The sequence below is a fragment of the Oryx dammah genome, unplaced genomic scaffold, assembly GCF_014754425.2.
Source record: "Oryx dammah isolate SB20612 unplaced genomic scaffold, SCBI_Odam_1.1 HiC_scaffold_27, whole genome shotgun sequence".
Lineage (NCBI taxonomy): Eukaryota > Metazoa > Chordata > Mammalia > Artiodactyla > Bovidae > Oryx > Oryx dammah.
In genome coordinates this window covers 43,193,206-43,337,384 of record NW_024070211.1, presented here as the reverse complement: position 1 = coordinate 43,337,384, position 144,179 = coordinate 43,193,206, and the positions used below count along the sequence as shown (strand labels likewise).

At 42.1% G+C, this 144,179-nt stretch overlaps 1 protein-coding gene across 1 annotated transcript; it reads right to left on the bottom strand.

Annotated features, from left to right (window-relative positions):
• Nucleotides 1-61,299: 61,299 nt before the first annotated feature.
• Nucleotides 61,300-62,586, bottom strand: LOC120854588 (succinate dehydrogenase [ubiquinone] cytochrome b small subunit, mitochondrial-like). Its single transcript, XM_040228727.1, has one exon. The coding sequence runs from the start codon at nt 62,580-62,582 to the stop codon at nt 62,103-62,105; it is 480 nt and encodes a 159-aa protein (XP_040084661.1). The 5' UTR covers nt 62,583-62,586; the 3' UTR covers nt 61,300-62,102.
• Between the last annotated feature and the right edge of the window lie 81,593 nt (nt 62,587-144,179).

Sequence of the window (144,179 nt, the reverse complement as noted above, 5' to 3'; positions counted from 1 at the left end):
AGTCATGTCTGACTCTTTGTGACCCCATAGACTGCAGCATGTCAGGCTTCCCTGTCCATCACCAGCTCCTGGAGCTTGCTCAAACTCATGTCCATCGAGTCGGTGATGCATGTTAAGAGAAAGGCAAATCTCGGGCCTCGTAACTGATGGGGCTTCCTTGTTCTTTTTCTCTTAGGGGAGGAGGCTGGGATTCCTGGACATTGCTAGGAATGTGTCAGTAGAAGAAATGTTTTTCACCTCCCCTCTCCTCCATCTCAGACTGCTCTCACTATATTGTTTCAGGGAGAGGCAGAGGCCCCTGGAAAGCTAATTGTTCTTCCTACTGGGGAGTGAAGGTGAGTTTTCCTGCTATCTCACATCTGAGTGTGTGGACAAGTCCTTTGTACTGTGAAGGAATGTGATTAAGGTTCATCTCCCAGACTGCTGGATCAAGTCTCTCAAGAGAGAGAGATCCTCCCACTCTCCCTCACTATCTCCAGTGACCTTAGAGGAAGGAGCTTTGGCAATAGCTGATTGGGTCCTCAAACTATGCATCACACAATGCGACATTAGTCATCTATGTCCCCTTATCTACTTCCATTCACATGATCACTCTGCACAAAGCTGGAAGGGTGGGTCTTGCCAATTGCATGCCATTGCTGGGAGGACCATGTCTGGGGATGAGAGACAGGAAAGAACCATGAGCTTAGAACCATCTGCTAACCATGCGCTTACGTCCTGTCCACAGAAGAGGCCCCATCCCTTATTTTCCCAGAAAACTCTCTTAGGGAAAGCCCTAAGAATATTAAAAAGTTGCTTTGATAAGACAAAAATCCTTTTCTATCCTCACAGGATTTTGGTAAAGAGCACAGGAGTCTGTACGGGTCCAACAAGAAGAAGAACAGCAACAAACAACCAGAGAGCCTGCCTAGGTTGTGGTGCAGCCACAGCCCTGAGGAAGGCCACAGCTGGGGCCTGTCAGGTCTCAGGGTAACCCATCCCCTATGTGACCTACTCCCAACACTTTGTCAACTACAAATTGGCACTTGCCAACTGCTCCTCGTGACTAGCAGAAACCCTCTGCAAAACCTATGTGTTTGATGGCATCTATTCCCCCTTCACCAAATCACATATATGCTAACATTCCCCCACCTCTTTGGAGCAGTTTCTCAGAGCTATCTGAAATGCTATTTCCTATGCTATCGTCTTCATTTTGTCTCAGGTAAAACTCTCACACTGTGCATTTTTTTAATAAGTCAACAACTTTAATGTCTCTCCAAGAAAACTCACCCAGCTACCCTTTCCCAGGCACACCCTCATTCTTGAAGGTTTTCCTAAGAGATATGCAGGAGAGAGCCTGGGCATGGTAGGCACTCAGATATTTGTTGTCGGAATGCTAACCCTAAGACCACAAAGCATGTTTCAGCTTGGAGACTGTCTTCTTTAAAGTACTTAGTGTTTCAAATGCAGTCCAATGCCTGGAGTTTGGTGTCTCTGTCCTAACACTGAATTTCAGTTCAGTTCAGTTCAGTTGCTCAGTCATGTCCACCTCTTTGCAATCCCATGGATTGTAGCATGCCAGGCCTCGCTATCCATCACCAGTTCCCACTGTTTACTCAAAGTCATATCCATTGAGTCAGTGATGCCATCCAACCATTTTACCTCTGTCATCCCCTTCGCCTCCCTCCTTCAATCTTTCCCAGCATCAGGGTCTTTTCAAATGAGTCAGTTCTTCACATCAGGTGGCCAAAGTATTGGAGTTTCAGTTTCAACATCAGTCCTTCCAGTGAATATTCAGGACTGATTGCTTTTTGAATGACTGGTTGGATCTCCCTGCAGTCCAAGGGATGCTCAAGAGTCTTCTCCAACACTACAGTTCAGAAGCATCAATTCTTCAGCACTCAGCTTTCTTTATAGTCCAACTCTCACATCCATATATGGTTACTGGAAAAAACATAGCTTTGACTAGATGGTCCTTTGTGGGCAAAGTAATGTCTGCGCTTTTTAATATGCTACCTAGGCTGGTCATAACTTTTCTTCTAAGGAGTAAATGTCTGTTAATTTCATGGCTGCAGTCACCATCAGTAGTGATTTGCTGCTGCTGCAGCTGCTGCTGTTAGTTCGCTTCAGTCGTGTCTGACTCTGTGCAACCCCGTAGACGGCAGTCCAGCAGGCTCCCTGGTCCCTGGGATTCTCCAGGCAAGAACACTGGAGTGGGTTACCATTTCCTTCTCCAATGCATGAAAGTGAAAAGTGAAAGTGAAGTCGCTCAGTCATGTCCAACTCTTCGCGATGCCATGGACTGGAGCCTACCAGGCTCCTCCGCCCATGGGATTTTCCAGGCAAGAGTACTGGAGTGGGTTGCCATTGCCTTCTCCACAGTAGTGATTTAGGAGCCCACCAAAATAAAGTCTGTCACTATTTCCACTGTGTCTCCATCTATTTGCCATGAAGTGATGGGACCAGATGCCATGATCTTTGTTTTCTGAATGTTGAGCTTTAAGCAAACTTTTCCACTCTCCTCTTTCACTTTCATCAAGAGGCTCTTTAGCACTTCTTTGCTTTCTGCCATAAGGGTGGTGTCATCTGCATAGCTGAGGTTATTGATATTTTTCCCAGCAATCTTGATTCCAGCTTGTGCTTCACCCAGCCCAGCATTTCTCATGATGTACCCTGCATATAAGTTAAATAAGCACGGTGACAACATACAGCCTTGACATACTCCTTTCCCTATTTGGAACTGGTCTGTTGTTCCATGTCCAGTTCTAACTGCTGCTTCCTGACCTGCATACAGGTTTCTCAAGAGGCAGGTCAGGTGGTCTGGTATTCCCACCTCTTTCAGAATTTTCCACAGTTTGTTGTGATCCACACAGTCAAAGGCTTTGGCATAGTCAATAAAGCAGAAATAGATGTTTTCCTGGAACTCTCTTGCTTTTTTGATGATCCAACGGATGTTGGCAATTTGATCTCTTGTTCCTCTGCCTTTTCTAAATCCAGCTTGAACATCTGAAAGTTCACAGTTCATGTATGGTTGAAGCCTGGCTTGGAGAATTTTGAGCATTACTTTACTAGCATGTGAGATGAGTGCAATTGTGCAGGAGTTTGAGTATTCTTTGGCATTGCCTTTCTTTGGGATTGGAATGAAAACAGACCTTTTCCAGTCCTGTGGCCACTGCTGAGTTTTCCAGATTTGCTGGCATATTGAGTGCAGTTCACTTTCATAGCATCATCTTTCAGGATTTGAAATAGCTCAACTGGAATTCCATCACCTCCACTAGCTTTGTTCGTAGTGATGCTTGCTAAGGCCCACTTGACTTTGCATTCCAGGATGTCTAGCTCGGTGAGTGATCACACCATCATGATTATCTGAGTTATGAAGATCTGTTTTGTATAGTTCATCTGTGTATCCTTGCCACCTCTTTTTAATATTTTCTGCTTCTGTTCAGTTCAGCTCAGTCCTGTCCGATGCTTTGCAACCCCATGAACTGCAGCTCTCCAGGCCTCCCTGTCCATCACCAGCTCCCAGAGTCTACCCAAACCTATGTCCATTGAGTTGGTGATGCCATCCAGCCATCTCACCCTCTGTCGTCCCCTTCTCCTCCTGCCTTCAATCTTTCCCAGCATTAGGGTCTTTTCAAATGAGTCAGCTCTTTGCATCAGGTGGCCAAAGTACTGGAGTTTCAGCTTCAAAATCAGGCCTACCAATGAACACCCAGGCCTGATCTCCTTTAGGATGGACTGGTTGGAATTCCTTATGGTCCAAAGGACTCTCAAGAGTCTTCTCCAACACCACAGTTCAAAAGCATCAATTCTTCAGCACTCAGCTTTCTTTATAGTCCAACTCTCACATCCATACATGTTAGGTCCATACCATTTCCATCCTTTATTGTGCCCATCTTTGCATGAAATTTAACTCAGATGACCATTATATCTACTACTGTGGTCAAGAATCCCTTAGAAGAAATGGAGTAGCCATCATAGTCAACAAAAGATTCCAAGTGCAGTACTTGGATGCAATCTCAAAAACAACAGAATGATCTCTGTTTGTTTCTAAGGCAAACCATTCAATAACATGGTAATCCAAGTCTATGCTCCCACCAGTGATGCTGAAGAAGTTGAAGTTGAATGGTTCTAGGAAGACCTACAAGACCTTTTAGAACTAATACCCAAAAAAGATGTCCTTTTCATTATAGGGGACTGGAATGCAAAAGTAGGAAGTCAAGAAACACCTGAAGTAACAGGCAAATTTGGCCTTGGAGTACAGAATGAAGCAGGGCAAAGGCTAATAGAGTTCTGCCAAGAGAACACACTGGTCATAGCAAACACCCTCTTCCAACAACACTGGTCATAGCAAACACCCTCTTCCAACAACACAAGAGAAGACTCTACACATGGACATCACCAGATGGTCAATACCAAAATCAGATTGATTATATTATTTGTAGCCAAAGGTGGAGAAGCTCTATACATCAGCAAAAACAAGACCAGGAGCTGACTGTGGCTCAGATCATGAACTCCTTATTGCCATATCAGACTTAAATTGAAGAAAGTAGGGAAAACCACTAGACCATTCAGGTATGATCTAAATCAAGTCCCTTATGGTTATACATTGGAAATGAGAAATAGACTCAAGGGATTAGATCTGATAGAGTGCCTGATGAACTATGGACAGAGATTTGTGACATTGTACAGGAGACAGGGATCAAGACTATACCCAAGAAAAATAAACACAAAAAGGCAAAATGGCTGTCTGGGAAGGCCTTACAAATAGCTGTGAAAAGAAGAGAAGCAAAAAGCAAAGGAGAAAAGGAAAGATACACCCATTTGAATGCAGAATTCCAAAGAATAGCAAGGAGAGATAAGAAAGCCTTCTTCAGTAATCAGTGCAAAGAAATAGAGGAAAACAACAGAATGCAGAATGAGAAAGACTAGAGATCTCTTCAAGAAAATTAGAGATACCAAGGGAACATTTCATGCAATGATGGGCTCAATAAAGGACAGAAGTGGTAGGGACCTAACAGAAGCAGAAGATATTAAGAAGAGGTGGGAAGAATACACAGATGAACTATACAGAAAGACCTTCACAACTCAGATAATCATGATGGTGTGATCACTCACCGAGCTAGACATCCTGGAATGCAAAGTCAAGTGGGCCTTAGCAAGCATCACTACGAACAAAGCTAGTGGATGTGATGGAATTCCAGTTGAGGTATTTCAAATCCTGAAAGATGATGCTATGAAAGTGAACTGCACTCAATATGCAAGCAAATTTGGAAAACTCAGCAGTGGCCACAGGACTGGAAAAGGTCTGTTTTCATTCCAATCCCAAAGAAAGGCAATGCCAAAGAATACTCAAACTCCCGCACAATTGCACTCATCTCACATGCTAGTAAAGTAATGCTCAAAATTCTCCAAGCCAGGCTTCAACCATACGTGAACCGTGAACTTTCAGATGTTCAAGCTGGATTTAGAAAAGGCAGAGGAACAAGAGATCAAATTGCCAACATCCGTTGGATCATCAAAAAAGCAAGAGAGTTCCAGGAAAACATCTATTTCTGCTTTATTGACTATGCCAAAGCCTTTGACTGTGTGGATCACAACAAACTGTGGAAAATTCTGAAAGAGGTGGGAATACCAGACCACCTGACCTGCCTCTTGAGAAACCTGTATGCAGGTCAGGAAGCAGCAGTTAGAACTGGACATGGAACAACAGACTAGTTCCAAATAGGGAAAGGAGTATGTCAAGGCTGTATGTTGTCACCGTGCTTATTTAACTTATATGCAGGGTACATCATGAGAAATGCTGGGCTGGGTGAAGCACAAGCTGGAATCAAGATTGCTGAGAGAAATATCAATAACCTCAGCTATGCAGATGACACCACCCTTATGGCAGAAAGCAAAGAAGTGCTAAAGAGCCTCTTGATGAAAGTGAAAGAGGAGAGTGGAAAAGTTTGCTTAAAGCTCAACATTCAGAAAACAAAGATCATGGCATCTGGTCCCATCACTTCATGGCAGATAGATGGGGATACAGTGGAAATAGTGAGAAACTTTATTTCTTTGGGCTCCAAAGATTATTGCAGCCATGAAATTAAAAGATGCTTACTCCTTGGAAGGAAAGTTATGACCAACCTAGATAGCATATTGAAAAGCAGAGATAATACTTTGCCAACTTGTCTGTCTAATCAAGTCTATGGTTTTTCCACTGGTCTTGTATGGATGTGAGAGTTGGACTGTGAAGAAAGCTGAGAGCCGAATAATTAATGCTTTTAAACTGTGGTGTTGGAGAAGACTCTTGAGAGTCCCTTGGACTGTAAGGAGATCCAACCAGTCCATGCTAAAGGAGATCAGTCCTGGGTGTTTATTGGTAGGACTGATGCTAAAGCTGAAACTCCAATCCTTTGGCCACCTCGTGCGAAAAGTTGACTCATTGGAAAAGACTCTGATGCTGGAAGGCAGGGGGGAGAAGGGGATGATAGAGGATGAGATGACTGGATGGCATCACTGACTCGATGGACATGTGTTTGAGTAAACTCTGAGAGTTGGTGATAGACAGGGAGGCCTAGCATGCTATAATTCATGGGGTCACAAAGAGTCCAACATGACTGAACGACTAAACTGAACTGTACTGAACTGAAATCACTGCAGATGGTGACTGCAGCCATGAAATTAGAAGATGTTTACTCCATGGAAGAAAAGTTATGAACAACCTAGACAGCATATTGAAAAGCAGAGACATACTGTGCTAACAAAGGTCTTTTTAATCAAGGCTATGTTTTTTCCAGTAGTCATGTATGGATGTGAGAGTTGGAGTATGAAGAAAGCTGAGTGCTGAAGAACTGATGCTTTTGAACTGTGGTGTTGGAGAAGACTCTTGAGAGTCCCTTGGACTGCAAGGAATTCCAACCAGTCCATCCTAAAGGAGATCAGTCCTGAGTGTTAATCAGAAAGACTAATGTTGTAGTTGAAACTCCAGTACTTTGGACACCTTATAAGAAGAGCTGACTCATTTGAAAAGGCTCTGATGCTGGGAAAGATTGAGGGCAGGAGGAGAAGGGGACGACAGAGGATGAGATGGTTGGATGGCATCACTGACTCAATGGACATGAGTTTGTGTAAACTCTGGGAGTTGGTGACGGACAGGGAGGCCTGGCGTGCTGCAGTCCATGGGGTCACAAAGAGTTGGGTACGACTGAGCAACTGAACTGAACTATCTTTTTAATTTCAGCCATTGGGGTAGGCACTTAGAAGTGTCTCATTATGACATTCATTAACTCTTCCTCTACAACTATGATTAATAATGATGAATACTTTTTCATGAATTTTTTGATTATTTGCATATCTTCTTTTGTGAAGTGACTCTCCTTTGCCCATTTACAAATTGGATTCTTTATTTTGCATACAAGCCCTTTTTCAGATATATGTTTTGTGAATATTTTCTCTGTAGTCTGTGGATCATCAATTTTTTGCCTTTAGCAGTATCTTTTCATGAGCAGACCTTTAAAATTTTGATAATGTATGACATCAGTTTTCTTTTTTTGGTTATTGTTTTCTCTAAGAAATATTTATTTATCCCATTATGAAGCTCTGTTTTTTGTTTTTTTTCCCCCCAAAGCTATTCTTCTAAAAGCCACAGTTTTTCACGCTCAACTTTTTATCATTTAAAATTTTTTTATATGGTATTAGGAAAGGATTAATATCCTTTTCCCTTTCTGTGTGGATATCCACTTATTCTAGCATCGTTGGTTAAAAAGCACTTTCCATTCCCACACTCAATTCATTTGACATTTTTGTCAAATATTGATTTACCACATACGTATGGATCTATTTCTGGATTCTCCATTCTGACTTATTGATCTATTTGGCTATCTTTATTCCAATACCTCATTGAATTGATTATTGTAGCTTTGTAGTAACTTTTGAAGGCAATAGTATATGTTAAGTCCTTGAACTTGGTTCTATTTTTCTGTATCATTTAGTTACTCTACATCAGTTGCATTTACATATCAATTTTAGGATCAGCTTTTCAACTTATATTTTAAGAAATCCTGGCAATATTATGATTTCGGTTGAATTGAATCTGGAGATTAATTTGAGGATAAGCGGTATCAATAATATTGAGTTTTCCAATCTATGAATTGGTATAGCTATCCATTTATTTAGGTCATCTTTAATTTGTCTCAGTGATTTAATGGTTTTCAGTATGGAGATTTTGCTTACCTTATGTTATGTTTATTCCAAAGTATTTTGTGTTTTCTGATGCTATTATAAATGGAGTTGACTTTAATTGCCTAGTTTTTTTTGTTTCTAGTGCACAGAAATATAATTGATCTTAGTATATGGACCTTGTATCTTGAGACCTTACTTATTCCTGACATTTGTTTTGTGTTTTTTTCTTTTTCCCCTTAATCGATTTTATCATGGGAGTATTGATTTTATTAACATTTTTAAAGAATTGTCTTTAGCTCTTAATTCTTCTCTATTTTGCTCCTTTCTGTTGTATTGATTTCTGCTCTTTATTATTTTCTTTGTTCTACTACTAAGACTTTGTTCTATCCATCTTTTTCTAGCATCATAAAGATTATTATATCTTTCTTCTCTTCAAACATAAACATTTAAAATTATCATATCAGTTAAATCAGTGCTTTAGTTACATCATACAACTTTTTGGTGTGTTGAATTTTCATTATCTTTCAGATAAGAATTATTTATACTTCTCTTGTGATTTCTTCTTTGATCCATGGGTTTATAGAAATTTAATGTTTTATTTCTAAATATTTATGACTTTTCTAGATAGCTTATTGTTCTTGATTTATTATTTAAATTATTTGTGATCAGAGAACATACTCTGTAAGATGTAAATCAATTTGAATTATGCTGAGGCCTTTTATAAGCCCAACCTATGGTCTTTTCTAGTGAATATCTCATGTTTCCTGAGAATGAATGTACATTCTGCATTAGGAGCAGCATTGTACAAATGTAATGTAGTCAAGATGGTTAACAGTGATCCAATTTCTAAAATTCTTACTAATTATTTTGTCCTGTTGTTCTATCAATTACTAAGAAAAGAATGCTATAAATTTCAGCTAGCACTGTGCATTTGTCTATTTCTCTCTGTAGTTCTCTAAGTTTTAACTTCATGTATTTTGAGGTAAAATTAAGCCAATACACATTTTAAATTGTTATACCTTTCTGGTGAATTGACTCATATTATCATGAAATGTTATGCTTTATCTCTAATAAAACTCCATGTCTCAAAGTTTATTTTGTCTGATATTAATATAGGCACTCCAGCTGTCATATGAGTAATATTTGCATGATAAAGCATTTTTCATCATTTTACATGCGACTTATTTCTGTTTTGTATTAAAGTGCATCTTTTATAGCCAGTATAGAGAGGTAAAACTTCCTTTTTGAGAATTTTAAAATTGATCTTATCAATTTATGGTTTTTATTGATGTATGCAGTCTTTTCATTTTAATGTAATTATTGATATGGTTAGTCTTAAGTCTGCTATTTTGCTGGGTTTCTTTTGTATTTCATGTATATTTATTACTCATTTCCTGCATTTTTGAGGGAGTAATAGAATATTTTAGCATTCTATTTTGTTTCCTCCATTGATGTTTTAGCAATACTTTACATTTATATAAAATATATAAATTTGGTAGTTAAATTTTTGGCATTATATTTTGGTGATTGCTCTAGGGATTACCATATGCATTGTTAACTTTCATATCTATTTAGTGTTAATAATATATTTCTTAATATAAAGCACAATTATCTTTAATCAGTACAGATTTATCTACCCCCTCATTCTTTAGTGTTTTAGTTATACTGTCAGTTCAGTTCAATTCAGTCGCTCAGTCGTGTCCGACTCTTCGCGACCCCATGAATCGCAGCACGCCAAGCCTCCCTGTCCATCACCAACTCCCGGAGTTCACTCAGACTCGCGTTCATTGAGTCAGTGATGCCATCCAGCCATCTCATCCTCTGTTGTCCCCTTCTTCTCCTGCCCCCAATCCCTCCCAGCATCAGAGTCTTTTCCAATGAGTCAACTCTTCGCATGAGGTGGCCAAAGTACTGGAGTTTCAGCTTTAGTATCATTCTTTCCAAAGAAATCCAGGGCTGATCTCCTTCAGAATGGACTGGTTGGATCTCCTTGCAGTCCAAGTACCTGTGTTAAAATCTTACATACAGTATTATTATCTTATAAATGGCAAATTGTCATATGTATGTTTAAGAGAAAAGAATATATGTATGGTCCATCTTGATTTTTCATGGTTTCTTTATTTGCAAATTCACCTACCCACTAAAATGTCTTTGTAACCCCAAATCAGTACTCACGGCTCTTTCAGGGTCATTTGCAGACATAAGCACAGAGGCGAATGGTGGGAATCACGTGGTGAACACATTCTTATTTGAGCTCAAATGAATCCGTGCTCTGCTGTGTTACTTCAGCTCTCAGACTGTGAACAAGTGTCCTTTCCACAGTCTATTTAGTACTGTATCTATGGCATTTTTATGCATATTTTGGTGATTTTGCTGTCTAGAATAACCCTCAAGTGTGGTCTCAGGTTCTATTCATTTCTTAAACACAAGAAGGCTGTTGGGAAAACATATGTGTGAGATAAGCTTCATTCAGGCATACGTTATAATTCTGCTGGCTGAGTTCAATGCTAACGAATCAATGATATATATTAAATAACTTGTCTGGAAGCAGAAACATAGATAAAATAAAATTATATATGGATTGGATAAAATTGTGATCAGAGGTTCACAGGAACCTAATCTCGTTTTTTCCCCTAGGAATAATGATTCAGTATTTGCTAATTCAATGTTCTTGACTACGTTATACAACATAATTACCGTGAATAACAAGAATCCATTACATAGTACATATATTTTATCTGAAAGTACTTTATGTGTTGATATAGCTATAGCTCCATATCTTTCTATCATCTCTCTATATTTTATATATGCCCACATATTTTCTAATTCTAGAAATCTCCATTTTTTCATTTAGATTCAGGTGGCTTTTCTCTTCAGCCAGAAAAATTTTATTCACCGTATCTTGCTGTGCAAGTCTACTAGTAACAAATATACCTGGTTTTTATTCACCTTAAAATGTCTTATTCTTAGCTTTCAATTTTGAATAGTATTTTCATTGTATATAGAAAACTGAGTCAACCAGTTTTGCCTTTTAGCAGTATCTAAATGTTGTACCATGTCTTCTGGCCTTCATTCTTTCTTTTGAAGTCAACAATTATTCTTGTCATTATTACACAACATGTCATTTCTTTTTGCCTACTTTCAAAATTGTGTTACTATCACTGGTTTTCCAGAAGTTTGACTTTTATGTAACTGTATCTAATTTCTTTTGCATTTATCCTTCTAGGGGTTTGGTGAGATTCTTAGGTCTAAAAACAGATTTCTTTCACCAAATTTGGAAATATTTAGGCCATTAATAATTCAAGTACTTCTTCTGTCTCATTCTCTCTTCTCGGAATTCCATTACATATGTGATAAATTGCTTAATGCTGTTCAATAGGTCATTAAGGCTCTTTTCATTTTCCTTCAATCTTACTTTTTCTGTACTCTCTTCAGTGCATAGTTTTCTGATACACATTCAAGCTTACTAATTTTTTTCTACTATTATCTCCAATCTCATTGGAGATAGATAGGTCTATGTTCAATTAGACCCATCCCATATTTTAAAATTTTCAGTTATTGTTCTTTCTCGCACTGAATTTTCCCTTTGGCTCTTTATAATAGTTTCTATTTCTCTGCTGACACTCCCATATGTTCATTTAATTTGCGTATATCTCCCTTTAAGTCCTAAAACATATTTATTATGTCTACATCAAGGTTTTATCTGTTTAATTACAAAACTTGCATCATTTTAAGGTTGGTTTCTAAAGATCATTTTTTCCTTGATGAGGATCACTTTTAAAATTGAATTGCTTTCCGATGTTGTGTTACTTTCTGCTGTACAGTATCGTGAACGAGCTGTATGTGTACATATATCCCCTCCCTCTAATTCTCTCTCCTACCTTCCCCCATTTCATTCCTTTAGGTCATCACAGAGCACTGAGCTGATCTCCCTGTGCTATACAGTGGATTCCTCTGTTTATTTTACATATGGTAGAATATACATGTCAGTGCTACTCTCTCAACTCATCCCACTGTCTCCTTCCCTCACTGCATCCACAAGTCCATCTCTAGTGCGGCTGCATCTCTTTTCCTTCCCTTAAAATAGGTTCATCAGTACCATTTCTAGATTTCATACATATGCGTTAATATATATTTGTTTTTCTCTTTCTAACTTGCTTTACTCTGTATGGTAGACTCTAGGTTCATCTACATCACTACAAATGACCCAATTTTGTGCCTTGTTTTCACTGAGTAATATTCCTTTGTGTATATGTACCACATCTTCTTTATCCACTCATTTGTCAATGAACATTTAACTTGCTTCCTTGTCTGGTTATTGTAAATATTGCTGCAGTGAACACTGTGGTATATGTTAGATCACTGTGATATAATAAAAAATATTTGATCTTTGGCCCCAGTTCCTGGCATAGGGCTCCTAAAGCCCTCAAAATCCCCTGTGTAATAAGTGTCTGATATGCTAATGAAATAGAGAAGATAGAAGAAGGGTGAGGGCTGAAGAACTGATGCTTTCGAATTGTGGTGCTGGCAAAGACTCTTGAGAGTCCCTTGGAGTCAATCCTAAAGGAGATCAACTCTGAATATTATTGTCAAGGCTGATGCTGAAGCTCAAGCTCTAATACTTTGACCACCTGATTCGAAGAACTGACTCCTTGGAAAAGACCCTAATGCTGGGGAAGATTGAAGGCAGGAGGAGAAGGGGACAACAAAGGATGAGATGGTTGGATGACATCACTGACTCAAAGGACGTGAGTTTGAGCAAACTTCGGGAGTTGGTGATGGGCAGGGAAGCCTGGCGTGCTGCAGCCACAAAGAGTCAGCCATGACTGAGTAACTGACCTGAACTGGACTTTTAATTATAACTTCATAAAAACTCCTAAACACCAGGGTTTGGAAAATTCCCAGGTTGGTGAGCCCACAAAGTGCTGAGAGGGTGACATACCCAAAGAGACCATGGAAACTGTGTCTCCCCACCCAATAACTTGTCCTTTGTATCTCTTCCATTTGGCTGTTATTGCACGTGCTCAGACACTCAGTTGTATCCAACTCTTTGCGACCCCATGGACTGTAGTCTGCTAGGCTCCTCTGTCCATGGGATTCCCCCAGTCAGAATACTGGAGTGGGGTGCCATTTCCTCCTCTAGGGGATCTTTCTGACCCAGGGATTGAACCCTCATCTCTTGTGTCTCCTTCATTGGCAGGCAGATTCTTTACCGCTAGTGCCACCTTTGAAGCACTGATTGTATCCTTTATAATAAACTGGTATCGGTAAGAAAAGCACCTCCCTGAGTTCTGTGAGTCATTCCGATGAATGATCAAATCATTTATACTGGTCAGTCGGAATTATGAGTGCCCCCTGGGACTTGTGGTTAGCATCTGAAATTGGGGCAGGTTTGAGAAACTAAGGCCCTTAACTTATGGCATCTCCTCTAATTATGAAGAGTTAGTATCTAAGAACTGGAGAGTTGGTGTTGGAGAAGACACCACACATATGGTGTTGGGAGGGAAAAAACCCTCATCTGGTTCAGAAGCTGTGTCTGAAAGAACCCAAGAGTCACATTTTCCTGTTTCTTCACATGTTTAGTGACACCACACACTGTAAGTGGTATGTTTGTAGAAATCCTGACTTCTATTTTGCTCTTCTTAAGGGCAAACTTTGTCCTGTAAGGCAGTTATTTTGTCCAGACTCAAACTCCAGTTCTATCTTCTCTGTGTGGAACAGCAGGTGAAATTTCTGCTGACTTTCTCATCCTCTAAATGCTGATTGCATCAGCATCTGGACTCCCTGAGGGTTTCCCTGAGGGTTTCTGGTCTCTCTGAGCATTCCCCTAAAAATAAGAGCTTTGGTCTGCAGCCTAGGGGTGGTTTAGATTTTTCATGTAGACTTGAGGTGTGAGTCTGTGTATGGTTCCCTCCCTTCCGTGACTTCTTCATTGGTTTATTCTGCTGCCCACAAACCTGTGAGGCTTTGGCTTTCTGTCACCTGACCCTCACTAAACTTCAAATCCTATGCTTCACAGTCAGTCAGTTCAGTCGCTCAGTCGTGTCTGACTCTTTGTAACCTCATGGACTGCAGCACGGCGGGCTTCCCTCTCCATCACCAACTCCCAGAGCTTACTCAAACTCATGTCCATCAAGTTGGTGATGCCATCCAACCATCTCATCCTCTGTCATCCCCTTCTCCTCCTGCCTTCATTGGCCTTCAGTCTTTCCCAGCATCAGGGTCTTTTCCAATTGAGTTGGTTCTTCACATCAGGTGGCCAAAGTATTGGAGTTTCAGCTTCAGCATCAGTCCTTCCAATGAATATTCAGGGCTAATTTCCTTTAGAATGGATTGGTTGGATCTCTTTGCAGTCCAAAAGACGCTCAAGAGTCTTCTCCAACACCACAGTTCAAAAGCATCAATTCTTTGGCACTCAGCTATTTTTATAGTCCAACTCTCACATCCATACGTGACTATTGGAAAAGCCATAGCTTTGACTAGATGGACCTTTGTTGGCAAAGTAATGTCTCAGCTTTTTAATATGCTGTCTGGGTTGGTCATAGCTTTTCTTCCAAGGAGCAAGCATCTTTTAATTTCATGGCTGCAGTCACCATCTACAGTGATTTTTGAGGCCCCAAAATTAAGTCTGTCACTGTTTCCATTGTTTCCCCATCTATTCGCCCTGAAGTGATGGGACCAGATGCCATGATCTTAGTTTTCTGAATGCTGAGTTTTAAGCCAACTTTTTTCCCTCTCCCCTTTCACTTTTATCAAGAGGCTCTTTAGTTCTTCACTTTCTGCCATAAGGGTGGTATCATTGGCATGTCTGAGGTTATTGATATTTCTCCTGGCAATCTTGATTCCAGCTTGTGATTCATCCAGCCTGGCATTTTGCATGATATACTTTGCATAAAAGTTAAATAAGCAGGTGATGATATACAGCCTTGACATACTCCTTTCCCTATTTGGAACCAGTCTCTTGTTCCATGTCCAGTTCTAACTGTTGTTTCACAGTTCCTCTTTTAAGGGAAGACTCCCTCTAGTTTCTATTTGCTGTTGGCCATTCAGTTTTCTGAACCTTCAGATAGTTGTGAGTGTGTTTGTTTTTATTGTTTCCCAGATTTTAAGACTCTTTCTGTGAGAGAGTTAGTTTGACCAAATAAGTCCACCATCACCCATCACTTGCTTGTAATTTGAAAATAAGATATATTCTTGAAAGGAAAAAACAGCAATGTAAAGGCACTATAAATGCTTAGTATGCAGCCTATGGTTTCCATTTAACATCTGGGATTAGCTAGTTTGAATTCTGATCATCTGACCAAATCTGGGCTTAAAAACAATTTAAAGAAACTTGCATCTTAAAGTAGATTATTTTCTTAGCCTCAGATAGAAAGAGAACATAACATTCTCCTCAATTGTATAATAGTGGAAGTGAAAGTCATTCAGTCATGTCCAACTCTTTGTGACCCCACAAACTCTACTGTCCACGGAATTCTCTAGGCCCAAATACTGGAGTGGGTAGCCTTTCCCCTCTCCAGGGGATCTTCCCAACCAGGGATCGAACCCAGGTCTCCTACATTGCAAGTGGATTCTTTACCAGCTGAGCCACAAGGAATAAATACTTGATATTTTATTATTTAAAAGTAAGTTTTATATACCTCATCACACTATTATCAGAAAAGTGAACACTTGGCTCGTGTTGCACTGTTCATATGTGACATTGCCCATCAGACTACTTGGGAGAGCTTCTTACTCCTCATGCTTCTTTTGCTCAAAGCCCTTCAGAGGCTTCAAGCTCTAACCATGACCTACAAGACCCCACCTGATCTGGCCCCCGTTTATGTCTCTGACTTCCCTTCCACAGAAAGTTCTCTCCTTTGGTTACTCTACTCCAGCCATATTGGTCGCCTGACTTTTCTTGAAACATGCCAGGTACAGTCAGACCTCAGCGCTTTTCCCTCTGCCTGGAATTCTTCTCCCCAGATAATCTCATCATTAGTTCCCTTTTTTTTTTTTTCCCCCCAGGTATTTGTTCAGAAGTGACATTCTTAGAGCAGTCTTCCAACTTTACTTCTTTTTACCAAACTCTGGTCCTGCTGCTTGCCACTCAAAGACTAACATTCATGAGAGCAAATGTTGGTAGACAAGAAAATTGCTTTTAATTAGAATGATGGCAATCTAGGGAGATGGTGACTCAGTGTCCCCCCAAAACCACCCCTGAAGATTCATCTCAGCCATGAAAGATTTAAAGGGAAAAAGGGAAAGTAATCTCAATCAGTCATTGAGATGGGGGTCAGTCAGTATTGTCATTCCCCACTAAGTGCAGGATTGTTGACTGCGAGATTTTTTTTTTTTTAAATACTATCTTATTCACACAGCTTGTTTGTGAGATTACTGAAGGGGAAGCTAGGGAAGAGATCTGGTCGTTTGTTAATTACTGATTCTTCATGTTTACTTCTTTGATCTTTGGAAAGAAGCAACAGATTAGGCAAAGTATTATGTGATCAAAAGATTTGAAGGACTTCCCTGGTGGTCCAGTGGTTAAGACTATGAGTTTCCAATGCCAGGGGTGAGGGTTTGATCCTTAGTCAGGGAGCTAAGATCCCACATGTCATGCAGTGCACCAAAATTTAAAAAAAAAAAAAAAGGAAAAGAAAATAGATTTGTAGGGTATGTGTAGGTTAGACATGAGCAGAGCATGGAGCAGGGGCTGCTTTAAGGATAGTGACATGACAAAGTGGCCTCATGTAAAGACTCTTTCCTGCCTTACACTCCCTAAAATCACAACACCCTCCGCCTCTAAAAAAACCCATTTAGTACTATTTCCCTTATTATATGTCTCTCTTTAACATAGAATAACTTTCTTATTTATCTTATTTATTTTCTAGATTTATTTACTAGTTACTAGAATATTATCTTCATAAAGGCAGAAATCTGTCTATTTTTCGTTCATTCTTTTGATACCCTAGAATGATAGCCTGCATATAATAAGTGCTAAAAAATGTGTTGAGTGAGTAAATGTATGAAACTCCCTTGATATTCTTTGGAATCCTATTAAGCATTCACCATTGAGAACTTTCATAGTTGAGTCACGTATACACAATCAGCTTTTGGTATTATAGAAGCTTTAGAGGCTCACATTTATATTTTCAATTCAATTCCTTCACTGGGAAATGTTGCTTTTTATTATACTGTAGGGGGTTTATACATTATTATTATAAGACAAATACTATTATTATGAGTCACACTGAAACCCAAAATTTAGTCCAATGAAAATATCTCTATGCTCTGACCAATGGCCCATGGTAATAGTACTTTTTGGTCTTGTTATACTGAAATTTTCTCATATATATTTGTGTGTGCAATATGTATATGTAATATCAGTACAATCAGTGTTCTTTTACCAGTTTTGTGATAATGAAAATATCTAACACCTGGCTGTGTGATGTAACATGAACTGGAAAAGAAATATAACACACTAGCTAGTATAGCACAAATAAGGAGTGAAATATGATTCTTCTAAAATTAAAAAATACAATGGATTATGATTGGCGCAATTCTTTGGAGAGTAAGAAAAACCAAAAGGGAAATGTCAAAGAGGCAAGAGGATTGGCTTCTGCGAGAGCACATTTCTGCCTTGGTCTGCGTGCTTGGGCAACTTTAATGAACCACCTCATCTTTGAGGGAATTTGGCTCCTGCTTTGTTTTATGTCCAGCCCTTGACCTTAGGGGAATGACCTAGAAGTACTGGCAATGAGATTTCGAATGATGTTGATTACAGTACATTCCAGTCCAGTAAAAGATCTCGTACTTCCCTTCAAGTTCAACATGATGGGATTTGACCTATAATATTTTTATAGATAGCCATAATTGAGCACCAAGGGGACACGTGACTTGCACAGCAGGACTAGTTTTCTCTGATTATCAGATCCTTGACAGTTGAAATTACTTTCATTTGCCCCCAGGCGAGTCAATCTCCCCTCCCACCACCAAACTCCCCCCACCCCCCCAAGTGTTCCCTGGGTCCCAGGGCTCCCTGTGCCCTCCATTTGTTTGTCAGCTCCTGAGCTATGAAGAAAACATTTCTAAACGGTGTCTTATCCAGGTCACCTATAAATGTCGCTATTTTCCATATCTGGGAGCACAAGCATGTACCAACAATTGTAACAGCTACGATATTCTTATTGTTTCCTTTGTTACCAATTCACACAGAATTTGTAATTGTACTGCAGGGATTTAGCCAAATCATAAATCCTAAACTAGTCAATAGAAATGGTGACAAATTAATAAATTGATCATATAGGTTTAAGATCTGCAAATTGCTGATTTCAATTTCCACTCTGGATCCTCAACAATGCCAAATTTGATGTCTCCGACTAAACCTTCTTGGCCTTCGTTCAGGTTCTACCCTACTCCTCAAAACATAGCTTTTGATTTTTACTCCTTTCCATCTAGAGGGATGAATTTCTTCCACTTCATTCCTCACCTTACTTTTTACTTAACTACTTAAATATCCCACTCTAAGCAAATATGTTATAATAAATTTCAAATGAAATTAAGCACAGATTTACTGTGTAAAATATATAATAGCCAAGAAAGGGAAAAAAAAGAGTTGTTATTTCTATCACTCAGAGATGGCCACAGATAATTTTTGGAAGAGATACATATATATGGAACATTAGTTACATATATGTACTGATATGAAATTATACATATCACTGTATATATTATAACTTTCAAATGTATCTACTATCACCTTTATATTCAGTTGTGTGTGCTAACTTGCTTCAGTCACGTCCGACTCTTTGCAACCCTAGGGACTATAGCCTTCCAGGCTCTTCTGTCCATGGGATCTCTAGGCAAGAATACTGGAGTGGATCTCCTCCAGGAGATCTTCCCAACCAAGGGATCAGACTCTTCTCCTGCAGCTCCTGCATTTCAGGTGAACTCTTTCCTGCTAAGCCATTGAGAAGTACCCATTGATACCATAATTTTCAACGTTTTCTTAAAGATGTAGTGTTTGTGGTTTAGAGTGTGGCCTCTAGAGCCAGACTGCCTAGGCTCAATTCTACCTACTAGATGTATGGCCATGGGTTAATTCCATAACCTCTATGTGATTCAATTTTCTCATTTATAAAATTGAAATAATAAAAGAACCCCCACATAATCTTCTTGAGTAGATTAAGTCAATTAACATTTGTGTAGAACATAGAACTCTGCCTGATACATAGTCAGTACTATATAAGCATCTATTTGTATCACCATCATCATTACTATTCCCTTTGGGGGTGCATTAGGCTGCTAGAATACCACAGACAGAATGGTTTAAACAACAGAATACCATAGACTACATGGTTTAAACAACAGAATTTATTTCCTTGCAGTTCATAATGCAGACGTCCAAGATCAAGGTTGGCTTCTAGTGAGGACTTTCTTCTTGGCTTGCAGACAGCTGCCTTCTTGTTGTGTCTTCACGTGGCCCTTTCTCTGGTGTGTACACTCCTGGTATTACTACTTCTTGTAATGACATCAGTCCTATCAGATTAGGGCTCCATTCTTAGGACCTCACTTAACCTTCATTATTTTCTGAAAGGCCCTCTTTTCAAATATAGTCCCATTGAAGGTGAGGGCTTCTATTTATAAGCGTTGAGGGGACACAACTTAGTCTACAGCAGAGATGTATGCTAATTTAGTTATTGTTAGACATTTAGATTGATTTCTGGTTCTTGACAGGTAGAGTCTGTTGTCAGTGGGGGAAGAGGTCATTTTATTTTGCTTAAAGAGTAATGATAAAGTTGCTAAAACATGACCATATAAAAGAGAGAAGGGAGAACAGCATGAGGTCAACAAGAAATGCCTAAAGGTGATAGTTCAGGTGGAATGTCTCAGAAAGGAAAATGGATACATTATCATGTGTTTATAAATATAGGGTCAAGAGGTTTTTAGGTTTTAGAGTCTGGAGACGAATTACTGGTCTGCATATTTTTTTCTAATAAGGAAGCAAAATTGAGGCAATCATGAGCCACAGGAAAAATAAAAGTTTTCAGAAATTACACTGCATTAACTCAACTGTGAATAATGTTAGTCATCATTAAAGTCAGTCATATTTATGTAAACACCGCATACAAATAATAACAAATTATTAGGTAATCCTAGGAGAATTGAAAGGAGTGTATATGTAATGGGCTTCCCTGGTAGTACAGAGGTTAAAGTGTCTTCCTGAAATGCAGGAAACCCGGGTTTGATCCCTGGATCGAGAAGATCCCCTGGAGAAGGCAATGGCACCCTACTCCAGTACTCTTGCCTGGAGAATCCCATGAAGGGAGAAGCCTGGTAGGCTACAGTCCATGGGGTCGCAAAGAGTCAGACACGACTGAGCGACTTCACTTTTACTTTCACTTTCTGGTTCTTTCAGTTCAGTTCAGTCGCTCAGTTGTGTCTGACTCTTTGTGACCCCATGAATCGCAGCACGCCAGGCCTCCCTGTCCATCACCATCTCCCGGAGTTCACTCAGACTCACATCCATCGAGTCCGTGATGCCATCCAGCCATCTCATCCTCGGTCGTCCCCTTCTCCTTCTGCCCCCAATCCCTCCCAGCATCAGAGTCTTTCCAATGAGTCAACTCTTCGCATGAGGTGGCCAAAGTACTGGAGCTTCAGCTTCAGCATCATTCCTTCCAAAGAAATCCCAGGGTTGATTTCCTTCAGAATGGACTGGTTGGATCTCCGTGCAGTCCAAGGGACTCTCAAGAGTCTTCTCCAATACCACAATTCAAAAGCATCAATTCTTCGGCGCTCCGCCTTCTTCACAGTCCAACTCTCACATCCATACATGACCACAGGAAAAACCATAGCCTTGACTAGATGGACCTTTGTTGGCAAAGTAATGTCTCTGCTTTTGAATATGCTATCTAGGTTGGTCATTACTTTTCTTCCAAGGAGTAAGTGTCTTTTAATTTCATGGCTGCAGTCACCATCTGCAGTGATTCTGGAGCCCAAAAAAATAAAGTCTGACACTGTTTCCACTGTTTCCCCATCCATTTCCCATGAAGTGATGGGACCGGATGCCATGATCTTTGTTTTCTGAATGTTGAGATTTAGGCCAACTTTTTCGCTCTCCTCTTTCACTTTCATCAAGAGGCTTTTTAGCTCCTCTTCACTTTCTGCCATAAGGGTGGTGTCATCTGCATATATGAGGTTATTGATATTTCTCCCGGCAATCTTGATTCCAGCTTGTGTTTCTTCCACTCCAGCGTTTCTCATGATGTATTCTGCATAGAAGTTAAATAAGCAGGGTGACAATATACAGCCTTGATGTCCTCCTTTTCCTATTTGGAACCAGTCTGTTGTTCCATGTCCAGTTCTAACTGTTGCTTCCTGACCTGCATACAGATTTCTTAAGAGGCAGGTCAGGTGGTCTGGTATTCCCACCTCTTTCAGAATTTTCGTTTCTTGTGATCCACACAGTCAAAGGCTTTGGCATAGTCAGTAAAGCAGAAATAGATGTTTTTCTGGAACTCTCTTGCTTTTTTCCATGATCCAGAGGATGTTGGCAATTTGATCTCTGGTTCCTCCGCCTTTTCTAAAACCAGCTTGACATCAAGGAGTTCACGGTTCACATATTGCTGAAGGCTGGCTTGGAGAATTTTGAGCATTACTTTACTAGCATGTGAGATGAGTGCAATTGTGCGGTAGTTTGAACAATCTTTGGCATTGCCTTTCTTTGGGATTGGAATGAAAACTGACCTTTTCCAGTCCTATGGCCACTGCTGAGTTTTCCAAATTTGCTGGCATATTGAGTGCAGCCCTTTCACAGCATCATCTTTCAGGATTTGAAACAGCTCAACTTGAATTCCATCACCTCCACTAGCTTTGTTCGTAGTGATACTTTCTAAGGCCCACTTGACTTCACATTCCAAGATGTCTGGCTTGAGATTAGTGATCACATCATCATGACTATCTGGGTCGTGAAGATCTTTTTTGTACAGTTCTTCCGTGTATTCTTGCCACCTCTTCTTAATATCTTCTGCTTCTGCTAGGTCCATACCATTTCTGTCCTTTATCGAGCCCATCTTTGCATGAAATGTTCCCTTGGTATCTCTAATTATCTTGAAGAGATCTCTAGTCTTTCCCAATCTGTTGTTTTCCTCTATTTCTTTGCATTGATCACTGAAGAAGGCTTTCTTATCTCTTCTTACTATTCTTTGGAACTCTGCATTTAGATGCCTATATCTTTCCTTTTCTCCTTTGCTTTTCACCTCTCTTCTTTTCACAGCTATTTGTAAGGCCTCCCCAGACAGCTATTTTGCTTTTTTGCATTTCTTTTCCATGGGGATGATCTTGATCCCTGTCTCCTGCACAATGTCATGAACTTCATTCCATAGTTCATCAGGCACTCTATCTATCAGATCTAGGCCCTTAAATCTATTTCTCACTTCCACTGTATAATCATAAGGGATTTGATTTAGGTCATACCTGAATGGTCTAACGGTTTTCCCTACTTTCTTCAATTTAAGTCTGAATTTGGTAATAAGAAGTTCATGATCTGAGCCACAGTCAGCTCCTGGTCTTTTTTTTTTTGTTGACTGTATAGAGTTTCTCCATCTTTGCCGGCATAGAATATAATCAATCTGATTTTGGTGTTGATCATCTGGTGATGTCCATGTGTAGAGTCTTCTCTTGTGTTGTTGGAAGAGGGTGTTTGCTATGAATAGTGCATTTTCTTGGCAAAACTCTATTAGTCTTTGCCCTGCTTCATTCCATATTCCAAGGCCAAATTTGCCTGTTACTTCAGGTGTTTCTTGACTTCCTACTGTTGCATTGGAATGAAAAGGAAAAGGACATCTTTTTTGGGTGTTAGTTCTAAAAGGTCTTGTAGGTCTTCATAAAACCGTTCAGCTTCAGCTTCTTCAGCATTACTGGTTGGGGCATAGACTTGGATTACTGTGATACTGAATGGTTTGCCTTGAAGACGAACAGAGATCATTCTGTCATTTTTGAGACTGCATCCAAGTACTGCATTTCGGACTCTTTTGTTGACCATGATGGCTCCTCCATTTCTTCTGAGGGATTCCTGCCCGCAGTAGTAGATATAATCATCATCTGAGTTAAATTCACCCATTCCAGTCCCTTTTAGTTCACTGATTCCTAGAATGTTGATGTTCACCCTTGCCATCTCTTGTTTGACCACTTCCAATTTGCCTTGATTCATGGACCTGACATTCCAGGTTCCTATGCAATACTGCTCTTTACAGCATCGGATCTTGCTTCTGTCACCAGTCACATCCACAACTGGGTATTGTTTTTGCTTTGGCTTCATCCCTTCATTCTTTCTGTAGTTATTTCTCCTCTTATCTCCAGTAGCATATTGGGCACCTAATGACCTGGGGAGTTCCTCTTTTGGTATCCTATCATATTGCCTTTTCATACTGTTCATGGGGTTCTCAAGGCAAGAATACTGAAGTGGCTTGCCATTCCCTTCTCCAGTGGACCACGTTATATTCATGCCTCAGTGAACACTATCCATTGCTATGTCCTCAGTGTAAGTTCATATAAATTGAAATATTAAAGTTTATGTAGAATATTAAGACTTTTGAGACATATTGCTAAATTGTCCTCCAGAAAGGTTATACCAATTTACATGTCCATTAGCCGTATAAGACTTATTTTATTTTCAATTTGTTGAAAGAAATACAGCCATTTTAGATATTTCTAAAGCCTGGTTCGTCTCCAGCATCCCTGTATCTTCACTTCCCTTCCCCCCATATACACAAAAGGGCAAGTTGGGAAAAATATTGTTATGTGATATTATTGAAAAGTCATATCACAAGAAGGCAAGTTGGGAAAAACACATGTTGGCCTACCCAACACCAGTGAGAAGATTTATATCAGTCAGCATCCTATTTACTGGTGTAGACCTCGGCAACTGAAATGAAAATGCAATCACAGAAAACACCTGGACCATAGCAGGCCAAAAAAGAAGAGGAATTTGAATATTAGATGGCAAAAATTAAAATAAGCATGTAAACAAAGAGTCAGCCCAATATCCCATACCTGTAGGTGAAAAAATACTAAAGAAAAAAATAAAAGCAAACCAAAATTGAAAGAGAAAATGAAAACTGAAAATTCATACTTCACAAAAGTCAACTAATTTTTTGATGGTAAAGTAACACAATTTAAAATCCTTACTATGGACATATTCAAGCATACAGAGAAGGAGAAAAGGTTCTACAATGAATATTTTTATACACTCACAACATACATATGTTATTAACATATTTGCTTTAACCATATGCATATACATCATTTTCTCTCAATAATTTGAATGTTTCTTCTTCATTGCTAGATACTACTGTACACATCTTCCCAAATAAGGATTCTCTCCTAAATACATTACTAAAGCATTATCACACATTAACAAAATTAGCTGCAGTCCCCTGATATCATATTCAAATTTCTATAATTTTCCCGAAAATACTGTTTATAGCTGTTTTCTTTAAACCCAAATCCAACCAAATACTAGGCATTGTCTTTGATTGCTGTATTGCTGAAGTCCTTTTACAATTAGCAGGTAGTTTGGGACCTGATTCGTTGGTGTCATGTGGATGACTAGTTGCTTAGTGAACTTTTCACCTAATGTGCTCAGTTTCCAGTGGTGATTTGATTGAATTAGCCTATCTCATTAGGGGATGCAGAATGCAATTTCTAAAATTTTAGTTGATTCTGCATTTATTGGCTCAAAATTCTGTGTACGGAACTTTCTCTCATTAATCCATTATTAAAAAATGCCCAAATGCATGCTCTATTCTCTGCCTTTGGCAACCACTTTTATACCAAGAAGTTAATGTAAGTCACTTCCATTGGCGGTGAATGCCATTATTTCCCCCAATATTTGGTATCATCATAGACACATACATCTTATTTCAATTTTCTTTCTTTTTTTATTCTCAAATTGTCACAGATATAGCCAGTGGGACCCCTTTCAAGCTCATTATTATTTTGATATGACTTCATTATTCTTTTCCTGTTTCCTTGTTGCTCCACAAGAAGATGTTCCAGCTTCACCCATTTAACATCAGTTTGGTTATCAAATTTTCCTTCAACCCTTTTTCATCTTTATATTATCCAAGAAATGTGAAATAGAGAAGCAAATATGTGACTATAAGCTGGTGTCTTGATTTTAGCTTGGCATTTTCCAAAAGCAAATCCCAAGTCAATGACTGCAGTATAGGTAAATCATTTGGGAATTGATCCCAGGAAGCCAACATGAAGGGATTGGGAAACTGAGACATAAAAGGGAAAAAAATAAAAGGCATGTGTGTTAGTGACCTAGCTAGCACTGTGGGCAACATCCTCGACCCCACAGGAGGAGCTTGCCTTGTAGAATGAACATTCATTTCCTCAGAACAGTCCACTGAGGAAAAGGAAGCTGAGTTATCCATTTCATTTCCTCCTTGGTTGAGGAGCATTAACTCTGGAGCTGGAGAAAGCCCTGAGTGGAGATGCAGAACTCAGATGTTTCAGGCCGGAAGTTATCAGTGGGCTAAGGTTACAGATGAGCCAAGGAGATGGGGGCAAGGAACTGAGAGCATCTAGTACAGTGGGAAAGTCAAGCTGGTGGCTCCTTGACTATAAATGTTCTGTTCCTTTTCTTGTTTCTTGATCCATGGTCTCTACACTTTGAATGCCAACTGCATCTGGATCCAGAAGTGTTCAAATGGGTACTTTCTCTTGCTTCTTCTGCATCCTAAAAGGTGTCTGTGTTCTTCTGTACCAAGTGCAAAGCTATATTGAGCTTAGATTGCTCCCTGAGCTTCTCATCCATGCTTCCAGGTATTCTACTAGGTATATCCAGTTGGATGATGTCCTATAGATTCTTCAAATCCATCATGCCCTGAAATAAAGCTACCACCTTCCCCTCAAACCTGCTCTCTCTTCACTGGTATGTGAATGGCACTACTACTTACCTAGCCTTCCAAGCCAGAGGCCAGGCATCGTCCTCGATGCTTTGATTTCACCAAGACTCATTGTCTTTCTCCTTTCAAATGTTTTTTCAAGCTAAGTCCCTTTTATCATTACCACCTCTATTCTGTTTCTGGGGGCCACCTTCTCTTACCTTGATTACCATGGCAGTCCTCAAGCTAAGTCTCCAGTGTTGTCGCTCCCTAATCCCTTCTCTACACTGAAGCCAGGAGGTCTCTCTAAAATGCAGCAAGAGTAACTGCTCTAAACACTGTTTTTTCAGAGTCCTTTGTTGATTTCTGTTTACTTCAAGTGTAAAATTAAGTTTTTAAAGTGGTTGAAATGCTCTTCTTGATTGAACTATTGTATTCACCTCTCTTCCTCATAATCTGTCTCCACCACCCACTCCAAGTCCCACACACCCATACACAGACCTCTAACACCCTACTCTTGCTGTAGATGCCTCTTGCTTTCTCCAAGACTCTTGGGTCCTACAATGCCCCTCTTTTTCTCTCTCCCACCATCACCCCCTCTCCCTCCTCTCAGACTGGAACACTCATCCTGCACTTCTTCACCTGACTGGCTCTTATCCCACCTTCAGGTCTCAGAAGACACACCTTTGAGTCCTCTGCTTCATGTTTTCCTAGTACCATATACTTCTTGTAATCACCCTTTGTCTCAGTTTCAACAATTATAAATTGAATACGATAACAATGTCCATCAGCACTTAGTAAGCACACAATAAATATTAATTATTAATGTTATAGTATATATCATCCCAAATTATAATGGCTTATTTAATTGTCTGTCTCCCCATCTGGACAGAAAGTTCAAGGAGGGCTGCCATCTTCTGTCTATCTTGATCACAGCTGTATCTCCAGCATTGTGTTCATTGTCACATGGCAGGGACTCAATAAATATTTGTTGTGTAGATAAATGGAAGGAATAGGGAGATAGTAGTCTAAACTAAGACTTAGACTATCTACTTAGTCGTAGACTTAGACTACCACATCTAAGGTGATTTCCCCAAAGTTTAAAAAGATAGTGGAAAAGTGAATGTAAGTGTAAATGACTCTCATGTTGAGAGAGGTGGTTGTTTAGGGTGGTGCTGGCTCAGTTTTCCAGGGACAATCTTCAACAGCAACATCATAAGAAGGGGAACTTAAATGATCTTAATCCTAATGGCCCTGTGAAGACAATGGCTCTATCGAAGAGGAAGCTGAGTAGCAGAAGGTTTATATGACAGCTCTAGAGTCCAAAGTAAGAGGCAAAATGAAGCTGTTCAAACTTTGAGCTTATCCCTCTCTAGCTGTGTTCTCTAAAACTCTGGTGCTGAAGTATGTTAATAAATTTTAGTGAAAGAATTGGAGGCATAAAAAAGTTTGGGGACCAGAGGATTAAATAGAAGTGACGGTTGCTGTTATTACCTTTTTGCTGCAGAGATGCTCAGAGCTTTTAATATGCTAATGGTAATTGGGACTGTCCAAGATGAGAAAGTATGCATGCTTCCCCAGCTCACTTGAGCAAAGAGCCCTATCTTTCCAGAGCTTTCTCGGGGAACATAGCCACAGCCCTGCTCATCCTTCTACCGAGGTTGTCTACCTCCCTCTACCTTCAAGATGTGATCATTTCTGATCCTTGAAGGTTTAAGTCTAGTAACCAGGTTTCAGTGGTGAAAACATAACACTCATTTGATTCAACGATAATTTGATAAAAATGTAGGATGTGCTTTGCCTTGTGCCAGATACTATGTGATACCGGAAACCATGAAAATGTCCCCTCTCTTATAACAACATCACTACAGAGGAAAGTAACAAAAACAATGACAGTGACTGCATAGCCTTGCTATATAAAACCGTTTCCCCCCAAAGTGCATTCATAGCTTGTATCTCACTTGCTTCCTGATTAAGTCAAGGCAGCAGGTATCACAAGTAGGTATCTACACAAGATGAAAATGTAAACCTCAGGAGACAAGTGAATTGCTCAGTTACATGGCCAGTCATCCATTTGGAGAATTTATTTTCAGGTTTCCCTCAACTCAGGCTCTATTCTCCCCAGCTAGTATCAACTATGTAATTCTGTGTAATTCTCAACTTTTCAGCATGGTAGATTTCATTTTTTCATATACACATCTAAAGCGATGGAAAATATATAACAATATCATGTAGAATGTTGGAAATGGAATGGACCTTGGCAATTTTTTAAACCAACCTCACCATTTCCTGAGTGAATAAACAAGTACAAAGAGGTCCAATGATATGCCCAAGGTCCCCAGAGAGCTTACAGTAGAGTTATAAGACATAATTTCCACTATCTATTCTCCACCATCTGCTCTCCAAATCACCTCCAATTTTTAATTTTATCGCTGTTGGGCTTCCCTGGTGGCTCAGTGGTAAAATATGCCTGCCAGTGCAGGAGATGTGGGTTCAATTCCTGGGTCGGAAAAATCCCCTGGAGAAGGAAATGGCAACCCAGTCCAATATTCTTGCCTGGGAAATCCCATGGACAGAGGAGCCTGGCAAGATACAGTCCATGGTGTCACAAAGAGTTGGACATGATTTAGTGACTAAGCATACACATACATGAAAAGTATATTTGTTTTATTCCTGCCTTAATCTTGGGCTGAAACCAATCAGCAGATACGTTTGTTCCCATCACTGTTATCCTGGGTGATTTTTGTTTACTCGGCTATTGTTTGAGGAGCTTTGCATACAACTAGGAAAACTGTTAAGTCTTCACATTGGCAATGATCTTTAAGACCCATAAAAGATGAATCACCAAGGGAATCTATAACTTTGCCTGATCAAAGTAAAAATTCTATTTGTATGGCTGTCTGTGTTTTATCATCTATAAGTTTTATAATAATGATTAGGTTCAAAGGAGCATAATTTACATACATCAAAACATCTCACAATGTCCTTATAGCCTCTGAAGCACCTGGAGCAGACAGGAGGAAGCTGAAAGCTTACAAGCTCTCAGAGGCATTAATCAGTGGAGCCTCTCTAAGGGGGGGAGAGAGAAAGAGCATGACAGGGACGGTGGCCTCTTACAACCATACTTGTGTATCCTGCAGTGTTCACATAGGAATAGTGCTTTCTGCATTTGTCAGAAATACACTTACTTCAGCTTTTTCATCCCTTCCCAAGGTAATCAGTCCTATTTCCCAGAAATGCTTTTTCTCTTACACTGACCAGAAACTCTTCAGAAGTGTCAGCACAGGAAGAACTTTCAAGAGTGTAGCTATTTAACACAACTGATTTCTCCCATCTGTGCCCAGAATATGTTCAAGTCTATAGATAGATGGTGTGTGTGTCCCTTGAGTCTCTGCAGCACCTTCCATCTCCTCCATCCTCCTACTTAGTTCTACCTTGGATTGATTTTGCCTCCTAGCAAAGAGTTAAAGGTGATCACGGAGGGATTTAAGTCCAGGCATGCTGGCAGACGTGCACCGAGGCAACAGCAACTTCAGATCACGAATGGTGCAAGCTTTCAGAGTAAACATCAATTTCTCCAATTTGCTACAGCCGAGAACTTTATAAGCCTAGTGAATGAATTGTGAGTGTGGGTTTTGTGCTGGATAGATTCAGCAGGGGTTGTTTCTATAAAGCTCTGTTAATGTACACTGAGTCTTCAGTTTAAATATCATGAAGGAGTAAAAAGTCACAGCTGTTTCACTCACTGCCCTCCTTACATGTGTCAGTTTCAATCTTCTTGGACAAAGGCTGCCTTGCAATCTTGCACCTGGATTCAGCTTCATACTAATGGGTGTGATGGCCAGAGCTTGTCCACAAATACCAGGGCAAGGACTTTCCCCTTATCTCTCTGCTTCTTGAAACCCCATTTCCATCTCCAAATGCACTACCTAGCCTTCAATGCAACATATTTTTGGCTGCACATTTAGCCACGTCTCATGTCCTGTATTTAGAAATATTTTTTGTTTCTGTGAGATTCGCCATCGACCATAGTAAGTATTGAGCTCTTTCACATGCTAAGCACTGCGTTAAATGCTTTACATGGACCATCTTGTTTAATATTTATACTTCTATGAAATAGGCACAATTATTATCCCCATTTTATAGATGAGGAAACTAAAGCTGAAGTGAAATAATTTGTCCAAAGTCTTAGAATTAGTAAGGGCCAGAGCTGAGATCTGATCAGACAGACTAAAGCTGTTCAGAACTTTGATGTTAATATCTTGCTTCTCACATTGGACAAAGCTCTCAAAGAGCGAGGTGTTAGTTGTGTGTCTTTGTTTTCCTCCTTGTGCCTAGAACATTCAAATATTTGTTCATTTCAAACAGCCTAGGAAAAGCCAGGATAACAACCAGAACCTATAAAACTAGTAGACCTAGAAATATGATTCCCCCAAAGGAGACCCTGCCTTTATTCCTGATAATGTTAAAACGCCTAGAATAGGAAAATTCAGTTTAAGGACAACCTTAAATAAAAGTTTCATTAATCCAAATGAGTATTCCTACAATATTGAGCCCTGGGTTGAATTTTAGAACCCTCTTTATGCTTTGTTAGTAACAAAGCTGTTATAAAAATCATTTGATAAGACAGTCCATTGCAATGGTGTGACTTCACTGTGCCAAAAGGGTGCCTTAGCCCAGTGTCTGAGCATACTCAACTTATGTAATGCTAACATAATGGATTATGCATATTGTATTGGGTTAAAAAGAAAACCCAGTGAAGTATTACAGCAATTTAAAAGATATATATCGGGGCTTGTTCAGCAGAGATATTTAAAATTTAAACCTGTTTAAATATTCAACTGAAACTAAAATAAAATTCTGAAAAATGGAATTCAATAGAAAAGCTCCATTAAGAGTAAAAATGCTTCTCCAAACCCATTTGGCTCTAATAGAAACCCATCGAGTGAGGGTTTCATTGTTCAGGCACCAGCCAAGGGAAAAATTATACATACGTTTGGGTAGAAGAATATCAGTGGGGCTTCCTGTGACTTCCCTTAGAAAAGTAAGAGAAAAGAGGGAACACTCAAATTAGGCCATGATTTGTTTAAAATGGTCTGAAGAGCTTTCTTAAAGAGCATCTTTGTATTTGCTCCTTTGCTTCAGTAAAACCTCATTTCACCTTCCACATCAGATGTGATTCTTAAAAAAAAAAAAAAAAAAATTGGCACCTTTTGCTGCAATATCAGGATACTGACCAATTTGCCTCCCGAGAGCCAAGTTTTATTTCTCTGATAAACATCCTGCAGGATGTTTTTATTCCATTAATTGAAATGGTGGCTTGCACAGAAATGTACTGCTTTATCAAGGTCTGCTTGAATATCAGGCTCAGGTTGAGCCCCAGCATTTTCATGCTGCTGTTCTCCTGACAGCAAACACACGAGGATTCTGAAACATAATTAAAACAATCAGTAAGAATTAGCTAGCTCGGTGACTGCACTCAAATAGCAAACCCAGAGAAGTAAATGGGGAAACGTATTGGTAAGTGAACAGAAGCTTTCCAGAGATGGAGAGAAGGCTGTTAGGAGACATAAAATGGAGGGTATTATGAGAAGAAATATAGGATAATATAAACAGAGTCTCTAATCCTGAGGACTGTAAATCCCTTTTCCTTAATTGGTTTAGAAACTGTGGTCTGTAATGTGAGACGGAGGGCTCAGGCTGCCTTTCTTCTTTGCTGCCCAGAATCACATTAAGTGGAAAACAATAGTGAGGCTGACAGCTCCCTTTCTGTGGGGCATTTAGAGCTAATCTGCTATTGAGACTAATACAATTACATGGGATTAGAGCACTACAATGATACAGAGATTGGGGAATTCTCAGGGGAGGAAAAACTGGACATTTTCAATGTGGGGTACAGGGTTTAATAGGGATAGAGGTTCAAGTCTGCAATACTCCTAATTATTCAAAAATAGAGAGAAACAACCAGGAATTGGTAATTCATTCAGGATCTTGATGATGTGTTTTAATCCAAATACAGTTCTTGTTTGTGATTTCTTCACTGGTGCTGTACACTGCTTCCCAGGTGACTCAGTGGTAAAGAATCCGCCTGTTAGTGCAGGAGATTCAGAAGACCAGAGTTCAATCCCTGGGTTGGGAAAATCCCCTGGTGGAGGAAATGGCAACCCACTCTCATATTCTTGCCTGGAAAATTCCATGGACAGAGAGGCCTGGTGGGCTACAGTCCATGGGGTCACAGAGTTGGACATGACTGTGCAGGTACACATGCTGTACACTGGCTTGCTTATTTTTAAAGATTTACAGTTAGATATAGAGATCCCCTAACAGAAGTGCACCTTTCTACTTGCTCTCCTGATGTGTGAGCAAAGCAGGTAGGCATTTTTATGCCTACTTTACAGGAGAGAAAACTGGATTTTAGAGAAGGTAAGTAATTTGCCTAGACATGCATACAAAAATGCGAAACCCAGGATTCCAACCCAAGACTTTGTAAGACTGGAGTTTATTCTTTCTATGACCCCGTGGTACCTTTTCAGTCCATGGTGACTAGTATGGATGTGTGATGCTGTGTCTCTGGGTTTCCCATACCCAGCATCAATTCCCCTGATTTCTCATTGGGGAACTTTAACACCAAACTAAGGTATGGGCATATGACCAAGTCTTGCCCATTCTCAAGTACCAGCTGTGTTGAATTGCCAAGGGCATATTCTGTCTATATAATCTATGTTTATCCATTGTTTATGGAACATTTTGCCATGTCGATTTTGGAAGTGTTTAACTTCAGACTATTTCTTTTCTTGGAAACATAAAACTCCTCTTTAAACAATTAAAACTCTATAATTTGTTGAAAATCTCTTATTTGGCTTTCAAAGTTTGGGAGAGGAAGCAAGAATTAAAAACTCATACAGTCTTGCCAGCTGCGGGACAACTGAAGAGATACTACAAACATGTCCTAATTTGTTTCTTCATGTGTGTTCATCATATTTCTTGAGTACTCAACTGTAATGATGGTATTGAATAAAACATAAAACGTGGGATCCTTAAAGATGTAGCTCATTCAGGAAATGGGGAGTTAGAGAGTCCAGGTCTGGCCTTCTGGTTTCTGCCAGAAACTGTACTCCTGTGGGTTGGAAAGTTCTATCATTTCCAGAAGCTAAAGATCATGGAAAAGATTGCCAGAAAAGAGAGAGAATTTTAAAGATGATGTCTTTTCTTTTCAGGTACTCACTGTGTGTGGGTGTTTATATACCTTTATTTGAGATGATCCCTGCTAGTTTGTGCAAGAACCTTGGTGCATTAACATGCTTTTGGGAAACTGTGGATATGGGGGTTATTTAAGGACCTCTCAAACAGATGTAGCGGTTGGGTGAGCAGAAGGGACCCTAAGTCCACTTCTAAAATACTGAGAAAGAGATTTGTTTTCTTTGCAGAATAAATAGAAAGGGTTAGGGTAGCTCTGTTAGGTAGTATCCTCAGCCGTAGAGGATGAAGCTCTCAATGGCTCACATCACTCTATTCTCTGATGTAGCCACCACACCTGGTCATTATTTGTTTATTTTTTTAAAGGAACAAACAAACAGGCTCTCTCTACTCCCAGGCAGTGGGGAAAGACATTCGTTTCCTATTTTCATGAAGCTCCAGAGGCCTTTCCCCTCTTTAGAGCTATCAAACCCCAAGTTTGGAGAACCTTCAGATATGTCATCAGAGGCTGTGTCATGCTTTGTAAGTTACCTCCTGAGGAAGGGCCAGTCTTATTATTCCCATTTTGCACATTTTACACGGTAGATCAATTTCCAATTCCCAACAAGTGAACTTCCCAAAATTTTATACAATGAAACTTAACTCCGATCATATGGGCATAAAAATATGCATACCCACTGGAGCACTGTTAAGATTTCAGGAAGAAAATTTTATTTCACCTTAAAATACGACTTATAGTAGCCTAATTGTGAAAAATGCATTGTGTGTGGGCCTCTTTTGAATATTTAGATGTGGAAGAATGTGAGCAGTCGCCAGATAATATAATTTTCACCCAGGCAAATATCGAGCACTGTGAAGAAAATGCAACTTTTGCAGTGTGATTTATATATGCTTATATACCCTTCATTTTGAGTCTATGTGAAATGCAGACATTTATAGTTCTATAACCAGAGGAATAAAATTTGAATGTGTAGTAAAATGAGAAATGTATTTTAAATGGGCTTTCGAAGCAGAACTGGGGAAGTCGTCAGGAGGCCACAGTCACTAATATCATTGGTTATTTTGCTAGATGGCCGCTCAGATGGAAGCCTGGCAGGCACAGGATTGAATTCGGGCTGATGGGCATGGGAGATAGAGTGACGGCTTCCCAGAAAAGATTGAGATACAGCTACATGGTAATCCAGGCTGGCCAGAATGCATGCCACAAAGCCGCTGTGAGAAACTCCTCCTTTCTTTGTGATACATCCTTATTTTTTTTTACTTTTATAAAATGAATGAAAAAGAAAGATGATTTTATGATTTGGCACAGATCATTGACCATAGTTTTCTATTTCAAATATCTCCCAGCTGTGTTCTTGTGTCAAATTTACAAAAGATATAACCATTGTTTCCACAAAACATTGGAATACTGACTGGTTATTTGCCCATGGGCATCTATCGTGCCCAATATAACTCCTTGCATGATAAAAGCCACTCATGGGCCCCAGGTGATGTGTGGGAAATAGGGAGCTTTAAAGAGTGTTTCTTGCTGTGATGGGCAGCTGGTGGTGTTGGTTGTCCTCCCCTTCAGAGGGGCCCTAACAGAACTCGACATTCCAGTTGGAAATTTGTGTCATGTGATTTGAATGGAGATTAATCTGTTCTCCCTCCAATATCTATCACAGAGATGTCATGAACCACAGCTGGGCCAGTCAGAGTCTGCAGAATTTTTCCTACACTTTAAGGGAAGACTGGTTTATTCCAATAGTCTTACTAAGCTGAGGGGATATAGGCTAGGGGTTGCTGGCAGCCATTTTTATTAAGTACCACATAGAGAAAAATATCCTAAAGACAGCCAAGCCAAGCTGAGTTCAGAGATGGAGAGAAACCAAAACTCGTTACCTAATTTGAGTCTCTGGATCCAGCCATGCTTGATTCCAGTAACAACCCCCTTTTCCAGTTTTGTGAGCTAATAAACTTCCTCTTTTGCTTAATGGAGTTTTAGTTGGGTCTCTTCTATTATTTACCACCCCCCCACCAAAACCCTAATAAACTTAAAGTTTACAAGAAGACAATGTATTTCATTTATATTTGCCAGCCTTCTCTGTAGCCTAGGTTAGGGCCACATGACTAGTTCCTGCCAAAAGACTGTGAGCAGATGTGATCAAAAGCAGAAGCATTCAAGAAATAGTATACCTTGTCCAGCTCTCTTTTTCATTTTTGCAGAGACTTAGAGGCCATATCTATAAGATCACATGGCTAGAAGACAACAGAGCCCATATCTGCATGGATCACTTACACCATGCAGAACAGAGCCCCCTGCCAATCTTTGCTGTGTTACATCACCAAAATTTAAGGAATATTTTTTTATAGGTACATAGGGGCTTGTGATAGAAATTAGACTTAGTTATGGAAAAATTAAGCACTTTATTTTTTTCTTTGTTTTGCTGAATTTGTGGCTAAGATCCATGTTCATCGATTAGCTTTATGTAAGGCTTCTTCATAACATAAGAAGTGGAGGTAGGAGATGTCTAAGAAAACACAAAAGAACCGACAACAGGTAGATCATGACCATAGGAGCCATCCTTGGTGTTGTGCCCAGAGAGTCATAGAGATCACGGCCTCAAAGAAAACTAGCGTTCACCAAGTCCAGCTGTGGGATCCAGCACTTTACCTATGTTATTTTACTCCACTGTCACGAACAGACCAGGAGATGATATAAATACCACTGTATTGACAATGAAACTGAATTCCAGAGAGATTCAGTAGAGCCACAGATTACTGGCTAGAAAAGCTTTGAACTCTATCTGTCCAACTGCACAATCTAGCCTAAATTAGTCTGTTATTACTGCTAAATGTAATATAAATGTTACTTAGAGATAATCCTTTCCAGATGCACTCAAAATACCAGTCTCTCTGGTCCATCTTTCAAAACAGAGAAAGCAAGATTCTGTCACGTCTTGTTTGGGTTCTTGGGTTCAACCATGTCAAGGTTGCAAAACTCACCCCTCCCAGTCCCCTGACAACTTAATTTCCCTGTCCCTGGATTCTTATATTCCTTGTGTGTCCACCATTGAATATGACAGTCTTTTTCTTCAACACCCCATCTGGGATATTGCCCTTCTTACTTTAATCAGTTTTGCTTTTGGGTTCACAGTCAACTGAGGTCCCTCATTCCCAGCAGTTCATCTTCTCTAATCAATTTTTCTTTGCCCTGACAAACCTCCTAACTGTTCGTATCCATTTCTAACTAATTTGTCAGCCAAGGTGCGTCTTTCAGGCTAACGTACAGGTTTCCCAATCCAGATCTAATCATTTTCTGTGCTTATCAAACACTGCCCCATCATTCCTATATCTTTGCAGTATTAGCATTCTCAAAAAATATCAGTGACCATCTTCTGGGTGTCTGGTCAAATGGGACTTAAATTCATTTAATAGTATTTGGTGAAGAAGAATATTTCTTCTTAAAGGTCTAACTTATCTTTGACTCCATAGGGATATCTTACTCTAAATCATGCATTTTGTGCCAAATAGACATTGCTATGCAAAATGAAAGCTATGAAATTAAAGAGAAATTGGTCATTGTGGGGTTCCTCTCAACTAGACACCAAACACAGGAGTATACCCAGCAGTTTGAAGGGGAGTCTTGGGCCTTCAATCATACAGAACCAGACAAAACCATCTATTGCTTCCTTGCCATAAGTTAAAAACCAAAGATGTAGATGAATGTGTAACTTTCCCAGAGGTACATCTGGAAAGGAGACCAGGTTTAATTCTCTGAACTCCCATGAAAGGAGTTTATGATGTGTGATTATGATGTGTACACAAGGCATCCACGCAGTCACACTTGAGGGCTGTCTCTGTGCTGGGACACAGTTACTGTTCAGTTGCTCCGTAGACTCTTTGCGACCCCATGGACTGCAACTTGCTGGGCTTCCCTATCCTTCACTATCTCCTGGACTTTGCTCAAACTCATGTCCCATTAAGTCAATGACGCCATCCAACTATTTCATCCTCTGTCACACAGTTCTTTTATCTTCTGTCTTTCCCAGCATCAGGGTCTTTTCCAGTGAGTTGGCTCTTTGCATCAGGCAACCAAAGTACTGGAGCTTTAGCTTCAGCATCAGTTCTTCCAGTGAATATTCAGGGTTGATTTCCTTTAGGATTGACTGGTTTGACCAGTCAAAGGACTTGTCAAGGGACTCTCAAGAGTCTTCTCCAGCAGCACCATCAGGGCTCCTTATGGCCCATCACTGAAGTCAGTATTTATGGAAGCTCAGACAGCAGTGCTTGTGCTCAGTCACTGTGTTGTGCCTGACTCTCTTGTGACCGCATGGACTGTAGCCTGCTAGACTCCTCTGTCCATAGGATTTTCCAGGCAAGAATACTGGAGTGCGTTGCTATTTCCTCCTCCAGGAGATCTTCCTAACTCAGCGTTGAATCCCTATCTCCTGTGTCTCCTGCATTGACAAGCAGATTGTCTTTACCACTGAGCCACCTGGGAAACCCCTCAGGCTACAGATTAACCAGCCAGTTCTGGCCTTTTTCCCACCGCTGACTGAAATAATGCACCAAAGTGCACATCACTGTGAACATCACATTGTCATGAACTCATCTCTGAGACAGTGAATTCCTGGTGGCTCAGAAGGTAAAGCGTCTGCCTGCAGCGCAGGAAACCTGGGTTCGATCCCTGGGTGGGGAAGATCCCCTGGAGAAGGAAATGGCAACCCACTCCAGTATTCTTGCCTGGAGAATCCCAAGAACGGAGAAGCCTGGCAGGCTACAGTCCATGGGGTCACAAAGAGTCGGACACGACTGAGCAACTTCAGTTTCACTTTCATAGATTTTATTCAACAAACATCCATTTTGTAGTCAGACCGTTTTTGCCTCTGACATCTGCCAATTCATTGTCTAAGAAGAAATTACTGAACATACAGAGTTGTCATTTAAAAAATGAATATGGCTTATTATCTTTGTTTATATCTTTCAGATGGCTCTAAACTATCCAGAAGACCTCTGAAGCTTTTTTGGGGAAAAAAGTGTTTCTCAGTCAAAATAAAACAGTACACTTTGCCCATTAACAATGTGCTGATTTTTGCAATAAGTTCTCATTAATTTTATTGAAATTTGAGAGTAGGCAAAGGTCCCTGCCATTTGGACCTAAGTGAATAGCTTAACACTGGGGCTTCATAAGGGACTGGGTGGGAGGAAGGGGAACCAGGTGTCTAGTTTCTTCGTGGCCTGTCCCTCTCTAGCTGTCAGGCTTTGGTCAAGGTATCACATCTTTCAGCCTTCTGGTTTCCTCCATTGTTAAACATGGTGGTTGGAGCCAGAGTTTCTCTAGTGTACCCTCCTATTTTGTGACATTCTGTTCCTCTACAATAATTCCCTTTCTTCAAACAGCGTATCATTGTTCTCACTGCACAGCTTTCTTCCCACCTCTCTTTCAGGCAAACTCTTATTCAGCCTTCAGATCCCAGCTCAAACATTGCCCTTTCTTTGGTTCCCATTAGACTTAAGATGCCTTCTCCTAAGCTTACACTTTACATTATAAAGAGGTCACCACTTGTACTCTTGAACTATACCTACCATGGTAGACAGAATAACATCTTTCCAAAAACATCAATGCTCTAATCTAGAACCTGTGAATATGTTATTTTCTACCGCAAAAGGGACTTTGTAATACGATTAAGTTAAGGATCTTGAGAAAGGAATATGTATTATCCTGAATGATTTAGGTGATGGTGGTGGAGCCTATGTAATCACAAAGGTTTTATAAGAGGGAAGCAAGAAGGTCAAAGTTAGAAAAGGAGATATAACACTGCGTATGTGCTAGGTTGCTTCAGTCGTGTCTGACTCTTTGTGACCCTATAGACTATAGCCCACCAGGCTTTTCTGTCCATGGGATCTTCCAGGCAAGAATACTGGAGTGGGTTGCCATTTCCCCCTCCAGGGAATCTTCCTGACCCAAGGATCAAACCCACATCTCTTATGTCTCCTGCATTGACAGGCAGATTCTTTACCACTGAGCCACCTGGGAATCCTGATGTAATTTTGGAATGATGCAGTCTGAAGGTATAGAAGGAGCCATAAGCCAAAGACTGTAGGCTTCTAGAAGAGATGGAAAAGGTAAAAACAAAAATGGCAGAAGGAAAAAAGAAAACAGATCCTTCTTTGTTACTCCCAGAAAGAACACAACTGCTCAGTTGTTAACACTTAGCTTTAGACTTTTGAGGTTCAGAAATGTAGGAGAATAAATACATGTTATTTTAAGCCATTAAGTTTGTGGTAATTTGTTATAGCAGCAATTGAAAACTAGCACAGAGACTATGATATAGCATACCATATTATAACTATTTATGTGACTGCTTTTCTTCTTGCTGGTCAATGAACTTCTTGAGGGCAAGTACCAATTTTATTTTGATCGTTATATTCTCAGTTCTTAGACTAGTCCATGGCATATAGTTGATACTCAAAAGATATTTGTAAAATGAATGAATAGATGAATAAATTTTGTTTTACAAAATAATGTCAGAATTTAAAGGATAAGTGACTTGCTCAGGGCTTCACAGTAATGCTGCCCAAATGCTGTGCTTACTCTGAGATGTGGTATTTTTGTGACTAATGTTTTCACTGAGAGTAGACTAACAGAAAGGTTTAAGTATTGTTACTTTATATGAAACCACATTATACAAATCTAGATCCCTGGGTAGAGACTGGCTTTTATTTATTTCAGGAATAATTCTTGTGATTCTATAAGAAAAATAAAAAAGATTCAAACATTGGCAGAGTGTATCGTAGTATACAGTTTTCCTTGGAGCTCTTTCAATGATTCGATCTAATGCTAAGTAGTCCAGATTTTGAGTAGTAAAAATATTATGTGCACTTCATCTGTTTGTTTAAAATGGGCTTTCTAAACAAAACCTACACTTAGCTGAAAGTTACCAGTGTCAGTGGATGTGAATATGTATATTTACACATCACAGAATGGAAAAGGGATTGGATAGGGGAAGGGGAGAAAGAAAAGACCACCCCCATCACCTTCTAAGTAAAAGAACAGCTAAACTCCCCCGGCTTCTCATTATGGCTCCATCCAGGGCGTGAGGGGAACATTTTTGAGCAGGAGTCCTTGGAAGAAAGAGCAAACGTGACTGCCATTTTAACTGCAGATGGTCAGTGTTGTCTCAATCTTTGTGTGAACAGCTGCTTGTTGTCCTCTCACTCTTCAAGGAGAGTTTGTTCTGTTGTTTGGCAAGTTTCTTTGCCCAGAAGTTATTCCTATTTGACGAGGAGAGGAGTTGGCCTAACGACATTTTGTAAGAAGAGTTTAACTATTTTCAAGCAAGTCTCCCTGGGAGAGAAAAGTCTACAAATGTTCATGCTAGTGATGTACCTTCATTCAAATGGTTCAAACCTGCCATGAAGAACCTACTATTTTATTTTATTGCAGAAGTTCAGATTCAGCTTTTCATCAGAAAATCCATATTTAAATTTTCATTTTTACTTGTAACTAGAGAATTTAGGAACCATCAACCCACAAGTACTTTTTGAATGCCTAGTCCTCAAAGGTGAGACAAAAAAGAATAAAATACAGTATGTTCCCATGATTGAACTTTCAGTGTAGCTGAGGAGATAGGAAACTGCCCACACTAGTGAAAAATTACTGTCCCAGGCACATGTACTATATATTTTTTTGTAGATTTTTTTTTAATGTGGACCATTTTAAAGCCTTTATTGAATTTGTTACAATATTATTTCTATTTTATGTTTTGGTTTATTGGCCAAAAGGCAAGTGGGATCTTAGCTTCCTGACCAGGCATTGAACCCACACCCCATGCATTGGAAGGTGAAGTCTTAACTACTAAACTGCCAGGGAAGTCCCTATATGTTTTTATTGAAAAGATACACTAAAATCAAATAGTCTGGGGAAGAAAACAACGCTTACTCTCCTACCGCTCTGGCCCAACCATTTTCATTTACATATTTCTTCCTTGCCATATGTGGCCATAAGCACAAAAGCAATATGCAGTAACAATATGTTTCAGCTTCACCATTATCACCCCACAGTTTGTTTTTTGTTCCTCATGTGGTATGGGAAAGTGGTACACAATATGTTGGGAAGTTTTCAGAACACATTTTTAGAATTTTCACAGTATAGCAGTTAAGAAACTCTTTTTCCTATCTTTCCATGCTTGTCACTTTGTCACTCAGGTCTCAGCTCAAATGTTGCCTCTTCAGAAAGACCTTTGTTGACAGCCCAGTGCTCTAACCTGTCATGGTCACATTATACTATTTAATTTTCTTCACAGTCCTTTTTTCAATATAAAATCCCTTTTTCCCATTTATGTGTTTGCCTGTGTGTTCTCTCCTAGCCCATATTAGAAAGAAAACTATGTTCTCTGCTGTCACAGATACATTTCAAATACCTAGAATAGCACCCATGGTATTGTGGGATTCCCACCGTCCCCACCCCATACTTGAGACTGAATTAATGAAATACAAACTGTCGGTCTTTGTCTAATTCATAATTAATATTACTCATACAAGAAAACATAAACCAAAATTGACAATGACTAAAACTTGCACACAGGAAAACTTACTATAAACGAAAAATTGACTGACAGAATCAATCTTGTTGGTAACACTGAAAATTCAAAAATTGATCTCAGAGAAAATGCACTTTCTTGAAATAATTGACACAAATAAAACAGACAATAGCTAAAACTGCATTTATGAAATTTCACCGTGGGCTAAAAAGTGGCAGGAGAAACAAATCTTCTAAAGAAAATTTATATCTACAAAATCTGACCCTGGAGAATTATGCTTGTGGAAGTAAGGGTCTTAAAAGAAAACCTGTAATAGCAGAAGATATAATAGTAACATTTTATATGTTTGGGGAAAAAAACCCTGATGGATAAATCAAATTCTCATCATAAAATTCATGAGAAGGAATTGATTTTGAGAAAAATAATTTCAGTTAAATGAAAATAGAAAAAATGGAAACTGTTTAAATGGTTTATATAGAAGAATTGATCAAATAATGAAATTGCCTTAATGTAGTTTGATTCAAAAAAGTCTTTCTTGGCAATGGTGATATAATTCTGATTAAAATGATTGTGTTCATAAATATGGAATCAATATATTCTTATTGTTGAAATGGTGGGATAACATCTCCCTACAATCTGGCCATTTACACAGCTTTAGACCAATATAATAATACACCACTAAACTGTGAATCACAATTCACAGTGTGCAATATGCTAAGAATAAAACAATATCATCATAAATCATCAGGGGAGTCTCAGAAAACAGGGCAGCCAATAACCAGCTGACCAGCCTTGGAAAAGTCACTGAGTCCCTCTGGGTCTTAGACATATTCAATAAGAATTTGAGTGACAAATTTAGATTAAAGTCAACTCCAGAGAGCTGACAAAGAGAACATGTGTATTACTGAGAATGGAACAGAAACACTGGGTAACAGGATATCATGGGCTAACCTTTAGTGACCACCAACGTTTGGGTATGGGAGGATGACAAAGCACTGGAAAAGAAGCAGACAGGAGCAAGTAAACCAGAGACAAGGCTGGGATAATGTGAGGGGTGAAGAGCTGAGCATCTTCGAAAGCAGACAGTCTGATACTGTTGGGAGAAAATGTCAAAAACAAAAAGAAGGTTCTAGAATATGCCTAGACGACCAACTTTAAAATAGAAGCAATAGTCTTGGGACATCATAAGAGGAGGTGATCTCTGAGGACACAAGAATACTAGGAGCTTGAAGAAGAGACCTCCTGGTCAGAGCTTGTTGGTTTCTTGGTGACAGTACCTGAACTTGAGCAAACACAGGCAATGGGGTGAATTTATCACCTCACCTGTTCAAACCCCAGATGGGGCCTGGGTGGTAGCTTCAGGAATGGATATAACCAGGGACTGAAAGGCCTGGGACTGTCAGGACTTTCCTTACTCCATCTCTGCTTCTCTTTTAGTTTGGACTTCATTTTCTCTTACTGTAGACTAACTTTCTATACTTGGCACAGAGAATTGTGGCTGGTAGCTCTTACACCCCTAGCTTTGCCACCAAAGAAATTTCCTTATATCCAATAGGAAAATCTTGCAGGAATGACTGGACAATCACTATTGCCAGGGGGACAGACCATATGAGAAGGCACAAGAAAACAAGGCAGTCTCTGAAAGAAAGGAGATTACTAGCTCCCAGAACACAGAAAAGCATAGGACAAACACAGGCAATGGGGTGAATTTACCCCATTATGTCCCCGGCAAGCAGTTAGGAAATGTATATGCCTTTAAAACTGAACAAAAGAAGAACTTGTCTAAAGGCATAAGGCAAGATCACATTGAGAAGGAGAAAAGATAAAAATGAAGAAAAAGGAGATGGAGGAAGGTGAGAATACCAAGCCAATGCCCACTAGATGAGAAATGAGCCAGAATGGGGGTTTATATGCAGAGGGGCTGGAGGAGTCCCCTTTTCTACTTAGCCTCAGTCCTTCCTTGATTTCTCCATCTCTTACTCCTTTAGCTGGATGATCCCATTGGCTAGACCACTGGCTCCACTCTTTAGTTCAGAGTTTCTCTTCCTCCCTTCTGATCCAGGCCTTGATTCAGACTTCTCCTTCCATGATGGATCTGCAGAACTGGGTAGTGCCATGCACCTTGGATGGGTTCTCCTTCCCAGCTGGGCACTAAGAAGGCTGGGCAGGAGAACACTGGGCTCTCAGGTCCCAGGGAGGGACAGAATCAGGAGCACAGATAGAGAATTCAGCATTTTCAAAGAAGGCAGAGTGGGAATCTTTCTCACAGACAAATTAAAAGGAAAAAACGGTGGATATACTTCTGCAGAGACATATTTGGGGAGATAAAGAAACAGGTTAGAGTAAAAGAAAGGGTTAATGAGAGAATTAGGGAAGATGATTTCAGTCTCTTCAGAAAAGCAGAAGTCTGAACCATCAACTGCTAAGAAGGATGGAAAGAACAGAGGCATTATGAGTATGTTAGTTCCCTGTGTGTGTGTATGTTTAGTCGCTCAGTTGTGTTTGACTCTTTGTGACCCCAAGGATTGTAGCCTGCCAGGCTCCTCTATCCATGGGATTTTCCAGGCAAGAATACGAGTGGAGTGAGTAGCCATTTGCTTCTCCAGGGGATCTTCCTGACACAGGGATCGAACCCAGGTATCCTGCACTGCAAGGGGATTCCTTACCATCTGAGCCACCAGGGAAGCCTGTGTTAGTTCCCTAGTGAGTGAAGTCGCTCAGTCGTGTCCGACCCTTTGCAACCCCATGGACTGTAGCCTACCAGGCTCCTCCATCCATGGGGTTCTCCAGGCAAGAGTACTGGAGTGGGTTGCCATTGTTAGTTCCCTAGGCCTGTGCTAATGACTACAAGCCAGGTAGCTCAAAACAACATAAATTTATCCTCTCATGTGTCTAGAGGCTGGAAGTCCAAAATCAAAATGTTGTCAGGACTGCATTCCCTCTGAAGCCTCCAGGGGAGAATTTATCCTCATCTCTTTTAGCTGATGGTATTGCTAGCATTCCTTGCTTGTAACTGCATTCATCCAAGCTCTGGTCCTGTTCACAAGGCCTTCTGCTGTGTGTGTGTGTGTGTGTGATCTCCCTCTGTCATTGGATTTAGGGCCCACCAGATATACCAGGATGACCTCATCTCGGGGTCCTTAAATTAATCACTTTTCTCCAAGCAAGGTAACAATCACAGACTGGGGCTGAGATGTACATATTTTTTTGAGGACCACTATTCCTATAGTCATGTATAGATGTGAGAGTTGGACCATAAAGAAGGCTGAGTGCCCAAGAATTGATGCTTTCGAAACGTGGTGTTGGAGAAGACTCTTGAGAGTCCCTTGGTCTACAGGGAGATCAAACCAAGTCAACCCAAAGGAAATCAGTCCTGAATATTCATTGGAAGGACTGATGTTGAAGCTGAAGCTCCAATACTTTGGCCACCTGATGTGAAAAAATGACTCGTTGGAAAAGTCCCTGATGCTGGGAAAGACAGAGAGCAAGAGGTGAAGGGGATGACAGAGGATAAGATGGTTGGATGGCATCACTGACTCAGTGGACATGAGTTTGAGCAAACTCAGGGAGGTACTGAAGAACAAGGAAACCTGATGTGTTGTAGTCCATGATGTTGCAGAGTCGAGCACGACTTTGTGACTGAACAATATCAACAACAACCATTCAACCCATTATATGGGGAGTGGAAGAGGTCTGGATTAACTGATACAGAAAGGCAGCCTTGGGGCATGGAAGAAAAGAACAAATATGAGTGTGGAGGTGGCCAAGTTGGATTTGGACATGTGAATTATCATAGGTCAAGACTGCATGATTCTCCAGCAGTTTTTGGCAGCCGGGAAGCAGGAGCAGAGCAAGCAGACAGAGAGGTAACTTAGGTGGGATTAACAGAGGGTTAAGGAAGTGAAGTGAAGTGAAGTGAAGTGAAGTGAAGTGAAGTGAAGTGAAGTGAAGTGAACTCATTCAGTTGTGTCCGACTCTGCGACCGCATGGGGTGTAGCCCATCAGGCTCCTCCATCCATGGAATTTTCCAGGCAAGAGTGCTGGAGTGGATTGCCATTTCCTTCTCCAGGGGACCTTCCCGACCCAGGAATTGAAACCAGGTCTCCCGCATTGCACTGGAGAAAGAAATGGCAACCCACTCCAGTACTCTTGCCTGGAGAGTCCCGTGGACGGAGGAGCCTGGTGGGCTACAGTCCACCGGGTCGCAAAGAGTCGGACACAACTGAGCAACTTCACTTTCTCCCATATTGCAGGCAGACGCTTTACCATCTGAGCCACCAGGGAAGAGTCCAAGAGGGTTAAGGAGATGAAAGATCTTCCCTTTCTTCCTTCCAACTGCAGAATATGTGATGTCTGTTTATTGGAGTGAAATAGTATATGTTAGGAGGAAGGCATGGCAACCCACTCCAGTATTCTTGCCTGGGAAAACCCATGAAGAGAAGAGCCTGGCAGGCTAGCGTCCATGTGGTCACAAAGAGTCGGACATGATTGAAGTGACTTGGCAAGCAAGCAAGTATATATTAAATCATCTTGTAAACTGGGAAGTGTTTAATAAAATAAGGAGGTATGGTTTTTATTTTTACTCATCACTCCTCCCTATACCTTATTCTTATCTCCCAGACATATTCTTTTGCTTTTATTTTTGTTTTAGTATAGTTGATTTACAACGTTTTGTTGCTTTCTACTATACAGCAAAATGATTTGGTTATACGCGTACATGCATTCCTTTTCGCGTTTTTTTTTCCCCATTATGGTTTATCACAGTGTTTTGAATATCATTCCCTGTGCTATAAGTAGGATCTTTTTTATCCATTCTCTATATAATAGTTTGCATCTGCTGCCGCTAAGTCGCTTCAGTCGTGTCCGGCTCTGTGCGACCCCATAGACGGCAGCCCACCAGGCTCCCTCGTCCCTGGGATTCTCCAGGCAAGAACGCTGGAGTGGGTTAGCCATTTCCTTCTCCAATGCATGAAAGTAAAAAGTGAAAGTGAAGTCCCTCAGTCGTGTCCAACTCTTAGCGACCCCATGGACTGCAGCCCACCAGGCTCCTCCGTCCATGGGATTTTCCAGGCAAGAGTACTGGAGTGGGGTGCCATTGCCTTCTCCAATAGTTTGCATCTGCTAACCCCAAACTTCTAATCCACCTCTTCCCCTCCCTTAGCAAGCACAAATTTGTTCTCTATGTCTGAATCTGTTTTTTTTGTAGATAATTTCATTTGTGTCATATTTTAGACTCCATATATAAGTGGTATTATATGGTACTTGTCTTTATCTTTCTGACTTCAGTTAGTTTGATTATCTCTTCATCCATGTTGCTGCTTATGGCATTATTTCATTTTTTATGGTTGAGTAATATCCCATTATGTATGTATCACATCTTTACCCATTTTTCTTTTGATGGGCATTTAGCAGTTTTCATGTCTTGACTATTTAAATGGTGCTGCTATGAACTTGTATCTTTTTGTGGTGCATGTACGTTTTTTAGAGTTTTCACTAGACATACGCACAGGAGTGGGATTGCTAGATCATATGCTAACTCTTAGTTTTTTAGGGATTTCCATACAGTCCTCCACAGTGGCTTCACATTCCCGCCATCTGGGTAGGAAGTTTCCCTTTTCTCCACACCCTCTCCAGCATTTATTATTTGTAGACATTTTCATGATGCCATATTGACTGGAGTGAGGAGGTACTTTGCTGTAGTTTTTATTTGCATTTCTCTAGTAATTAGTTGTTGTTGAACATCCAGATATATTCTTATGATCCAACTCTACATTCCTTCCTATTTTCTCTCTGCTGCTGCTAAGTCGCTTCAGTCGTGTCCGACTCTGTGCGACCCCATAGACGGCAGCTCACCAGGCTCCTCCGTCCCTGGGATTCTCCAGGCAAGAACACTGCAGTGGGTTGCCATCTCCTTCTCCAATGCAGGAAAGTGAAAAGTGAAAGTGAAGTCGCTCAGTCATGTCCAACTCTTCGCGACCCCATGGACTGCAGCCTACCAGGCTCCTCTGCCCATGGGGTTTTCCAGGCAAGAGTACTGGAGTGGGTTGCCATTTCCTTCTCTTAATCCCCCATAAATAAAACTTTAAACAAAACCTCAATTCCAGTAAACCCAAACTTTTTTTATTCCATGAATGATGCCTGAAATGGCCACAGGACTGAATACAATAGTCACTGAGAAATACGCCAAGCCTCTTCAGGCTCTTCAATACCTTGGTGGTAGAGTGTTTATATGCATCACAAGGTTCTAAAAAACATGTTAGAAAATTTTCATTTATTGGTGGGATCAGACATTGCTTAGAAGTCAAGCCTCTAGTTCATATTTCCAGGGCAACGCTCAACAGTTCCACCCTATCTGGGAAGGCTGGCTGGGGGAGTGAAAAATCACAAGTTACTTCACAAGCTGCTAGAGCTGTGATTTTTAAAGTTCATTTTTCCCCTTTATCTTTGTCTTTCTTTTTTTAAAAAGCAGCAGAGCTCTTTCCTCAAACAAAAGTTTATATCAAATAGATACAAGTGGAGCTACCAGAGTTAAGGTGGGGGATGGGGACAAAAAAAATGCACCTCTCCTCCAAGTCTGCTTCCCCATCCCCTGGGGTCTCTCGCCATAAGTCCTCTCCTCTGGTAGCTCCTGAGCACTTCTAAGCAACAATTTCTGAGCAGCTGCATGAGCACTTGTGATGCAGGAGACACAGGTTCGATCCCTGGGCCAGGAAGATACACTGGAGGAAGAAATGGCAACATACTCCAATATTCGGCTACAGTCCATGAGGTCACAAGAGTTGGACACGACTTAGCGACTAAACAACAACAACAAAGTTGAAGGTACAGAGGACAGAAGCAGCCTTCTGGCCCAGAGAAGTTCAAGATCTTGTCCAAGGAGAGTCTGACTCAGACTGGGCTTGCACCAGTTAACTTTACTACTTAAACAGTGGAATTGCCAAATAGTAATAGTTACATTGTGAGAGACTTCAGATAACATCCAGTCCAATTCTGTCTTTTTTTTTTTTATCAGTTCTGGGAATATTCAGTGATAACTGAAGTTCAACTGTTCCTTTCAACAGGAACATGTAACTTCTTTTGTCTCTCTGTGAACCTTGGCAAGAACGCCATTTAAAAATATCTAATATAGAAGTTTACAGGATAAATGGTTCTATTTTCATGAGTATTGACATCTTACCATTTTTGAGAATGCTTACAGCCCAATTAAGGTCTGTGAAGGAAGGGTATGTCAGGTCAGGCTCCACTTTATACTAATAACCTCATCTCATCAAGCTACTTCCTGAAGAATATCCTTGTCTCCTTCCCTCCATCCCTCTTCAAGAGTTTTTTTGTTTTGTTTTGTTTACCAAATGTCTTTCTTCTAATCTGAGGGTAAGTTTTTTTTCCCTTAAACCTATTTATTTCATAGCCATCTGACATGCCCAAGATAGCATAGTTCTCACAAGAGCTGTTTTTACTGCACTGCATTTGGCGATTCTCCCTGCTTGAATAAACTTGCATGCATTAAAAGTTTTACTAAAGGAGTGAGGATTGCAAATAGGTGTTAATAGGGCAGGCCTCCAAAATGAGCCAAGTACAAAGGTATTTGGCAGAGGAATAGGAGTTCACTAACTCAAAACTAACAATGGAGTTAGATTCAGATGCCATTATTTTAGAAAGGCATTGAATAAAGTTCCTTAAGACAAATCACCTAATACTTATCCACAACCTCCTATGTGAAAGAAAATTATGCTGAACTCAGTTATGGGGGAAGGTGGGGATGCGAATACAAAGATAAGTAAGACAATTTCCTTTTCCAAGAAAATGACCATGTCACCAGAAAGGATTAGTCAATGAACTGTAACACAGTACAAAGTTATTTAAGATAGAGGTTCTTTTCACAGTATTGATTCTTGCAATCCAACAACATGGTATATTTCTCCATCTGCTTGTGTCTCACTTCAATGTACAGCAGAAACTAATACAACATTGTAAAACAGTTACACTCCAATTAAAAAATTAGGAAAAATTAAAAACAAAACACAATGTCATGGAAATTTTACAAGTAAAATATACTAAAAGTAAAATGTATAAAAGTGAAAACATAATTTAAAAATAAAGAATTCAGATAAATGAGAAAAAGATAGAAGTTCTTTGAGATAGCTATTTAAGTTATTTAAGTGAGAAGTGGGTCATCTGGATGTGGAGAATGTTGACCATCAGTTAGAATGGAAAGAGGAGAAGATATTCAGGACTGATTGAAGAGGCAAAAGACATATATTAAAATATCCACAGAGTATGGGGGAGAAAGATAAATCACAGGTAATGTCATGGTTTAAAGTCTGTATTTGTGAGAAAATGGAATGCCACCAGGAAAATGAGGCAAAGATAGCTGTAAAATAGTAAGTTTTGCTTTGGAAGGGGAAAGTTTGAGGTGCTAGGAAATCAATTCAGGTACAGATACTGATACTCGTGAAATTGGGAGAACAGTGTCTTGAGCTCACCCTCAGAGGGAATTTAGCTCAGATCATCTCCATACGATGACTGACAAGACAGTGGACGAGATCCTACAAAACCAAAATAAATAAATAAATAAATGAGGATAGAAGCAGAAAGGAGGAAGGATTAAAGCATTAGAGGAGAGCTTCCAAAGGAAACACAAACATATGCAAAGCTCAAAGGAAGATGAAGAGGCTGAGGTCTGAGATGTTACTGGAATTGGTCATTAGTAGCCACCAACCCACTCCAGTGTTCTTGCCTGGAGAATCCCAGGGACAGCGGAGCCTGGTGGGCTGCCGTCTGTGGGGTCGCACAGAGTCAGACACGACTGAAGCGACTTGGCAGCAGCAGCAGCAGGGGGCTTTTATGAGAGCTGCAAGAGGATGGGGTGTTTTCCTTGCCTCACTGTCCATGTTTATCCATGATCTCTGATATGTCAAAACTGGAGTCTGTAATGGCTTTGATTCAATCTCCTGGTTTCTCTCTATGTGATTTTCCAACTCCGTCAGAGAACTGCTTCCTTATTTCCTCAGAATGTGGCCACAAGTTGCTGGCCAAACCATGGATGAGTACCCCTGAGTCAGTCCCCTCTTCTGATCCAACAGCCTTTAATAGGTGGCGCTGGTGCCCAGCCTTAGTGTATGGCTGCCCTTCCAGCAGGAAGTGGCATGAGGCCAGCACCAAAAGTGCCATGTTTAGTGGCCTACGTCCACAGTAACATGCTGGGTCAAAATGTAAGGATTCAAACTCCAGCTGGCTCCTGGAATTTTAAATAGTGCCTGCAAGGGACGATAAGTTCTCTTTATGCCAATATCTAATTAGTACATAGGTCAATATTAATAACACCTTGCATTTGCATAGCACTTTAAACTTTTCCAATGCTTCTGTAAAATATTATTCTAAAGGAGTTCCAGAGACAGAAGGGCATGTATAAACGTATTCTACAAATGCAGATACTTTATAGCCTTATTTCATGCAAATGAATTAATAAAAAATTATGTGATGACAATGTCTAAACAATGCTCTATAACACACTGTCTGTTGTGGTACTTAAAATGATAAAATCTGTCAACCTCCTTAGTTCTGTACTGTTAATGACTCTTCTGCAGGTGAGCAATAGCTGTCATTAATTTGGAAGCCAAGGAATTTGCCTCTCCAAGAGCCATTGTTACCACAGAAATTGAAATTAGGCTGTAAAGACCCATGTCCCTTCCTCTGAATGTGATACCCTAGAGGTGGTGTTGGAAGTGGGAAGAAATCTCAGGTCCCGGCAGAACGAATCAATCCAATTCAAAGCATAGTGGGTCTTCTGAAATCTGAAGTAGCCATGAGAAAAACTGAGGCATTGTGAGTTAGTTGAATGAATTGAAGTCATTCCACTGCTTATGCACATCCGCTGGACAAAAATCCATATCTCCTAACTCTCAGCAGAGTAAGTACTCTTCCCAGTATTTCACCATTGAATAAGTAATGTGGCATCAGAAGATGGAACAAGAAGAGTGGAAGGAAAGAAATATTTTAACTTCTGACCCACTACAGTCTTTGTTCTATTAAATGGTCCACTCTCCACTCAATTATTTAAGCCAGAAGCATTTCCCTTTGCTTCCATCTGCCTAGTAACAATATCCAATAAATCACTAAGTCCTGTCACTATGTCCAAAATAGACCTTGAATACATTCTTTCTTCCCTGTATTCCTTTGAACTGCAAGGAGATCAATCCTATAGGAAATTAATTCTGAATATTCATTGGAGGGACTGATACTGAGGCTGAAGCTCCAATACTTTGGCCACCTGACGTGAAGAGTCAACTCACTGGAAAAAACCCTGATGCTGGGAAAGATTGAAGGTAGGAGGAGAAGGGGATGACAGAGGATGAAATGGTTGGATAGCATCACCGACTCAATGGACATGAGTTTGAGCAAGCTCTGGGAGATGGTGAAGGACAAGGAAGCCTGGTGTGCTGCAGTATGGGGTCACAAAAGAGTTGGACACGACTGAGAGACTGAATAACAACAAGACTATTGCAATAGCTTTAAAATTGGTGCCCTTGCTTCAAGACTAGCCCACCTAAAGTCCATACTTCACAGACTGACCAGAGTAACCTTTTTATGCAAAAATTATATCTTGTTCCCCGTACCACCACCTTTTCTTCACTGGTTTCTAGTTTCATTCAGAGTAAAATTGAAACTTCAAGCTCAGGCCCTGCGTGATCTTGGCAAGTCTACCAAGATCATTCTCTTTCCCCATCATTGACAACCCCAGGCACACCAGTCTTCTGACAATTCTTAGAATGTGCCAAGCATCTCCTACCTCAAGGCCAGCACACGGCCTTCCATATGCCTGGATTATGCATCCCCAGCTCCTTGCCTGTCTGACTCCTTATTTCATTCTCATGGGAAGCTGCTCCATGACAACCCCATTTAAGTAGCCACCTACATCCCCCTGATTATTCTCTGCTACACCACTGTATATTTCTTCCCTAGAGATTATCACAATCTCTATGCATATCTTAAATGTATATAACTATTTACTGTCTTTAGTTCCTATTGCAGTATAACCTCTGTGAGCTAGGTAATCTTATTTGTTTTATTTGCCACTGTAGCCTCAGGGCAAAGCCCAATGCCTAGCATGCAGCTTTAGCTGACAATTCTACCTCCAAAATATATCTTAAATCTCTTCCCTGCTTCCACCGTTACCATCCTAGTCCAAGTCACCATTTTCTTTCCTTGGAGGAAGGACGAATGCAATAACCTCCCAAATGGTCTTCCTGCCTCAACTCTAGCCCAGAACACAATAAATATTTGTTACAAAATAAATAAGCATATCACTGTGGGAGTAATACTAATATCTAAAAGAGATGGAAATCCAGACCCTGCAGGAAGATTACTTAGTTTTTTTTTCCAAACCATGAAAGAACATCCAATAATGTCACCAGCTTTTGCTGCTTGAGTGATAGAATATGACACATTTTATTCAAGCCCAGGCACAGCACAGCATGGGGACTAGAAAGTCTTTCATTTGTCTACCTGTGAGCTACTACTCTAGTCAAGTACATGGAGCTTCTAGGCTCCAAAGGAGGTGTAAGAAAACAACCCAAATGCCTAGGATTTCAACCATAAACACAAAAGTAATAACTTCAGAAGTCCTCCACAACCCAATCCTGACCCTGAGCATGTCAGAGGAAAATGGATCTGGAAACTTTTCTCTAATGTTTGTACCTGTAGGTTGGGGGTGTTATAGATCCCAGACAGAAAAATAGGAGCCCTGTCCATTAGAAAGGCAGTTCAAAAGCTTCTGCTGCCCTCTTTGAACTAGTGGCAAGTGGATTGTAGGACTTCGCTAACTGTCCAGTGGTTAGGACTCTGCGCTTCCACCATAGGGGGACATGGGTTGAATCCTTGGTCAGGGAACTAGTATTCCACATGCTGTGCAGCATGACAAAAAAAAAAAAAACAAATTTTAAAAATCATGTATGTGTGAGAGCATGTTCAATTGCTCGTTCGTGTTTGACTCTTTGCGACCCCATGGACTGTAGCCCACCAGGCTCCTCTGTCCATGGGATTCTCCAGGCAAGAATACTGGAGTTGGTAGCCTTTCCTTCCTCCAGGGGATCTTCCTGACCCAGGGATTAAAACTGAGTCTCCTGCATTGCAGGTGGATTCTTTACCGCTGCACCACTGAGGAAGCCCGTGTGTGTGTGTGTGTGTGTGTGTGTGTGTGTATTCCTGATAACATCTCCCCATTGTCAGACCCAGAAACATCATAGCTAAGAGGTGAGGGATTGGGGAAGAGAAGTGTGTGAGGTTGTTTCCATCACATCAGGCATATTGTACAGATTTAACTTGAATCTTACCAATTTCAAGAACCCCCAGGCACTATCTTTAATGTACTCTCACAGAGAAAGTGCAAATACATGTACATCTGGACCGTGGCAGCTGGCTGTGTGGAGGCTTTGGGTGCTTGAAGCTGCTGCGGCTAGGGTAAGAGGCACCTGCTTCTTGCCTCATCTGAAGGGACTTGGAGGGAAAAATCATCCTGAGGTGACAGAAATAATTATGTCAGTTTGTCTAAAACTGACAAAAAATGCATTTGATGGCACAAAGCAATTAAGGCTGCCCTCATCCGAGCTGGCACAGGGCAATCGCCCCAGGTGAAAAATTCCACAGCTATGGCAGTGAACATTAGCATCACCTCCACAGCACCCCCCTTTCTCTGTTCCTCCCCAGTTCATTCCCCAGGGCTCTGCGCCATAGCTGCTGGACGTCCGAGGTGGTGCCTTTTGGATACCACCAGTTAGTCTCATTTGGGGTCTCTCCCCATCCCCCATGTAGATTTGTAGGCTGGCCTTGACCTGAAATCCATCCCCGGAGTGAAACCTCAGAGCTTAATCCACTAAGTCGGTCTGGCTTTGAGCCCCAGAGAAAATGGGATTTCTATAAAATGTTCACTTTAAAGAGAGATTTGCTCCTTTCACAGCTCCTTTTCTGCGTCACACACCATTAACTCACAAAATGCTGGCTATCGTCGGCTGCAGAGACTCGAGCCGATTCTGCATAAAGGGGAAAATGCCTGCATTCTCTCCCTGTGTCTCTTCATGAGGCTCCTTCTGACTCACGCACGGTGGGGTTCTGGGCCTCAGACACCATATCACAAAGCATCCTTAACTGGCTGGCTTTCTTGTCTCCCCGGAGTACTGTAATTTGACACAGTGATAGAAACATGGCATCTCCACTGATTTTGGCTCTGCACCATGTCTCCATGTTACAGAAGCTTCAGGAAAGCTCTGCTCACAGACCAGCATAAATGCCCCTGCTCAACCAGGAGCCAGTGCTCTCTTCTTTGGGAGTCTGTCACGTGCCTCTGTCCCCAGAGTGCATTTCAGAAGCACCGTTGACTGGACATGACTGGATCCTTTCTAGCTGCTTGGGGGAGTCTGGTGGGTTTGTCTGTTACTTACCTCCCTCTATTCATCCTCCACTGTTGCCTGTCCTCCCTTGTGGGTGGTATCAGCTAGGCTCCTCACCCACTGGCTTCTGCCTTAGGGAAATCCTGGTAGGAGGTCAGAGGCTGGGAGAGAGTGAGATCAGGGTAGTTCTTTCTTTGCTCCCTCTCAGCTTCAGTGTTGAGTCTCTTGGAGTATCTGTGATCTCCAGGATTGAAAACACACACCAAGATGTGAAGAAAAGGGAAGCCTCTTATATAGAGGTGTCGGGGGAGTGTGTAATTGCCTCAGTTCTGTCTTGCTGCAGTAGAGATTTGAAACAGTGGACCAGTGTTACAGCTTGGTTAGAGCTCAGAGTTTTATTCAGCAAGCAAAGGAAAGTACACCCTCGAGGCATGAGGGCAGGCTGATCTCAAAGGAGAGGCCTCAGTCTGTCTTGGCTTCCTCCTTTTATACGTTTGTCTCCTACCCCACCTTGAGCCTACCCTATGAAAACTGGGCTAGCCAAGAAGGGGGCATGTTTGTTTCACTTCAAGTTCTCACTCTGGTTCATGGATTTTCTTTTGTTCCATTTTTGCGGGCTTTTCCTTTTCTTTGTCTTTTAGCCACTGCCATTTTGGACTCCTTTTTCCTATTCTAACTACTTAACAGAGGGAGACGTGAGTTTGAGTGAACTCTGGGAGGTGGTGATGGACAGGGAGGCCTGGTGTGCTACGATTCATGGGGTCGCAAAGAGTGGGACTCGACTGAGCGACTGAACTGAACTGAACTGAAGGCTTGTCGGCGGGAATGCAAGTTAGTGCAACCACTATGGAAAACAGTACGGAAGTCCCTCAAAACTAAAAAAGTGTTCTGATAGGATCTAGCAATTCTACTCCTGGACATATATACAGACAAAACTGTCATTCAAAAAGATACATAGACCCCAATGTTCATTGCAGCATTGTTTATAATAGGCAATAATTGGAAACAACCTAAATGCTCACTGACAGATGAATGGATAAAGAAGATATGATGTACATATATACACAATGGAATATTACTCAGCCATAAGAAAGAATGAAATAATGCTATCTGCAGCAACACAGATGGGTCTAGAGATCATCGGACTGAGTGAGGTAAGTCAGAAAGAGAAAGACAACTATCATATGATACCACTTATATGTGGAATCTAAAATATGACCCAAATGAACTTATCTACAAAACAAAAGCAGACTAACAGACTTATAGAACAGGTTTCTAGTTGCCAAGGGAAGGGGCGGGATGGGCTAGGAGTTTGGGGTTAGCAGATGCAAACTATTATATAGAGAATGGATAAACAACAAGGTCCTACTGTATAGCACAGGGAAATGCTTTCAATACCCTGTGATAAACCATAATGGAAAAGGATATGAAAAAGAATTGTATATATATGTATAACAGAGTCCCTTTACTGAATAGTAAAAACTAACACATTGTAAATCAACAATACCTCAACAACAGCAACAAAAAAATACACACTAGGAAATTCCCTCCTCCTAGGCTCTATCTCACATTTACCAGTATTTTCCCTCCTCGCCCCTTCAGCCCTGGGTGTGCCTCCTCTCTAGTCTGTGGCTGCCTCATTATCCTTTAATTGTCCCTTAATTCTGTCCACAGCTATGCAAATAGTCCCCCCATTAAGGGCTCTTTGTTTGAAGCTCTGTATGAATTGCTTCCCACAGATGCAGGAAGAACCACCTATCTGGGTTGAAAGGTCCATTCCTATTCAGAACTCTGGCTTCAATACTCAGAACTCTGTATCAAGATAGTCTTGGTATGGGTCTGGTCAGTCCTTGGATTTTTGCCCTAATAAAGCCTTTCCACATTCCTCTGATCATGCTGTGGCCTCATTCCACTAACTAGATGTGTGTCGTTTGGTCTTCATCCTGGTTCCTGGCCTGGACACCCTGTCTGTTACCCCAGAATTTCTAGATCTGGAGCTGTACTTTCATCTTGATAACTCTTCTGCCCCAAATCCTGGCACCTGAATTCCTACTAAAAAACTTTTCTTTTCAGCATGCTCCCCTTCTCAGTATTTAGATATCTAAATAGTACCTGCTTTTTGTTTCCTTGCTGCTGTGTTTTATGACCAGTGATTGTATATCTGTAAAGACAATGGTTTGCCAGTTCAACCAGGACAACCATCTGTTAGTTTATTACGCTCTCCAGGTGGTACGTTCTGTCTGCTTCCCTGGACTTCCAACCCTAGATCTGCTTCCTAAGACCAGGGATCTCCCTGCATCTGCCATTTGGCTCACATTCTTCTGTACATCTCTAAAGACAGCTGCTTGCCAGGAAAACCACCCACTTTTCCCCCCAGGTACCATATTATGGAACTTCCCAGGTGGTACTAGTGGTAAGGAATCTGCCTGCCAGTGCAATATATGTAAGAGACATGGGTTTGATCCCTGGGTCAGGAAGATCCCCTGGAGGAGGAAATGGCAAACTACTCCAGTATTCTTGCCTGGAGAATCCCATGGACAGAGGAAACTGGCAGGTCACAGTCCATAGCGTTGCACAGAGTCAGACACGACTAAAGTGACACACACATACTATTTAGAGAAGAAATATATCTCAAAGGAATCAATGGTGAATCCTTAGAATGCACAACACTGTCACATTTTGGGACTCATATGTAGCCATCTTTGGGACCCCATGGTCCATTGGGTCCCAAAGAGTCGGACACAACTGAAGCAATTTGGCACTCACACACCATATTCTACCTGATGCTTGATCAATCAGTGACAACTCACCACGATCTAAATGATCAATGGCCACCCGCTTCACTGAACCCACATCTGAGTGCCAAGTGAGTGACCCTCTCACACTTTTGAGGGTCAATTAATAGAGGAACTGTCATTGGAACTCTCATTCCAATGACAGTTTTGAAACCAAACCAATTAATGAGCTTTTCTTTCCCAAAACACACTTTCAAATTTGATGTCAACTAACTACTGCTATGTTTTCCCAGTAGTCATGTATGGATGTGAGAATTGGACTATAAAGAAAACTGAGTGCCGAAAAATTGATGCTTTTGAACTGTGGTGTTGAAGAAGACTCTTGAGAGTCCCTTGGACTGCAAGGAGATCCAACTAGTCCATTCTGAAGGAGATCAGCCCTGACTATTCATTGGAAGGACTGATGCTGAAGCTGAAACTCCGATATTTTGGTCACCTGATTCATTTGAAAAGACCCTGATGCTGGGAAAGATTGAAGACACGAGGAGAAGGGGCGAGAGAGGATGGGATGGTTAGATGGCATCACCGACTCAATGGGCATGAGTTTGAGTAAGCTCCAGGAGTTGGTGATGGACAGGGAGGCCTGGCAGGTTGCAGTCCACGGGGTTGCAGAGTCAGACACGCCTGAGTGACTGAACTAAATGATGACTTCCTCCAAGAGGTCTTATGCCACATGCGGCACCTCCCAGGTCTGCTGCAGCCAGAGCCCGTTTCTGCGGCAGATCACTGCTGACTCGAGCCTCCACAGGAGATGCTCAGCACTCAAAGGCAGGACTGGTTCAGACTCTTGTGGTCACTGCTTCTTTCCCTTGATCCTGGTGTGCACAAGGTTTGGTTTTTCAACCTCTGAGCATCTCTGGCAGGTCTGATGCTTGATTTTAAATGTCGTTGCTCCCCTCCCACTGTGTTGTTGGGGCTCCTGGACACGCAGTATCTTTTTTGGTGGGATCCAACATTCTTCTGTCAATGGTTGTTAAGTAGGTAGCTGTGATTTTGGTGTTCTTGAAGAAGTTGCAAATCATAGCAAATACATGGGGAAACAATGGAAACAATGACTGACATTATTTTCCTGGACTCCAAAATCACTGCAGATGGTGATTGCAGCCATGAAATTAAAAGACGTTTGCTCTTTGGAAGAAAAGCTATGACAAACCTAGAAAGCATATTAAAAAGCAGAAACATTACTTTACTGAAAAAGGTCCATCTAGTCAAAGCTATAGTTTTTTCCAGTAGTCATGTATGGATGTGAGAGTGGGACCATAAAGAAGGCTGAGTGCCGAAGAATTGATGTTTTTGAACTGTGGTATTGGAGAGTCCCTTGGACTGCAAGGCAATCAAACCAGTCAATCCTAAAGGAAATCAATTCTGAATATTTATTGGAGGGACTGATGCTGAGGCTGAAGCTACACTACTTTGGCCACCTGATGCAAAGAGCCTACTCATTGGAAAATACTTTGATGCTGGGAAAGATTGAAGGCAGGAGGAGAAGGGGACAACAGAGGTTGAGTTGGTTGGGTGGCATCACTGACTCAATGGAAATGAGTTTGAGCAAGCTCTGGGAGATTGTGAGGACCGAGAAGCCTGGCATGCTGCAGTCCATGGGATTGCAAAGAGTCAGATACCACTGAGTGATTGAATAATAACAACTACTGCATCAAAACAAGCCTTGACTCCAAACCCCATCTAAGATCAAAATAATCCTTGACCCCAAACTCCATCTAAGATCAGCAGACTTCTCTGCAAAGAGAGATTATATCTAACCAGTTAACTCTTTCTTACTTAAGTGATGAATTCAGCTTTTCATTTCAGTAATTGAATACTGATACCTTCCATCCACAATACAAAATAACAGCTCTTAGTAACCTAAGATCAAAAGTAATCTTTCTTAGCTTGATGAAAGAAATGTGCTAGATCTTTAGCAAATATCATACTTAGTGGTGATACAGTGGTGGCATCTTTTTTAAAGATGGAAATAAAATCACATGCCCTCATTATTTAAGTGTGAAAGCAGGGCAGTATGATGAGACAAAAAATAAGAAATTCATATTGGAATTGTCATGTTTGACAGGAAATGACTGTTGATTAGGAAAATCCAAAAGAATCCATTTATATACTGTTATAACCAAAAAGAAAGTTCAGTAAGGTTATTGAATGCAAGCTCAACACAATACTAACAACATTAGGTGTAATTGTTAACCTTTATTGAGGGTTTGCAATTTGCTGGGCACCATTCTGAGAGCTTTGCAGGTTTTATTTAATCCAATACTCACAACAACCCTTTGGAGAAAGTACTGTTATTCTCCCTAGTAAAGAGGTGAGATACTGCAAGACTGAGTACATTTCCAAGAGCATCTGGCTTGTACATGATGAGTTGGAGATTTGAACTCAAGGAAATCAATATATAACATAATATTAAAACATCAATATATAAGATAATACATTATGCTCTTAACTACTGTGATGGTGGTCTCCAAGCTTTATATTCATAGGTTGAGTGAAAAAGTTTGAGCAATCATCCTATATATATATATGGAAACACCCTATATATATGTATATATAATGTTCAAATAATTTTTAAATAATAAAAGACAGAAATGTTTAAAGGAAAAGATAAACAATATTTTTAAATAAATTCTATTTGAAAATAAAATTTTATTTTTCTAGCGGCCAAAATATTCCTTTAGCACTCCCAGAACTAGTACTGAATATATGTAAGCAATGTAACTGAATATATGTCTTCTGATTTTTTTTAATGTGTCGATTTGACAGTATCAGACCATCCATTTGCTCTACCACCAAATTCAGTTTCTTTTGACACAGAGGTAGCATCTGTGAGAATAACTGGACTGGGGAAGCTGATACAGGCAAACTGCTGAATTACATATATTATTTAGATTTTTTAAAAATAAGGGTATATTCATTATTACTCATAGAATTAAAGAAAACTTAAAAAAAAAAAAAAAAGCCCAACCTTCAGCTGATTCCTGTTGCTCTTAGGATAAAGACAAACATTCTTGATCTGGCCCCTGATTGCCTTTCTAGTTTCCCTGAAACCTCCAAGTTTTCTTACTCTGCTTTTCAAACACACTGGTTTCCTGTTCCTTCAACAGGTGATTTCTCCACCCACTCCCTGATTAAGGATTTTGACATGCTCTCTTTCTTCTGGGTATTTTTCTCCCCCATATCCATACTTAACCCCAACTCTTCTTTATCCCTCTGACATCACTTTTCCAGGAAATCCTTCCTAGTCACAGCAGCAGAGATCCAATCTCTGTGATGGCTCCTTTCACTTAGCAGAGATTATAATTATACTTTGATATGGACATGGGTCTTTATTTGATGAATATCTTTTTTTTTTTTTTTTAAAAGAGTAGAATAAATTTTTATTATGCAGCATTTTATTTTTTTAAAAAATTACCTTCATGGAATACATTTTCACAGTAGGAATTCCCAGTGGGAAAACAACAACTTATCACTTATAATTTTATATTTGTGGACAGATTATTTTAGGACAAGTAAAATAAACACATTTGAGGATTAAGTCTTGGTTTAGAATCTGTAACAATTTGAAACATCTATAAAGGGACCTCTTCCCTAAATAGAACTTCTCTACATTCAGAAACTCTCCAGGCTCTTCTTCCTAGGATTTAGAAATCAGTAATGTGAAATATCAGCATTTCTAACTTTTAAATTTCCCTAAGACATGTAACCATCAGTAACTGGTATCAAGTGAACAGAGGGGGAGGTTTACAAAAACTAAACACTGCCTAAGTTTCTGCAGTCTTTACTTGTGAATTAAGTCTTTCCCTTTCTCCATCATCCTAGGACAAATACAGACGTTTGACCAGATATCAAGAGTAATAAAGCTGAATTCCCTTTAAGAGCTTGATCAATTAAAAGGCAAAAAGCTCATATATAATGTTCAGTTATACTATGAGACTTGTGAAAAGCTGAGACACTCCATTAGCTCCCCAGAATATATAATTCAGTCTTATAATTTCTTAAGATACAACTTCTCTCAAATATTTCTTCAAAGATTAAATTCTAAAAACAATCAGGTGATTAGGAGAAGAGGTTTGTCTCACCAATGTTTTTCCTTCTTATTGTGAGTTGAAATGGCATGACAGAGCAGAGGCAAGGAGGTGTACAATCAATTCTCAAGGTATTAAGTCTAAAAGGTCAGAGCTTCCACAGCATAGCCACAGCTTTGCAGATGCCCACGTCATGATAGTTGAAGTAACAGAGCCCAGCAAAAGTGAAAGCTGAGAGCACCAAAAGGCCTGTCTTGGCAGCTTTCTGCACTGCATCTCCATGAACATAGTCAGTAACAACTTGTCCAATGCCCCAGTGACTGTGAAGAGTGAGGGTTGCGGCCAGAGAGTAGTCCATCGCAGAACAAGGATTCAAATAGGCAGCTGGAATTAGGCCCAGGAGCAAAACACTGACAACCCTCTCACCAGTCCAATGGAGAGATGCAGCCTTGGAACCAGAGTGGTGGCTGGGTGACAGGTGAATATGCTGTGTTCCACACCATCCTTGAGCAGGTCGGTCCTGGAGAAATGCTGAGACAAGAGCTGGTCTGACCAGTGGGGTTCGGAGGAACAGAGCTCGCCCTTCTCTGGCGCCGCAGAGGACACTTAGCCTCCAGAGAGTCGCCATGTCGCTCTCGATGAATATCTTTTTAATCAGACACTAGGTTCCACCAGGCAAGAGCTCTATGTTTTGTTTACCACTGTGTCTTCAGACACTAGCACCATGCCAGAACATTTGGTAGAGTTTCAGTAAATACTTAATGAATTTAGGGTTGAATGAATTCGTTCCCTTTTTGTGATGCCAGTCTGGCTGTAGGAGGGTTAACAACACATTTCTTTTGTGTGTGTGCCAATAAAACATTATTTGGAAAACAAAATAATGGGCCAAATTTGTAGTTTAATAATCTCTGATACTGGAGTAGGAAATGGCAACCCACTCCAGTATTCCTGCCTGGAAAATTCCAAGGACAGAGGAGCCTGGAAGGCTACAGTCCATGGGGTCACACAGAGCTGGACATGACTGAGCAGAGCACACACACACACACACAGTCTGTGACACAGAGACTTCTAGAATAGCTGGAAGGGTGGAGAAAACTTTGGAACCTCAGTAGCAGAAACAGTCTGATCAAGGTACCACAGCCGCAGCTAGACTACCATCATGGTTGAATTCTGACTCATCATCTTAACAACCCATTTCTACACTTGCTCCCCTCCCTTGATAACTGGAGAAGGCATCTGCAGATGCTCCCACACCCCTGGATGTTGGCTGGCTACTGTACCACATCTCTTGCCAGCTTCCTCTCACTCCCCAGGCCACGGTGGAGGTGACCAGACAATGACCAGCTTTAGCAGCTTGGGTCTTAGATTTGAGAGAGGAGGCATTGGAACAGGATTCATTGATGTCTGAGTGCTTCGGAAAAAATAGACTTGCTCAGTTGGTGCTGTCTGCATTTGTTTTGCCCAGGAAGCAGAGCCCAAGATAAGGACTGAAGGTGAAGGTAGTTTATTTGGGAAATAAACACAGAAGTAGGAGCAAGGGCAGAGAAGGTGGATGGGAAGGAAGAAAAAGCCTATATAAAGATGCGTTATCAAGGGTGCTGCTCTTGGCAACAGGACTCCATTTGGCTGGGATTTCTGAGAAGTATAAAAAAATGCTTTCTAGAAATATCTGGATTTCCCTGGTGGCTCAGACGGTAAAGCGTCTGTCTACAATGTGGGAGACCTGGGTTCAAGCCCTAGGTTGGGAAGATCCCCTGGAGAAGGAAATGGCAATCCATTAGGGAATTCATCTGTAGGCTCCCATCCTCCTTTGATTAAGAGCAATCCCATGGACATTAGCTCCTCTGCAATTCCAGTCTACACAACTTGTCAGATGGTAACCAGAGTGCTGCCCATGGGTGTTCCATGATGGTCCTGGGAGTAGCAGTGAACAAGTGGCTCTGATTTGTAATTGCAACCCAGCCACCAGGAAGAAACCTTCTAGCGCAGCACACTTCATACGACAGACATGCAGAATAGGAAATGAAGATGCTAGATTAAGACACTCTCCCTGTGATGATGATTGCGGCTATGCTCAAATCGACAATTTAAGCTGGCAACGCTGATGGCTACAGAGCAGGCTGCCCAGCATGTCTTGCCACCATGCATTGATTTTAGTTCTCCCACGAGCCTCTTGACTTCTTTCTCCTCCTGTATCAATGGCAGTGACAAGTCACAAGCGTCCCGGTGAATAAGGTCAAGAGGAATAAAGAGAGGCTATTTCCTGCCCAAACTTCATATCCTTCATGTGCGATCGCACACTGGTGGCTGACAGCTACTGCCAAACTGAGGGCGAGCAGGGGCTGAGCTCTCAGACAGACTCAACCTGTAACATGGCCGAGCATCCTCTCACTCAACATCTGTAGCTCTGTTCTTTCCTGTCTCCTGTAATCTCCCTGCCCTCCCCTGCCCCCATAGCTGTCTGATTGCAAAGACAGCAGAACCATCACATTCCTGGATTTAAAGATCACCCAATGACACTCCCAGGCTCTGGCCACTGTCCGTCAGCCTGCTGATTGCCCATCTCACAGCCCCACCTCCCCCCAAATCTCGTTAGCCCCCCCTGGGACCAGGAATCCTTCAAAAAGCAGGTTTGCAACCTGTTAATATTTGCAAACACTTATGGGGATCTCCCTCCCACTCTCTCCTCTGCTTCTCATTTGATGAGTATTAAAAATCACAAACCCACCCCTTGCCCTCAGGTGATGGATGTACTTGAATCTTTCTGCAAGCAGGAAGTCCTCTTCCTTCAGGCCACAACATTTGATAAAGAAATGAATCCTTGATGTTATTAATTCCCTCAGCTAAGATTTTGTTTAATAACTGTATTGTCAGTGATAGATCTGAAGAGGTAGGGTGTGAGTGTGCATGTGTGTGTGTGTGAGAGAGAGAGATGGGGGTGAGGGAGGGATGGGGAAGAAGAGATGGGGGGAGGGGAGGGTAATTTGATTGTGGCCTAGAGATTAGGCAGGCTGGCATTACAAAGCACCTCTTTATCCAGGGCTGGAGCTCCAGTGTGACAAATGACTGCCTCTCCCCCTCCCCCGTTCACCATCTGATTAGGCCCAAGCCAGCCAATCACAGTGGATAATTTGGAAAATATTTCCTCCTGACATTCCGAAGAACAATCCCTTGCTGAGGAAAAAAATACATTATAAAATAAATGGAAAAGCATCCATCAGCTGGGAAAATGTATTCTACTGGTTGGAGGCAAGTGATGTTTTTATTTAAATGGGACCAAAGACAGGGAGGTTTGATTTTGCACTAAGATACCAAAACAGAGCAGAGAAGTATTTGCATTGAGGTTGTTACCCCCCAACCTCGCCCAGATGGTAGTTTTATACAGCAAGACGGGCCAGCGGATAGTTATCAGTAAGGCAGGCATTGCAAGGTGGCCCATAAATTACCTGTCCAATTTGGTGTGATTTGGATAAAAGTACAAAAGTAATTTTGTGGCCAGCAGATGGTCTCTTCCTCTCTTCCTCTTTCTCTCCTTCACACACACATTTACACACCCTCCTCAGTTGAAAAAATGGTCAAACTGCAGAAGAGGGAAGCCTTTCCCTTTTGAAATGCATCTCAGCCAGGGTTGTAGGGATTGGCTTGCAAGCTTTCATACCAGAGAGGAAGCAGGCCTGGCTTCTAAATCCTTGCAGGGCCTAGAATCTACCAAGACAGGATAGGTTCTGCCATGACCCAGACCTGCTCGATGAGGTCTTGAAACATTTATCAGCCCATCCTCCCCTTCCCCCCAGCTCCCACAGCAGGACCTTCTCCCCTCTTCCTGTCCCCCAAGATAAAGCAATAGATGTGTTTATATGACTCATAGGTCCATGAACTCAATCCAGAGGGTAAATAACTCACTGAATGAATGAGATATGTCATTTCCAGGCTATAAAAATAATTCACGGCCTCACCTTTTCCTAATGGGGCTTCATGGCCTGGTGCTTTCATGTCTGCCCACTGCAGCTGCTGCCTCTGCAGAGTCCCTTCAGGTCTGCTGGTGTCTGTGGTGAAAGATGAAGGGCTTAAGATGCTCTGAATAGCACTTGTCTCTTCCTGCGTATTGAAAAAAGAAATATATTTCTTTCTATAGGGACTTTTTTTTTTAACTCATGAATCAATAACAAAATGCAAATATGCTATAGTTTTTTTTTTTTCTTCCCCTTTCTTAGTTAAAGGACAGAAACTTCCATGAATGAATGTGTATATTGCTAACCTGAACTGGTTCTTGGCAAAATTTTGAGAAAAGCTAAATTGATTGTTCAGTTGCTTTAGTTGTGTCCGACTCTTTGAGACCCCATAGACTGTAGCCTGCCAGGCTCCTCTGTCCATGGAATTATTCTCCAGACAAGAGTACTGGAGTTGCCATTTCCTACTCCTGGGGATCTTCCAGTGATTGAACCTGTATCTCTTGAGTCTCCTGCATTGGCAGGCAGATTCTTTACCACTGTACCACCTTGATTATCAGTTGCTTTTCCCTCTCTTTCTCACCTTCCATTTGGCCACCTCCCTGCCACCTATACCAGACTCAGCATTGAGTATAGACACAGACCCACATGCTCGCATGGCCAAAATCTCGGTTCACACACCCCCCTGCCCCCCGTTCAAATCCCCCACTACCCTTTCATAAGGGTAAGAATCTGCCTGCCAATCCAGGAGACACAGTAGATGAGGGTTCGATCCCTGGGTCAGGAAGATCCCCTGGAGGAGGAAATGGCAACCCGCTCAAGTATTCTTCCCTGGGAAATCCCGTGGACAGAGGAGCTTGGTGGGCTATACTCCAGGGGGTTGCAAGAGTCAAACATGATTGAGTGACTGAGTATACAGGTACCCTTTCATAAAATGGTCCATGTTATTACCTCACTTAAAGTCTGCCCACTTTCCGAGGACACCTCAGAAAGCCAGACCATTCAAAATTCCTTTCACCCATCCAGAGTCAGCTCAATCATCAGTTTGGTTGTATCTGCCTTCTAACCTTAGATCAGGAAAGACTCTCTCTCCAATTTCCTGAAATACATCCAGCACCTACCTCCAGTGTTCTAGTTTGGGTAAGTTACTCCCTCAGCACCTACCCGCAACATTTCTTCACTCTTCAATTTTTCAGACATATAAGTGTTTTACTATTTCCTCATCAGCTTATTTTTTACAGGTTTCTGAGTTCCACTAGAGGCAAGACACATGTCTGCAATTATACGAACACACACTCTCATCCAAAAATGTGTCATTGCACAGAGTTGGTGTTTTGTAAATTTTTGCTAATACATCTTAGCAATTTCAAGTCCTCTGAGAGGCCCTGGAAGAAGCTATTTAGAGGCAGACAAGAGTTTGAAATCAGACCAAAAAAAAAAAAAACAAACCCAAAACAAGGGCATTAGCATTTGGCAAGTTCTGTAACCACTCTGATGCTTGGTATTCTTATGTTAAACAGTGATAATAAGGCCTTGTGTTGGGTGAGTGTAAGCATGAATAGGATGGGGTGTGTAAGAAGCAGGCAGGGTGGCTGGCACATGGTCAGCCCTTAATAAAATATGGTTAGTAGAAGTCACATTGCCTTGGTGTTTTGGTCCCCATGGGTCACACTCACCACTGACTCAGGACTTTGTTCAAGTATTACTAGGTGGGGTGTTGTCTCTGGCTTTATTTCATTGCCCAAGCCTCCCCCAAGCTGCCCATTCTCAGCAGGGCTCTCTGCACATGTTTTCCCACGTGCCCACTCTTCCTTTCCTTTCTTCCTAATTTTGCCTTTGAAAATCAGTCACACAAGCACTGTGTCCCTTCTTTCGTGGACACACAGAAAAATTAAATATTTGAAAACCTTTCATTCATGACATCAGTCCAAAGGGTATCAAACAAGCGAAGGGGTGGGGGTAGGGGCAGGCACTATAGCACCTGTGCCTGGTAACCATCTCCCTAGCAACAGAGGTCCCGGTGGCCAGTGGACGTTCTTTAGAAGCACTAACAGAGTTTTTGTTTCCAAAGCATGTCTGCTTCTCCCACTTTTGATTAATCAACATCAGCTCTTTTAGTGTGTGTTTAAGTGAAATAATAGATTACTGCTCAACCACAGTTGAATGACAGAGGTTTTGATGACTCTCATGAAGAAAAGGCAATACAAAATAGTCTACAATGGATTTTTTTTTTTTGAAAGGGAAAAACTTAAAAACCTCTCTTTCTCCTGTTGCCTGGATTCTTGTAAACAATTATGTTTAGAACAATGATCTTTTGAATCATGAACCATTCCCCCTATCTCACCGAGGCTTTAGGAATGGTTGACTCTTTTCAGCTTTTTCTTCTGCTTCAAACACTTAAAGCCCTGCAAATACAATCCATGCTTGGCTCACAAGAGCAGCACAGCACAGTGTCCAAAGTCATCCCCCAGTGATTCTTCCAATTCTTTCTGAGATTCTGACAAATACTTTGGACTGTGCTTTTTGTTTTCTGGCAGGAAAGGTTAAAATGTGTATTCACAGATACATTTTTCAGGTAGAGATTTTTTTCTCTCTCTTCCTTTGGACTCCTTTCCTCAGCCTCTGAAAGTTCCTAGAATTCCGTGACACCAGGAATTTGTCTGTTCCTCCTCTTCTCCGTTTTGTGTTGGGGCTAGAATTCTTGACCTGTTCTAATATATACCTAAGGTCCTTGTCTACATTTGACTAAGGTGTTTAAAACAAACGGAGGGACTCCATTAAAATGTGTCATCCCTTAGTTTCTGACTTTTTCCTCTAAATCCCTAAAAATCTGAAAATGTTAAAATAAGAAAGTGGAATCAGTTCTGCCGTGTATTCATTTCTAAATACTCACGGGATAATTCTTGACTTCTATGCCAAAAGGGTCACTCATTTTGCCTGGCAAGGAAGAACACGAAAGAAGTCACATGCTTGATTTCGTATTGCTCACGTGTGCTGAAAGTACATTTACTTTTGTCTTGCACACATACTCATTCTAAAGATGATTCACAGAACAGATTGACAATGAAATTCTTTCTAGGGTTTAGAAAGGATGCTAAAATTAGGGGCAGCTCTATGAACAAGCAGCTGGTCTTTCATGGACTTCTAAAAGTCACCACAAGGTGGCAGACCAACACAATAGAAAGAAGAATTAAGTCCCAGGGGGCCAACCCCTAGTCTCTGTTAACGGCTTGATTTTCCACTTACAAGCAAGAAAATGCCATGGAAACTTTTGTTTTCCTCTTCAAGTGAAGGAGGAGAGCCAGGGATGGGGAAGGCACCAAGCCCCCTTCCACTGTGTGTTGTGCGTTGCCCCTAAGCTACATCTGGACATTATAAGTCACCCATTGTACTTTCACTTTTCACTTTCATGCATTGGAGAAGGAAATGGCAACCCACTCCAGTGTTCTTGCCTGGAGAATCCCAGGGACAGAGGAGTCTGGTGGGCTGCCGTCTATGGGGTCGCACAGAGTCGGACACGACTGAAGCGACTTAGCAGCAGCAGCACTGTGGAAGCCTAGCATTTTCTGATTTTAGCAACAGCACCATTCTGAGCAGAAAAGAACCAGTATGTTCTGTTCAGCTTAAAACCAACTAAAATCACAAGTAAAGAGAAGGAAGAAAGTCATTTTCACAGAGGGGGAAAAAATCCGTGGAGTTGACTTAGACAGCAGTCCTGAGCAAGAAACGAGACCCTCACAGGTTGCTGGTTCCAGATGCCAATGAATCCTCACCTGTAACTGTTCTGCTTCTAAGATGCAAAACCACATCAGAGTGTTTTACCTTAAAACCTCATCTCTGTTCACAGCCCCTCCCGCTGACACCTGGCCCCTAAAATAATCACCTTTTATTACTCTTGCTTTTCAATCTAGGCAATTGCTTGAGATTCCGCAGAACCTGCTTAGGAAAGGTGCACCCCTGCCTATCTGAATGAGACCACTTCTGGGCATTCAAGTGGCTGTGTTCTAGCTCAGCTGAGCTGATGCCTCAATCTGCCACCTCCTGCATTCCCTAGCTCGTGGGTCTCCATACAAAGTGCCTTCAGACCATGTGCACCAGGATCTGTCTAATCTCATTAGATTTCTCATTTTCAGCATAATACTGTCATGGCGCTGTGCACCAGTGCCCCAGATTAGTGGCTTGTCAGAACTGGTGCCCCACTAATGAGCTAATCCAAATAATACTCAAATCCCAAATCAGATTTAAGACGATCCAGTCTGGGTAGAATTAGGGAGTGAGCAATACTGGCTAAAAGAACAAGCTTTCCTTTTCTTTGTTTTGCCTTAAATGAACATAGGTAGAGTGCTGTCAAACTCTAGAGGTTTGTTTTTTTTTTTTCTTTGCACAACATTAACTGCCATTACACAGTTGGGAATAATAAACAGAAAGGAGTACATCTGTATGGATTGGTATAAATTTACCTTAGAGGATTAGAAAACACACATCCACACACATATGCGAGGTTAATATATTCAGCAGATCCGTGTCCTTCACAGCTTCTAGTTTTCCTGACTTTCCTGTGAGTTTGGCCTGAAGACCTTGCAGATTTTAAATCTGATGTATTTCAATGGCGACCTTAGGGTGTAGGGTTAGGTCAAAAAAAATTTTTTTTAAGCTTATTTCTTTCCTTATTTTCCCTCAGGGTAAAGCTGGGCTCCAGAAATTCCAAAATGCATAATAGCAAAGTTAAGGTCAGACCCTGAACAAAGGAGCTAGGCAAACAGAATGCAATGAGAATCATTGATGTTTCAGGTGTTCTTGAAAAATGAAGCCTTGGCTTATAAATGGATGCTTAAATGGTTTCTTATTTCTGTACTTGTGCAACATTTCTGAGAATGAAAGAAATTATTTTCTGTTGGTCACAGGGCAGTTATTATGATGGCAGAGTGGGCCAGCACAGAGCAGGAGGAGGGTGAGCTGTCCTGCACTCTCTTCCAAAGCACAGCAACCCATGTGGCATCGCTGCCACGGAGCCTCCCATCTTGCTGCTGGATGAAGGCCAAAGAATGCAGTTAAACTTTTTGAGTCAAGTTCAGCAAAGCGTGGCTGTTTGCTGTTGCGTTTTGATTCATAAACCCAATGGATCTGATATAGGAATGGTACCTTCAGAATCCAAACATGGGCCATTCCATACTTTGATATTAGTCCTCAGCTCAGTGCTTTGTCATCAGTGTATAAAAGACAAGTTCTCAGAGTCATCTTCTATTTTTTTGAAGTAAGAAAATGTTTCTTATTTTTTGTGTGTGAAGCACAATGTACTCACTCCAGATTTCATCATTTTTCATTTATTTGTCATTTCCATCAAACATTGTGTGTTCAGTTTTATAACTGCTAGCATTTTTAGGTGATAAGCTACCAGAAGGAAGTCTGGTTTTTAGAGTTTTGTGCTTAACAGAGCCATCATATTCCCAGGTGGTAAAGAACCCGCCTGCCAATGCAGGAGACATAAGAGACACGGGTTCGATTCCCAGGTTGGGAAGATCCCCTGGAGGAGGAAATGGCAATGCACTCCAGTATTCTTGCCTGGAGAATCCCATGGACAGAGGAACCTGGAGGGCTACAGTCCGTAGGGTCGCACAGAGTCGGGCATGACTGAAGTGACTTAGCATGCATATTTTATAACTGATGTGAGCTTGCTTTCACTGACCTCAAACGTGACCACGTCACACAGTCACACAAATACTGAACTACTACCTGGAGCTCAGGGTGCCTGCCCAGTGCCTGTGCAAGAGACAGCACCTGTGTGGTTGCCTGCTCTTTCCTCTATTGTCACATTGTGAAACACAGAATTCCGCTTGTTCCTGCACCTTAATTAGGCCAAGAGCCACCTCCTCCCTCTTTGGCTGGATGATCAGTCAAAGGGATCTGATTTTATTTATTTCCCTATTTGACAACAGAGGGGAAGACCGCCAAAAGAAATGAAAACATGTCTCCACAAAGACTTATACTTTAACATTCAGAACAGCCTTATTCATCACAACTCTGAATCAGAAGTAGCCCAAATATCCATCAACCTGCAAACTGGTAAATAGATTGTGATGACATTCCTACAAGAAGATACTACCCAACAATTCAAAGGAACAGATTGCTGAAACATGCAGCAGTGTAGAAGAATTGAGAGAGGCCAGACTCAAAAGGCTGCACTCTATGGTTCCACTCATATAAAATACTAGAAACTAGAAACTGGCAAAGTCAAAATAACTGAAATCAGGCCACTGGTTATCTGGAGGTAAGGGTAAGAGGTCAGGAAGGAGACTGACTCCAAAGGGGCAAGAGGAAACTTCTGGATAGATTGAAACATTCTGAACATTACTGTAGTGATAATTACACGAAGGTCTACACTTGTCAAAACTCGCCAAATAGTATACTTAGGTAAATTTTATCGTGTATAGATGACATTTCAATCACAACACAGTTTTTAAAATCCATTTTGGATGTATACATTTTCATAATTTATAAAACTGTCATAAAAGGCAAACACAATAGCTAGAGTGAGCCATCTTATGGGCTTTGCCTACAGCACAGGAGCTTTCACGTTGCAGTGGAGTTGAAGAAAATCAGAATGACATACTGTAATGAGAAAGCAAATTGGGATCCGTAATAATGCCACCGTATTTTGTCATGGCTCCACAGCCTTTGCAAGTTTCCTTACCCGGTGCATAAGGAATGTGAATCTATTCAAATTAACTTAGTAGAAGTCGATTAGGCAACAATCTTAAATTTGTTCCATGAACTGCACCCAAGGCAACGGGCCTCGCCCCGTCCTCTCCCTGCTCCACCTGTACCCTGATGACTCTGGTAACCTCGGTCCACCTCCCCAGTTTACCCCGGGAGCAGGGCGCAAATTGACGATCATTTTCCTTTTTGAGTTATGACCCAGGCACATGCCTCGCCCCTGGAAGGAAGCGGCCCTGCCAATCCTCCACAACAACCAGGAGAGAAATGAGAGGCCCGCTAGGGCCCGGTTGCTTCCCTGCTGACTCTAATTACCCAGCCGGGAATTTTACAATCCCTCCTTCCCGCCCGCCCCCGCATTGTAACCACGACCCTGCCGCTCTGCAGACTTTGGCTGGGTCTTTCTTTTGTGTGCCCACTGCTGCCGAGTGGATGGGGCTCCTAATGAGCTTTGACACTAATGGAACTGTGAGCCAGTGTGATTATGGACCCTTCCCCCCGCGCAGCACAGACCTGGCAGGAAATGACCCGAGAGTCTGCACCCTTCCACCCCCCAGTGAATTCTGTTGAAACCATCTTCAGCCGCCAGCTGGAGCGCTACCCACCCCACCCCCACCCTTCCCTCAGTCTAGTTTCCTCTTCTCTCCATCATCCCGCAGGTGGCTGAAAATAAGATTTTATGGCCTGACACCTGGTGGGTTGGTTGACAGCCCTGGAGAACTTCTCTAATTCGGGGCGGGGGCGGGGGTGCGTGGAGCATGGAGGTGAGGTGGGGAATGGAAACTGGCGCCCATAAAAACAAAGACTTTCCCGGGCTTGCCTTTTAAAAAGCCTTCTGAGGAGGAAGGGAGCAGGGAAGGTACGGTTGTTTTCTATTAGATGCTTAACAACGTGTGTAAGTGGAGGTAATTTAAGAGAAAAACAACATGTGCTTCTGTAATTTCCATGTTGCGTGTGGTACAGGTGTAAGGGACTGGGGGCTAACTATTGAGCTGTGAGCTAATTATAGGGAGAAACAGCTGTTGTCCTCTAATGAGGAGACAGAGCCTCGGCGTCTGCTCCGCGAGGGGGCCTGAGGAAGCCTGTTGCAGGGCGCTGTGCGGAGATTGCCTCTTCGTCACCAAATACTCCCTGCCACACACTTGCTCACGGGCCGCTTCTCACGTCCACTCCAGCAGGTGATGAGTAATTTTCGCCGACTGTGTCTGGAGAGAGGACTATGTCCCCATTTTATTAACCTCGGTGCTCCTTTTATTTCTGTTCCCCACGAGTGTACCGCTCCTGACCCCAGCTGTGTGTTGCCAGGGTCCCTTTTCTCCCCCCTTGAGTTCTTTCTGTTCGTTCCCATTTTCCTGTGTTTCCAGGACAGTCAGATATTCCCAGAGCTGTCAGCTATTTATCGTGTGATGAAGAGGCTCGGCTGGACCACGCTTTCTGTTTCTCGGTGCTGCGTTTTTCTCCCCAGGGTCCCGTAAATGTGACCAAACATCTCTTCAACGACCCGGCAGGTAGAGTTTAGAGGGTCTGCTGGGGAGTAGCTATGCGACTTCCCACTTAGATTTCATCCCAAACAAATAGGGGAAGTGTTTCTTTAAACTTTTTAAAAATTAAATGTACTTTTCTTTTCTGTTGAAGTCCAGTTGGTTTACAGTGTTGTGTGGGTTTCAGGTGTACAGCAGTGATTCAGTTACATATACATGTATAATTTATTCTTTTTCAGATGCTTTTCCCTTATAGATTATTATAAGATATTGAGTATAATCCCCTGTGCTATACAGTAGGTCCTTGTTTATCTTATATAGAGAAGTGGGTACCTGTTAACCCCAGGCTTCCCTGGTGGCACAGATGGTAAAAGAATCTGCCTGCAATGCAGGAAACCTGGGTTTGATTCCCCTTGAAGAAGAGAATGGCAACACACTTCAGTATCCTTGCCTAGAGAATTCCATGGACCGAGGAGCCTGGTGGGCTGCAGTCCATGGAGTTGCAAAGAGCTGGACAGGACTGAGCAACCAAGGCACACACATCTGTTAATCCCAAACTCCTAATTTATCCCTCCCCTCCCCTCCCCCTTTGGTAACCATAAGTTTATTTCTATGTTTGTGAGTCTGTTTCTGTTTTGTAAGTCAGTTCATTTATACAATATTTTTAGATTTGGAAAAAGTAATATAAATTAGCTAACACTATAGACTGAGAGACATTAGAATACTATTAAGATAATAATACTATGAACCACTTTATGCCAATAAACCCAACCAGAAAAAAAGTTATTCTTGTGGAATGTTAATACAATCTTGATGTCCATGTTGATATTGGCGTTACAAACCTCCACACCACTGCAAGGAAGGAAAGCATCAAAGTCCAAGGAAGCTGGAGAAGCAGGTGCCCTGCTCTGCTACTCAAAGCCTCATGTGCTCCTTTATGATGGATGAGGAGGAGGCAATCTAAAGGGACCGTCCACCACCCCCCACTGTGGATAAAGTATTATTTACTGTGCAATTGAATTAAAAACAAGGACTCGCTATAGCAACCACTCTAACAAGGGGCACTATTCATAGGCTGCCTTGCTGCCTGGGGTCCGGCGCCCATGAAGCACCTTTTTGAAAGCACTTGTGGGCAAACCAGTGGCATATGGGGCTTTTACAGCATGTACGAGGCGGGGCTCCTGCCATAAAAGGTTTCTCTGCAGACTGTATTGCTTTGGGAAGGGAAATGGGAGTGCCAGCAGCTATGTTTTCCTGCAGTTTAGGATTAAGAGAAATTTAATTGAAAATAAAACACAGAGGCACTGTGGTGGCCACTGAGGAAAAACAAAGAGCTCTTCATGGAGCCAGGCCACCACGTGGCAGCAAGGGACACACTGCCAGCTCCATCTGCTTGTGTCCACAGGACATCCAGGGGCTGGGAACAAGCCACTTTGTGATCACCCATCCTGTGGCACCGGTTTTGGGGATCTGAGCATTCCTGAAGAACTAGGGAGGATTCTGCAACATCACAGAGAAGGGTGTGTCTACTTAAGGTCTCTGTCATTTCTTCTCACTCCAGCAATCTTTTCTTACATCTTCCCCCTGTGCTTTCTAGAGCCTTCTTTGTTTCACATAATATCTCTGGAAATCTTTGTTTCATTGCATTTTTTTTAACCTCAGGGAAAAGAATCATGCAATCTCTCTCTCCCTCTCAATGAATTTTTAAGAAGACAGAGATATTCATTATAACATACTGTAGGCAAAATTAGATAAGAATAAAGGGCTGAGAGGATTTTATCTTCTCAAAGACAGTGACCTGAGGTCTCTGGCTGATCTGAGTGACTCTCTTAAAGCTTACCAGGTATTAGAGATGAGCAATTTTTTTCCCTCTGTTTGTGTATGTGTGTGTTTATCCCTTTCTATCCCCAAATAACAGCTTCTGGTATATTCTGGCATGAACTCTTCCAGCACCCAGTCTCCATGTCAAGGTGACATCTGTCTTAAGTGTCTGTTTCCCTCCTGCTTTCTTCTTTAGAACTGCGAAGTTTACTGCTAAGTATTACCACTGCCTCCTGACAGAGTCTAGAACAAAAAGCACCCTCTAGCTTATTATGGCCAAAGAACTCCAGGAGTCAGACCCCTGGTTCTTGTGTCAATTACATTAGCTGCCTTGGTTGAAAATGATTACCTTATAAGTACTGTTTTTTCATATCAGTCTTGATAATTTAAATTCATGCATTCTGCTGTTTTTACTCACTACCACTTCCACACCACTCAGAGACTGTCAGAGCCTAGCATGGTGTTTTGCACATATCAAACCTTAAGTGTTTTGCTGTGAATGAATGGTTGGATAGATAAAGGAATCAAAAGGTTGTTCTGCATTGGAAGACAGCAGTTTGTTTTAACCTAACTGCAGATGGAAGAAAGCAGCCTAAAACATAACTTCCTAAAGTGCCAGCTAACTTTTTCGAGGAGCTAATACATAAAGGACACTTTGATTTAATTCATATTTTGAGATGGAGAAAATAAGCAAAAATAGCACAGCGAAGCATTCCTAATTTTGATAATCCTGCTTTTGGAGAAAGACAGATCCCTTACAGAATACAGGCCCCAATTCCTTATCCGTAATTCCAGAATCCAGAGAGTTTTAATAAATAGAAGCTTTTCATAAGATGTCTAGGAGTAAACCTGGCTTGAACTGATACAAAGCTATTTGGAGCTTTTGTTTACATTTATCCTACCAAGAGGGGCTATTCACACACTTCTGCAGGAATGTTAATGTTTGATTATAGGGAGTTCCAGATGTCCCTGGAGTGTTAGGTAATAGGTGGTATGCTCACGGTATTTATGCCCTTTCTAAAATCTAAAAAATCTTGAATATCAACACATATGCCCTCAAGGGTTTCAGAAAAGGAATCAGAGATCTATATTAGCAAGATATTGCTTTACTATGTTGAGGTTTATTCAGTAACTGGAACAGATTGCCAGCAAGACATCCAGACATCTTAAATATTGTATACAAAAGATCCTAGGGCTTAGGATTTTACAGCATTGTATTTTTGTGGAATTTGCTCAGCGTTCAAATGATCTTTCAATGAATTTGTGGGGGAGAAAGTGGTCTCCCTGTCCTATTCCTCCGCCATCCTAGGACTGCCCCACCCCCAGCATTATACTTTTAAAGCACAAATTCTTCATGCAACAAATAGATCATGGACACAGATCAGGTATCTGCATGATCATATGGTAAAGGAAGTTGCCACCTCTCCTTTCCTCAAGGAGCTGAGTCTCCTGAATAATTTTATAAGAAGTGACACAAAAATTACTTACCAGAGGCTTTAAAACATGCTTTCATTGTGGATCCATTTGAAGCTTTGCTGCTTTTAATTTTTCACCATTAAGACTTGCAAAAACCATCACACGATTCCTTAATTGCAACCACATTAACTGAGGCAGTCTTTTAAAATCTGGGATGTTTTCTATCACAATGGGGACTGTCTGGGTGCTTCCATTACACCATGTCTTCTGTGGACAAACAGCACCACTGATCACTCAGCATACCAATCGGAGACGGCAGATGCTGGTGAAGGCTTGGATCAAAGAAACTTTGAAGTTACAGCTCAAGCCCAAATACCAGCTCTGGCAGGATGCGTTTCTGTTTCTAAAAAGTCACAGTTACTCCTGAAAGCTAAATGGGTTTGAAAAATTCAGCCACCAGCACCAAATCCCAAGTCACTCTTTTCAAAGTGGGTGGAAAAACAAATGGGGAGTTCCTGCAGTGGGGAGGGGGGTTGAGGGAGGAGGAAGCGAGGGGAGCCCAGCTCACTCAGTGACATTGTCTCAGACAGAAGCCTTTGCATCAGATGTTCAGGCCTTCAAAGCCCAACTTATAACTAGTTTGATGAGTGTAAAAGCTACAGATTCCACTCTATCAAGAAAAACTGATGTTAAGCAAATTCTGTGTCTGGCAGTTGAACGCCATATACTGCAGTCTGGCCATATTCATTGGGAAGCTTTGTGGTGTCCTGGCACTTAGACATGCAGAGCTTCTGGACAAAAGTGACTTCCGTGTCTGTGTTTCTGAAGCACAGAAGAGTCTTGGCATGTACTTAAAGATTTTGGTGCACTGTGATTTGGTGATCTTTTAAGGAAGTGCTTCAGCTGGTGTTTCACTGTTTCCTATAGTAGTAATATGGGAACCCACTCCAGTACTCTTGTCTGGAGAATCCTATGGGCGGAGGAGCCTGGTAGGCTGCAGTCCATGGGGTCGTTAAGAGTCAAACACGACTGAGCGACCTCATGTTCACTTTTCACTGTCATGCATTGGAGAAGGAAATGGCAACCCACTCCAGTGTTCTTGCCTGGAGAATCCCAGGGACGGGGGAGCCTGGTAGGCTGCCTTCTATGGGGTCACACAGAGTCGGACACGACTGAAGCGACTTAGCAGCAGCAGCAGCATAGCAGTAATAAAAGGTCCACAGAACTTCATAAGCAGGGCAAGAGGAACCAAGGGCTCATCTAAACCTTGACTTAAGGGATACATTTGGTTCTCCCCACTATGTCCCACGACATCTTTGTGAATGGAAATTTTGTTCCACCCTTGCAAGCTACTGGCACTCGTATCTCCAGGGGGCCAAATTCTATTTCAAGGAAAATAGCTCCTCTTCTCTTGCAACAATAGATCGGTCACTACTGCAGAGTTTGGAAGATGCTGTGCACAGCCCTGGGTGGGAAGATGGTGCACTGAGTCCACCCTACAGAGTGTGAGTGGTGCACGGTCATTAGGGTGATGACTTCCGTGGGAAATGACCTGAAGAATTCCAGTAATGAAATTCCAGGCAGGAGTCTTGAAAGGCCTGTGAGTACCAATCCAGTCAGTTCAGAACCGACTTTGTCAGGCGTGAAGTTGGGCACTTTCAAGGCATGCTTTGACATGGCTTTAAACAAAGAAGAGCAAGTCTCTACTTCTGACTTTTATTCACTCACAGCATATCTCAAGAAAGGAGACAGACTCATCTCCTTTGTCAGAACTGTCACAGTATTGAATTTCTGACCAGTCAGAGGTCACTGGGGTGATTTTGCAGATGGTGGTCAGGGAAGATTTCTAATCGTGAAGCTTTGGAGGAGTCGAGGGGGTAAAGATTTGTATGGAGGTGGGTTTTGATTTTGGTCTGGTTTTCAGTTTTCCAGGAAGGTGCCAATCTGGAATTCTGCTCAGGGACAAACTTTGTGACCCAAACCAACCACAACTCAGTAACAATTCCTCCTCTGGTTTCTATACCCTATTTTCTTAATTGGGTGGGCGGGAGAGCACAGTTTCACATGAAGCGAGTAGGTGGCACAGGCTGCAGAAACCCATACTTGCAATCCTTGGCAGAGATATGTGCTGCCATTATGCCTTCTAAATGTCAGCTGAGGTAGGAACCGGCTCCAGATCTGAGAGGCGCCAGACACCTGCTCCCTCGGCTCCAACACAGGCTTCTGCTGGTATGATCGGTAGCTCATACACAACCCTTTCTCAACACTCTCTGAGCCTCTGACTCCAGCAGTAGTTCAGAGTTCTGGGTATGTTCAGATTCTCCTCTCAGTTCTTAACTCCCATCCTCCTTGCCCACACTGTGGTCTCGCCCAGAAGAGGAATGGGCCAGGAGGAATGGGCCACCTGGGCTTTCATTTGATACTTAAGTCCTCAAAATCCTTGAGATGCTCCTTGTGCTGTCCTGCCCCTCTGCAGAAGCTGCGACCTTGCAAAGAGCCAAATGCCTCCACCAGGAAGCAGTGGCTTTCAGGACCACCTTATGAGGAAAAGTTTCTGACTTAGAAGATAAACTAGGCTGGCTGAGTTGCCCATGGAAAAGAACAGTGGGACTGACTTAATTGACAGTGATCATATTCTGGGTTATTTTCACTTCTTTTCACTCACAAGTAATTTTTATAAATGGTTTTGTTCAGTTTTTCTAAAATTGAGAATGTGTGTGTGTGTGTACACTCCGTCGTATATGTCCAACTCTGCGACCTGGTGGACCATAGCCCACCAGGCTCCTCTGTCTATGGAATTTTTCAGGCAAGAATACTGGAGTGGGTTGCCATTTCCTACTCAAATGGCTCTTCCCACATCTCAAGTGGGTCAAACCTACATCTCTTGTGTCTCCCATACTGGCAGGTGGATTCTTTACCACCACACTACCTGGGAAGCCCTCAAATTGAGTATGGGTGCAACGATATCTAAAATTAGATGGACCCAGCAATTTAAATATAGTTACCAGCCCCAGATCCATCAAGTTAGGATCTAAGACAATGATAATTAACCTCATTTGACCATTTACAACACGCCAGATACCAAGATCTTAAGAGTATCTCCGTCATACTCATAACAACCTTATTAGGCAGACAAAGTTGTTATCCCCATTTTACAAATGAAAAACTAGAAATAAGGGCACAGAGAGATTAACTAAGTTACTAGTTAGTTACATAGCTGTATAGTAAACATAGCAATATTCATAGAGAATTTACTCTGGGTTGAGCCCTGTCCTAAGTGCTACAAAGCAATTACCATGTACAAACATGTTGACTCATCCATTCTCAGAACAATCCTGGAAGTAGCTTCTCTTCTCATCACACTTCATATATCTGAAAATTGAGGCACAGAGAAGTTGTCACATGCCCATGTTAGCACAGCTAGTGTGAGGACAGGGATTTGAACCTAGACTGTCTGGTTCCAAATTCTATTCTCTTAATCAGTATAAGAAAGCTGAGTGCTGAAGAACTGATGCTTTCAAGTTGTGGTGCTGGAGAAGACTCTTAAGAGTCCTTTGGACAACGAGGAGATCAAACCTGTCAATCCTAAAGGAATTCAACCCTGAATATTCACTGGAAGGACTGATGCTAAAGCTGAAGCTCCAACACTTTAGCCACCTGACGTGAAGAGCTGACTCTTGGAAAAGACCCTGATGCTGGGAAAGGTTGAAGGCAGGAGAATGTGGGGTTGACCGAGGATGAGATGGTTGGATGGCATCACTGACTCAATGGACATGAGTTTGAGCAAACTCTGGGAGACAGTGAAGGACAGGAAAGCCTGGCGTGCTGCAGTCCATGGGATCACAAAGAGTTGGACATGACATAGGGACTGAACAACAATTAAGATGCTATATTGCCTCTTATATAGTCTTTATATATTGTTATTTTAGTAATTACTTTTAAAATAAATGCTTCATATTATTAGGATTACATAGTATACTCTATGTGAATATAGCATAGTACCTGACAGGAAAACACCACCATAAATTTAAGTTACTATTATTATTAGCTGTAATAATATTCAGGCTGTAGAAATTTTTCGCAGTGGGAAACAGAGAAGAATACATTGTTATCTTCCTTAATGCAGTTGTACAAGAGTGGCCAGCTAAAGCTAATAAATAAAACATATTTTTGATAAGTAGAAATATTGATAAACTATATTATTTTCTGCTCTTCCTATGAATGAGAACCATTGCAACCATCTCCATTACCCTTTAGAATGTTCATTACTGACAAGCCTCAAAGCCAAAAAGTCAAGTGAAAAGAAATGATGTCCTATTAGATTTTAAGTAGGAAAAAATGTAATAGCCTCTTCATATCCAAAATACAGATGATAAGGCCACCTTATCTAGTTCTCAGAGAGGGTATGAAGCTCAAATGAGATAGCAAATATGAAAAAGCTTTGAAAAGTGTGCCCCCTGACCACAGCGATATCATTCATGTGAGATGATGGCCTGGAGAAATCCCAGATTTATACAAGTCACAGATGCTGTTGGGCATAAGGGCCGTGCTGGGAAGCTCAGACACAAAACGAGAGGCCGTTGAGAAAAGGGAGCCAGTTTGGGGAAGGAAAGAAGAGAAGGTTTGCTTTGGGGGAGGCCAAAAGGGAAAATCCACAGGATAACAATTGCAGGAAGAGAGGTTTCTGTGTAGGGAGCCAGTACCGGAACATCCAGCGTGCTGATGTCAGACACTTCCTCCTGCACAGTTGCAGACATCTCCGCCCTTAGTTAGCCTCTGCCCTGTAGCTCAGCCTTCCCCCTTGAAGGAAGAGACCAAGACCAGGAGCAAATGAGGGACAAGCCTTGGTGGCGGTGGGGGTGGGCAGGGCAAAAAGTCAGCAGGCAGCCCATTCCTATCCAGCCTCTGGAGCCACCTCTAAACAAACTGTGGAACGTGTGTCTTCAAAGAAAGGATTCATGTGTTTAAATGCTATGTTAGATTGCTTCAGTTGTGTCTGACTCTTTGCGACACTATGAACTGTAGTTCCCCAGACTCCTCTGTCCATGGGATCCTCCAGGCAAGAATACTGGAGTGGGTTGCCATGCCCTCCTCCAGGGGATCCTCCCGACCCAGGGACAGAACCCACGTCTCTTATATCTCCTGCGTTGGCAAGCGGGTCTTTACCACTAGCACCACCTGGGAAGCAAAAAGAGCCGAGAAAACACAGACGAACGGCTCAAAAAGAAGCCGCCCTGCCAGCCTCAAGAGTCATAGTCAAGGAGACACTGGCATTTGGTGCTTCGTGGAGCTGCCGAAAGTGAGAGATGCTGGCCAGTCAATTAAAAAGGATAAAGGATCTGCAGAATGGGATAATTCGAAATCTCTTCAACAACATCACCAACTCAGATCTTATCCCAGGGCAAATTCCCTCCAGTCTGTTTCAAGCCAATTCTGGTAGAGGCGTTTGATCAGCCAAACTGGGTGTCAGAGGACTTGCAAATAGGCTTATTTGTTAAAATGGAAAATTGTGATTTACCATCCCTGCAACTAGCCAGATTAACAAATAAGAATGCTTTCTAATGATAAATTGTGCTAATTTGGGTTTCACTGGTCAAATGAGATGTTACTCTGTATTTCACAACCAAGTCTGACGACAGGAATCACTGAAGATGTTCCAATCATATTTGGGGGAGTTTTTCTGCCAAGACTCCAAACAGTTGAGCAATAACAGTTGTCTCAAATTTCCTCTTAATAAGCAAAGTTATTTGGGTGTGTTTATGTGTTCCTTGTGGATTTTTGGAAATCATTTCTAGCTTATTTGGATAAACTGCTTCGTAAGGATTAAAATATCAACACAAGCAAGAAAAACAGAATAGAATATCATTTATCATACTTACTTTTCAAAAGTCTTTTTTCCTCCACTTTTAGGAGAAATATATACACATTTTAGAAGTAATAAAAATTCATAAAAGCTCAAAATTAGTCATTGTTTGTTTGGTAGTAACAAAAACCCAGCTCAAATCAGCTGAACTGGCTCAGCTGGAGGAAATTCAACTGGAGTGGATAGCTTCAGGCATGGTTGGTTCCAGGAACTCTCCCCCTGTCATATGCTGTGGGAGGGGCAGATTTAAAAAAAAACAAACAAACAAAAACAAAACTGCTAGCTTCACGGTTCACTACAGACAGCCAGAAACAAAATAATAGCCCATATTCCAACCCCTCAAAATAATCATGCTTGATATTTTAACATATTTTCTTCCTGTCTCTCTCTCTGTTTGTTTTTTTTTTTTTTTTTTGCCCTTTTTACATTGTTCACTTGTAAATTTTAAGCCAAGCCAGCCATTGCACAATGGAAAATGCAATGAGGACATGAGTGTATTTGCATCAGCTTCATCAAGATAGGTCCTTGGACAATCCTTGCTCTATGGCTGTCTTTCTTCAGGGACAGTACCATCCGAGAAGATTTTTGGCAGTGATAGAAATGTTCTGAACCTGCACTGTCCAACATGCTAGCCCCTCACCACATGTGGCTGATGAACATTTGAAATGCAGCTAGTGTCACTGAGGAAATGAAGTTTTCGTTTCAATTAATTATGACAGATTTAAATCTAAATAGCCACAGGTGGCTAGTAGTCACTGTATTGGACCACACAAGGTTGACATGACAAATTACACAAGTGGAAGCCGCAGCTTAGAGTTGAATACACAGCAACCATAGCCCTCTCGGGATGAAGCAGCACTGAAGGGTCAGGTCAGAAAACTCTAATTAAAAGACACTTAATGAGCTCAGGCTCCTTTTGTTCTTGAGTGAAGCCCTTTCGTCTGGTGCAGCCTGGAGCATGGGTCTCCCTGCTCATCCAGGGCCAGTCTTAAATGCCAGCCTTTCCCCCACACAGAGCAGAGCTCCCAGGAAAATTAGCAGGCTTTCCAGTAAGGTCTTCATTTGCAAGTTTCTTCCTGTTTTGTCCCGAAGAGGAAAATATAAGAAGGTAAGAAGAAGCCTGTCTGGATCTCAGACCTTGGCTGTGAATTCCTACAGCTTTAAAAAATTGCTAAAGAGGGTGACATCTTTGTGATTTTAGGGTTTCCACTGAAACAGAAATGTGTATCAATCATGTCATGACTCTGCTTTCTTTCACGTTTTCTTTTTCTGTTAGTGAAGTTTTGCAGTCCTTTGGCAATTAAAATACAGATCATTACTGTCACTGTGGTCTTTATTTTTATCAGCATCAGTGTTGTAAATACCCTAAGTGATCCAGCAGAAAATCCTAACCTTCGAGGAGTGCCAAACACGAGACTTCAATGGCAAACATACACTCCAATATGTTAGTCTTAAAGATACAATAGCGAAACCCTTCAGGAAGAGCCGTGATAATGTGAAATCTGTTACATGCCTTCTGTTCTAGATTTCAAGCTCTTAAAAGGCAGGGGCCCATCTGTCCACTGCCCAAGATGGTACACCCACTGGTAGGTGAGCAGGAGCCTGAAGACAGGGCTGTCTGGCTCTGAAGACATCACGCTTTCCCAACACCAGCCAATCACATCTCCCCTGGGTGATTATCGGCAGCCCTAGGAGGGGCAAAGAACTGAGAGGCTGTGGGCTTTCCAGAAGGGCTAATGGTAAAGAACCTGCCTGCCAATGCAGGAGACATAAGAGACTTGGGTTTGATGCCAGGGTTGGGAAGATCCCCTGGAGGAGAAAATGGCAACCCACTCCAGTACTTTTGCCTGGAGAATCCCATGGGCAGAGGAGCCTGGCAGGCTACAGTCCATGGGGCCACAAACAGTCGGACATGACTGAAGTGACTGAGCATGCCCTCAAAGAATGCAACCAAGGATTACACAGGCTTTGTTCCTTATATCCCATATCTTCATCCCCAACATGCTTTTGAATCATCACATTTGTGGAGACTGTTGAATGGTAGAGTTTGAGTTTGTGGCTGGGTTTTTTAGTCCTAATGTGAGGGCTACTTGAAGAATGCCAGGTGCATGCCAGGCACCTATGCCCAGTGCCATATTGCCTAGCATACCTGGCATTCCACAGGTCTCTTCCAGATGAACTCAAGCTCTGTGGTGGTTCCAGCCAAGGGAGAACCAGACCACTCACTCTCCCTCAATCCTTCTGAACCTCAGTCTTCACGTCTACCATGGGGACAATCATACCACCGTCTCTCTGCATCAGGTAAAGAACTAAGGCCTGGGGAGCAAATACAGCCCTGCCAATTCCTTTATTTATTGCGTATGGCTGCTTTCTTGGGCAGAGCCGAGTAGCTGTGACGGAGACCATATGGTCCATAAGACTACCTCGTTCTTTCCAGGAAAAGTTTACCAATCCTGTTTGTGAGACCTGAATGCACAGTAAATACTACATAAATATGAGCAGCTAATATTATCATTGTCAGGCTTCTCTTCCATCTTGAACTTTTGTCCTTTCCTGTTTGTTTCCCTAGTTTCATCTCTTGCCGCAAGTTGACGTGTGTATGTGTGTTTTCTCTTCTTCTCCCACCTCACTCCTATAAGAATGTGTTGAACATTCTTCTTGTAATAAGTTTAAGTGCTGTCCTTTCTCTCTAGATCAAAACTATGCTCTCAACCTGAATTCTCTGGCTTTGATGGAGTGTGCTCACCATGATCAAGTCAGGTCAGGCTTTCAGTCTCCTCTCTGTTGAGGTCATGTCCCTATTCCATTACCCACAGCTTGGGCATGGGCTTCTTGAGGACATGAGCAGGGAGCTCATTGTGTGTGTTGTATGGATTGACCATTGCTCAGCCATATTAATGGCAACCCACTCCAGTGTTCTTGCCTGGAGAATCCCAGAGATGGGAGAGCCTGGTGGGCTGCTGTCTATGGGGTCGCACAGAGGCAGACACGACTGAAGCGACTTAGCAGCAGCAGCAACAGCAGCCACAGTTAGGGGCTCTAGGGCATATGAACACCAGCCTTGGGCTCCTTGTTTGTTCTGCTTTGATTTCTGACTTCCTGTCTGCTTTCCTGCTTGGAGACAAAACCCCCATGGCCTTTGTTGTCTTTCTCTCTTAAGTTTGTATCCCCACTGAGCAACCAACAAATGTTTTCTTTTCCCTGTGGCCTCTCTGATCTGCTTTGCCCTCCTAACCTGAGAGCCTTCCTAGAAGAAAGCACACCCAGTCTAAGTTATTATTAATTTTTTCTTTCTCTTATATCTTTTTTTTAAAAATTCAGGTGTAGTTGCTCTATAGTATTATGTTAGTTTCTGCTGTACAACAAAATGAATCAGCTGTGTATACATATAGCCCCTCTCTCTTGGAACTCCCTCCCAGCCCCCGATCCCACCCTCTAGGTCAACACAGAGCACTGAGCTGAGCTCCCGGTGCTATACAGCAGCTTCCCACTAGTGTCTGTTTTACACCTAATACTGTATATATGTCAATGCTTCTCTCTTAATTCGTCCCACCCTCTCCTTCCCCTGCTGTGTCCACAAGTCTGTTTTCTAAGATATCGTATGTGTATACAATGGAATATTACACAGTCATCAAAAGGAATGTGATTGGGTCATTTGTAGAGACATGGATGGACCTAGAGACTGTCAAACAGAGTGAAGTAAGTCAGAAAGAGAAAAGCAAATGTGTATTAATGCATATTTGTGGAATCTAGAAAAATGATACAGATGATCCTATTTGCAGGGCAGGAATAGAGATGCAGGTGTAGAGAACAGCCCAAGTTTTCGCCATGTCAGATTAGTCATGGAGGTGAACACTCTGCCAGAGGAGGAGGGAAGGTGGTTCGTCAAGAGCTGCTTTCCCCAGGACACTGCCCCAGTAGGCATTTCTGGGATTCAACTACAGCCCTGGTGAAAGGGAGACTGTGATTTAATGATGAGGGAAGGAAATGGGTAGCCAAGAGCACTCTCTGGATCATACTTTTAAAATCCAACTCGGCTTTCCCTATGTTCTACACCAGGCACATTTTCTCCATCCTATTATCTCTAACATTCCTGAAATATGTCTCAGTTTAACAAACAAAGCAATATAAATTCTAATCTGTAACATCATGTATTACATCCTCCATTGGGCTGTCTTTCGTCCTATCCTCAGGAGTGTTTTTTCTACCAAGTGTTTTAGGCACAGTAAGGACTTTGGATAGACTTCCCTCTTGGCTCAGTGGTAATGAACCCACCTGCCAATGCAGGAGACGTGGGTTTGATCCTTGGATCAGGAAGATTCCCCTGGAGGAGGAAACGGCAACCACTCCAGTATTCTTGCCCAAGAATCCCATGGACAGAGGAGCCTGGTGGGCTACTGTCCATGGGGTTGCAAAAGAATCGGACATGGCTTAGCTACTAACAACCACAAGGGCTTTGGATAGTGATGTTTCCTCAATAAAAGTAAAGATGATCTCACTGTTCCCAGTCACACAGTGGCAGGGGTTTTGAGAAAGAAGTCAACTTTCAGACTTAAGGATGTTATTTTGGGGCAGTTGTTTCCAATTGGTCTGTGTTTCGGGGGCTATAGGTGGAAGAGATAGTGGGGAATCACCTGGAGGACTTTTGCAACTCTCTATGGCTACCAAAGGCTCTTATGCACCTCAATTCAGGTACGTTCCTCTCTAAATTAAAACCCCTTTATAGATGAATAAGGGCTTCCCAGGTGGCACTAGTGGTAAAGAACCCACCTGGCAATGCAGGAGAAAAAAGAGACGTGGGTTGGATCTCTAGATTGGGAAAATCCCCTGGAAGACGGCATGGCAACCCACTCCAGTATTCTCGCCTGGAGAATCCTACGGACAGAAGAGACTCACAGGCAACAGTCTGTAGGGTCGCACAGAGTCAGCACAACTAAAGCAACTTAGCATGCATGCATGTATGCACGGATGAATGAAACGCAAAGACTGTGAATTAAGTCTGTGGGAAGCTAAGCTTAGCTTAGGCAGCTCTAGGTTATCAGAGGGAGTTTTAAACGCTAATCAGTTGTTTTCTTTGCTCAGGAGACTATATCCCCAGGATGAAGACGATAAGGTAAGACAGAAGGGCTCAGAGACAGCCTGCAAGCCTAGTTTGCTTTTTATCAAGGCCATCTCAAAACAATAGCAACAAGAAACAAATTCTTCAATTATGTAATCTGGTTTGATTCAATTGCATTAAATTCCAACTCAAACTGTCCTAGGTATAATTAGACACAAAGAGAAAGTTAGAAGTGGCTTGGCCCTCAGGGAGTTTGCAAGTGGGTTGAAAGCCATTTCCAGTGGGAGATTTTCCTCTCTTCTTCTGGAAGACATAATCTTAATTGTGGAGAAAAAACTTTTTAAGAGTCTAACACAGTATACATGAAAGATAGTTTGTCCATGGAAAGCACACAGATTGATATAGTCTTAAATAAATTTCCCCTAAAGGGACTTTCCCCTTTCAAGAATTTCTAAAACCTGACCCCACACAATAAGAAATTTGACCCACCCTACCATTAGTCTTGGCTAATCCAAATCCAATTTAGTTCTATCCATGATGTGGCCAGTGTTCTCATCCTGTTAAATCCCTGAATAAGACAATACCAGAAGTTTAATCACAAGCAGAAAACTGCTTTTCTGCCCATACCAGTCTTATAGGGATTTCTGTATATTGGATATATGTGCCTTTTCTCTAATCAGATTGCAGGTCCCTGAGGTGGGGATGTGTATCTTTTTATTCCTTTGGATGCTCTCTTCTTTCTAAATACCCCCAAAATCTTAGCATATATTTCTTAGTAATAATATTACAAATAAATATTTACTCTTTACCAGGCACAGTGCTGAATGGTTTACAATCATTACTGCTTTTGTTCATTACAATTACCCCTGGAGATTTTCCATATCCTTGGAAAGGTTAAATTAGTTGACATGTACACACTGGTATATTTAAAATACATAACCAACAAGGATGTACTGTATAGCACAGGGAACTCTGCTTAATATTCTGTAATAGCTTAAATGGGAAAAGAATTTGAAAAAGAATAGATAAATGTCTATCACTTTGCTAAATACCTGAAACTCACACAACACTATAATCAACTGTGTGTACTTAGTCACTCAGTTGTGTCCGGTTCTTTGCGACTCTTTGGGCTGTAGCCTGCCAGGCCCCTCTCTCCATGGGATTTTTCAGGCATGAAAACTGGAGTGGGTTGCCATATCCTCCTCCAGGGGGTCTTCTAACCCAGGGATCAAACCTGCATCTCCTCTGTCTCCTGCATTGGTAGGTGGATTCTTTACCTGCTGAGCCATCAGGAATCAACTGCACTCCAATTTAAAATAAAAATTAAAGCAAATATTTTCCTAGGGCATAAAGCAAAAAGTGGAGTATCTAGGATTTGAACCCATGCAGTCAGACCAGAACTCACATGTTGGCATACTACGCTGTTGTGTTCTGCACCGCTCTCTGGGGAGGCTGACCAAAATGCCACAGGCACACGGCGTTTGCTTGCATAAGGAGAACACTTCTCCTAAGAACATTGACAGGCATCCACAGTGAGGTTCCACGATGAGATAATGAACATCTGCAGCCTCCCTGTGCTGAAAGTCTGGCTACATCAGCCTCACTTATTCTACTGGAGATGCACCTGATGCTGTTTTTATGAAATATGTTTTCTTCGTTTACAATCATCCAAGGAGGCAACTCACTTAAAATCTTCCCTTTACTGATAAATAAAGGCAGAGAAAGAAGAGTGGATCACCTGAGATTAGGAAGAAAGTCAAGGAAAGCCAAGGTTTGCCTCTGCAGTCCTCGAATTCTTGCCAACTCTTAATCCAAGTTTTGTTTTTCCCTCAAAAAGCGCCCCCCGCCTCCCCTCGAGACCTGTAATCGTGAAAACACAGGGTTAGGAGACTCCAAAAAAGAAACAAGATAAAACCATGAGGGAAAAAAAGGAACAAGATAAAACTATGCTGGAGAAGAAACTATAGTCATTCACTAGTATACTGGTAAAAATATTTTAATGTATTTGTCTATGTATAGCAATCATGTTTAATATTCTTGGGATTCAGACTCCATATCAGCTCTTTGTGCTAAAACAGTTTCTAAATTATAATTTAAGATAGAGTTGTAAAAATCACTCTGCATAATTTGTTTTCCAGTCTCTTCTTGGAAATATCGAGAGTCTTGAAAGATGTCCATTACACCCAATTAAGCAGCACTGGTATTTATACCATGTTCTATGTGACGTGTCTTTTGCATCTCATTTAGAGTTATTACTGATATGGCCCAACTATTGCCTGATTTAGAAGGTCTGCGTGCAAATGTAGAATATGAAAATGGCCCTAGAATAGGAATAATATATTTAGGATACTTTAAACAGTGTTAGGTATATTTAGTACATCCACTTAATTCCGTTTTGGATGATTTATAGCCTGGGCTATGCTTGCTTCTTAGAAGTTATTCTGGTTATATTTCAAATTTTAATTTGAAAAATGTTTTAGGGAGTATAAAACAAACAGAGGTGGGTCCAAGTTTTCTGGGATTGCTGAAGCAGCAGTGACAGAATCGGATACAAATTCTGGGCACAAAGTGGGCTCTAGTGCCATCTCTGCCTCTTCATAATTTTTTACTATCTCTGGCAGTAAGAGTGAGGAGACAACTTGCTGAATTTCAAATGTCCTTCAGTAACTGGAACGTTGCATTCTAATGCATTTTGATGAGTCAGATTAGTTATTTGTCACATATGTTGGTAATGCAAGGAAATGTATTCAGTCTAGAAAATTAATCCAGGCAGCCAGCCATGAGCAGATGAATGAAACTGACCAGAAGCACAATGGAAGAGAAAGCCAAGGAAAGTATTTTTAAGGAGGTTATTTAGTAGCCAAATTCTCTTAATGTTGAGTCACAGGTTTAAAAGGTTGAAATCTCTACCTTTTTGTGAAGAAGGCAGAAATCTTTTCCTGGTTTGGGGGCTGAGGAGGAATCAAAGATTTGGGTTGAGAAGACTAGATAAATTTCTCTTCCCTGAATGTATGTATCTCACTTCCCGGACATATGTGGGTTCCACTAACCTGTGGAAAGAAGGTGAATGGGGATGGCTCCATGGCCAGCAAACTGTTTATTAGAGGTTAGGAAAGAGTTTGGACTCCCTGACACAGCTGGCTGGAGACCCCTTGCCTTGGAGAGCAATGGGAAAGTGAAAAGTCTGGACTAAGTTTTGCTCTGTCGCTGGTCAAATTTCTCCCAGAGCTGAAAATGACATCGCTCTTCCCAGGCTGTTGAAATGAGATAGTGTCACATCCCGAATGAGATCACCAGGTCATAATCTCATCCTCAATGTGATTTTCTTGGCATGTGTGAGCATCACTGGGAGAAGGGGGAAAGGATGAGAATGGATTGAACAGAACCGTTCCTTTAATTAAGCTCCCAGCCATCTCACCTTCTGCTTCGATTCCATCAGATCTCAGCAGTTAAACAGGGTTGGCCTGGGGGTCAGCAATTACTTTGTGTCTATGGCATGTACTATTGTAAGGTGTAAGCTGAAGCCTTATGCTCCTGGCCAGGTGTGTGCTGCTTTGTGGACTTCACAGAAAAGAATATTAATAAGGCAACATCCAAAATTTTGACATGGCATAAATGCAGGTGATGTGTTTCACTGTCAATATTCTGATACCTCAATCTAGAGATTCCTGAAGGCAAAGCTTCTTTCATAAATCAGAGAGGATTTGCAGTCAACTGAGAGAAATTCCAGCCTCCTTGGATGTTAGGAGAGTGGAAACACCATCAGGATTCAGTATTTGGATGAGGGAGGGATGAATTGGGAGGTTAGGATTAGCAGATGCAAACTAATATATAGAGAATGGATAAACAACAAGGTCTTACTGTAGAGCACAGGGAACTATACTCAATTTCCTGTGATAAGCCATATGGAAAAGGATACGAAAAAGAATATATACTTTGGCCACCTGATGCAAAGAGCCGACTCATTAGAAAAGACCCTGATGCTGGGCAAGATTGAGGCAAGAGGAGAAGGGGATGACAGAGGATGAGATGGTTGGATGGCATCATTGACTCAATGACATTAGTTTGAGCAAACTCTGGGGGTGAGGACAGGGGAGCCTGGCGTGCTGCAGTCCATGGAGTCGCAGAGTCAGACACAACTTAGTGACTGAACTACAAATACATATGTGTATATATGTGTATATGTAGCTCAGCTGGTAAAGAATCTGCCTGCAATGCGGGAGACCTGGGTTTAATCCCTGGCTTGGGAAGATCCCCTGAATTGGGACGATCCCCTGGAGAAGGGAACAGCTACCCACTCCAGTATTCTGGCCTGGAGAATTCTGGCCTGGAATCCATGGGATTGCAAAGAGCTAGACAAAACTAAGTGACTTTCACTCTCACTTTCATATATATCTGAAACACTTCACTGTACAGCAGAAATTAACACAACATTGTAAATCAACTATTCTTCAATAAAATAAAGTTTTAAAAAGATTCAGCATTTAGAGGATTGTCTCTGGCAAACAAATCTTTCTATCCTGGCTTAGGAAACGATTGAAACCCAGGAGTTCTAGGTGTGTTTTAGTCATTTAAATGTGACAGAAACTTGCTGAGACTGACTATGGATATTGCAAATCCCATTAAATGGCTAGGTAGCTACAATGATATTTTGCTGTGTCTGCCTGCAAGAGCCATCTTCTCTCGATAGACAAGGAGCTCTCTAGCGCAGACAGCCGTGGCTTTGGCCCTTAAACTCGGCGAGAACCTCAGTAAATGGAAGACCCATTCTGCTTGGCTAGAGAAGATCTAGAAGCAGACCACGCCTGCATCTTTGCCCCCAAGCCTTCACACTGGAATGGTAGCATGAAAGCAAGCAGAAAAATCAAGGCCATCTTTGAGAAGGAAAAATAGTAAGGGAGCATCCATTAACTGCTGCTTCATTTAATGAACGCCTGTGATATGTCTGGCTTCGTCATCTCCTTTATTTTTTTTTTTTCGTCATCTCCTTTAATCCTGTACCTCTGCGATTTCTGCAAGTAAATTCCAGATAAAAGTCCATCCTCATGGACTGACTTTTAATCCCTTTTTTCCTTTCAAGGGAAACAGCAACCATTGGCATTTTGGTTCAATAAATATCCTCGCCCTGGACTGTCTTCAGAGAGGAGTGAGGAGGAAGGAAAGTCCTGGTGGAAGGGGAAGAAATAGTGGGTGGTAGCGCCAAGATGCCATATCCCCCAGTTTTGTTCACAGTAGCCCAGTTGGGTGCCATGCACAGACCAACGATAAAGAAAGTGGGAGACACTTGTCACTTTACTTTTTCACTTCATTGCTCCTGAACCATTTTGATTCTTCAGGCTTCGGCTTTCTTCCTCTTTTAGTCCTGGCGCTTTAGGGTCAATTACCAGAACCAGAAGAGACTATATTTAGAGAAAGAGCTGCCTGAAAGGAGCCAGGACTCTATATAGGAATGCAGCTGTCCCCAAACTGACCGGAACAGGAGGACCGACTCTTATTCTGGGATTTAATCCAAAGAAATCTAGAGAGGTAAAAGATGAAAGGAGGTGTTAGTGATGATGAAACCAGACATATAGGATAAATACCTGGCCTCCCAATCTTCTTACCCTCTGACCTCCCACCAATGCCTTCCACTAGCCAAAGTCAACCAGTAACCAAAGGGCGAGGCAGCCCACAAATAGGCCAGCCCCTTGGGGCATGCAGCTGGGCGGGGACAGGGCCAGAGCAGATAGACAGTATCAGTAGATACCACACTCTGCTGGCTGTTTTGTTTGTTTGATTTGGGGATCTGATCCGAGATCCAAAGGGATATCTTAAAAGCAAAAACAATCCAGAACAGAAGGACAATGTTTATTACTCCAGATAAGTATACAGGTTTAACACACTTTCAACCCCAAACCCAGTGGGATTGAGGCAAGGAGAGGGGGAGGGGTGTACTCTGTAAAGTTAGCCTTTATTCTTCAGAAGGATTTCTTTCTAACACAAGTTTGCCTACAAAGCTACTTTTACATTCCAAAAAGTCCCAAATGTATGACCACTCGCTCCAGATGTGCTAATAGTGTGAAAGCAGCTCACAACAGGCTACTTGAGTTATTGAATAAAAGAACTCAACAGGCAGCTAAGTCTTCCAACCACACTTTTTGACCTTTACACACTTGGTGTCAGCTTTCAATAGGCATTAAATTCTCCCCTTGTTTTTATTCTTTGCTACAGTAGCATTAGTGGGGAGACCTGAATAGCTGGACTACAGCTAAGTATCCTTAAATACAGGTATTTGAGAAATCTCTGTGTGTATGTGAGTTCCAGACATAAGTAATGTCCAAGGGGGAGACTTAAACACTGAAATATTAAAAGAAAAGGTAGGAAGCTTGCGTCCTACCTCTGGTTTATTATTCTTAACTAGTCCCACGGGGTCATCTTGAACAAATATCTTTACCTTTGTAGGATTCACATCTTGCTACTGCAAAGTGGAAAACTTCTATTATCCGGGAGAGATGTGAACTAGAACAGGTCCACGTCTACCATCCTGGGCTTTGCTGAAAGTGGACCATTCTTACGGGGCAGGGAAAGATGAATTTTGTTGTGCCAGTTGCTTCTAGTCAGTTGCTTCCAGGGGATTCATGGGTTCGCAGTTTAAGAGACAAGCAAGCATGAAGATAAAACTTGCATTCAATGGCGCCTGTATTTCTGGTACTAAGACAACCTATGAAGCTGTGTTCCTTGGCTTGGTTTATTAATTTTCACATCTGAAAATTTTTCCATTGCTCCATTTCCTACTGCAGTTTAGAGTCTTCCCCTGAAAGTATTTCATGGTGAGTTATTTATTTAGTGTGACAGGAAAGGGATTAAAAATATGAAAATCATATCCTCATCTTCTGCCTGTCCGTGTAATGCACCAGAAGCAGCAATAAGGTGATAGCTCTGGGAAGGTAGCCAAAAACAGGTGGAATCGAACCCTCCTTTACCTTTCATCAAGGCTTCAGGCTGCTGAAACCCATTTTCTATCCTTCTCAATACGTGTCTGGCCGGTGCCTCCCGGGGCACGTTTTTCACAATATGTTCACATCACTAGAAGCATTCAGGGACTTGCTAGATCATTTTTAAATGTTTTCTAATTCAACATCTTCGGTATGGAAAACTCAAAAGCATCCACACATCTTTTAGAACCATTCTTATGATTTATTTCACGTTTGTAGTTTTTATTTTAACTGGGATTAAAGGATATAATGACAGGTCTGGGATGTCACTTCAGCAACTACAAAAGGAGAGAGAGATTGGGTAAAATGGATTTATCCACTGTTAAATGAATACCAACATACCTGCTTCAAAGGAGAAATAATTAACTAAATAGGTATTCATTAAACCTGTTATTACTACCCCCACAGTCAAATAGTCTTCAGAACACTATCTCTTGGAGGAAGCTCTTATTATTCAGATAACAGCATTTTTTTTTTCTTTGTCCATGCTTACATCGAGAGAGCTCCTCTGCCGACTGAGAAAGAGCAAATTAGAAAGCCAAAGAGAGAGACACGTATGAACTTGAGTGGGGAAGGTGAGAAACGAAATAGCACAAAACAGGAAAGTGAGTCAGTCAGTTCAGTGGCTCAGTCCTGTCCCACTCTTTGTGACCCCGTGGACTGCAGCACGCCAGGCCTCCCTGTCCATCACCAACTCTCGGAGCTTGCTCAAACTCATGTCCATCGAGTCAGTGATGTCATCTAACCATCTCATCCTCTGTCATCCCCTTCTCCTCCTGCCTTCAATCTTTCCCAGCATTTTCCCAGTCTTTTCAGATGAGTCAGTTTTTTGCAGCAGGTGGCCAAAGTATTGGAGTTTCAGCTTTAGCATCAGTCCTCCCAATGAATATTCAGGACTGATTTTCTTTAGGATAGACTGGTTGGATCTCCTTACAGTCCAAGGGACTCTCAAGAGTCTTCTCTAATAATACCACAGTTCAAAAGCATCAATTCTTTGGTGCTCAGCTTTCTTTATAGTTCAACTCTCACATCCATACATGACTACTGAAAAGCCATAGCTTTGACTAGACAGACCTTTGTTGGTAAAGTAATGTCTCTGCTTTTTAATATGCTGTCTAGGTTGGTCATAACTTTTCTTCCAAGGAGCAAGTGTCTTTTAATTTCATGGCTGCAGTCACCATCTGCAGTGATTTTGGAGCCCCCGAAAATAAAGTCTGCCACTGTTTCCACTGTTTCCCCATCTATTTGCCATGAAGTGTTGGGATCAGAGCCATGATCTTAGTTTTCTGGATGTTGAGTTTTAAGCCAACTTTTTCACTCTCCTCTTTCACTGTCAAGGAAAAGAAATATCCATTCACTAAGTCTGGAGCAGCTTTGTAAAGAAACCAGCTCAAAACCCATTTGTTCCTTCATGTGCAAAGCCAAAAGTGTCATCCTTGTTTGGAGGTTGAATTTTAAGGACTAGCATCTTGGAACAATGTCCATGTGCAATATGTTTCTCGGCAATTGTGACAGGGCTGGATTTCCAAAACTTCAGCCATGTGTTTATTGCCTTCATCATTTTATTGTATGTGCACAGCGGTGGCCATGAGAACAGACTGCTCAAGCCTCTAATTTTAGGGAGGAGGGTTCCAGCTGCTGCCTCTGAAACCTGTAGCCACATTTGCAATGAGCTGGGCTTCCCATGGCTCCTCCCAGCCAATGGCAGAACACACCAGGGATATTAAGGCAGGTCCACTCCTGGGAGATGTTTCTAAAGTGAGAACACATGAGACAAAGGCTTGGTTGGGAGTTCACTTAGAAAAGTATCCCAGGAAGCAGAAGTGGGTCTGAGAATTTGAAACAGAAAAGAAGGGACACCAATACAAGGATGTGTGATGGAGGCCTCCAAAGATAGTCTTGCCAAACTCTCCATAGAACTGCTCTGTGGTCTGAGACTCAGCTACCTGATTGTCCTTCCGTCCTTCTCTCTCTCCTTCACTCAGGGTCAGCCCTGATCTCACCCTGATGGTTCTCAGGCTTTCCTGGCTCCCTCTCCACTTGCTCTTATAAATCTTTCTCCTATCAAGTTTCCTGTATAATCAGCATCATTTTGTGTCTGCATCTCAGAAGGACAAGATTAACACATGGAGGTAATACCACTCGCATTTTGTATGTGATTATACACAATTATGTACAATTATATTCTTATATATAATTACATACCATTAAGTATATAACTTGTATGTATTTATACCAGACTTTCCATGTCATGGGGACACCTCCAGATCGTGATTCAGTTACTCTTGGTCCCACTTCTTACTCCAGCCATACTGCTGAAGCAATCAGGTTCAAGTAGGTTTTAACCATCTTTGCACAGTTACAGCTTGTGTAGTGCATCAGAACACCTGGCAGAACTGCTGTCCACTCATACCCACGCAACCTGGAAGTGTGGGGTGTGAATGCTCATGGGGCCATCTTTGACCAATGGGTGATAGATACCAACGGGTAGATATTTTCTCCTTTCATCCCCTGAGATTCATGCCATGGGTGCCTCAGAAGGTCCTGGGGATCAAGTGCTAATAAAGCACAGCAGTGGTCAAATCAATCATGCATCCATCTCTGGGGTTTCCTCCATCTCTTGGGTTTCCTCCATCACTGTTTTCTCCCCTAGACTCACATCTGCTTCTGAAGTGGTATACCTCTCCAAGTGAACACGCTTTGCTGTAACTTTCACGGGAAATCCATACTTAGGATTTTCCTCAACCATTTCATGTATGAAATTACGTATAAAAATAAGTGTATAAGTGTCAAAACTAAAAATAATTAGTGTAGCACCTAAAACTAACTCACATACCTCCTGGTACCCCATAGTTTAGGAACATTCTAATAAAAGATATTGAGGTATTTATGTTCAGACACTACTCTCTCTTCCTATGGCTATAGCTAAAATCTGTATTATACCACTGAGTAAAACTGTCCAGTGACACTGAAAAAAACTAATATTCCCTGGTATATTTTGCTTTTGTGTGTTTTAGACATACTCAGTGACAATGGACTCCATAATATTTTGTTCTGTTTGGTTTTGTATAATCTGAGTACATGGTGATTTACTATTTTATAGCCATTTGGTTACAGCTTTGTTTCTTGGAAAGGATTTTTCCAGGTAGCTGAAATTATGGACTGTAGGCTTCTTGATGTGGTAGACAGCATTCTGAATACATCTCCTAAATCCTGTCCCTTGGCTAGTCAGTCAAATACTAAATTATAAACTGCCAAGGGACTTTGCAGATAAAATTGAGGTTATTTTTGTGTGTGAGAGTTGAGTTTTATTTGGGGGCAAAACAATGACTACAGCCCAGGAGACAATAGCTCAGATAGCCCTGAGAAACTGCTCCAAAGAGGCAAGGGGGGAAAGGTCAGTAATCATGTGATTTTGGTGAAGGGGGAATGCATGCAGTTAAGCACATATTTTTCTAGACACTTTCTAGTAGTCTTGTGAAGCTTTTGCTAGTCACCAGGAACAGTAGTCCCCATGAAGGATTTTAATGCTTTTCTAGATATGGGGAGATACAAGAATTGGGCTCATAAAATCGGCTCCTGAAAATATCCAGCTATCTGAAGACCTGTCCTGCAAGTTTTTCCCCAAGTACAGAGTGCCTCATTTGCAGATAGAACTAAGGTTATTAATCAGTTGACCTTAAGAGAGACAACTCTCCTGGAATTATTAGGGTGGAGGTAGGCAATGTAATCATGGGAACCCTTAAAAGGAGAAGAGGGAGTCAGAGAAGTGGCAGAAATGGAGCATGGAGGAGAGAGGAGGTAGAAGGGGAGGTTGAAGATAAGCAGCTGTTCTGCATCACCAAGCAATGAAAGCAATGAATATGCTCAAGAGGAGTGGAGGCAGCAGAGTCTGTTGCAATGACATCCAGGAGTCCCTGGCCTGATCCTCTGCCACCACCACACCTCTTGTTGTACAAGGGAATCAGAATCCTGTTTGGTGAAACCACTCTTGATTAGGCTTTACAAATACCAAGTACATTGTTCAGTAACACAGGTCCCTTCCCCAAAGGGCTCACTAATGTCCAATGAGAGTCTCTAGTACTCTTATCAGTAAGATGCTTTTACGTTTGCTTTATTGTATAATTAGATGTTACAGGGGGCTGGCTGGGGCAGTTTCCCTGGGCCTGCCATGTCCAGACACAAATGCCTGATGATTCCCCTGACCCCCACCAAGGTGTCACATGCCCGTGCAAATGGCTTCTTTTTTTTTCCCCACAGTTACATGTATTTACAAATATATTGAGTTCATTTACAAAGGCGGAAAATGTCTACCTCAAAGTAGCAATGAATAACCCGAGATCATTGATTTATCTGTATTGAGATTATTTCTCTTTTCAGCCTAAAACTTGTAATTGTTGATTGTAAGTTTTTCCTCTAGCCCCAGTGGTATGGCATCATCAGGATTTTGCCCATGTGGTGGTTACCTCCTGGGTAAAGTATGCACAGCTGGCACAGAATTAAATCACTGCTGCCTCACTGTCCCCCTCAGAACAAAAGTACTTCCTGTTCGCAGTTGAAATCACCCCATGTGGTTATTTGTCAGCTAGTTGCAATACAGCTGACAAATCCCGAAATCCTGTTGTGAAAGACAACCCTCTCCTGACTTGTCCAGCACATCCACTTTGCAGCCAAACCATAAATGCCATCCCAAAGGTATTAGGTGGCTCTTTTTCTATGTTCATGACAAGAAACAAGAAAATGAAAAGTTGCACGAAGCTGGGAAAATTGCAGAAACCTGGCAGGGGATGACTTTCACCTGAGCAATTTGTCAGTTCCAAAGGGACATCTGAAGCAAGTTTTAAGAATAAGAAGTATCCGGTTCTCATTCCAACCTGTTTGCCTGGCCATAATTATTGCAATATGGACTAACATTCCCAGCCCTGCAATGCACCTGGGCAGGCTCAATAAATACAACCAACCTGCAGTATTAATTAACGTCGATGACAAAAGTCAGAGAGGTCTTATTTATTGCAATATGTTCTCTTTTTAACAGGGGACATATTTTGTTTTCCTCGCTCCAGTCTGTCAAATTATCCTCAAATATATACACCTTTCACCTTGAGTGCTGCCCCCCAGTCCTGTTCCCAGGCTTTCCATCCCCTGGGCCGAGAGCGGACTAATCCTGCAATGGTGCAAAGTGGTACAAGCCCCTCCAACGGATATGAATCTTCTGGAACTCAAGTCGCTTGGTGAACACATGCCCAGAGCTTGAGAAATCTAATTTTAGTTCCCTCCTGCCCAGACCCCCAATCCTACTGGATTTGTCAGGACCTAATGGATTAAGATAATACCCAAAGTGAAAGGTCAATTTTTTTAAAAAAGGTAGTGGATTTGAGAAGAATTCAGGGTCAAGGACTGTAAATTCTAATCCTTACTCAGTCAATAGTTTACAGACTTCTCCAAGCCTCTTAATTGCTATGCCTTTGTGTGAAAGAACTAAAACTGCCCTTTCTTACACTAATGTTCTGAGGATCCATAAGTGCCAGGAATCCCTCTGCAAATATGAAGTGAAATGTAAATAGTAGCAAGGTGCTTGAGATATTACTGAAGAGATCTTGAAGCCAACTGGCCCTTCCTGACTCTGCTCAGCACTTGGAACAGTCATACACACACACACACACACACACACACACACACACTCATACAATGGGATTTATCAATGACAATTCGCATGACAATGGATAACTTGAGTGCAAGCTTATCTGATGGTTGCCCCAAAAACCAGTTGACCTCTTGAAGCCTATAATTTCATGCTGATGATGCTAACTTTAATGAATACAGAGTGAAGACCGTATCCAAAAGCACCCTTCACAGTAATGACAATGCTTATCAGGATTACTAAATTTTGGTCTTCATTTATAAAGTGTACTAGCATCAACCATTTTACAAATATGTTTCCCAGAACTGCTGTACTATGCAAAACAAAAGAACTGTGCAAGATTCAGTGCATATTATAATATATGGCACAATGCTGAGGGTAAGAAAACAGTTGTATAATTATTCCTAGCATGACATGATGATACACAAAAACTTTCCCTTTAAACAATGTCTGTCAATTTACCTACATCAGCGAGGGAATCACTGACATGCATCATTTTATCCATCAGAATGATACCCGGTTATTTGAAAAGAGTGAAAACTTTATGCCACTTTCCAACATGACGGCCGTAACCTTTAAATACTAGCAATAGCCCAGATGTTTCAAGTTGCAGATTTTCTGAGCATATTTATGGGTTTTCTCTCACCATCAGCTTCACTCTCTCTTCACATTACAAGGTCTTAACAAAGTTTTGCTGGTCTCTCTTAAGATTCACATTTGTAGTCACAAAGGGTGCTTAATTTTACTAAAATGGTTATCTGATTATGAAGAGAGATTGTGACATGTACCCTGAAGGATATTTTAAAACAAGGGTTTCTGATAGAATAGATAAACAACAAGGTCCTATTGTATAGCACAAGGAACTATATTCTGGAAATGAATATATATAGTCATATATATATACACACATACGTATGACTGAATCACTTTGCTGTACCCCAGAAGATATCACAGCATTGTAAATCAACTGCAATTACAAAAAAAAGTTTCCTTCCTAGGTGCTTCCTTCCTACGTGCTTCCTTCACGTAGCATGAAGACAGAACAGGGTGTCACATATACTCTTCCAGTCCTATTTGGATGTCTTATTCAACTTATTATTCTCATTCAAAATTCAGACCTAGCCACACATAAACGTAGTAAATGTTTGGCTCTATGTTGTCTTGAAAGAGTTAATAGTCTTTTCCAAGTGATATACTGAATTCTCAAAATGTAAATTTGCCTAGAAAATAATTAAAGCTGCATATTTGCATATGTCACATAATTCAAATGTGCATTTATATGCTTGGAGTGTATATGCAAATGAAATTCATTTCAAATTTTCAGGGCATGGATGACCTCCCAACTGTAATGCCCAATGACTTCTTCCCCGACTTCCTTTATGTCACAGCAACATTTGAGGCTCTTCTCTTAGAAATTCTGTCCACTTTTAGTGACCTTGCATAAACGTGGCTTCATCTAGGATTCTATGATGGGGCTCTTGTTGGACTTTCTGACCACCTAACATCTGAATTCTCTTTCTTGTTTGGAGACACTCACTGCAGACATAGAGAGGACCACACAATTGTTCTTTGGGAACCTTAGCAGGTGAGGGCACGTGACCTAAGCTTAGTCACTCAGATGACCCATCTAGAACTCTGAGCCTGGACGAAAGGATGCAAAGAAGAAAGAACAGTTTGCCATCCACTGTGATGGCAGCAGTGGGTTTACAACCTGTGTCCTGAGCGATGGTAGCATGGAGTCAGGAGTCCAAGAGTGCCCACCAGCAATATTGCAAGTGGGCGTAGGGGGTTCTAACCCAGTGAGTCCTGCAGCACAGTCAGCTATGTCACAGCATCGTCCATTGCCCATATCCCAAGTCTCCTCAGCCTTCTTGTTGATTCCCTGAGCTACCAAGTACACTTCCAGTCAAGCTCTTTCAAGCTTAAGTTAACCAATTTCTTTGTTTGTTTGCAAACAATAAGTTGCAATGCTGATTATTTGATGCACTCCCCTTCACAAAGAGATGGCTGAATGGCATCACTGATGCACGGGACATGAACTTCGGGAAATTTCAGGAGATGATGAGGGACAGAGAGGCCTGGCATGCTGTAGTCCTTGGGGTCACAAAGAGTTGGACATGACTGGGTGACTGAACAACAACAACAACTTTCACAGAGTCATGCCTTGGATCATGTACTAAAATAAAACCCTCTTTATCCTAGTGATTTAGGAGGCTTGGACAGCTTTCTCAATTTAACTTGCATCTCCATTCTTCACATTTTCTATTCTCCAGTCAATACTCTGACCACACTTTGTTCAATCAGGTGCCTCCATCTGCATCAATATCCTTCCTTATTAGACTTACATACCATTCAGATTCATATTAATTTGGCTAGAAATTAGACAATGTTTAATATTTGCTGTAGCTATACATATTGGAGGTTTCAGGCTTCCCTGATGGCTCAGCAAGTAAAGAATCTGCCTGCAACACAGGTGATATAGGAGATGTGGGTTTGATCCCTGAGTGGGGAAGATTCCCCTGGAAGAGGAAATGGCAACCACTCCAGCATTCTTGCCTGGGAAATCCCATGGACAGAAGAGCCTGGCTAGGTACAGTCCATGGGATCACAAAAGAGTCGGACACGACTGAAGGAACTGAGCACACACACTGGAGGTTTCAGATTCTTCCAGATTCTAGCTCCCCTATCAAGATTTCTCTGACTGCTCCCAACCCATGGAAAACAGATGTGGCCTCCATCTTCTTGATCTCTTACAGCATTTTACATCGATCTTATGTCAAATATCATATTCTGCTTTGGAAAAAATAGTCATTTATTTTGTATTCAGAATCTCCTAGATCATAAGCTCTTACTAATGTCCTGGAAGATATATCTTATTTGCTTTTTATCTGTACATTTTCTGTTAGAAATCTCATGATTCAAAAATGATGGTTGAAAACCCAAATGGATATGCACACATTTTTCTTACTCAGATGGAGATTATTATTACAACTTTTCAAATATGCAACTTCTTATGTCTCTAAAATTCCACCACCCATTCAATTCAGTTCAGTTAAGTCCTCAGTCATGTGTGACTCTTTGTGACCCCGTGGACTGCAGCATGCCAGGCCTCCCTGTCCATCACTAACTCCCAGAGTTTAGTCAAACTCATGCCCATTGAGTCGGTGATGCCATCTAACCATCTCATCCTCTGTCATCCCCTTCTCCTGCCTTCAGTCTTTCTCAGCATCAAGGTCTTTTCAAATGAATCAGTTCTTCACATCAGGTGGCCAAAGTATTGGAGTTTCAGCTTCAGCATCAATCCTTCCAATGAATATTCAGGATTGATTTCCTTTAGGATGGACTGGTTGGATCTCCTTGCAGTCCAAGGGACTCTCAAGAGTCTTCTCCAACTCCACAGTTCAAAAGCATCAATTCTTCAGTGCTCAGCTTTCTTTATAGTCCAACTCTCACATCCATACATGACCACTGGAAAAACCATAGCTTTGACTAGACAGACATTTGTTGGCAAAGTAATGTCTCTGTTTTGTAATATGCTGCCTAGGTTGGTCATAACTTTTCTTCCAAGGAGCAAGTGTCTTTTAATTTCATGGCTGCAGTCACCATCTGCAGTGATTTGGGAGCCCCCAGAAATAAAGTCTGTCACTGTTTCCACTGTTTCCCCATCTATTTCCCATGAAGTGATGGGACCACATGCCATGATCTTACTTTCTGAATGTTGAGCTTTAAGCCAACTTTTTCACTCTCCTCTCTCACTTTCACCAAGAGGCCCTTTAGTTCCTCTTCACTTTCTGCCATAATGGTGGTGTTATCTGCATATCTGAGGTTACTGATATTTCTCCTGGCAGTCTTGATCCCAGCTTGTGCTTCATCTAGCCTAGCATTTCTCATGATGTATCCTGCATATATGTTAAATAAGCGGGGTGACAATACACAGCCTTGATGTACTCCTTTCCCTATTTGGAACCAGTCTGTTGTTCCATGTTCAGTTCTAACTGTTGCTTCCTGAGCTGCATACAGATTTCTCAAGAAGCAGGTCAGGTGGTCTGGTATTCCTATCTCTTGAAGACTTTTCCTCAGTTTGTTGTGATCTATACAGTCAAAGGCTTTGGCATAGTCAATAAAGCAGAAGTAGGGCCACCACCCATTGACTAACTTAAAAGAAAGTAACACATTGTATTTAAAATTATATTCTATGATTTCCACCTAAACATGGAAATAATATTTTAAAAAGTAAAAAGTTTAACCACTAAGCATTTAGGAGGTGAATGAGTAACTTAACTATATTTATTTTGATTTACTTAACTGGATTTTTAGGTATTTCTAACATTTAGGTATGTATAGTCAGTGACTACAGGTAGGGTTTTCAGGCAGACATTATACATCAATGAACAAGTATGGTTCTCATGGCAAACATTTGCCATTATAAGCTTGTTCCTAGCCAGTATTATTTATGTATTCTTTGTTGTACAGAGTTTCAGAGATAGCAATAAAGGAACTTAAGACAAATTTAGGGGAGAAAGTCAATGAACTATGTTTGTATATTTTATTTCTCAGAGGAAAGATGTTTGAAAAAAGCATAGTTGTATGCCATTAATAATTAATATGGATAAGATAGAGTCAGTCAGTAGCAAAGAGGAGACAGAAAAAGAACCAGGAGTCCAGAAAGGGCTTCAACAAGATGGACACATAAGGCCTATGTGAAAAAAATTACCACGCATATAATGCATTTCTGGAAGGTTTGGTAAAAAACTTACTTCTTGTGGGGATTTTGTTTTCTTTGAAAAAAGAAAGGTATTTTTCTCCTAGCTATTTTCCTATGTGAATGCGCTTAGAAAATGGTTAAAGGATAAGTGTATTGGGGTGATCCAGAGAGAAAGGGTTCTAGAGAATTTCTTCCATTAATATTATTTCATCACAATGCATCGATGACAATTCTAGATTAGATGGTCTGATCACATTTGGGGAAGATTTCTGTATAGTGAGACCAGTTCCTACAATTGTCTCATTCCCCCCGTACCCCCCGCCCAACCCCAGCACTCTAACTACAAGCGTCTGTCTTTGCTCTTTCCTTTCAATATGGCTTCCATCCAGAGCCAATTACAGAAAACAACAGCTCCCTAGCCCTACTGCCTACAATAATCTCAAAGAAAGAATTGCACCTACTCAAGCCTGAGAACATATTCAAGAAGTTAATTATTTTCCTTGCGTGGTTCTTGGAGCAGCCTTTTTTTTTTTTTTTTTACCTTGTTTCACTATAAAGTGCCATAGGGTATTATTCCTGTGGAACATATGGGGTACTATATAAAACCAAGTTGTTGCTGATTTTACTTAAAATCAGTTTTTATTTCCCATTTTACGTCTGCTTACTTACAGCACCTTGCACCATCTTCCACTTGTCTGCCCAGTTCTGAGGTTCTTCCACTCAGAGCAACTGCTCCCTAGTTCCGAGCCCTCTCACTTCAGGGTGCTACGTGATCCCGCATGCTGAGACAAGAAAAGAGGGAGTGCCAGAAACTCATTTTCCAATAAAATGGCAACATGATTGAAATGCATTTCTCTAAATTCAGTATCAATTAAGTTTAATGGTCACAAGTCTTTCATCGATTTATAGAGCTGTGTATATCATGATTTTTAGAGAGAACATTACTCCCAAGACAGCTCTCTAATTGAGAGGAGGATTCTATAGCACAGAGACCTTCGATGAATGTTCTATAGAGATAATTTGTAGCTTTTTGTACGGGTGGTCACTGGGCCAGCCACACACACACTTCGGTTAGCAGGCTTACGAAATGTGTCTGGAATCACGGTGGAGACTGATCACTGTATCCTCCATGACAACAGAAACCTGGAGAAAGCGGTTGTAACTGACAGGGCTTTTGTTCAGGCTCATTTTCCATTATGGGCAAATCCTCATGGCAGTATGGAAATCGTGAATAGGAGACACGGAGGCCTGCCCCCAAGAGACACAGTGGAAAAGGAAAAGAAGGGATGTGACATTTGCTTGATCAGCAGCGTGCTAACAAAACAGGCGAGGACTTGGGACTGGGTTCTAATGCTAGCCGATGATGCTGTCAGTGTGGATAGGGTGACCTGCTACTAACTATTCATTCCCGGCTTGAGGCAAGTTGTTTAATTTCCCAGATGCTCAGTCTTCTCAGCTGTAAAGTGAAGTCGTAAGAATGAACATTGGTAAAGCTGAGCGAATGTGTCCTCACATGGTAAACCATCTGAGAGTCAGCTGACTACGCTGGTGGGTGTGCGACTTCGCTGTCCTAGGGTAACCAGTTGGAGATCTTAGGAGTGGGAGAGGGTGTGCCCCCTCCCACCTGCAGACAGTTGAGTTCTAGTTGCCTCTTGGCTTTTCTGGTTTTGTTGATGGTCGCTAGTGTGCTGGTAGGACTTCCTCGGTGGCTCAGACAGTAAGGAATCTGCCTGTAACACTGGAGACTCAAGTCTGATCCTTGGGTTGGGAAGATCCCTGAAGAAGGGAATGACTACCCACTTTAGTAGCCTTGCCTGGAGAATCCCATGGACAGAGGAGTCTGGCAGGCTGTAGTCCACTGGGTCAAAGAGCTGGAAATGACCGAGTGAGCAAGCATGAGCATGAGTGTGCTAGTGTTGGACTCAGTGGCCTACAAACTCAGCTTCCCTCAAGAACTATCAAGCTAATTGGAGCCTCCCAAGAATGCAGGGCAGATATTAAAATGCCATAGGTATGAGCCAGTCAAGATCTAAAGGAGTCCAAAGACAGAAGAGTAAGAAACTGGGAAATTTGGAAAATCTAGAACACCTTGATAGTGAAAGTTGTTCAGTTGTGTCTGACTCTTTGTGGCTCCATAGACTGACCATAGGCTGCCAGGCTCCTCTGTCCATGGAATTCTCCAGGCAAGAATACTGGAGTGGAAACCAGAATTGAAAGAGACACGTGTACCCCAGTGTTCATCGCAGCACTGTTTATAACAGCCAGGACATGGAAGCAACCTAGATGTCCATCAGCAGATGAATGGATAAGAAAGCTGTGGTACATATACACAATGGAGTATTACTCAGCCATTAAAAAGAATACATTTGAATCAGTTCTAATGAAGTGGATGAAACTGGAGCCTATTATACAGAGTGAAGTAAGCCAGAAAGAAAAACACCAATACAGTATACTAACACATATATATGGAATTTAGAAAGATGGTAATGATAACCCTTTATGCGAGACAGCAAAAGAGACACAGATATTTAGAACGGACTTTTGGACTCTGAGGGAGAGGGTGGGATGATTTGGGAGAATGGCATTGAAACATGTATACTATCATGTAAGAAATGAATCACCAGTCTATGTTCGATACAGGATACAGGATGCTTGGGGCTGGTGCACGGGGATGATCCAGAGAGACGATATAGGGTGGGAGGTGGGAGGGGGGTTCAGGATGGGGAACTCATGTACATCCATGGCTGATTCATGTCAATGTATGGCAAAACCATACAGTATTGTAAAGCAAAATAAAGTAAAAATAAAAATTAAAAAAAAATTAAAAACAACAACAACAACAAAAAAGAATACTGGAGTGGGTAACTATTCCCTCCCCCAGGGGATCTTCCCAACCCAGGGATCGAACCCAGGTCTCCCACACTGCAGGCCAATTCTTTACCATCTGAGCCACCAGGACACCGTAGGATTTGACATATTTCCTTGGGTAAGTCATTCTCCCCCCACCACCCCGCTATGTCTCCAAGCCTCTAAGGCCTCACCATGCCCTGACATCCTGCAATATAAGCAATAAATGGCTCTCTGCTGGGGAGTCAGGACAGTGGCCACCACTGAGCACTCTGGGAGACTGGTGCTGACAAAGGCTGTCCGGTGTGTCAGCTGCAGCTGGGTTTGGACCATATCTCTGCCACTGGCCGGCTGTGAACTTGAGGACGCTCTTGAACTCTCTGGGGCTTGGTTTCCATCAGTATAAAGGGGCATTCATGGGATTGTTGTGGGGATAAAGTGAGCAAACGTATTTAAAACGAAGGGCCTGATGATATGAAAGATGTTATAATTAAGGTCATCAATTTAGAGAAGTTCAGAAAATCTCTCCAAGGTTCCATCTCCCCGCTTTGTAAAATGATTTTGTAATACCTTCTACTTTTTAAGGCTGTGGGGAGGATTAAATGAACTAGTCGATAAATGGCACCTGCAAATAGCCCTGATGTTTATATCCTCCTTATTGGGCCTCCTGGTGGCTCAGCAGTAAAGAATCCACCTGCAATGCAGGAGACGTAGGAGACACAGGTTCAATCCCTGAGTCAGAAAGATCCCCTAGGGGAGGGCATTGCAACCTTCTCCGATATTCTTGCCTGGAGAATCTCACGGACAGAGGACCTGGCGGGCAACCATAGAGTCACAAAGAGTCAGACACAACTGCAGCTACTTAGCACACATGCATCTCATTATTCATTCCCTGGACTGTTAGTCTTCCTCTCTTCACCCATCCCTCTGCATCATGCTTGGCCTCCTACAGAGATCTCTCTTTTAATATTCAGATAGGATTCCCCAAAGAGCCTTAGCAACCCTCCAGTGAACACCAGGGCTCCCCAGTGGGGTAAGTTGGCTATCTCTGTTTCAATAGTCACGATGAGCTACTTCGAAGTTAACTTTGCCTTTCCTGAGAGCAGAGGCCATTAGCCAAGTAAGTAGGACTTTTCAACTTTTTGCAAAAGTGAGGAGCATGCTAAAAACATAACTGACCATTTCACAGTTAATGGGCTTCTCCTTGAAGAGATGATGTGTCTCTGTCCTTGTGGGGAGTCTTGTGTTCACTTCTTGTCATGTTGTTTTGAGGGAAGGGGCACAGAGATTGAAAAATGCTGGCGAAGGGCCTGACCTCACTTAGAGGTTGAGGAAGACTGATGGACTATGAGAAGCAGGAAAGAATAGAATTAGGTGAAGATAAGGATGAATTTGATAGCAGGACTCAGCATGGTGAGGGTTTAATAAAAACTCTGTAGTCCTTCTTTGTCAACATAAAGAAAAATGTAAAAGCAAGTGACTGCTTCACAATCAAAGAGCAGCTAGTGAGAATCCATTCTAGGAAACAGTTATTTCCATCCAGTGTTTACTTGTAGAAATGTCTATTGTCAAAGACATCTCTGTATCCAGAATTCTGTCTCCATATTTTAAAAGACTGAACAGTTTCATGCAATAAAAGTATGTGATTATGCAAGTATGTCCAATATGGGTAATTAAATTTCATGCTTCAGGAGACAAATTAGTTGTTGAGGGATATGTGGAAAACAATTCTTCTGCATGTGTGTCATTTCACAACCAGCCAGCCTCCCCAGTGGGGCTGTGCCTTCCTACTGGGAAAAGAATAGGGGGTCTGTCTCAAGGAGCATTTAATAAGACAAATTCTTTTATTTTTTTACTTTTTATTCTTAACATCTCTCACCCTCAATTTGAGTGTCTTTTACCCCTTGGAGTCTGAGTCTATTCTAGTTTGAAGAGACCAGGTCAGTCAGTGTATTTAGTTTTCTAGTGTTGCCTGGAAGATCTATCTAGAGGTCCTGAACTAAAATCCTGAGGTGACCCCAGGAAAATCCCATTTCCCAAGTCCTTTGGGCCTGAATGTGTCAGGCAAGGGCTGTCACTGGGGAGCTTTAGTTTGCAGGAAAGGAGGTCTGGGAAAAGAGCTGGTGATACCTGGATTGTGGGCTTTCTGAAACTCTAGTTAATTGCAGCAATGAAAATGCACATTTTCACTTAGTTATCCTTTGCTGGAAAAAATATAATTTTTCATTAAAACTGAAGAGTGAATTGGGAAGAAATTAGCAATAAGATTTTATTTCCCATGAAAGAAGACTGTATCTTTTGAGGAAGAAGAATATTTTGAGAGACTCTAAAACAAGGCTCTTTGCAGGGGAGATATAGCAGAGCCAAATCAGATGATGCTTGGTCCAATAGATGGCATGTTTATACTAATTCATACAGATCAAATAGAAATATCAAAAAGTCATAAAACATTTGAGATGATAACTTTATTCAGATAAACTGCTTCTTTCTGACATCTATATTTTCATATTATTTTCCAGGGCTATAAAGGACAGAGCGATTGTCAGTTTTGAACTCACTTTTGTACTGAAGCTGAGTACTAAACTACACTTAGCTTTCAGTACCTCACTGACTTCTGTGAAAAGATCTGTAGATGTAAGGAGTCCTGGATCCTATCTGCTCATGATCAGATTTGAATTCTTGACCCACTCATGTCAGCTGTTATGCTCTGTCGCCCTGAAGTCCAGGAACACATGGTGGCTATAACCCCATGGCCATCAAGGCTCAAGGAAACTCCTGGGGGCACGTCAGGTATGGTAAGAAATAATACTACACTCTGTTGGGTTAGAATCCTCACCAAAATCATTTAGTTTTCACAAATGCCTGCCGTAATGTGTATTTATATTTTGTGGATAAAAGTTAAAGCTCAGAGAGACTGAAAGTCTTGGCTAGGAGCACATAGCCAGTCAATGGTAGAGAGGATTTTAATCCTCATCTGAGTGGCTTCAAAGCCCACGTTCTATTCACACTCAGATCAGAGCAGAAAGAGAAAGAGACTATGGCATATTGTAGTTTCCCAAAACGGCCACAGTAATGTTTCCAATCCCATGTGCTCTTTTATAAACTTGCCCGTGTCATCAGGGGGCAGAGTCTACATCCACTTTCCTTGGATGTGTGTGGGGCTCTGCAGTTGTCTTGATGAACAGCTGTAACAGAAGTGACACCATGAGGTTTTCAAGGTCAAAAATGGCAACCTGCATTCTTTTGTCTCCCTCTGAGCGAACCTTCAGATGATTCAGCTTACGGCCTTTGAGCTGGCCCAGGTTATACCACCTGGAGCAGAGATGAGTTAAACCTCACAGGCCTAAATTACAGATTGGTGGACAAAATCAGTGTCACCATTGTTTAAGCCACTGCCATCTGTCCTGGTAGTGCTAGGGGTAAAGAACCCACCTGCCAATGCAGGTAGACATAAGAGATGCAGGTTCGATCCCTGGGTAGGGAAGATCCTCTGGAGGAGGACATGGCAACCTACTTTAGTATTCTTTCCTGGAGAATCCCATGGACAGAGGAGCCTGGCAGGCTACAGTCCAAAGGGTCACAGAGTTGGACATGACTGGAGCAACTTAGCATGTGTGCATGTTTTGAAGTAATTTGTTACACTCAGAGTAATAGTGACAATCACAGAAAACAGATCAACTCAATACTTGGAATCATGAGTTTAGCATAAAGGACAAGTTCATGCCTCTCTCTTTCTCTCTGAGCACATGCATGTGTTTGCATGCATGCATCAGTTCAGTTCAGTCGCTCAGTCGTATCCGACTCTTTGCGACCCCACGAATCACAGGACACCAGGCCTCCCTGTCCATCTCCATCCCCCGCAGTTCACTCAAACTCACGTCCATCGAGTCAGTGATGCCATCCAGCCCTCTCATCCTCTGTCATCCCCTTCTCCTCCTGCCCCCAATCCCTCCCAGCATCAGAGTCTTTTGCAATGAGTCAACTCTTCTCATGAGGTGGCCACAGTATTGGAGTTTCAGGTTTAGCATCATTGACTTCCCTGGTGGCTCAGAGGTTAAAGTGTCTGCCTGGAATGCAGAAGACCAGGGTTCAATCCCTGGGTCGGGAAGATCCCCTGGAGAAGGAAAAGGCAACCCACTCCAGTACTCTTGCCTGGAGAATCCCATGGATGGAGGAGCCTGCTAGGCTACAGTCCATGGGGTTGCAAAGAGTTGGACATGACTGAGCGACTTCACTTTCACTTTCACTTTCACTTCCAAAGAACATCCAGGACTGATCTTCTTTAGAATGGACTGGTTGGATCTCCTTGCAGTCCAAGGGACTCTCAAGAGTCTTTTCTAACACCACACTTCAAAAGCATCAATTCTTTGGCGCCCTGCTTTCTTCACAGTCCAACTGTTACATCCATACACGACTACTGGAAAAACCATAGCCTTGACTAGGCGGAACTTTGTTGGCAAAGTAATGTCTCTGCTTTTGAATATGCTATCTAGGCTGGTCATAACTTTTCTTCCAAGGAGTAAGCGTCTTTTAATTTCATGGCTGCAGTCACCATCTGCAGTGATTTTGGAGCCCCCCAAAATAAAGCCTGACACTGTTTCCCCATCTATTTCCCATGAAGTGATGGGACCAGATGCCATGATCTTCGTTTTCTGAATGTTGAGCTTTAAGCCAACTTTTTCACTCTCTTCTTTCACTTTCATCAAGAGGCTTTTTAGTTCCTTTTCATTTTCTGCCATAAGGCTGGTGTCATCTGCATATCTGAGGTTATTGATATTGCTCCCGGCAATCTTGATTCCAGCTTGTGCTTATTCCAGCCCAGCATTTCTCATGATGTACTCTGCATAGAAGTTAAATAAGCAGGGTGACAATATACAGCCTTGACGTACTCCTTTTCCTATTTACAACCAGTTTGTTGTTCCATGTCCAGTTCTAACTGTTGCTTCCTGACCTGCATACAGGTTTCTCAAGAGGCAAGTCAGGTGGTCTGGTATTCCCATCTCTTTCAGAATTTTCCACAGTTTATTGTGATCCACACAGTCAAAGGCTTTGGCATAGTCAATAAAGCAGAAATAGATGTTTTTCTGGAACTCTCTTGCTTTTTCCATGATCCAGCAGATGTTGGCAATTTGATCTCTGGTTCCTCTACCCTTTCTAAAACCAGCTTGAACATCTGGAAGTTCACGGTTCACGTATTGCTGAGGCCTGGCTTGGAGAATTTTGAGCATTACTTTACTAGCATGTGAGATGAGTGCAATTGTGCAGTAGTGTGAGCATTCTTTGGCATTGCCTTTCTTTGGGATTGGAATGAAAACCGACCTTTTCCAGTCCTGTGGCCACTGCTGTGTTTTCCAAATTTGCTGGCATATTGAGTGCAGCACTTTCACAGCATCATCTTTCAGGATTTGAAAGAGCTCCACTGGAATGCCATCACCTTCACTAGCTTTGTTCATAATGATGCTTTCTAAGGCCCACTTGACTTCACATTCCAGGATGTCTGGCTCTGGGTGAGTGATCACACCATCATGATTATCTTGGTCATGAAGATCTTTTTTGTACAGTTCTTCTGTGTATTCTTGCCACCTCTTCTTAATATCTTCTGCTTCTGTTAGGTCCATACCATTTCTGTCCTTTATCGCGCCCATCTTTGCATGAAATGTTCCCTTGGTATCTCTAATTTTCTTGAAGAGCTCTCTAGTCTTTCCCATTCTGTTCTCCTCTATTTCTTTGCACTGATCTTTGCATGAGTGCATAAATACATGCCTATGTGAAGGCTTTGAACTGGGCACTGGTCAAATTTATGACAAGGATGCACAAACCTACGCCTCCGGTGCCTTCTCTGTTCCTTGCTCATCTCAGAAATAGTTCCAGGCAGTTGAAGGGTAAACACTCCCTTGCAAGTGGTAGTTTTGAGCCCTTTTTTGGTTATAGTGGGTAATGTAAGGGCTTTTACCTGCTCTGCATTTTTGTTTCAGGTCCCTTCTTGTTCCACTGGAGAATTCCTTTTGTGTCCCATGTGTCCTCGGGAGGTATCAGTTATGATGCCTCATTGTTGTACTGACATTAACACCACCTCCGTAGGATGCACAGGATCACAGAATCACTCAGGCTGACCCAGAGTTCACCATTTCCATTGTAGAAATTGGTTTAGGGATGCCCACGCCCTTCAAACAAGGCCCAGTTGTGGGTACCCTGGGATGGAAAACTAAACCCTGGAAAAGAGAGATCATCTGTGGTCATCTGAATTTATTACTTCTAATTCTTCACCTGTCTTCACACTCACCTTCTTTGCTATGTATCTTTGCAGTTCCTCCAATTACCTTGCCCCTCCCTTTTGGACTTGATCATACGGCTTTTTGGTCAACGGAATATTGGTGAACTCACCCACTTGTATTTCTGTTTTTGTCTTGAGAAGAACTTCCTTGGGGTAGCTTCTGCCTCTTCACCCTTGGCCGGAGAAGAAGCACACATCCGGCTGCCTTAAGTGAAGCAAAGTCTCTGCATGGTCAGATGTCAAACTGATAAGAAATAAATGCTTTTTAGTGTGTGTTATTAAGATCTCTGGATCTTATGCAGCATTTTTGGAAAACAAATAGCTAACTGATATACCTTCTTTCCATGGAGTGGCTAAATCAGGAAAACATAAATTCAGATTGCTTACGGTTGTCTTGCGGAGACAGCTCAGCTGAGAATGAGGCCAGGCAGGGGCCAGAGGAGCCGAGATGGAGAGCAAAACAAATCCATTTGAGCCCATGGATCCAGCTGCTGCCTAAAGCATTTGGATCTACCCTTGGCATTTCCAGTGACAAGGAAACAGATTCCTTCTTTTGCTTAAGAGAGTTTGAATATAGTTTCTGTCACTGGAAACAAGAATAGCCTAGGCCAGTACACGTGTCACATATAAGCCATGTCTGATGTTTTCCCTGCCGGTTGAGTTCACTACTCCCTCCTGCCCACACTCTTTCGAGGACCTGAATAACCTGCTTTTATACAGATACCATTCCAGAAGATATAAAAGATTTTACAGTTGAAGTTTTCTCACAAAAGTACATTGTCACATCTCTCCTCCCCTCCTCCTGTATAAAAAGTAACAGAGCCTGACCTGCAAAGGACATGGCTTGATGTCCACCTGCTGGGGCAGGGTTTGGGTTGTCATTTGAGAAGACTAACTGGGTTCTGACTCTCCTGGGGTCTCTGCAGGACATAAAGTTGTAGCCGAATACAGGAGACTTCAGCTTTCTCCTTCTTCCTGGAGGCAGGCAGCAGCCTACCAAATTTAGTAAACAGAACTGGCAACTTCATGCTTGATTTACAGTTCCTAACCCTACAAAGTTTATTTATGTCCCAGTGGAGTACAATTCATGCTCTACCATGAATTTCTAAATGAAGAGGCCCCCCAAACTGTATACCTGTCTATTTCTCCCAGTTCTCTGGGTACTTTCGCAATGTAGACTATGAAAGTGAAAGTGTTAGTTGCTCAGTCAAGTCTGACTCTTAGGGACCCTGTGGACTTTAGCCCTCCAGGCTCCTCTGTCCATGAAATCCTCCAAGATGGAATACTGGAGTGGGTTGCCATTTCCTTCTCCAGGGGATCTTCCTGACCCAGAGATCGAACCCACCTCTCCTGCATTGCATGCAGGTCCTTTACAGTCTGAGCCACTAGGGAAGCCCTGCAGACTGTAAGGTACACCAAACGCCTCATCCCTGAGTGAACAGCATGGCCATATTTGGAGGGCTGCATTTTCACCAGTGCTCAGGCTCCTAGTTTAGTCTCAGGTTATTCTTTTCTCACAAGTCTCTTTCATCTCCCGGCCATCCCACCCAGCTCAAGGGCTGTCTATCCTACACCTTCCCAGCAAGATCACAAACCCAGCTTCCCATGCACATACATCTGCTTTGTATGTGAAATGGAAGGAGGGTGCATGGACAGGCCGAGCGGAGGCCCCAGGTCCCTGCCAGCACCTGAGCCGTGTGCTGTTCCCTTGGTGGCGGCCACACTGCCTGCTAACGAGCGGTCCAGCGGGCTTGCGTTCTTTCAACTTTAATCATGAAGCAGGAGTGTAATGAGGCTGCATGGCAGAGAACCGCTGTGAAGCTTGACAAGGCATTTTATCAACATGTCATTACATTCAGACATCGGTGAGGCCGGAGGATGACACGCAGCGCCAGCACCCACGGAGGGCTTGGCAGACCGATTCTTCCTGCGCTCCTGGGAGAGCTGTCGGGGAGAGAGGCTGACCACCCTGAGCAGGAGACTCCCTGAGTGTCGGGGTGGGGTCGGGAGTGCTGATGGCAGCCCGGGTTCCTGTGGAACCCCTCAGGGCATGCTGAGCCTCCTCCTGAACTCACGCTCCCACGTCAGCAAGAGGGATGAGGCCCCACCCCAGTCACGTTGTGAAGGGCCCTTAGGTGCGCTGGGCTTCTACACAAACGTCTCCGGAAATCTTCACAACGTGCTGTGAAGGAGATGGATGTGCACCCTGCCATGGCCTCTCGCATCCATCCACCCCTGTTTTCTACCCAAAATAAGAGCAGCTTGCTATTGTTCAGGCTGACAAGCTGCCAAGGAAGCCAGCTTGAAACCGCAAGCTTCCTTGCAGCTGTGGGAGACCACATCACATAACCCTGGCCGGTGAACAGTAAGTGTAAGTCTACCCAGGAGGGCTCTCAGGGGAGCTATTGTTGTCCTGACCAAAAAAATAAAAATAAAAAGACACATTCAGCTGGCATATGCTTCTAGCCTATTACCTACCCTTGCTCCTTCTTTCCGCATGGAAGCAGATCAAGATACCTGGAGAAGCAGTGACTGTCTCGCAACCAACCAAGAGAGGATGGCAGGGCAGGAAGCTAGAAGGACCTGAGAACCCTGACGAATGCAGTAGTATTGTCATCGTCTCCACTTTGTTGTTGTTTAGTCGCTAGGTGGTGTCCAACACTTGGTGACCCCATGGACTATAGCCTGCCAGACTCCTCTGTCCCTGGGATTTCCCAGGCAAGAATACTGGACTGGGTTGCCATTTCCTTTTCCAGGGGATCTTCTCGACCCAGGGATCAAACCTGTGCCTCCTACATTGGCAGTTAGGTTCTTTACCACTGTGCCACCAGGGAAGCCCAATTCCTAGGATAGGGAAGCTAATTAGCAAGCATGAAGGAAAGGACATTAAGCGTGGAGGGCTCAGAAAATGCTGTCACAATAAGACTGGAAATTCCTGGCAATGCAATGAGGTTAAATAAAAGCTACCATAAAGAGAGAATGAGGGGTGTCACTCAGTAGGAGTTATATGTAAATCTAAAGGAAGCAAGTGATCTCCTAATAGTGTTTTAGGAATAACCGAGAAGATTTTCCATTTCTTCCCTACCTCTTTCTTCACCCTATTAAAATGAATTTCAGAAGCACTATTAAACCAGAGAGGAAACGAAAAAAAAAAAGTTTGTGTTGAAGATACTGACTTTAAAATTTTTATTCTATTTAAAAGGTTTAACTTTCTGTGCCCTTTCTACCCAAGTAGGGGTGAAGTTATCTTGAAACATCACATTCTTACTACCTTGAAAATTGGATCTGTAAAAAAAAGGTGGTGGGAGGGGATCTTGTGAGGGACTTCTTTTCCTTTAATGAGCTGTGGTTTCCTGATGTAGTCTGGATCTGCTTTAAAAGCGTCTTCATTCACATGCAGTTTCACTCAAGGAGAATTAAGCAGGTCAAACCCAAACAAGTTTTTCATTTATACCAAGAATAAATGATTTTCCCCTGGAAGCTCCTGGAGAGGAAAATTCTAAGGAGAGATTTGATCCTAAACTCCAGCACCCCATGAGCCCTGAATCCAGGGATATTGTTCCTGCTTTGATCACAGGTATATGAAGGAAAAGAAGAAGTAAAGACCCAATATGTTCTTAGCTATGTCTTGTCTTTAGATGAGAAAGACCATACTGAGTTTCTCCCAAGAGGTAAGAAAGACAGTGAAGTGAGGTCGCTCAGTCGTGTCCGACTCTTTGCGACCCCATGAACTGTAGCCTACTACGCTCCTCTGTCCATGGGATTTCCAGGCAAGAGTACTGGAGTGGGTTGCCATTTCCTCCTCCAGAGGATCTTCCTGACCCAGGGATCAAACCCAGGTCTCCCGTACTGTAGACAGATGCTTTATCATTTGAATCACCAGAGAAGTCTAAGAAAGACAGGCATCATTTAAAAGTAATTTCTGAAGGGATATATGGCTTAATACCAACTTTCCCCCACTTCATTAACTTAGTGCCATCTTTTCACAATCATCAAAGCTGTCTACCAGCAGTTTGGGACTATCCATGAGGTGAAAAGTGAAAGTGAAAGTTGCTCAGTCATGTCCAACTCTTTGCGACCCCATTAGACTACATGGTCCATAGAATTCTCCAGGCCAGAATACTGGAATGGATAGCCTATCCCTTCTGCAGCAGATCTTCCCAACCCAGGAATCAAAGCGGGGTCTCCTGCATTGCAGGCAGATTCTTTACCAACTGAGCTATGAGGGAAGCCCATCCTTGAGGTCAGTCAGTCAGTCAGTTCAGTCATTCAGTTGTGCCCGACTCTTTGCGACCCCATGAATCACAGCACGCCAGGCCTCCCTGTCCATCACCAACTCCCAGAGTTCAGTCAGACTCACGTCTATCAAGTCGCTGATGCCATCCAGCCATCTCATCTATATTTATCTAAATACCACAGTGCAATTGGAATAAACTCAGAGCTATAGGAAATGACAAATATCTAAAGGAATGGTTCCAAATGTCAGGATTCAAAGCCAGTCTGACTACCAGCATCATGACAAGGTTGCATGAGGTCTAGAGCAGGTCATTCCACGTGCCCCTTCTCCTTACTGTAACATTTTTATTTGGGAAAATTCAGATAAAGCCAAATACAGCCTTAAATAATAGAATTTTGAGCAAGGGCTGTAAGCAGAAGTGATTCAGGGCCCCTGAAGATGTCTGAGGTAAGGCCACCACCCTCAAACAAAGAACAACTTGAGAACACAAAAGCTGCTGATACACAGAAGATGTCACCCACATCCATACCGCGCAAGACAGTATGAGAGGCCTCAAAGGAATGAAGGCATGGCCTGGACTGATACATCATCATTTGTTCAGACATTTTAACAATAATACCAAATAGTGATTGAGTCCTTGCCTTGTGTCAGGAAATGTTTTAAAAACTTTGTCTAGAGTGTGTTGATTTGCTTCCACATCTCAGTGGGGGTGAAATCTATGGGATTCTTATTAGATCCTTCAATAGAAGAGAACACTAAGGCTTGGAAAAGTTGAGTAACTTGAACAAGTCACCATGATGGTTAGTGGTTGAACCATGACTCAGATGTGGGCAGCTAGATCCCAGCTCACCAAGAGTCAAACTATCACATGCTAGACAGTGTCTTGGGCACTGGGATACAAACATGATGGAAACATTTCTTCCTGGCTTATGGCCACTTTTTTCTACTTAAAGATTCATACAATTTAGTTATGGCTAATTTTTTTCTACTCAAAGATTTATAAAATCTGGTTACTTCTTGAGATCTCCTAATGTGTAAAGGCTTTCCCTACCTCATACCCCTCAAATTCTGGAGCTGCTTGTGAAATCTCCTTGGCCATGACTGTCCCATTAGTGGTTCTCAATTTGACTGCAGGGGACTCTCAATCAAGGTTTCCAAGGGGTGTGGTCAGGGCATGGGTAATTTTTGTAAATCCCCAGGTTGTTTAATGTTTAGCCAGAGTTGGGAAGCTTTGCAGTGGTCCATGGGGTAGCAGATAATCCTCCCTTCTGACTGTGCCCCTATGTCTGTGTTAGCTTTCTGCCCTCAATCTCATTCTCTGTGGCAGAGAATAAGGCCAGGTCTGCACGTAGGACCATTTTCAACTCTGGGCTGTGAATTGCTTTGCTTTCTGTTTAGGACATGGTATAGCCAGGGCCTCAATAGCAAATATAAAGAAACTGAAGTCTGGAAAAACTGAAGCGCAGTTCTCACAGTCTGGTTGCCCACAGTTGGTTTTGGTCAAGGGTGGGGCAGGGGCGGGGAGGGGGGGAAAGATGTCAGGTTGTTAACAGCAACCCCAGCCTTTTGCTTCTCTTAAACCCCCTTGGGAGGAATGAAAGAGCCAGTGGAAATGAGATGACACTGTGTTAAGAGGGTCATTTACTCCTAATGATAAGATAAACAAAGTAGGTAATTGTTTCCTGACTAGAGAAAGGTCACTTGGTGACCTTGTGAATAGGTCTTATGAAGAGATACTTTTTAACCTCCATTTTGTCTTCCTTACCAATTACCTCTCATTACGAAAACAAAACTTCTACATGGCACATGTTATTTCTCTTTTACAAAAAGATTTCAGTAATGACCATATTTGGCTAAAAAAAATAAATTCAAAGAGGGGGAGTATTTTGGTGAAAATTACCAGCAACCAACAAGGCCACTTGGGATAATTCTGAGTTATAATCTTTGACTCTCTGTGGCCCATTTACTTCTCTTCAAGTATCTTTTCCCAAACATCATGCCAGTGGTCTACCGACTTCAGCTTATTGGCAAGTGCCAACTGGGTCACCAACTATAGTTATTAAGTGGTTGTGCAACCTAATTTAAGACCACTAGACCTGCTACCTACCCAGCCAACCCTAGAATGGCTAACAGATGTACAGAGTGCTTAGAAACTACCCCTGAAAGGATTTATTCCCATCGCCACAGCCTTCACATGACACTCTGACCTCATTCAAGGAACACCTGTAGCTATTTCTCAAGGAATTCAGCAAGGACATGAAATGGTCTCAAGTTCAAAGTTATCCCATAGTTTTTATTCTTTTATAGGAAGCTGCTTGACGTCTCAGTCCTATTCACCACGTGGATTTTATAATAATTACCTGCTAAGTCCATGGCTAAATATAAAATACAGGAGTAAAATCGTATTTTAAATACAGGAGTATATAAAGCCTGGGCCTTCGTGAGTCCATTTTGAACTATAGTAAGGATGTAAAAAGTGTGTGAAATGTTAAATAACTAATGGTATTCTGGACCCCTCCACCCCACAAACATTCTTCAGTGAGTCATCTCGACAGCCTTTGAGACAGTTCAGCCCAAAGAAGTGGATCCATTGGGAACCAACAGAGATATTCAAGAAGGCTTTTGCCAAATATCCTGTTGCTATTCAAAAGGTATTTTGGCATTTAATAGACTAATTATCCATTTAGTTCCTTGAGAATTGGATTTCTGAGTGCCAGGGCCAGGGACACCATCAGTATTCATGTTGGGAATGAGTCCGGCCAGTATGAATGAGGTTTGGAGGTTTCTTCCCCTCTGCAGGACCCCCACCCCAAGAACAAAAGCTCACTTCTCCCCTGCTCCCGCTGTCTTAACAGAAACTTTGAGTTATATGGGAGAAGGCAGAGAGACGATTAAAGGACTGGAAAATGAGACCTATGAGAAATAGCGAAAGGAGCAGGGATTATAGAACCCATGGAAGACAAGGCTGAGGGGGCCTTTAAGAGCCTGCTGCTTCTCTCTGGAACAAACTCCCACACCAAGGAACACGGCCAGCTGTTCAGCATCTCCACTGAAGACCAACCGGGAGGAAACGAGTTCAAGCTACAGCATTAGGGATTTAGGACACAAGAAAGAATTTCCTGACTTTGAGAAATGTTTAACATCAGGAAAAGTTACCCACAAGGGTTGAAGAATCTCTTTCTCTTGGGGTATTTTAAAATAGGAGATTTTTGTAGCTGTCTTGAATGATTTAAAGGCCCAGACTAATACTTGGGGGATGGAAGAGATATGACCAAATAATCTCTTTCGGGGGATCTTCTGGTATGAAAAACTAAGAAGGCATTTTTAGAATTGTTTTGTAAAAAAAATAAGATACTTAAATAGAGACTTATAATCTCTACTGATGCTCATTTGTCAATTTAGTATAAGATTTCTGTTGAATTAGTATTTAAAGAGGAGGAAACATCAGGATTTCAGGCCAAAAAAACCTTCCTCATTTACAGTTTCATCTTTTTCAGTTATTTGTGCTTGAGAAGACAGAATAATTACCTCAAGCTCAGCGTTCTCACCTGTAAATTGGAGCCCAAAATAAATAACTGCATTGCTTACACCATGAAGTTACTTGAAGTACCAATTAAGAAACGAAAATGCTTTTAACAGGAAAAATAATTATGTTATACAAGTGCAAAACATCATTATAAAGGTATTTTTATATAAACATCATATTTCTCTTTCTCTCGATTTCATTTCTTTAAGAACTGACTCAAGTCTGACAAAAGAAACCCTAAACTCTCAAGGTACACCTGGCTATTCTTGCCATACCCCTGACCCACTGTCAGGAGGAAAGTTAGAGAATTTCACTTTGAAGTCAGGCCTTGGAAGATTTCCTGATAGTCTGACAAACACAAGGGCTTCCAACTAGAATTTCAAACCTGGGCAAACATCTGAGCTCCCAATCAACGACTTGGCTCCGTTGGATCCAGGTGAATGGGCTGTCATCCTGTTCCAACCATTCCCAAATGATTTTCTTGCGAGTTGGGGTGGATCACATGGCTTGAAAGGCAGCTAGGGAAAATCGCCCAAGAGACCCCAGTGCAGGATCTGGAAAATGGCTCACATTACAACATGCTGATGCCATTTGCTTGGCTAAGAGGCTGTCAGAGGAGACCGCTGACAAGCCTCAGAAGCTCAGCCTTTTCCTCTCTCCTCTTGCAATGTCTCTTTAATTTGGTGAGTCTCAACTAATTGGGAAAGTGTTAAGAAACCACATCACCACTTTCGGGCCTGTTCTCAGGAGACCCGTATTTAACACAGAAGACCCGCCACTCTCCCACTGCTGTATATGTTCTTGCTGCCACCTTCCCTGTCAATTTTTTTTTTTTTAACAGTTGCTTTTTATTTACGTATTTATTTTTGGCCCTGCCAGGTGGCATGTGGGACATCTAGTTCCCCAACCAGGGATGGAACCCACGGCCCCTGCATTGAAAGCACGGAGTCTTAGCCACTGGACCACCAGGGAAGTCCTTACCTGCATTTTCCTTTTTTTCAAAACTACCTCCCCTGATGAGATAACTTCCCAGAGTTGGTTGTTCTCCAAGTATCCATGTTAATCTACTGGAAGAACTTTGTTGAGAATCTACTCCAGAAAAATCCAAACTCAGTTATTTTCAGGTTTCCCCCCTTGCTAATGGAAAATTTATTTTATCCCCAAAATACTAAGCAAAGAGGAGAAAAAGTCTTTTAGTGGAAGGAGTTGGTTAATAGCTAGAGAACCATAATGAGAACTGCTATTAAATCTTCAAGCTCAGGAAAACTCTGCTCCCTAAAAAAATGGAATAAAAAATGAAAAGGGCAGTATTTATTTGACAGCAACTGGGCTACATAACCCATCCAATTCAACATGCAAACAGTCGTGGGGCGAGAACATGCATAACCACAGCCTGAAATAAGCAGCAGTGACCCCCAGTGTCACCCACCTGCCCTCCAGTCAAAACATGCGTTTGCAGCAAAACATTGAATCTCAAAAGGGAATGCTACTGAGTATTTCCATTTGCATCCTGAGATTAGCCCAACTTTTTCTAGAGCCTGACTCTTAAGAAAAATTTTTTTCCTCTCTGCTGGTCCCTTGACAATTTCTTAGGTGTGAGAAGGAGAACAAGAGCTAAAACAAATGCTACTTCTGGGGAAAAGCCACATTGCAGATGAATTTCTATTGTTTAGCTCATTCGCATGTTTTCCCTTCTCCCTGGGGTTGAGAGCATTTTTTTTTTTTTTATCCCATTGTACATGCGGCAGAGTTATAACTCAACATAGTGAAACTCACACCAAACTGAGTGTGAGGGGCGTGAAACAGATTTCCTGACTCATGCAGTTTTAACTTTCGAATTAATCCTTGCAGGGGAAGGTGGGAGGGTCCCCCTCCCCATATAGTTAGCTACCATAGCAAGTTGTTGGAAGGAAATTACATTGATGAAATGCTTAGACAGTGATTAATATGCGCCATAACTCATGACGAGATCCCTGTTTCAGCATTCTCCTCATCACAGAGGGATGTCCAATTACTCACTATTGATCAGCGATTGCATTGCATGGAATAGAATGGCAGCCTCAATTCATTTCATCCTATTGAGTTTTAGCCAATAACAATTGATATTTGGCACATGCTTCCCAGAGACATTTGTCTGCCATCAGGGAGTTGATTAACAGGTTGGCAGTTTGGATGTTTGTGAAAAAGGGAGGAAAAGTGTAAATTCTGCTTGTGAATTTGTTCTCATACCTGATGTGAAGGAAAAGGCAGTGTTCTCCCCTCCTCATCTAAATTTAGTCTCTACAATCAGCTGTTGGCCCCTGCCAACCTGTTCACATTCAACACTGTTCTGCCCTTATTTTTTATTGATAATCATGTGAATAATTAAAGTCCAAGTACATGAAACCCACATAAATCATCTTCAGTGGGCACATAATGAACCTGGGCTCAGCCATTGCTCACAGCATAAATTAAGGCCAAAACATTCACGGTGTAAACTAAGCAAGTCGTTGCCTGCTGCAGAATTCATACTGACCTGCTTGTCACTCAGAACCCATCACCTTCGAGTGAGTCAGCTAGCAAAGCACCCTCTTTTCCCCAACCGTCACCACAACCACTAACGTTTTTGGCTTCCATTTGACTCCACCGTGGATGTTACATAAGCAGATGACATGCTGTTTGTTTTGAAAGCCCCACTTGCTTCATTTGGCCATGCTTGCTGCAGCCTTAGTGTATGCTCTGTGCTTACTTTTTTCAAAGCCCAAGCAGCGCTGTCCAGGGCTATTAACCTCTCTCGCTAATGTCATCAATCATGTGCTTGGCACCTGGGCTTTGCTAGACAAATCTAACAACATCTGCCATGCATTCTGCAACTTCCTTTTGATTCCTCACACCTTATTTTCACTTTCATCTCTTGCTGGTGAGATTTATATCTGATCCCGTTCAGATGCCAGGGAGCTGGTAACATGCCATTCCTCCACAGGGCAGCATGCCTTGTGAGAAATTGGGGAGGCCCCTAACTAGGGGCTGGCAGGTATTCCTGGTGCCAAGATCCAATGGCCACTAAAGCCTTTGACTGGAGACGCTCCTTGATTGAGAGGATGCTGCAGCCTGAGAAACTGCTCATAAGCATACACAGGAACACGGCACAATTAAAGCATCTTTGGAAAACATCTTTCAGTTCAGACAGTAGGTTACACACTTCCTGCCCAGATGGAAGGAACATCCAAGAGCACCTTGTCAGCCAAAGCCCTGCTCGGTGTTTCTTCTGATTCCCTCCTTCACCGTCCCCATGGGCAAGTCCCACTTTATGTCTGTGACATCATAATTCTTAAGACCAGTAGTTGCCTGGCATCACAGGGTCCTACCTGCCATCATGGTTGTGGCATTCACACACCTAAGATGACACCAAGATGTGTACTCTGATTGAAATGTTCAGGAGCCCAAGATCAATAACTGTAGCTCCTCTTGGAGGTGATAATGACTCCTCATCCATTTCCTTATGGCAGACACGTCCTCCAGCCAGTGTTCTTAGGACTTCCGGATTGATGATCTTCAAGGAAAAAACAAGGTCCTAAAATATCAGGTCTCTCATTTTATTAGTCACCTTGTAAAAACTTAAATTTGCCCTCAGCCTTTTGTGGTGGAAGACGAAGAACATGCAGGAGAAAGAGACAGATTGTTAAATAAAAAATATCTGCTTTCATGAAACTGTCACTAGTAATGAAGAATGCATTTCAAAGTTCTCTACAAGGCATCCAGGGCTATTTAAATGATCAAGGAAAGTGAGCACTCACACCTCAAAGATTTTTTTTAATTTAATATTCAGTAACTTCACTCTTGGCTTATTAAGCCTAATATTTATCTTTTTCAATGAGAATCATAAATTGTGAATCTTTTTTTAAAGAAAAATACATGTTTATTTAGTTTACAAGCCCATGTGTCTTCCCTACATAAAACTTACTTTTTTATGGTAAGGCTATAAAATGAGAGATAATATTTTAAGGTCCTCCTTGTCTTAAAGAATTCTTCAATTGCTAGTGTTTGGGTGAGAGAAGGATAAGAGAGCTGATTCAGTCAATGCTGATGCAAGTGTATCTTAATTCTAAAGAGCTCTCAAATATTTAATAAAAAAAATTTGTAATAGGCTTAAGTGAAGTAGGCAGCAAGACACACATCATATGATGCTTGTGATAAAGAGACCTGTAATTGAGGTGGTGTGAAAGAGCGAGTGCTGCCCTCAAATACAGCGATATTACATTTTTTTCCACTTGGATGCCCTCCCCACATACACTAATCCGCAGATCTGAGGGGGAATAATCCACTACCATCCAATTTTCTAGGAGAATTTTTTTTTCCTTCCTGAATGAGGCAATTTGTTCGAGAAGGAGCGTTAAGTATTAACTCTTTCTCAACTAGATCGTCCTCACAAAAGAAAGATTAATTCTGGCATGGGAGATTAAGGTCACCAAATCAAAAAGCCTAGTCAGCTGCCCTCAATTTCTAGCCACATCCCCTCTCGTTTAGAAAAATAACCAGAGAAACTGTGATTTTTCCAGGAAAGCAGAAACAAGAAAATTCACTATTGAACTCTCAAAAATCTTGCAAATGAAATGGGGTAGCAGTTCAACCAGACTCTGGCTCTACATATTTTCTACCTCTGAGACTGAGCTAGAGAAATACACACAGAGACATGCACACACCGAGGTGGTAATTTGACAAACATTTTCTATGATGCTTAATTCAAGGATAATAAAATATGACCCCAGGTTGCTCAGAGTGTAGTCAGGGAGACACGTTAGCAAATTACAGAAAGCATGGAAATCATTAAGAACCAAGTGTTCAAAAATTATGGAAATACAGAAAGCAAGCTTGGCTTAGCAGACATCAGCAAAGACTCTGTTATAGGGAAGGTAAGAAGGCAAGCAAGAGAAAAACAAGCATGGCACCACCAGCGGCCTCAGAGAGCAAAATCACAATGTGGTTGACTGTCTATTATACGTTATTTATGGCAGTGACTTATTTGGCAAGATCCGATTCCCAACTCTCAATGTCGGACCTCAGGTCCCCTCACACTCCCCACCTCACCCCCTCAACTTTTTCATGGTCTCCATGGGGTATGGAACATGTGCCCACCTGAGAGGTCCCAGCAGTTACCACCCGCATCCACTGCCTTGACCTCCTCTGTACTCTGGCCTCCTAGGGCTGGGCAGCCTTGAGTCTGCTGGCGCTGCTGTGCCTGTTGGCACCACTGCCAGTGCTGTGGAGTTCCGTGCCAGCCAGTCCCACTGTATCAATGCAACACCTCCTGATTCCCACAAGACAGTGTGGCCCCGGAGAGCCCCACGGCTGCCACTTCCCCTCCCCCTTCATCTTCTCTAGTGTTCTCAGACCTTGGAAGTGTCAGGTCCCCAAGCTGCGTCAAATGCTACACGGAGACCACACGTGTTACGCAGTCTTGCAGAAGTCGCAGCGAAGAACGCTTTCCGCTTTCATACACGGTTCCTGTTCTCTGAAGACTCCAACACGGGGGACTAGGGACAGCCTCACTGTATTGCCAGAGTCACCCCCAACCCTACCCAGGCTTTCTCATCCCTCAAGTGGACTTCTCTCTCACAATGTGATTTGGCCCTTGTGCAGACACATACAGGGTAGTTCACTATGCGCCTGATTATCTCAGTCCTTGTGATGGATGTGGTTTATGATCAAGCTGAGACCCTCCCCAACATGTGACAGAACAAGCAACCTGATAATGGGAAGTTCCTTTAGAAGCCTCCTTTAAATGACCACAACTAAGAAGAAAAGTCTTATGCGTCAACACTCTTAATTATGGGAGGTGGAAAAACTGATCTAAAATAGCTTTTTTAAGAAAAAAAAACAAACAAACAGGAAATTCATGAGTTCAGACACTTGAATAGTCAGATGGATCCACTTCTACACAGCTTGATTCAACCCTCAGACAATGGGAAAAGGACTCAGGTTCTCAGCTTTTATTTCTAGGCTCCACTTCCTTGGCTCTGTGATCAGGCTGGTTGGTGCCAAGGTAACTACCAGCATATCTTAGTACTGTATCATTCTCTGTGTATTACAAGCAGGAAAAAGACAAGGCAGGGCTTCTCTTTCCCAGAAACCCTGGCAAAACATCTTCCTGTATCTCATTGGCTTGAGCCATCATGATGGCCAAAGTAACATGATGTACTGAATGGCTTAGGAATGTGCCTCTTATTCCAGTCCTGGATCTGGAGATAGAGGCCACTCTACAGGGAAGCATAAGATGGAGTGTGGCTAAAGGCACAATCTCCTGGAAGGAATGAGGAGGAGGATAGAAATTCAGTTCAGTTCAGTCACTCAGTTGTGTCCGACTCTTTGCGACCCCATGAATCACAGCATGCCAGGCCTCCCTGTCCATCACCATCTCCTGGAGTTCACTCAGACTTACGTCCATCGAGTCCGTGATGCCATCCAGCCATCTCATCCTCGGTCGTCCCCTTCTCCCCCTGCCCCCAATCCCTCCCAGCATCAGAGTCTTTTCCAATGAGTCAACTCTTCGCATCAGGTGGCCAAAGTGCTGGGGCTTCAGCTTTAGCCTCATTCCTTCCACAGAAATCCCAGGGTTGATCTCCTTCAGAATGGACTGATTAGATCTCCTTGCCTGGTGAACTATGGAATGAGGTTCATGACATTGTACAGGAGACAGGGATCAAGACCATGCCCATGGAAAAGAAATGCAAAAAAGCAAAATGGCTGTCTGGGGAGGCATTACAAATAGCTGTGAAAAGAAGAGAGGTGAAAAGCAAAGGAGAAAAGGAAAGAAATAAGCATCTGAATGCACAGTTCCAAAGAATAGCAAGAAGAGATAAGAAAGCCTTCTTCAGCGATCAATGCAAAGAAATAGAGGAAAACAACAGAATGGGAAAGACTAGAGATATCTTCAAGAAAATTAGAGATACCAAGGGAACATTTCATGCAAAGATGGGCTCGATAAAGGACAGAAATGGTCTGAACCTAACAGAAGCAGAAGATATTAAGAAGAGGTGGCAAGAATACACAGAAGAACTGTACAAAAAAGATCTTCACGACCCAGATAATCATGATGATGTGATCACTAATCTTGAGCCAGACATCTTGAAATGTGAAGTCAAGTGGGCCTTAGAAAGCATCACTACGAACAAAGCTAGTGGAGGTGATGGAATTCCAGTTGAGCTATTTCAAATCCTGAAAGATGATGCTGCGAAAGTGCTGCGCTCAATATGCCAGCAAATTTGGAAAACTCAGCAGTGGCCACAGGACTGGAAAAGGTCAGTTTTCATTCCAATCCCAAAGAAAGGCAATGCCAAAGAATGCTCACACTACCACACAATTGCACTCATCTCACATGCTAGTAAAGTAATGCTCAAAATTCTCCAAGCCAGGCTTCAACAATACGTGAACCGTGAACTTCCTGACATTCAAGCTGGTTTTAGAAAAGGCAGAGGAACCAGAGATCAAATTGCCAACATCCTCTGGATAGAAGTTAAGTGACCAAAATTTAAAAATCAATAGTATACCACAATTTGTGTTCCTGAACTATTGTGGTTGTATTGGCACAAAGGTGATTTAGCAACCTGGAGTAGAGCTATTTGCATTGTTGAAAGGGATCAATGGATATTAGATTTGGGGTTTGAGACATAGTCAAAGGAGTATGGGAATGGGCAAGAGAAGGGAGGTGGCTTGGGCAAAGAGACTCACCTGGAGTTCTGGATACCTGGGAGAATATTAGCAATGACCTGTCTTCCAGGGAATGGGGAAGGTCTAGCCCCACTTGAAACAATCAGATCAGAAACCAGAGAAGAATCAGCCATGGGCCAATTAAAACACACAAGATAAAAAATAGTAGAATTTAACATAAAACATAAAACAAAAAATATTTCAAGAAAATGTTGGAGACTGTATAACCTATGGGGTTTCCCAGGTGGCACTAGTGGTAAAGAATATTTCTGCCAATGCAGGAGATGTAAGAGATGCAGGTTTGATTCCTGGATTGGGAAGTCTCCAGAGGAGGGCATGGCAACCCACTCTAGTATTCTTGCCTGGAGAATCCCATGGACAGAGGAGCCTGGTGGGCTACAATCTATAGGGTCACAGAGTTGGACATGACTGAAGCAACTTTAGCATACATGCACACATATAACCTATGGGCTGAGAAGAAATTCCTAACCTACATTAGGAATTCAGAAGTTAGATAAGAGAATAGGCATATTTGAATATATAAAAGTCAAGAGTGTTTGTATGGCAAAAGACCCAATAAAAATCACAAACACATATCAGAATGAAAAAAAAAAAATGTTTGTACCATATTTAAAAGCGGTGGTATCTATAACATGCAAAATCTTAACATTGTCAAGAATAAGTCAAACAATCTGAGAGAAAGTCAGTAAAAGATATAAATAGACAAATCACTGGAAAACATCTAAAATGGCCAAAGGCATTTTTTAAGTGCTCAAATTCACTAGTAGTCATGGAAATGCAAATTAAAGTAACAATGATACGCCATTTTATAACCACCTCATGGACAAATTCATAAGAATCATCATGCCAAGCGATGTGGGCTGGTAGGGATGAAATGCAAAGAGTATTTGTACATACAATGGCAGAAATGTGATGTGTTACAGCTGTTTAGGAAAGCAATTTAGCAATAATTATAAAAATTGGAATTACATTTCCTATTCAGCTCAGCAATCCTACTCTTGAAAATTTGTTTAATAGAAATAAAAGCACCACTACATGAAGACATTTGTATGTGCCTGTGTGCATACCTGTGTGTCATCATTGTTCAAAGTGACCAAAAATACTCTCTGGAAATAACATAAATGTCCATCAGTATGAAAATAGCCAAAATGTCATAGAATATTCACAACACAGAGTATCAAAGCTCTGGTTGGTTCACTTTACGATTGTTTATCAGTTGACCTGGTTGATTTCATGGGCAAGTCAGGATGAGGAAGCACTTATACAATAGATTAGAGCATATAATCTACACTATATTAATACAGATAAAGATATGGATGTGTATACTTTAGATTTTTTACATTGATAACTTAGGAAAGAAATATAGGGGTGTAGAGAGTGAAGGTAACCAATCATTCTGGTTTTCTTGGGACTGGAGGGTTTTCTGCTGAAACTGGGACAGTCTCAAGTACCCTGGGATGGTTGGTCATCCTACAGATATCAATGTATACAGTGAGGAGGGGAAGGCAAGCAAAAAGAGAGAGAAATATGATTCAAATTATGTAATCATACATACATTCATGTGAAATTATTTATCTGGGTTCATATTTATAAAAATAAAGCTGTAATAATACTTATTTTCACAAATCCCTATAAGACTTAAGGAAAAATTTAAGTGTTACTTACAGACTCCTAGGATTTTAGAGGAAGCTAAAGATACAAAGGCTAAAGTTATCTTAGACTAGGAATGATTCATTCAGTATATACTGTTAAACATCTGTTCTGTGCATTCATTTATCTGTTGTTAACACAACACATAGATCAATAAATGTGTTGAATGAAAAAGCAAATATCTGACCATAATTATAACACATACAATTCCAGTTGATCCTCATGCAACATGGATTTGAATTGTTCAGGTCCACTTGTACACGGGTTTTTTTCAATAAATACTACAGTATTTCATGACCTGTGGTTGGCTGAACCCACAGATGTGGAACAGTAGGTATGGAGGGCTGTCTACAGACTTGAACATGACTATGGGGGTCTTCACAGAGGTGGGGTTTCCTGGCCCGCAGATACCAAGGCATGACTATTATAACCACAGTATAACATATATACAACATCTCTTATAATAGCAAATGCTCTAATAGAGGTAAAAAGAGAAGCCTATGAGAACACGGAAAGGGGGCACTGACTTTGACTAGTGAACTCGTGAAAACCTTAAAAAGAAGAGTATTGAGGGTTTGAAGAAACAAGTGAGAGTTCACAGAATGGAGAAAGGAAAATCTCGAAAGCAAGGGCACCTTGTGCAAGGCCAAGAATCCTGCAAGAGCACAGTGTATTTGGGAAAGAAGAAGAAGTTCCTGGCCTCTGTGTGCAGGGGTGAGGGAAGGTGGTGGAGCAGAGGTGAGAAGATGAGGCTACACAATTAGGGAGAAGTGAGATGTGAAAGGCCCCCATACCCTGGCCAAGGAGTGTGAACTCATTTTGAAGACACTAGAGAGACAGATGGAGAAGGAAATGGCAACCCACTCCAGCACTCTTGCCTGGAGAATGTCATGGAGGGAGGAGCCTGGTAGGCTACAGTCCATGCGGTTGCAAAGAGTCAGACACGAGAGACAGAAGAAGCCTCACACCAGGGATGAGACGCAATTGGATTTCATTTTCAGGAAGATAACATGAGCACCAAGATGGCAAATTGACTTTATGTCAAATGCCAGTTCCAATTGATTGGTCATGAGGGCAGGAAAGACAATGCTAAGAAAGACCATGTGGTCACTCACGTCTGAGCTTAGTACTTAAAGGGCCATGACTGATTAGCACTGTCTACTAGGGATTAGGGAGAAGGGAAAGAGTGACAAAGGTGCTGTGTGTTCCCTAACACTGCACCTACCGGCACCGTGGAGGACGAACCTCATGGAAGAGATCGTTGTCAGGCAGAGCAGAGATTCTACTCATCTGCACAAGAGATGAGAGATGTCAGTGACATCACAGAGCTAGAGCAGAGTAACCAGAGTCAGAAGAGATTTTGGAGGTGAAATCAGTAGGATGTGCTGAAGGAATTTAGGAATGGATGAGATCCAGGCACTGAGGGCATCTCTGGCCAACAAGCAAGTTTCAAAGTAGGGCTGCTTTATGATTTTGGAAACAAACCCACTTGGCTTCCACGGATGCCTCATACGAGGGCATGACGACTCAGCAGTTCCGGGAGCTGTCAGGGTGCATCCAACGATCCTTGCCACCAAGTCACTTTCCGGTGTCTGTGCCCTGGCTGCTTACCCCAGCAGTCCTTGTGATTTATTCTCCAGGCAGCTCTTGGAATTTGGAAGTTCCTCCTAGAGCCAAAAAACAGGAAGCATCTCCCCTCACCTGGCCAAGGGGCCAGGAAGGAATACGTGTACTCTGACAGGCCAGCAGTGTGAATTCCCATTATGTCAGGAGTGTTTACCATCACCAGGCACTTCCTGTGACATAGGAGCACAGCTAAATGTCTTCCCCAGCAAAAAGGAAATGACTAACTCCAGGAAATCATCCCTTCACCCTTCAGCCCACCCCCTAAAATGGAGACGCTGTTGAACTTTCACTAAAAATATCAATACCATCTAAAAATAAAGTTCCTTGGCTCTGCCCTTGCCCCAGGAAATCCTGACCAAAGCTTCTCTTACATCACCACCAGCCCTCGTCAAGTAGCCTCTCAGAGTGACACCCTACCTGTTCTCTCAACTTCAAGTTCATTTGGAACTCAATCCCCACCTGCCTCCCCTACCAATGAGAGGGTGAAGAATTGCTGGTCATGATTGTATCAAACATGTCTTCCCAAGGGATGAAAGGTCTTCCAAAATTCTTCCACAAGCCCACACACCCAAGTGGGTTTGTTTCCTGTCTGGTTGACTTCCTCCAGGCTCATTAGGGTTTCTGTGCCATTTCCCAGAGCAGGAAAGAGTATAGGAACCAGGCCTCTAGCAGCCTGGGGTGGACACGCAGCAGCTGACCTGGAAGAGAAAGGTCTCCACGAAGCCATTTGTTAGGAAATCACTGACAGGCATATAAAGTGTTTGGTAGCAGAGCAATTCCCACAGCTGATTCCTGGGGCACCTGGTTTGCTACAGAGTTTATATTCTGTCTTGTGCCAAGAAGCCAAAGCTGAAAGTTGGTATTTGCCTTTGAGGAGAGGAGGAGAGGGTCCTGAAAGGCTGTATTGATCTAGAGGCAGAGCTGGGAAGAAATGCTGCGACCCCAGTCCAAGAAGGAAGGATAGAAGAAATGAGAAAGAATTCTTGAATGCAGGATTAACTCTCAACTCCTACATTGCTGGAAGTTTCCCTAATAAATGAATTATCAGTTTTACTTCCCAAACAAGGAGGCAGGAAGGGCTCAAATAGGGACCCTGACCCCAAGGGAAGTAGCAAAGCATAGTGGACAAAGGCTTTACTCCTGGGTTTCCATTCTGTCCTCACCATGTACAGCTAGATGAAGTTGAACTAGTTACTTAGGCTCTGTATGACTCCTGTGTCTCAGCCAGAGAAAAATGGGAGTTGCATGAGGATGAATTAAAACAAGAAATGGACAGTGCCCCGTGCATAGCCAGTGCTCCCTGGACAGTCCCTATCCCATCTCCTTACTGAGTGCCTTATCACGTGGCGCACACTTACAGTACTAGAGAGACTCTGCAGAGAACAGGACAGGCAGGATACCATGCAGCAGGACACGGGGCATGCAACTAATGTATCAGAGTGATCGGTTGATGGGAAGGCCATGTGAGCTCAGCAATGAATCCAAACTGAGAACTGTGTGAAGGAAGACATTCTTTCATTGACTTTTCTCAATCCTGGTGCCAGAAAGCCTTGGAGGAAGAGGAAGGACACGGTCCTCAGGAGCTTCTAGGGAAAGGTGGGAGGGGTGCTGTGCACGTGAGACCACCCTGGGCTGGATGATGTCCCCTCAGACCCCCCTGTCTGCTGGAGCACTGTTTCCAGAAGGGCTCAAGGCAAGGGTTCAGTAGTCACTGCAGACCTGGCCCCTAGCAACCCGGCAGGCAAAGGGACTCCAGCCACCTCCATGGCACAGCCGCAGCAAGGGGGCATAGCCAACACGTCTCCACAGTGGTGATGAGGAGGGAATTACAGACTGTCCAGCAGGCAGTGGAGGCGACCGGGAGGTGGGTACAGAGTCCTGACACACCAAGTGTGTGGGTTCAAATCGGGCCTTTGCTGGTGAATTTGGTGGGGCCTCCTCTTAGCAGAAGTCAGTTTGATTCTGCTGACTACCTCACGGCACTCCTTCCACTGAGGTTTCTTTCTTTTTTATAATTGTATTTATTTATTTACTTTGGGCTGCGTTGGGTCTGCCTTGCTGCACAGGCTTTTGTTTAGTTGTGGCGAGCAGGGGCTCCTCTCTGGTTGCAGTGCATGGGCTCCTTGTGGCAGTGGCTTCTCTTGTGGAGCTTGTGTTCTAGGGCACTCAGGGTTTAGTCGTTGCGGCACTTGGGCTAAGCAGTTGCGTGCAGCTCCTGGGCTCTAGAGCACAGGCTTAATAGTTGAGGCGCAAGAAGTTAGTTGTTCTGTGGCATATGGGATCTTCCCAGAGCAGGGATCGAACTGGTGTCTCCTGCATTGGCAGGCGGCTTCTTTACCACTGAGCTACCAAGGAGATTTCTTAAAGTTCTTCTCCATTCCCCACTCCAGGCCTAAGACAAGGATCAGATTCCATGAGGTGCTGTAGCACGTTTCCCAGCAAAGATCTCTACCTACCTACATATCTATTGATGAATCCATAGATATGTGTACAGTTGATCCCTGAACAGCATGAGCTAATGGCACCCATGGTCCATGCAGTTGAAAATCTCCGTATAATATATATTTGGCCCTCCCTGTATATATTACATACGCAGTTCACAAATCCTCCCTACTGTGGTTCTGGATCCAGTGGCATGAACCAACTGCTGATAGTATAGTACTGTAGTGTTAACTACTGAAGAAAATCCACATATACCCATAACGCACACAGTGCTGTTCAGGAGTGAGCTGTATATGATATTCATACTACATCAAAACAGCCAATAACAAAAAAATGAACAAGAAGAAGACAAACAGGAAAGAAAAAGAAAACCCCCAGGAGGTCACAAGGAAGCAGGGTTTGCCTGTGAGCTGCCTCTGAAGTACTCATGGCACACTGACTGCCCTTGTCTTCCTTTCAGCATCTCCTGGAACCACCGAAGAAGCAGACAGCAGGGATACAAGAGGGATACTCCTGATATTAATTAGAATTCCAGACCGATGAGAGCAGGGATCTTCATCTCTGATTTAGTGAGAAGCACCAAGTCCCCAACAACCATGCCTGGTACCTGTAGCCTCTCAATAATTATTTGGTGAATGCATTTCGTCATTTGCCAACTCTACCCTATTCTCCCAGCGTCTTGATCTGGTGACTTTGTTGTGAGGTATAAATGTATCATTTTCATTCAGTAAATACTGTGTAGTTAAGTTTTCACTTCAAAGGTTGGTTGTCATTTCAGATGTTCATTGAAGTCAATGCCCTTATTCCTAACATTTGAAGGAATCAAACCCAGGTCATATGTATCAAATTCTATTTCACAAATTCTAGTGAGCCCCACCGTGGTGTTAGATTATTCTTTAACATTCATGCTGGCCCAGGAGTAACTTCAAAATTCTACAGAATATCACAGTCAGAGGGTCAGCCCTTTCCCTCTAAGCCAACTTCACCCACACCCCACGCCCAGAGATTTTGGGTTTTTCTTGGTTTTGAGGGTCATGACAGAGTAGATCCCCTAGGGGGCAGTGTGTGCATACGTTTCAGCCAAGCAAGCAGCACATTTTATGGCTGCTGAGGTAATCGCCACAGCAACAAGAGATTTGTCTGAGAAACAAAATGCTCTGTACAAAGTTGTTCTTTAGGTCGAACAGAATAAAGGCGGCCTGAAAGAACTGCGCAGTAGAGGAAAACCTGGTGACACAGCAGAAAATTAGGTGATGGTACATTTAAAGGCTCCAGCCGCTGCATTGCTTAGGGTTCAACACAGGAATGATCTGACATGCTCCTTAGCATTTGCTAAAGGGTTTTTAAAAAATATTTTTATTTATTGCCTTTTACATTTCATATTTCTGAAATCCATGCAGAATTGTGTTTCATTTTCTTATCTATTCTGGGTGGCAGTTCAAAAATCAATTAAAGTTAACCATTTTTAATTGAGGAATGATAGTTCATACTGTGTCATTGAGGGCTTATTCTAAGGGTTTTACTGACACGACACAATTTAATTATTTACATTACATTGTGTAAAGCTCCCTCTATCGCTGTGAGATGAAGACTTATTTAGTGATGCAGAAACTGGTATGGTAGACATAACTCACTCAAGATCCCAGGCTTCAGAGTTCAGATCAGAACCCACTCTCTTAACTATTTTACCTTCTAAAGCAGTGCCTCTCAAACTTTAGTGTGTATACATATTACCTGAGGATCTTGTTAAAATGCAGATTCTAATTCAGTAAGTCTAGATAGGGCCCTGGAGAAGGCAATGGCACCCCACTCCAGTACTCTTGCCTGGAAAATCCCATGGACAGAGGAGCCTGGTGGGCTGCAGTCCATGGAGTCACTAAGAGTTGGACACGACTGAGCAACTTCACTTTCACTTTTCACTTTCATGCATTGGAGAAGGAAATGGCAACCCACTCCAGTGTTCTTGCCTGGAGAATCCCAGGGACGGGGGAGCCTGGTGGGCTGCCGTCTATGGGGTCACACAGAGTTGGACATGACTGAAGCGACTTAGCAGCAGCAACAGCAGCAGCAGGTAGGGCCCAGGTGTTTGCATTTTAAGGAGCAGCAGATGTTGCCAATGCTGCTGGTCTTTGGACCACAGTTTGAATAGCAAGAACGCAGAGGAGTGTGAAGGTGGGGGCGGGGCAGACATAAAGGTGTGTATGGTACAGTCCCTGCCCTCAAGAAGGTTATACTAGTAGGAAAGGTTAAGACAAGGACACAAATACCAATATTATGAGAGAACACAGATGTCAAGATCTACAGAGGTGCACACGCAGAACAACTCATAGGTGCTGAGTGGCAACTAGGGTAGGACAGTGTACCCCAGAGCTTTGGGAGAGACAAGTAGGATGATGAAGACCCAGCTCCTACCTGCAGGGCACTTGAAAGCTGTCGGGGAAGACCAATGGATATACAGAAAAACCCTAGTGCTGGCACAAGTTTCCGAAAGAAGTTCTCAGGAGGACTGTCAGGACAGGAAGGAGGAAGGCCCAAGGTGAAGTTAGTAAGAATCTCAAACGTGGCTGGAATTAAAAAGAATGTATTTAAGAAGCTCAAGAAATGATGCCTCTGAGCTGGCCTTTCACCTACAGGAAGGCTTCAGAAAAGAGAGAGGGTTAGAGGTAAACCGTGCAAGACAGATGGAGTTTTGATGGTCGATACAGAAGGTATTTCAGAAAAAAAGTCCATTTAAGCCAAATTCTGAAAAGTAAAGAGTACCAGAAGCTACACTGAGGATGAGCACGGCACCCTGTGTTCCTGTCTGGACACTGTATGGAAAGTTATTTTGGAAGCCATGTTTTAGAGCAGGGATTCTCAGTTCATATTAAAAATCACTTAAAGATTTGATAATGACTTTGACACTGAGGCTGCATTCCCAGAGATTCTCATTTCATTTGTCTGGTGGTAGAGCTGGGAATCAGTACGTCTTTGAAGCTTCATATTTTTAAGTACATAGGATAAACATGCAGTCAGGTTTGAGAACTGGTGCCCTGGAGAAGCTGTTCTCAAGGTGTGGCCCCTGGACCAGGAGCATCAATATCACCTGGAAACTCATAAGAAATGCACATTTTCAGGCCCTACTCCAGACCCCTAAATAAGAAAGTCTTGCGAGGGGGAGCTGAATTTCAGTTTTAACATTTTCTGGTGATTCTGTGTGCTCTGTTGCTTCACCATGTCCAACTCTTTCTGACTGTGGACTGTAGCCGGCCAGGTTCCTCTGTCCACGGGATTCTCCAGGCAAGAATACTGGAGTGGGTTGCCACGCCCTCCTCCAGGGGATCTTCCTGACCCAGGGATTGAACCCAAGTCTTTTAGGTCTCCTGCATTGGCAAGTGGGTTCTTTACCATTAGCACCACCTGGGAAGCCCTCTCGTGGTTGGGATACAGGTCAAAGCTGGAGAATCAATATTCTAGAGCCTTGCTATTCCAAGTGTGGTCCACAGCCTCATTTACTACACTAACATCACTTGGATGCTTACTGCAAATGCTGAATCTCAGGCCTCACCCCATGGCTAATCAATGAATCAGATTAGAGTTTAACAAGATGGGTATGGGTATGTAAATGTTGGTAAGCCCTTTTAATTTCTGGGTGAGAAACCTAAAGTTTTTAAGATAGTAATGGGCAGCAGCTGAAGGTTATAGAGTGGTGACATAATTCATTAGGTTCTAGAAAGAACAATTTGATCATTGTGTATAGAATGGATTGAATATAACAGATCCTGCACAATACACCTTATTTGATCCTGCAAGATAATCTTAGAAAATACCTCCCTAGACTTTCCTTCCCCTATTCATTCTTCATCTTCTAGGCTCCAGCAGAGAACAGCACACTGGGGTTTTGGGTAGGAGCCTGCGTCGCTGCTCAGAGCGCCTTTAATGGTGGATTCCTGCCAGCCATTGATCCAACAGTAGGAGTTATCTCAGCAGTGTGACTGCACTCAGGCCCCGATTCCAACTTGTATAATATTTCTGATAATAAGACAGCCCAAATGAAGCATCCTTTTAAGAGGCCTTCACTGTTAATTTGGCACAGGGAAAAAAGCCAGCACATTATACTAGGTTTTCCAGTCATCCTGCTTGTGCTATATAGACTCTTTGAATAGATGTCCATAATGAGATTACTCAAAATGGAATTCATTACCTGCCTTAAGATTTATTGCTTTTTAACTAGAAATACAAGGCTATACACACTGTGCTCCCAGAGTTGGCTATGTGACTACGCTCCTTCTCTGTTCCAGAATGAGTACAGGAAGTGAAAACTAGGAGCGCCAGGTCACAGAATGGACGAATAGAGCGAACAATGCACCTCATTAGGACGGGGATGCAGGGGCCCCAGGCCTCTGTTGCCAAGTTCTGTTTCCACAGTCTCACCATGGGGACTGTGGATGGGCCAGTCACCTCCCCGCTAGCATAATTGGAAAGACTCTAAGGGGCCCAGCAATGCTAAAGTGCTGTAAATTAGCGGTGTTCAATTCTGATGAACATTAAAGGGAGTGTGTAGTTAATTCCTCCACACATGCTGGTCACAAAGTCTTCCCACTGGGGGCTTTTGGCTTGGAGCATTACAGGCCCATTTGTTCTGCCTGGCTTCTCCATCAGGGCAAGAGCCTCAAGGTGAGTTAATAGGCTTGGCTTCTCAGCACTTTGTTGTAATCAGTATTTACCATTCTCATATCTATTTTAACAAGCCTCTGCTGCATGGCGCACCACTGAGCCCTGAACAAAACAGAGAAGAGTGGCAGGGCCCTGGTCTCCTTGGCAGAGGACGGCAACTGCATCCAACGGGGCACTGAGGATGCCCTTTCTTGCCCGCTGGCTCATGATGCTGCTTGGTCCCCATGTGGTTTACCATCTGCCACATGTCTTTGTAGGCTTTTGCTTCTTTATACTGTCTTGGGCCACCTCCACCGGACTGGCAGGAGCAGAGGGAGGTCACATCAATGCAGTCTTACAAGTGCAACCACTTACACTGGAACCACTGCCTATCTGAGTACCTCCGTCTTCACCCCCTTTCTTCCTCAAGCACTTTCCCTATGGCCTGTGATGCAAAAATACTGCTGATGGTGGCTGTACATGAGATAATAATCTTAAATAGATGATACTTACATGGATAATAGGATAAAGTAAAACAGGATGGGCAAATTGATAATTGCAGATTAGAAGGAAATATAATTAGCAACCCAAACAAAAGCCAAATTTAGGGGGGTAATAAGCATGATGTGTTAGAATTGTTAAGAATGAGATATTTTCATATGTCTTTATCCCTGAGGTTAAGGGATAAAGCAGCCTCTCTGTGTGTTGTGGAAGTGTATCTGATATGGTGTGTTCTATTTGTTTGTTTCAATATTTCACATTTTAAAAGCAGAAGAAGCTATTATTATGGAGATTTTGTTCTGTAGCTTTGGGAACTAACAGTGGGGAAAATGTCACCATAGGTTATAATATTGCCCTGGACAATTGCAGGACAAGCTACTGGCCTGAATTCTTGTTATTATTTTAATTTGTGTATAAACTTTGTCAGATATCCAGGTATATTTTTAAAATGCAAACTAACAGCCATCATCATCTAATGTTCCTGAGACAAATATGATGATGACAAGGTGCTATTAAAGGCCATGTTTGCACTATCAAAATAATGAGACAGTGGTCCTGGCTGCCTGGTCATTTCAGCTATCTTTTAGTCCATTTGAATTGTCACTTGGACAACACGATAGACAGGTCTGGGATTAGCTGTTTCTAAAATTAGAAAATGTCACATTTTTCTCTTTTTTGGTGAATGCAAGATGGTACTAGCTTCTTTGTGTCCCACAACCTTCCAATCTAATAGAGAGAATACCTCTAACACCAAACCCCCAGTGCTGACTAGGTGCTGGGATGTGCCCACCTAGTACATTTTCCCTGGCTTGAGGCCCATGAATATGGATTCTGTTACTATCCAGGGTGGTGAATTCTAGGCCCTGGATTTCCTTCTGGGAAGCCGTCCTGTGTTCTACCTCCTTTTCCAGTTTGAGCCTCTTCTGAGAAGATCACATGGACGCTTTCAGGTCCTCAAGCGGATTTCTGATATTCTCAGGCAGAAGTCACGGAACATTGGTCACTGAGTCCCCACATGCTCTTGCCTGGGCTGGGGGCCACTAGAGTCATCAAGAGGATGTTCCCAAATGGTACATTTAGTTTATGAAATTGCTAAACAAAGATCCTAAACTTACTGATTTTCATTATTGTTTGTTGATGTTGTTCCTGTAACATGTCACAGAACAAAACCAAGACTCTTATCTGAAATAAGTATTAATCATCCATGGCTGGAATACGCTTGAATTGTAGAAATTGTCTAAAGGTTGGGAAAGGGGTGGGAATTGAAAGGATTTAGCAAACTTCTAAAAGAGAAAATATCTTGCACACTAACATATCTTAGAAGTTTAAGAAAACACAAACATACTTTCTCCAGCTGACTGTAGTTGTCACAATGTCCACTCCTTTTTTTTAATCCCATAAACCAATAATGAGTTATTTCTCACTATAAAAGATTGAAACATTTATGTAAACTTAATAGAGAAAAATTTGAAAGTTGCCTTTCACTCCCCCTTTGTTCTTTCTAAATTCTCACATCCTTTCCAGGAAAGCAGATGAATCCTTCCAATTTGGTTCCTATGATTGTATAATACATGTGCTCAGATACTAAGTCATGTTCAACTCTTTGCATCCCCAAGGACTATATCCTACAAGGCTCCTCTGTCCATGGGATTTTCCAGGCAAGAATACTGTAGTGGGTTGTCATTTCCTTCTTTCTCTAAATATACATGTACATGCTTACATATCTTTTAAAAAAATAAATTGGATCACACTATACACACTGTTCTGCAACTTGATTGACCATTGAATATGATTTGAAGATTTTTTTCTGTATCAGTACATATGGCACTACCCCATTCTCTTTAACAGGTGCCTAATGTTACATAGGATATCATGGGATATTTGCATATTATTCTATTAAATATAGAACTTCCCTGGTGGCTCAGATGGTAAAGTGTCTGTCTACAATGCGGGAGACCTGGGTTCGATCCCTGGGTTGGGAAGATTCTCTGGAGAAGGAAAGAGCAACCCACTCCAGTACTCTTGCCTAGAAAATCCCATGGACGGAGGAGCCTGGTGTCCATGGGGTCTCAAAGAGTCGGACACTCTTAATTATTAATAAATAATTAAATATTATTTATTTTTATTTTATTTTTCTGATTTCAAACTCTGAACATTCTAGAGCCAGTATACAAGTATACTTTTAGGTTTTGTCTCTGGATTAGAACTGTTTTTATAATTCTATTAACTATATATAGCTACTTCCTTTCCAAAAGGGTTCCTCAACTATAGTGGGATTTTTGCAGATTCATAGTCAGAGTACTCTTCAAATATATTCTCTTAGAGACAGTGGTCTCAGTACTTTGGAAATAGACCTGCATTTATATCTCAGTCACTTGGCTCCCTGAGCAAGCTCACCAAGCTTCAGTTTCCTTGCCTGTAAAAGCAGGATAACAATTACTGATCATTGAAGGCTGTTGGGAGGATAAAGGTGACAACATCTAAAAAATACTTGGCACTTAGTAGGTGCCTGATAAGTGATATTTATTATTTGTGAGTCCATAATCTGAATTCCACAACTTGAGACAGGTATGGAATCAGCACTTTCCAGAAACAGAAGTCCAATCCAAAGAGCAACAACAACAACAAAAATCAGATGAATATATAAATGCTGCTAAGTTACTTCAGTCGTGTCCGACTCCATAGACGGCAGCCCGCCAGGCTTCCCCATCCCCGGGATTCTCCAGGCAAGAACCCTGGAGTGGGTTGCCATTTCCTTCTCCAATGCATGAAACTGAATATATAAATAGAAGCCACAGTTTGTTGATTTTGAATGTTGTCAATGTTTCTGTCTCCTTGTTATTGAAACCACGAGAAGCCACTCATTGTATTAGTTTCCTCAACCTTTGATCTACATCTGTAACTCGTCTCCAGAAGTGAACTCAGCACAGACCACATTCCGAGTTTACTTCTGGATATTTTATATGATGTGGAAGTTTACGCAAGGAGTTATGCTTTGTTAATTCTAGGTTCCCAGGTTAATAGTGAGATTAACTGGCATTCCCTGAGCACACACTGATGTAGATGTCCAACCTAATTTATCACTCTGGCTTACAAAGAGAGTTGCCTTTCCCTGTCCCACCCCCACTGCCTCTGTGGCCAAATTTATCTGCATAA

Excerpts from the sequence above, each read along its gene's own strand:
- LOC120854588 (XM_040228727.1), bottom strand. The coding sequence starts at position 62,582 with ATGGCGACTCTCTGGAGGCTAAGTGTCCTCTGCGGCGCCAGAGAAGGG.